Source organism: Harpia harpyja, chromosome 2 (assembly GCF_026419915.1).
Source record: "Harpia harpyja isolate bHarHar1 chromosome 2, bHarHar1 primary haplotype, whole genome shotgun sequence".
Taxonomy (NCBI): domain Eukaryota; kingdom Metazoa; phylum Chordata; class Aves; order Accipitriformes; family Accipitridae; genus Harpia; species Harpia harpyja.
The window spans coordinates 54,875,285-55,019,463 of NC_068941.1; the positions used below are offsets into that span (position 1 = coordinate 54,875,285).

Below are 144,179 nucleotides of genomic sequence, written 5' to 3' on the forward strand. Positions count from 1 at the left end.
AACTAGAACTGAGGAAATGGAGGGGAAATGAACTGCTGTCCCCACGAGACCGAGGAGTCTTAATCTTGAGTCTGCCTCACCTGCTCACAATGTTAAAATACTGTTTGAGGGGTTTCTAGGGTGGCCAACAGGAAAGTCATGGCACCAATACAGTGATACATGTGGATTCTAGTAGCCCTGTTAAGAGGAAACTCTTTTTCTTAGGAAGGCTATCGAGGGCAGCCCAGAAAGGGTTGCTATCTCTAAAGTAAGATTTAACTTGAGGAACACAGCTTGTATACTCAGCAAGAATTAGCCCACACTAAATCAGAGGAAGCCTCTAGGCTTTAAGTGTCTAAAATACTTAAGACATGGCCTACTAAAAGACTTGGAAACTGTTATTAGGATATACCTTCTTAGACTTAAAGCAAAACCTCTCTCTGCCTCAGCTGTTCTCTACTTGCAGTAGATTTCCTCTGATTTTCAAAATTTTGCTTCTATGCATGTCTGGCTCTGAGCTGACAAGTTGTTTTTGTGGTTGTGGGTTGTGTGTTTGTGTGGTGGGGGTTTTTTTGTTGGTTTTCTCCCCCCCCCCCATCACTGTTGTTTTGTTGCTTCTGTTTTCTTGGGAGACAAGGTGCATCTTCTTTCTTTAACTTTTCCTATTGCCCAGGTTAGATGCTTAGATGCCTTTCTGGCTTCCTCAGCAGGAGCTCTTGAGGTGGGTGATCAGTGACAGATGTGGGTTTAAACACTTTAAGTGTCTAATCTAACTCAGGCAAAGTAAGCTTTGTTCTCCTGTGTTCTAGGTGTTTCTGAACAGCTACACTGAGGCAAGTTCTGTGAAATTTCAGTGAGACAGAACAGTGGCTTTAAAACAAAAAAAGCTCAATGCATACAATCAAGCTCCAGTTATCAGGCCAATTATATTTTTAGCCTTTTCCTCTGAGTTGAGGTCTTTTTCCCCCAGTGAAACTCAAAGAAGTTCCTATTACCTGTATGGCCATCGTAAAGTATAAATTGTTTAAACAGGGGGCATTTGAACTTTTATGCTATAAACAACTGTCAGTGCTTCAAGTTCTCTAGAAAAAAGATACGAAATTAGAAACCAGAAACTTTGTGATGCAGCAGCACATTCTCTCCCTATGTATTTCTTCAAAGTGAAATGCAAGCTCTGAAAGCAATTCATCCTGCTTAGCATGTTTTTCAGTTGGTACCCTGGGGATTAATGATAGTATGACTCATTCACATAATTGGGCTTCTCAGTGCTTTTCCTCACACTGAAGGTTTCTACTCCAAACATAAGAAAATAAGAAACTGAGAAATGATCATCTGAAGCAAAAAGTTTAGAAAGGCATATGGCTCAGCTTTGATAACCCAAAATGAAACTGTTTGCTCTTGTTACAATGGTCATGCTGTGTTCTTACTGATAGCCTTGACTCCTGTGGGACTGCTGCAAATACGTAACTTTTTTGTTTGTGAAGTTTTAAATTTGTGTTATGATTGAAATACTTCCGTGGATCAGATTTAGCAATGGATGTTAGGCATTGGTAACCAATAAGATTTTGATTATCAGCGAGTTCAGAAATTTATTTACCTTACATGAGGGGAAAATAATTCTAATAAGCTTTCTCTTAAACTCTTATCTCTAAGATCAAAGCAAAGAGCTCACTTTCCTGCTTTGCAGCTCTACTGGATGTTATGCTGTGCTTCTCTGATTTCTTCCCCCTGCCAGCTGTGGAAGAATGAGTAATGCTGCCACAATTTGTCTGCTTCAGTGTGCTTGGTTTAATGGGGACTTCATCTTTTAAATATTTTTATGAAGGCTTGTGTGGGCTTGAAAGCCATTTAATGCTAAAAATGGGCAAGAGCTATGAAAAACTGAGGCACCCACCTCTTGGCTGTCTGACTTTTGTGTGTGGAGTGTGTGCAGATGTTTGCTGTGAAGTGTGTAGACTGCTTGCGTGGAGTCTTTGGGTACCTTGGTGTGGCAGTCAGCAGCTACTGTTTGGTGTGTGGAGCTGTGATCTGGACAGATGTTGCAAATATGAAATCAGGAGTCATCCTAGGCACCTTGAACTGCATCTCTTCAGCACTGGTCTCTGTCTGCAGGCAGATGTCAGCTGTGACCCCTGATGGAGCATGGGCTAATCCCTGCAACTGCCTTTCAAGGGCTTTACAGATAGATTTAAGGTGGAGGTGGTGCATTCGTTCTCCCTCTCTACCCCAGTAAAAGGGGTGGATCTTGTGTCTTGCAGTTAAGAGACTGATTTAATACCTTCTTTGGCTTGAGTGGATTCAGGTTTGTATCCCTTGAGCAGTGCAGGAACTCTCCTTAGACTTGGGTGCTTGGGACAGTACTTGTTTCATGGAGGCAATGGGCAGAGCAGGGAACAGTGGAAAAACAATCTGAGTGAATATCCTTGGAGGAGGGGCCAAAACCTGGTACTCTCTGGTCATGTTCCTTCTTTTAAGTGTGTGCCTCTATCCTGGAGGCCTCAGACCAGGTGTGAATGTTAAATATTGACTGAAGGAAGCCTTACAGGATTGTTGTTGTTTCTACCTCAAATACTATTAATCAGGTAGAACTGCAGTTTGTTCTCTGCTCCAAGGCAAAATGACATTTCATAAACTTCAGATAAAATGTAGATTTTATGCAGAACAGCAATGAGTTTGACTCAAATCTGCTCAGTAAAACTTTAACTTCTACTAGCTCGTAAGTATTTTAAAGTAGAAAAAAAAATCACTTTCACATTCTCCTGTACAAGAAAGATGGGGAGTTTACTAGAGCCCAGCAAAGGGCCAGTAAGATGATTAAGGGACTGGAGCCTCTTTCATATGAGAGGCTGAGAGAATGGAGACTGTTCAGTCTGGAAAAGAAAAGGCTTAGTGGGGAACTTAATGTTTATGAATACCTGATGTGAAGATGTAAAGAAGACAGACAGGCTCTTCTCAGTGGTGCCCTATGGCGGGACAAGAAGCAATGGGCACAAATTGAAACACATGAAACTACATCTGAATGTGGAACTCTTACTGTGAGTCTGAATGCACACTGGAATAGGTTGCCCAGAGAGGCTTTAGTCTCCATCCTTGGAGATAGCAGAGAGATGCCTTCCAACCTCAACTGTTCTGTGATTCAGGGTATTGCTTTAAGACCTTTTAACAGAGATATGCCTACTACTCAATAGCTAAGAGGTGAAATTTGTCTTTATCTTTAGCCACTTAAAAATCTGCATAAAGAGTTAGGTAAAATGTATTAACTATGAGGACTTGAATGTTTGACTACTGAAATTTCCTATTTTAAAATGTTTGGCTCAAAATAAATCATCTGGCCAATGCTTTTGAATGTCTTGGACTACTATCGAGTCAAACAGCAATGCTCTGTGGCATCAGTGTTTTAATTGGGTTAAAAATGTCACCAACTTGGTCTTGTGTATTGTTGTAGCTCTGTGTGGGAAAACAGGTTTAGTTGCACTTACTGGACTTGAATTAGGTGACAATAGCTCCTGGTATTTCTACACAGCGAGCATTTGTTTAACATGGTCTTGCTTTACTTGCCAACTGCAAAGCTGTTGTGGAGTTGAAACTGTCCTGTTGTTTCCCTGACTGCTATGATGCCCTCTTGTCTTCTGCTGTGAAGTAGGACCTGGGTGTTGCATGTTGCCTAGCAGCACAGTTCTTGTGCTTTATAAGTCAAGATGGACCTTAAGCAGTGTTCCTAACTACTGTCGAGTGCATGATACCCTTTACTCACAGTTCTGTAAGTCTTAAAGAAGAAAATGCTAACACTGGGCCCAATGTACAAAAAGCTCTTTGTTATCAAGGTGAATATTGCACAGAACAGCCAGAACATGGTTTTAAACCCATTTATTTTAGCCTTTTTCTGTATGTTGTGAGATTCTTACCGGCATATGGGCAGGTTAACACTGAGGAATGCCTGTGCCCGGCTATTGGCTCTGTCCTGTAATCCATCCATTTCCACTGTACAGCTGCTAGGCTAGGAGTTGTTCCACTTTGTGCATAAATAGCACTCCAAATACAAATCCAGCACCCTGTTATACCAGATGGTGGAAGGCCTAGGCTTAGCGCTCATGCCCAAGGGAATCTAATATTTTACCTTTCCAGGCTACACAATTTTATGAGACAGTAGGAAAAAAAATATGGAGGTGGAGCTGAAAGGATTCCAGGCTGTATTAAAAAATTCACTAATATGCTAGGAAATCTCTTCTGAACTTAAGAAGTGTCCCTCCATGCAAGAGGTAGAAGACAATTATCTTATTCCATCCAGTCAAATTTATGCTAGAGAACTTTGTTAGAGGCTTTGCTCTTTTCTAGTCAGAAAAGCAGCTGGACAGTATGTGGGCAAACTGTATCCTGTCTTCTTCAAGGTAAAGTTCTAGTGTGAACCTAACACAAGAAACTGCCATTGAAATATAACTGCATAAAACCTCCCATGTATTTATCACAAACTCAGAACTTGTCACAAACTTCAGCATGCAAGTGCACAATCAAGGGACAGCTATTCATGAAAATAACTATTCAGGTGATTAAGAAAGGAAGAAACTGCTTTAAAGAGCTTGGTTTTTTTTCTGTATATATTTTTGGGACTTCAGAAAAAATACTCAGTAATTTACATAGCTGATATTATATGTTTAAAGAAAAATGCAAACTACCGAGAAGGCTACTGAAGTTTGATACCCATCAATCTTTATTCATACTGGCCCGATTACTTTTTAAACACCATTAAGTAGACACACACTGCCATCTAGTGAGCATCTCTAACATAGCTGCAGTTTGATTTCTGAGGAGAGGAAAATGTGTTGCTTGGAGCAAGTAACTTAATACAGTACAAAACATATACAGACTTAAAAATGCTGCACTGAATGCTTTGTCAATTGTATATTATATAATAGAGATACACAGAGCAAAGCTAAAGTATTTTATTAATAATTTATTGTCAGTAAGAAAGACTGGCTAATGGTAATTTTCAGTAAAAACCTTTACAAGACCATTGGATCACAAATATACAGACACTATAAAAACTGTGTCATGGTGGTTTTGGTTCTAAACTGGTATGTAGAGGGTCCCCAACACACTTTCCAAGAAGGGAAAAAATGTTTACAGTTCTAAAATACAGCAACCCATTTAAGACATTTTCATGTAGCTGACCCAGAAAAATATCAGACCTAACCTATGTACAATGGGAATTGTGTGAATATGCTGACTTTTTTATAATGAAATGTCAAACCATAGTTTTTGAGGGAATACATAGAGTGATGCCCTGATTATAATAAGTCAGGGTGCTAGTTTTTAATGGCACACTAACACCACTAGTTTCAGTGGAAAACAAATTCACAAAATATCTACAAAATCTAGTTAAAACTATTAAAATCAAAACTGTACATAAAATTTACAAAAAGTAGGAGAAAATTAATTGCATTAGAACTATATAAATATATGCATCATGCTAACATGGAGAAGTGGTATGTGGTTTTTTAACATAGACAATGTAAGTACAAAAGATGTTCAGAAGTGGCACAGCCAATGGAAGTCTTGGAACTGTCCAATTACAGTAGGTCAGGAAATGGAAAAAGAGGCTGATTTAGTGAAATGAACTGCATGATCCAATGCTGCTATGCCAGTTTAGCTCACTGAAACAAAAGCATTCACTGTGGCTGGGAAAGAGAAAAAAAATAAAAAAGCTCTTGAAAGTTGTTCTAGGATTGATAAAGTTTAAGAGTCCAGGCACTTTTGTTGAGTGTGTCAGACTTCTGTATGTTGCTGGGAATCAAGTGGAGGAATTTTCACATCTTCAAAATGACCATCGTCTCCACTCTCATAGTCACTCATCATGACTTCAGACTCCATTTCACAGCATGCTGACACATCAGAGCATGAAGCTGTGGAAGCATACACAGACATGGACATATTGTCTACAGTGGGTGCTTCAAAGTCTCTATTGTACCCTAATGTGTAAGGAGCATAAGGTTCTCTGTAACTTCCGTTGACACCACTGGTTGTGGTCTGAGGTTCTGACATGTCTGCGGGATAGTGATGGGGAAGGTACTGATTAAGATTAAATCTCTGCCTGCTTCTTGTAGAAGAACCCAAGCTACCTATGGCTGGCATGTCTCTGGGTGGCTGTATTGACTCAAACTGGTCGCTGTATTCTGGTGGTAATGGTGGAAGCTCATCAGGTGCAGGGAAGTCATCAGGTGGAGGTGGAAAATCACTTTCTATGTCATAACCACCAGGGTAATAGTCTGTATCGATGGCATTTGGATCCGTGTAGAGGGGAGCTGACTCCTCGACCACTTCGTAATTTGGATACTCTTGGATACCTGGCAACTGAACGCTTGGCATCCAGTCTGATGTATCCCAGTGATAACCTGAAAAGTTAATTTAAAAAAAAAAAAGTAGTATTAGTATCTTGTCTTCAAGTCAGTCTGAACTGAGAAGTCAACACATGTATTCAGATGATGCAATCACTGTGATTAGGACACTACTTGTTAATTAGAGAGCAGTTTGCCCCAGTTCCACAAAAGACATTCAACACAATACAGCTTTACATTATGCCATGCGTTAGATACTGCATCATTCACACTTGAACTTTTACACTTTCTCAGACATCTCACCTAACATGGGAAGAGCTGTAGGTCACCTATGGAATGTGCTATCACAATAGACAATGGTATAGAATTGTTCACTGGATAGCGAAGAACCAACAGCCTCCCTGGTGCAGCTAAATTCTTGGTCAGTTGTTGTTGAGTAATTACAATTAGGGTGACAACAGCTGCCTGTTTTTCTTAAGAATATATTTAGCATATATAAACCCTGCTTTTCTTACATAAAAGTAGTAACTTCTAATTGGTAAAGTATCCAGACCATTTAAAGCAACTTTACCCCTTAACTGAATTGTACAAGTTAATTTCACAAAATGCTGTTAGCTCTACAGTAACTGCCACACCTCTGATAAAAATCTTTGACTATTAGTAAAGACATTCCACATTCAAATAAAAGAACAAACCAGGAAAATCAAGCTTAATCATGCATAAATGACCAAACTTGATCCTCTCTTGCAAACTCCCCTTGAATAGGTTTGTATTCATCTGCTGGAAAGTATAGATGTAAGCCTAATCTCATTAAAAAATAATTTTCTCATCTGAATACCAAAAAGGAAAATAATAAAGAATTGTAATAAGGTGCAAATCTAGTAAAAAGTAATCACTGCAGACAAATGCACAGCAAGCAACTGATAGTAAGTCTGTGTTAAAACCAAGTATTAACAGAAATATTTTGGTGAACATCAATGAACTGCATGCAGAAGTCACCTCTTGAATTGCTGAGGTCAGGAACAGCAAAAGATTCTTTAGGTGGCAGAATGAGAAGAAAAAGGAAAAAACATCTGTAGTTAGGAATCAAATAGTAGAACCAATGTGAAGACAAAGAATGACTGTCACTATAATGTTCATGCTGCTTTTGTCCAGTTTACTTAGCAGTACTAAAGTTGGTATATTTTTTTTTTTCTCCTGAGCTCCTTCTTAGACTTGAACTGTAGAATAGCTACTGAATTAATGTATGGCCCACCAGGGACACGGCTCTGTAGTGGCAAAATCTGCAATCTGTAGTTTGCTGAAATCCTCCTAGCAGTAGATTTAGGACTTCTGCTAAAAAGGGTAAAAAGACTTGGTCTGATTTTTTTCTTTCCTTATATTCCCCCTTGTTTTTCAATACAGGGCTGCATCTATTAGGACTTATACTTTTAAGTATCTCATTCAAAGATGGGAACTCTCCCTTTAGTAACTCGCTTCCCTACACTGTGCACTAGGACCTACCTCCCTTTGCACAGCAATCCCAACAACTCATGCTCAGCAGAGAACTGTCCTGTGTTATCTGACAAATTTTAAAAGTTTCTCTCTTCAGGAATCTATATTCCCTATTCAGGTCTGTAAGGATAGGCAATGCCTATCTTAATACCAGAATCTTCTCCTAAGAATTGATATTTTTAGCCATTCTTGGGAATGGAGGGACAGAGGTTCACTCTTGGCAGGGGTTGCTTTATTTTTTTTTTTGTTTGTTTAAGCTTGCCTAGCCCAGACAAGAAAAATACTGTCTACACTAAAGGAGGTATCAGTCCAAGATCTGAGACTCTTCAAACATCTCTGGCCTCATCTCCAGGAGAAGGTTCTGACCACTAGTCTACTCAGAAGACTACATTCTTCATTTTTCTAGGGAAACTGGATGCAAAACCTAACGCCAAGAGGCAGGCTGTGGCCTTATGATTTAGAGCACTTTTACCAAGGAGTAGGGAGATCTCGGTCCTGTCGTCGTCTTCTGAGGCAAAGACCCTTTAACATCAAATACAGAAACACAAACTAGAACCTGATGTGCCCATCTTCCTAGGTGGCAATCTGCTAGACTGGAGCTATATTTCCTCTTGCACTCAGCATTGTTGATTTGCACAGAGCTACAACTTTCCTTGAGGAGCAGCAGAGAGAACACAGGCCTACAACTGTCCTAGGATGAGACTAGCTATAGTTCATGCTTCCAGTATACCTGTTGGACAGAACCACTTGGGGAGACTAAAGGAAAAGACCATCTGTCCTTTGACCTTGCTGAAAGCTTGAGCAAGGATCTCTGCTGCTCGAACTGGCACCCTCCTGAGGGTGCTCAAAAGCAGAACTCCTTACCTAAGATGCTTTGAAAGAAGGAATACTTATTAAGAGTAGAAACTTCCAAGTGTTAAGAAGTAGCTGAGCAGGACATTTTTAATCTCTCTACGAATATTCTGCAATGCATAAAACATTTGTATTTATCTATCTTAGTGATACTAAGCCACCAAGCAATACTTCCAACTTTGACTTGAGAACTACATCCATCCTTTTTAGTTTCTACCAATTAAAATCTCAGATTAAGTTAGTTATTAAATATTTCCCCAATAGATTTTGCCTTTTCTAGTCTTGTAATTCTTCCTTTCATAAGTACTGTGCATTACAGTTTTTTAGCACTGAGGACTATGGTCTATAGGTACATATTAATTTAATACTTGCATGTAACTAGAAGTCTTTGCACTTGTCTACTGTTTTGTGTGTCTGTATACATTAGACAGGATGTACTTCTAATAACAAACAAAGGAGAATCTTTCTTTAGCTACTATAATTAATTTCATGTTCTTAAAATGGCTTCATTTTAAGTAGGACTTAATAAAAAAGTAGGGTTTCCTAGTGTGTATTAAGAAATAGGAAACATACACTGTGGATGTTATTTCAGAAGTAACCTCTGCAGACTCATGGTCATGGAGTTAATTATTTACATATTACTGGAACTTTAAAGATTTTTTTAGGTCAAAACAATAGTTAGCATTTGTATAGACTCACTAGCACCTTTATTACTCCTATTATTTTGTAAAGAGTGTGTTTTCCAGAGTGGTCAGTTCTTACATGTCAGCAAAAAAGGAATAAAATTCCATTGAAAATGTCTACTTCACCTCTTTCTAACTTCCAAATACATACTACACACACACAAATATATGTGTGTATACATATATACACCTAAACATACCTTTTAGATACTGATGTAAGGCTGGGTAATAAGTAACTACTTAAACTGATAGGGATGTGTATGCCTATATTCCTCAACTGCATACTAGAAATCAGTTTTTTCTGCTGGAGACGGATGGATCTAAAGAGCAAGGAAGTGAGTACTCGCTATCACACTTACTCCCATTCTGCTCAGCTGGACAAGGTGCCAACAGATATGGGTGGGAGAAGAAAAGGAAGCAGGGGCTGCTGCTTTTTCATCTACAGTAGGGTCTGTAATTGCCTTTGATGCTGTCTCAATTCTGCTGGGAGCTTTAGTGTATTTTCAGAAGAGAGTGAGCACCAAGATCTTTTTATGCCAATACTTTTTGTTCCAAGAAATCATACTTTGAAACCTGTCCACAGGGTAGCTACAGCATACACATGAAAATATGAACAGATATACAATATAAATATATTCTTTGCTAAAACTTATCAGAAAGTCTAAGTAAATAATATAACTCCCATCTACTAGGGCTACATTACAAGACAAACGTGCATTATTCTGCCAAAGCAGTAAATAAGTATGAAACATGTATATACCTTCTTTTTCCACCGAGTCAACAACAGCATTGACAAGGTGTATTACAGTCACTACGGAAGCTTGTAAAGGGTATAAAAGGAGCAAATTAAAACAAACCTATAGTTAGTATCACTTTAAACAGCATACAGATATACAAAAAAAAACACTGTAACATTGCAGTTCATTACTATTTCATAAAGCAAGATTATTGGTGTACACATACATTTACTCTCTATCTAGAAAGCAGTTGCATATAATACATAAAATATATCCCTAAACCTGAATTTTATCCTTGATGAACATGGAAAAGTACTTGTAAGTACTCCTGAAGCAAATTCTGCACAAGCACAAAGTTGCTTTAGTTGTGTGTGTTAGAATTTCTGAAATGTTGCCTAAACAAACCATTTGCATAATACTTAATCTAGATAGCAATAAACGAGGCTTTTCTAAAGGCGTGTGTGGGGTCAATTAAGGAGCATTGCATTAGACTTCCCCTTTTAGACTGCAAACTACATTTCCCCCACCCCCCAATGGTAGACCAGGGGAAGAAATTTTCACTGAAATGAACTGAAATGCTAGAATATGAAAAATATCTACTGAAATCTTCTGTTGCTGACCTACTTAAGTTGTATGTGAACAGTGGTATCACAGTAGGAATACCAAATTCAGGCTGTGACATTCTTATTTAAAAACAGCTAAAATGAATGTATTTTTTATGTCTTTCCTTTCCCAAGATACTTGGAAGGGAGAAGGATTTACTCTTGTAGGGTAGGATGAGGTAAGCACATGCAATTTGTTTGCATGGCTCAGGGATTAAATTTCAAACTAATAAATTCAGAATCTACCAAAAAGGAAGGAAGGAACAATATTTATGGTGCTACAGCTATTTCTCTTAAAATGATGTATTAATGAGTAATCGATACATGACAAGAAACATGAGTAAGAATATATGAAATATATGGGATGGAGAGGAGGGGAGAACAACATGTACCACACAACACTTAATACCACAGGAAAAAAGTTGAAAGTTGGTGTCAGGTCTGCTGATAAAATGATGAGTACTGTATGCATACCATTTTACTTTCACCAATCATTAACACAGATGTTTCTTTTCATGCTATTAAGAACAAATCACACTACTTCTTCCAGAAGCAGAATGTTCTTTATTCCTAAGCTAAAGGAATTTCAAATTCTTTTTACCATACAAAGACAAAAGCAGAAATTGGAATAAAGTGTCAAAACACCTTAACTTAGTGAATTAAGTTATGAGACAACTGTGGCTTTGTCCAATCAGTCTGAAATGTTTCTCAATACATAGATGCGTTCATACCAACTGTAAAAGCATCTGTCATCGCAATGGAAAAGTAAAAGACTTCCAATTAATAATAATAAAACCCACAAATATGCATGCTGATTATATTTTGATGGACTGGAGTTGTGATCAAAATATTTATATTTTTATATTGGCTTTTTTCAATGTATGAAATTTTTTTATGAATTCATTTTAATCATGGTGAAAGCCAAATATACTGTTCTACTGTAACAAAATTCCTTTTTGTGCAGCTTCCTTCATTACTAAAGTAATCAAACTTACAAGCAGTCCCTTAAACTCTGCTCTCACTCAGAACTGATCTGATCCATATGGGAGCTGAGGTCGCAGCAAGAAAAAGAGAAGGAAACAAATGAAACTGTAACACCAGAAAGCTTTTTACTCAGAGCTGAATGTCAAAGTGAAAGTTATATTTGTGCAGAGGCCATTTTTCAAATTCACTGTAGTTTTGTATACGGCAATAACTAATGATTACCTAGAAGAGTTTCTCAAATTTTAATATGCTTTTAACACCTTTTAAACACAAGGCTCTGAACACCTTGTGCTGCATTTTCACCATTAATATTCTAACAGCAGAATGATTATATATAATTTTAAGGTAATTAACACGAAGTGTAAGATAGACAAAATACTTTAAAAAAATTAACATATCTGGGTATTAACATAAGTAAATACAGATATATATTAAATAATAGCTTATTTAATATATATTCCATATATGTAAGTCCTACTGATACTAAGAGATACAGATGCAAAGACAGAACAAATGAATGTAAGTGGCAGCACAGAATGATTGTATTTTACATACCATTGTCATCACACGATTCAGACTGGAAGGAGCTGAGAGACTGGACCTCAGACATGCTCTCTCTAGCACTGTAAGGATGGGAGTTCTTTTCATCCAGAGGCTTTTTTGAAAGGCAGGGGTCAAGATCTACTACTTTAGCTGAAAGAATAAGTTTCAAGTGAGACGATTAATAGATTTTAGATTAAAGAGTCAATAAAATTTAAGGCTGAGATCTACACATTTTTACAAAACTTAATAGAGTATGAAGCCCAATCAGACTCAAAACCCAGTAAAGTCATAATGCCTTTTGTATCCTAACAGGCATAGACACAGACTTTGCACTCATATTAAAATTGTACCAGCATACACCTTTAACAGAAAAGTAATAAAACAAGAACATTTCTTACTGTCATAGTCAAAATCCCAGCTGGGTTTCTGTATTGAATCGCTGTCTGAAGGAGAGTTGGAGGGAGGTGGAGGTGGCAAATTTGGTGCTACACTGCAAACAGCTACAGCTTTGCGGTGACCATGTACAGAATCTGGGTTAAAAGTACTAAACTCTGGGTGCTCTGGGATAGCAGACCCCTCAAAAGAATTCCTGTCAAGATTATTCCTGGAGTCGCTTGGAATGCTTGGAGTGTACGAAATGGGACGAACAGGAACCTGTGGTGGGATGTCAGAATAGATGTTCTTATTCAATTTTGCATCAAAATAAGGTCTTTGCAAGAAAGCTGTTGTAGCTCCAAGTTGCTTGTCTTCAGGTTCTGGCTGGTGCTTCTTCTTTCTACTAATCACTTTGCGGCAAACAACAAAAATCACAACTAGCAAGAATATTCCTGCAATGAAAACAATAATCCCAATCACTTCGGCTAAGCTAATGTTCCAAGATGTTGAAACGTATTTGTTAAGAACAATGTCTGTGCAGTGTTTTCCTCCAAATCCTCGGCTGCAATTGCAGTGATATGAACCGTAAGTATTCTCACAAAGGGCACCATTAAGACATGGGTTTTCTATGCATTCATCGACATCAGTCAGGCACCTAGCAGAAACAGAGCAGAGCAATGATGGTTAGTTTACATCAGTAGTCTTTGTTGTAGTCTCCTTGTTCTCAACAATTCTAGATATATTTAATATACAGTACTGTACACTACCAGGCAATTTGTTGTTTTATCAACATTCCAGATTTCAACCAGTTTGAACTGTTAAGTAATACTGTTAAAAATTCAATATATGTGGAACACTACCTACCTTTCTCCACGAAAGCCTGCTTCACACTCACAAACAGGTCCATCCAAACTGTCAATACACTTGCCACTGTTTTTACAAGGATTGTCTTTGCAATATGGACCCAGCTGGCACCTGCAAAGGCCAAATAAAGAAAAAAAAAGGGGGGGGGGGGGGAGCATGAACGAACCATTACCTTACTGCAAGTGAGTATATAGTGTGGGATTCAGGGCTGTAACATAGGGGCTGGCATTAACTTCAACTAACTCCAGTGTGTTTCAAAGGCTGAGCTTCAAGTAGGAAACAGATAAAAAAAAGAAAACAGAGCCTATTCTCTAAGGGTTTCATTGGTACAACAAACCATACAAACATACCTTTGGCCTGTATATTGTCCTCTGCACTGGCAGATAAAATCATCGCTGACTGGGATGCAAGTACCACCATAAAGGCAGGGGTTGGAAGCACATGGGTTGACACTTACATCGCAGTGAGTTCCCATAAACAAAGGTGCACACTTGCAATAGTAACCTGAAATCAAATACAGTCTTTTTGAAAGACACATACGGCTTTACTGGATTTAAGATAAAATCCTCCCTACCCACCTACCTGTTTGAAGAGAGAGAGGATGGGCAGAAACACATATTTTTATTGAAAGAAGAAGGAAAGTCTAACAGTAAGGTTTTTCTTGAATATGAATGAAGGATAACTTCCATTTCTCTCACAAAACTCAAGCTTGTCACAATGATTTCAGAATTTTTAAAGGAAGACTAAAGTAGGCAGTTAAGAGGATGGACCTCAGGTGTTCACACTGAAGATTAAATCCCCACTTTGTCTGATGGACTTTGTCTACTTCATACCCCAAGGAATTGAGTCTAGAACACAGGCAGACACAGCCTTCCCACTGCTCAACAACCAGCCTTCTACAACTGTGAATAATTCTTGCTTTCCCAGAGAAAGTTTTGTCCTTCAAGGCAGGGCAGCGGAAAAGCAGTTCTGAAAACTAATAGCAGAAGAAGATTGCACAGCTTACCTCCATTTGACAGTGCATTGCAGATGCCTCCATTCTGACATGGGCTGCTTGAACAGCCTTCTGTGGTAGTCAGTAAGCATCCAGGAGTCACATCTACAGATTCTTCCATGTGTGCATGATTTCGTGGCTTACTGTTTAGGGGCAGCTCTTGTCCATTAAGTACAACAGAATCCATACAGCCTCTGAAACCATTGCTAACCTGAGGACTTCTACCGTGTCTTGTACCTTGCTGCCGAATGTGACCACCAAAAAACACATGATTATCTAGGTTTAGTGTCCTAAGTGTACCAGGAGCAGTACCAGATGCAGTATGCACCCTATCCAGAACAAGTCGTGCGTAATTTCCATCCACTTCAAGAGATACTGAATGCCACTGGCCATCATTAATCTGAATGCTCTGAACAGAGACAATCCCAGGTCCACTGCCACAATCAAATTTATATTGCAGCCTTCCATGGTGAATCTACAGAGGAAAGCCACAACATCAACAAACAGTCTGCACACTTAGAGTATAAAATATTGATGCCTATGAAAGTTTATGTTTTCTGGAGAGACAGGATGATGTGGTGTTCATAAAAGGCAGTTTAATAACATTGTATTCCAAACAGTCACAGTGATTGTGATTCATTCTATACAGTTCTTTTAATTAAAATGTATACTTTGTACATTTTTTCCACTAGTAAAGAAGTCACAGATCATCAAAAGATTACAATACTTCAAGACGACCTTTCATCTTGTGCTTTAAGTGACTTTTTCTGTATGGACTTAATGAGTACTATAAGCAAATAAATTTAAATTTGTTATTTAAAATAGATAATTCAGGGGTTTTTTTGTTTGTTTTATTTTTAAAACATTAAAGAAAACTAATTCCTTTTACATATTAAAAAAATTCTGTACAAGTTTGTCACCTGGATGTATAACACACTTTTTACCTTGAAGGCAATTCTCAATTATAACAATTGTACAGAGATGTTATGATTCAATCTTTTAATTTAGCACAAAAAATAGCAAGATGGCAAGAAGAGGAAGAGATATGCACTAGGAGATTTCAATATACCTCTAAGATACTGTAGTCTGTTCCTCGAGCATACATAACAACTGCATGAGCAGAGTAAGTTCTAAGTCTCATTGTCAGCTTCATTTCCTCTTTGTTCTCATTTTCCATGAGACGGTATTTCACATAGCTGCTCCCAGTAAATGTCACAGCAGAGCCAGCTGATGCTTAGGAATACAGAAAAACATAAAATGTGTTAACACAGGACTGGAATCAGATTTATATTTGAAAGTAATATGGTTTTACGTAGAGATTTTTAGAGTTAATTTCTTACCAGGACACTGTCCAGCTTTGCTGTCTTGGCAAACACAGGTGTATTTTCCTTCCTTTGGATCTCCTAAACATTCAGTACCTTCAGGGCATGGGTTTCCTTCACACACACTATTCACCTGGGGGCATTTCCCTTCTGTAAAATGAAATACGTTATTTCTCTCCTGTTGGTGGTAATGGTATTTTGTGAAAAGGGACACTTCAGTACAGTAGCTGAAAGCAACCCAAATGACATTCCTAACTATCAGACAAGGAAGTGAAGTAACAGTTATGGGATATGACTGGCACAATCACAGACTAGACAAATGGCATATATAGTGGCTGATGTTCATAGTTATCTTGATTACTGAAAAAATTCAATGGATGAAATTTGGAAACTGGTGTTGTGGTTTAAGGTTTACCATTACTATCATACACCATAGAAAACAACATGTAGCTATTAAACATGGACAGAGTGGGTTGGGGATAGCAGAAGAGTGTGTCTGTATTTGGGACAGAAAAGGAATGGGCTTTAAATATTTACTTAAGATGTGCAAATTCACCTAGCAACATTAAGTCATGATTTTAAAAAGCAATGCTGTTCTCAGAGCTAAAGACAAATTTCTGTTATAAATCTGTACACTTATATGTATCTTAAAGAATATTCCTTTCCCAGTTCACCCTGTCATTCCCAGCCCAGTTTGGAAGCTGTGTGGGCTACTTCTCTAAGCAGAAACCAGGAAGTATTCAGGTACTTTGCAAGAACTTACCCTTTGTGTATACAAGACTGAAAATGGCTGGCAATTTAGAACAGGCAACAAAAAAAGGAACTTCTTTCATAAAATGGAAAATGAAGGTGTAACTGTAAGAAAAAAACCCCTCCCATAAGCTTATATTATGTAAACTCTTAAAATGCTGTAATAAGGCAAGAAAGAATTACTCCCTACTCTGAGTAAAATTAGGCAAATGTTGCAGCGTGGGTTACAGGATATTCTTAATCTTGTCCTGTAATATAAATTTTGCCCTGTGGATTATGGCTATTCAAAACCAGAACTATCTTTTCAAGGATACATTTTTCCTTACTGCTTTTCTTACCTTTACAAAGACAAACTGCTGTTCTGTGATGACGGGGAGTGACAAAACTCAACCTGGCTGTGCTGTGGGTTGACATGATGTTCTCATCCACTGTTACCTTTTCTTCACAAAATTTCAAAGGACAATCTAGGCCTGCGCAAAGCTTATGGAAAACATCAATTATCCGGACACCTAAAATCTCCTCTAGGTCAGGCACAGAAGAGTTTATCTTGTGGAGCAAAATTCTCATTGGGTGCTGAGAGCTACCAGACTTTTCAATATTCAGGAGGACATCAAGATTTGAAGGAGGATCAGAAGGCTGCAAACTAACAATCTGGATGTCATTTCTCCTCACGCCCAAGATGTTTCTTAACGCTCTCTGGAAATTGCGCCAGTAATCACCGATGAATTCTTCAGGGGCGAGGTTTGCAAAGCGTATTGCAATGCTGTGATTTAGTAAATCTTGTGTGATTTGTCTGATGTGTACAGTAATATCAGCTGCAGTTGTAAATTTTCCATCTGTAACAGTGACATTTAGGAGGTACTGTCCTACATCTAACCTTTTATGTGCTATTAGTTTGCCACCAGTACTGGAAACGGAGAACAAGGATTCCATTTTGGGGTCCAGACTGTATGTCAAAGTGTCATAAACATCTTGATCAGTTGCATGAATTTTCCCAATGACACCACCTGAATATTCTTCCCCAAAGGCTGTGATAAAGATTTCTAGAGGCAGAATTGCTGGAGAATAAATGCTCTCCTCAATAACTCTAATATCAATGTAAGTCAAAGATGACAATGGTGGTTTTCCATTATCTGCCACCTAAAGGAAGATGAGGATAGAGTTAGGTTTTTGCTTTATCTCAAATTCTACTATAGATATTTGTACTGTATACCATGAATTGTATTTTTCTACCAAAAAAAAAGTTCCTACAGGAAAATGCTTTATGTAAACTTTGTAACACAGGTCCTGACACAAAAGTTAATATTGAAAATTTAAAAAGCTTATATATGCAGGCACACACAAACATGTTTTCACTTCTTCCAAGATTAAAAGGCTACAGTGCTCTTAATACCATGGAAATGCCAGGAAGCTACTAACATTTCTATCAAATACAGAGGAAACGTACAGTAGCTGATTTCAGACAGCAGATGGTGTTTGAAGCTTTTTTATTTCAAGCATGGAAACACATTACAAATGAGTCATGCACTAGGAATTTACAACATGCTTCACCACAGTTATTAGGAGGTGGTCAAAGACAATCTGAATGCAGTATGCCAAACAGTACTTCAAAAGGAAAACAATACATGTAGAAAGTTACAATTAATTATGTTGTCTTTCACGATTTGTGATTACGGAGAGGAAAAAAACCCCACCTGTAGTGCTATTTGCTTCAGACAATTAAAGTAATTAACAGAATCAGGCTAATTCAATTTTAAAGCCTTTTTAAACATCACATTCCCTGTCGTCCAACCCTTTTTGACAAAAGGATATGCTGCTGTTGTATGAAGAGGGGACAAAAAAAGAGAGTAGAAAAATGAGAAAAGAGCATTCCCTTGGGTTCGCTTTCTTTCTATTTCTCAGTTCTTTTTTCCCCACCTACCTTTTTTGCAGAGCTCTTTCCCAGTTACTGAAAGTGAGAGTAAAGAAATGGGCAAAGAAGAATTAGAGGGATGTGAAAGGACAGAGGGGATACACAGGGCTCGGAAGGTAGAAGATACCCTGCATTGTTCAAAAGATTTTACAATAATTTTACAATGACTACAGGTAGTTGCTACACTTTGAAGATCTATGCAGAGAAGCCACTTTTGATTTTTCATACAAATTTAAGCAAAAGAGGAAAAACTCCAGGCACAAGATTATCTGTGGATGTGCACATAATTGTAGCATTTTTAAAAGGTAATGCATGTCTCAGAACTACATGTCTTCATCTGTTAACTCCAAAAGAAAGGCATGGCTAGAAATTTGCCCTCTAGTTACCCAAACATAAATAACGAGAGAAAGAGAGAGAGAGCGAGCTCAAGTTGGCAAAGTTCTGTTTTGCCTAGTTTTCTGCCGGGAAACAAGACAAGGCAGGCAGTTTAGCTACAGGAGAAATGCCCAAAGGAAACAAGGGCTTAAAACAAACAGGCAAGCAAAATTATAACAAATGGACAGCAAGTAGGAAAGAAGAGCCCCAGGAGAAATGATTTTTCAATAGTGCACATATTTAAAAATCTGCTGTGGTTTTAAACTAAAGACTTCAGTGTGGCACAAAGGACTGTATGACTCATAGCTGAAGATTTCACACACTAATGCTGTGAGACATTTGTTAATGGATAATCTATTTCCTTTGGAGAGAGGGAAAGCAAATGTGAGTGGCATGCACATGTAGATGGCTGTAAGGAAAAAAAAAAAAAAAATCCTTATTTCTACTAAAACCATAAAGGTAAAGTAAAAGAAAGGCTCATGTTACGTAAAGTTTTTTGGTGGTAGTGGGTATGTGGGGTGTGTATGCGAGAGGTTGCTTGTGGGTTTTGGTAGGGATTTGGGTTTTTTTTTTTTGTGGTGGTGGGTTTTTTTTCCAATTAAAGTATACTTGTAACATAAGACGACCTCGGCCTCAGCAATCCATTCAGAAAGCAACTAAGGTGAAAGCTGTCAATACTGAAAAGCACACCAGTGAAGGTCAGTTAAAAAATGAAAATGAGTATCAAGAGATCGTATACAGCCATTAACTTGTGAACTATAAGATGGAAGTGCAGAAATTAAAGATAGGGTAAACTTGAGAAGATGCCTTCCTACAGCCTTTGAAAAAAATCTTTCTTTTAAATGAACAGGGGAAGAATATTTTTCCACAAAAGTCATGTATCTATTTTTGTGTGCACCACTGTAACTGAAGTCTTGTGATATGGAAACGCTAGTTTTAGTCTTAGATGCCTTCAAACGAATGTATAGTGACTCACTAAGGAGAAGATAATAGCAAATTATAGCACTGTGTCTATTTTAAAAAAGCTATCATAGTATAAGATGACAAATGGCAATTAAAAGACAGTGACATATTTCCAGAATTCAGACAGGGAACTTTTAAATCAAGGGATTAGACAGGTCCAAAATACTGTACAGCACACAAAAAATGCACATTAGTATAGTCTGCTTTAATGATTTACAATCTCTGAGAAGCCTTTGTTCTAAATGAGTACATTTGTTTTAAGACACTTGTTTAGCTACCGGATGCCATTAAAATAGCCCTTATTCATTCCCTAGAAAAAAGGCACTTTTCAAGTGCTCTGCTAAAGAGAAGATAGTTGAAGTACTGACAGGCTGTTTACAAGCATCCTACAGTCTAGGAAGTGGCTTGGAAATGAAAGAATTGCATGATTTCACCCAGAGGAAGGTGTTAGATAGGCGCCTCATACTTAAGAAAAGGCAGGCACATTAGGAAGGGCCAAAGGTGGAGCTAAATCATGAAATGTGATGCTAACTCATGAAATGTGATGAAGACAGTGTAACAGTCTACACATAACAGACATAACTGCCTGTGCATGCATTCATAGGAATATGTTTTAGAAGCAAATTAAATAGAAATTAGTTACTGCTTAGAGAAAATATAAAATAAAACATATGAATCTTGTATTACACTGATTGCACATGCAGGAAAAACATTGCGGGTTCTTCTTCCATAAACAAAAAGATGACTTTGGGGAATTGGTATAGAACTTGGAAAGCCTATTAGGGAAGTGTGTGGCAAAGCCCACCTCTACTGCTGTTTCTGACTCATGCAGCCTAGGAAGGCCAACAGAGCCATCGCTCAGGTACCTTGAAGGCTAATCTGTCCCACCACTAATTAGCAGAAAACTATTAAGAAAAAAATGGCTAACAGATGAATGATATACCTCCCTGCCCCCCTTTTTAATCTCAGTTCTTAAACCCTAAACTAAACTACATTTAAATGGACCCTTTATCTATGCTGGTTCTTATACTGATGGCTCCTGATAACATGTTTTAGTGACTCAACCAGAAAACAAAAGTACCTGTAGGAATTTTATTCCTTCCCCAAAGAAAAGAGACAGACTTTGTGTAAATATGTCACGATTATTATCCCAATGTGGACAGAATTCAGTATACACTGATGCAGACACTACTGCTCTAAAACTCTGCAAGTCCATGTTTACTCAGAAATTGTCTGCAGTATTATGTATGAGAATAACTTGGAGATTGAAAGAAATTCCTCATGTAAAGGTAAGAATTTTTCTTAAAACACAAATCTGGAAATGAAGTTTAAGAATTAAGGCCAGCTATTTTTAGCCTACCAATTTTAAGTCCCCTGTTCACAGCTGCTTAATTTATAACTGAATTTAAAAGGACTGGATAAGATTAAAAAAAAAAATCGGCTTGAAGTTTTCTTACAAAAGGTTACAAAAAAGTATTTTAGAGAACTTAGCTATGTTAATGTAACCTGGATTTTTGGACATTGTCTGGTCTTTTGCACAGCAATGGCAAATGTAGGCATATATTATAGCATTTCACGGTCATTTTTGAATTTTATGCCGTGTTTTCCACTGCAAGATTCTGAGATCTCCAAGTACAACGCTGCAAGTTTCAATGCTATGGACAAAGATCCACTGACTTGGTTTTCCAAACTTAAAAAAAGATGTTTTCAATTGCCACTGCAAAAAGAATGTGGCACTATAGAAAAATACTTCAGTACTGCCATGATGTGCAACTTTCAATATCCCTGTTTCCATTGTATCAGTGCAGTCCAGCTCACAGCTTCAAGGGTCAAAGCAATAGTGGCAAGAGGAAGTCTGCAGCCAATAGCAGGTGGCTCAAGGGACCTGTCCCCGATGGCTTTTCCAGCATCCCACATGAAAGGCAAAGGGCTTATCAAGACCACTCAACCCAGTTAACATTTCACTTACACCTTACCCTTACTGTGAGTTTAATTAATCTTACTGTTACACCTGTGTAGATTTCCATTTAAACCAACAGACTTTGTCTCTGAAGACGTCACCTCATGGGACGTGCCTCAAATGACTACTTGGCATGTCAGGATCTTGTAACAGAAAGACAAGGGGTAGGCAGGTGGACTGGGCATGAGTGGGGAAAGTTAACTAAATACTTATACTAATAATGCAAAACAGCTAGAGGTAGCGCATCCTACCTTAACATGAAGTAAATAGTGATCCCTCACTTTGCGATTCAGTGCAGCAGTTGTCGTCAGGACTCCCTGCTGGTTAATCTGAAAAGTGTTCTCTTCATTTCCACTCAGGATGGTGAAGAGAAAAGGAGGGCCATTGTGAGAAGAGTCCTTGTCTGTCACCACTAGCTGTAGCACACTAAATCCAATAGGCTTATTTTCCTACAAATGCATAATAGAATTACATTGGTTTTATTATAATAGAGGATATAGCCTGACATTGATTTCTTTTTCACAACAACAAACAAATAAATAAATTAAAAAAAAAAAATCAAATTACTGTCAAACCAGTTAATCAGTGTAAGAGAAATCAGAATGACAATATTGTTTAAGAAAAGATACTACCCGCTGAGAATAATGATGAAAACAGTAGAAGGAGAAAGGCAGTACATGTTTAAACTTTGTCTTATATTTTTAAAAGTAGCTCAGCCTTGACACTTTACATTTTCCAGTTTTGGTCTGAATTAAGATTACTGCAGATTAATTACCAAGTCATCAAAGATTTAAAATTTAGCTAAAACACCTGTTAAGAATAATCCAATGCCTTTGTTGGGAGGACTAGAAAAACACACTCCTCCATCTGATCCCTTGTGTCCCTAATTAGCGTTCTGACTACAGTTGTGGCTGCTACAGCCGCAGTCTGGTTAAAATACGAAATCCAGGTTGTAAAATTTCATCATAAAATCCCTTCAAGTTTGCATCATGTGGATGCCTAAGGTTTCAGAGACACTTCACCCACTTTGGTTTATCACATATCTTATACACACACACAACCTTATCTAACACTTGTAACACTTCTCCCAGAATACTTATGCTATACTGTATTGACCAGATTTTTTTTATATATGTACATATTTTAAATGCAAAAAAAAGTAGAAGCGTTATTGTGAAGTACTACAATAACAAAATGCTATCCCTTTCACAGCTGCAAAAACTCCTAATAACAAGCATACTCTTTGTTCTTGAAACAGTAAGTCAAGTTAATTATCAGATATTGCAGCTGAAGCTTTTTTTTTCCCCTTCAGCAAAACAGACAAGGACCGTCATTTTAAAATACAAATATTTACATTTGGACATCTAAAGTAATTTGATTTTCATAATAGCTAAGCACATTTCCAACTGTGTCCAAATATGTCCAACTCCAATACATCAGGAAATGCACACCAGCATTCTTGGGCAACTCCTCCAGCTTTTTCTCTGCTACCCTCATACTGGGACAGGCTGATAAGAATGAACTATAAAACACGAGGTCTTCCTTTTTAATTAAGGGAAACATTACAGACATTGCTTATATAGTCTACAGTTTTAGGGGATACATTAATTAACATTCATTTCAAGGAAGATTGTAACTGGGGAAAGCAAAATACCTTTGACAGCACACAAACATGCAAGTCTGTTGTTTTTAAAAAAAAAGCATAAGATCCAGGACATCTTACTTCCATACTCTGTATATGTTGGGTAGAGATGAATCATTTTGTCTTCTTTTGGAAAGCTACCTTTACAAATCATGTACACAGTCTCAAACAGAAGTCGTATGTTAGGATGGCACAGCACACCAGATAACATTGCTTGATCTCCACTTATCTATTGTACAAGGCCAGGCACCAGCAACAGCAAAAGGACCCAAGGGACTGAGCTCACTTACTTTACTACTATAAAGGTCTTAATGCAATTCCTTTGTTCCCTTCCATTTATTCTCTGTTGGATTCAGGAAGAGAAGTAGTAGAGACACTGCCTCTGTATCTTTGCTTTAGTAGAGAGTTTTCTGAATCGGGCAAGTATATGCCAGCCATTTGAGAATCTGGCCCACTACTACCATTCTAAAGTGCAAAATTAGTCAAATGTAGCAATATGAAACACTACTCCTGTTTTAACTGCTTCTGATCCCAGAAGAGGCCAACAGGAATTAAGTCTTGACCTATGTGTCACGGTGCACAACACCTGCTTCACAGTAACAGGTAACCTAAAGTATCTTTTTCTAAGCAGTAACTCTAAGATTAAAAAGAAATAGCAAAATTATTATGTATTTTAACCTACCTGTATGATGCTAAGAATGTTATAAACATAAATGCAATGTATAATATACATATACATGTACACGCATGAAGTACATGAAAAAAGAACACGCTCAACTTGCAACATAAGTTTCTAAATAGACTGTACAATATTAATTTTGTAACCCTTAACACTTATTCAGGTAAGCAGTCTCACTGACAACCTTAAAGAATTAAAAATACAGAAAAATTGAATTGAAGCATTTGGTTTATTGTATCTTGCAGAATTTTTCAAGTCACAAATTACCACTCCAATAATATTATTGATTTGACTACATCACTATCTGTATTTACCTGGATGATAACACTATAGTTTCCTTTTGAGAATACTGGAGGATTGTCATTTACATCAGAAACATCAATATTAACTGTGGTTGTGTTAAGTCTAGGTGGGTTTCCATTATCTGAAGCTTGAACTGTCAAGGTATATCCTGAAATCTAAGAAATAATAAAAAAATTTCACACATCCACTAAGGAGCAAAGAGTAACAAATTCAGCTTTTGTTTTAAGGAAGAAATATTTCAGTGCAAACCCCCAGTAAAGCTTGCCTTCATATATTTAATCCTTTCTCTTCCTCCCCGCTCCCCAAAAGCACTGACATAAATAGATGCTTTCACTTTACAATGGCTATGTTAATTTTGAAACATTAAATGGCAATTTACAAATATAATTAAAAAAATGGTGGTCATCAATTATGTATAGCTAAATTTATCTCAACAGCTCAAAAAGTGTCAAAACCTTACCTTTTCTCTGTCTAGAAGTTTAGTCACTTTTATTTCACCCCTAGTAGGGTCAATTGTAAAAGGATTTCCCTGATTGCCATCTATAATTGTGTAGTGAACACGGTTGTTTGAAGGTCCATCGGCATCGTCTGCCATAACCTAAGGGACATTACAGTCTCATTTAAAACAGGTTGAAATAGACTCTACTACCTTTCAGATAAACTCATCCTGAAGATGAGCACAGCTGTTTTAGTCTACCACATTTCATAGTTCTGAGGAGAAAAGCCATCCAAATAGAACATACCAACATCACTTAATTTCCTGAATTTCTTCTGAAAATTAAGTCATGTTCTCATGAGGAGAACACAAACATATCACAAAATATCATCTGCTTTCTCATAGCATCTCACGTCTCTGGTTCTGAAACTTTTTCAAAATAAATTTTCAATTCACTCAGTGGCAAACTTATCTATTCATTTATGTCCATCTTCAAATCAGTATTTATTCCTTCAAGACTGAAAGCATGATTGTCATGACGGAGTATTTCAAAGGAAAAAAACAGCAATACGTACTGTAATGACTGATTGTTCAAGTATAGCATCTTCACTGATTACTGCAGTGTAAGTGTCTTGGCTAAACACTGGAGTATTGTCATTGATATCTGTTACATTAATATTCACTGTTACAACATCACTTAATGAAGGTGTGCCTCCATCTGTGGCTTCCACTGTCAAGTAGTACTCATGAGAACTTTCATAATCCAAGCTCTCGATGATAAAAATGGCTCCTAGGGAAGAAAAAAAAATAAACCTCACACAAACTCTGCTATTACTGTAGTATTATATATTGCAACTTTTGATTTTGGTCTGACAAATACTCAGCTTCTTCAGGGCTTGATTTTTCACTGTAAACTGGAGCTACACAGTGAAATGATCAGGCTTTACACGTAAAAGTAAAAAGATGAGAAGTTTCTGCCATTACCACAAAAGACTCACACTTTAAAATCACCTGGCTCACATTTTGTAATGAAAAAATGAAGAAAAATTAAGAAAATGTGCTTAGAAAATGTCCTTTTCTTAATTTTCCATTAAAAGTAAGCAAAAATATGAAATGACCTTTAACTTCACTTTCCTCGCAACCAGCACTAATGTCAGGCATGGAGTATGCAGAGATAGTAAGAGAAGTGTCTGACCATGAATTTTAATTGATAGATATCTGAGTTGAAGTGTGAGTTTTTAACTGACTAGTTAAGTTAGTGCAGTCCCTAACATAGATGCTGATCTGCTGCTGGAAGAGTGTTTTCCTGGAACCTTTTTCCACCTTTCAAATATGTGAAGAAGTTAAACTGGCAAGGTACTTCTATACCATAGTACCAGCATGCACACTGGAAAAAGCAGCTGGAAGAATTACAATTTCAATTACACTTGTATAATTACTATTCACTTTTGGGTAGAAGTCTTATTTAAAAAAAAAAAAAACAAACTTTACCAGAAATTAGCTCTAGAAAAAGAACTATATAAGAAAACAAAACTACCATTGAGGTGTATATTGATTTTTAACAAAGAATTGTCATTAATAGGGAAAATTCTCCAGAGAACCTAAATGCTTCCTGAGAGTAAATGTGACTAACATGCAAGCCTTAAATCTCCACTGTCACGCTGGATAAATGATTGAACAGAATATTCCAACCTGTCTTTAATGCCATATCAAACTGGTTCTTCTAGGATTACTGTCTTTGGGGACCAATGACTAGTTTTCTCAATCAATTTAATTTCTGATCTTTCTTTTACCAAGTCTCGCCACTCATTCTGATTATATAGCTTTTTTGAAAAGACTATTATGTTTCTATGATTACAGATCTCTGTTTTTTCCACCCCCTCTGCCCCCAGAGCGGGGAATATTCCAGCTAGGAAACCCTTACTCTGGCCAGCTTAATGAATCTAACCCAAATAATAATAAATAGCAACAAATAAAGTTCCTATTCTACATTCTACTGCACTCCTCTAGTAAGCATGCTGGCAAAATGGGTGAACAGACAGTAGCACCGGCTTTACAGCCAGGATGATGCACACAGATTATGCATAACCTATTTGGTTGAATTACTGTAGCACACAGTATGGCACTGTGCTTCGTTAGCCTCAAGTATATTCACAGTTGTAATCTGTTACCTGTCGTTGAATCGATGCCGAATTTTCCGTGTTCGTTCCCACTGACTATTGAGTACGTGATTTCAGCATTGGCTTCAATGTCCCTGCTTGCAGCGTAGATCTGGAGAACTTCAGTTCCAACCAAAATGTCCTCTGATACACTTGCACTATACTCCCTATGCTCAAATACAGGTGGATTATCATTTATATCCAAAACAGAAACTATAAGACTGCTTGTTGAAGACAGTCTTCTAGGTAAACCTTCATCTGTAGCCTTCAAAGTTAGAGTGTACACAGCTTGTAATTCCCGATCCAAAGGCTTCTCCAGACGAATGATTCCAGAGAATTCATCAATAGAGAACTGGCCCTCTGCAGAGTTCACCAGTGAATAATGGATTTTACGGTTCATCCCTGCATTTTGAAAACAATTGCAGAGTATGAAGCAGCCATTAAAATACACCAACATAATAACAGATCTGATAGCTATAGAAATAAAACATGCATTCTAAATATTATCATTCATGTTAAACTACATTTCAGCAAGAGTTAGTGGCTCTTGTAAAGGGCAGAATGATTTCCAAAAAGATGTAATCTGATTTAAAAAATTAAGCTAACACTTCATTGCACCGATTTTCTGCCACACAAAAAACATGAAGCATGGTTCTGCTTCAGTCACAGTACTAGCTATATATGAAACGATTAGTAATATAAATCTAATTATAACTTCAGAACAATAGCATCTGCTTAGCAGGCTTATAAATAACACGGGAGGATATGGGAGAGTTAGGCTGCATCAAATATCTAGACTCAATACCAGTAAGGTTATTTAAGAACCATATCCCCAAATTATCAGGAACATAATTTCCGGTAACCTTTCTGTATAAAACAAACAAAAAACCCCATAGGTTTTTGGGCCAAGTATTTTGCTCCTCCTGAGCCTCAAAGACTAGTGAAGTGTGAAAACATCTCTCTCTTACCTTCCAATTCAGCAACTTAGCTTTATCATAGCACAAAGCGGGTTCGTTGTTTCAGAAGACTGAGGCAACTATTAATTGTTTGATTAATAAACTGATGATATATGGAAATCATACACCTTTTTTAAAGACTTTATGCTGTTATATTCCTTACAACAAAGCCTAAGAACAAACTCTTTCTAATGTAATTTTCAGTTCATGTTCACTTAAATGCTTGTAAGTAAACAGTGAAGATAGAGCGACAGCAAAAATCTTAATGGGTAGCATATACAGAAAGCTACAAATGACCAGGGTTCTCTTTATGGTATGATCATGGATGGCTAGCCTAAGAAGCACACATTCAAAAATCTATGAATGCACATTTACATGAACAGACATGGCTTGATATCCCTTTTACTTACACCAGGAGTAAAAGGATGGGCCTAAGGCATCATAACATTAATAGCTTATCACACTAAAAATATCCTACATTTTGTCTTGCTCCCCCCTCTTCTTTTTTGCAGAGACACAAAAGGGACGTCTTCCAAGCTACTCGCACATGGAAGTCAGGTGTTATATGATTTAGTAGACCTAAATATATCTTTCAAGAGTCTAATACTGAGCGGTATTGAACATCTGTCAGTTCTACTGAAAGACTTAACACCTCTCAGGGTAAGACTAAATAAACATTACTGTAACTTTGAGAACATGACAAAAGTATCGGTCAAAGAATGCATACCTGCATCTGCATCTGTTGCCTGCACTCTTGTCAAAAGGGTTCTAGGCTCTGTGTTTTCAAATACTGTAATGGAGTAAGGATCAGCTGTAAACTCTGGGGCATTATCATTCACGTCTTCCAGAGTCAGAATAATATTAGCTTGGCAGAATCTTCCTCCTCCATCTGTGGCTTTCACTAGAAGATAATAGACTGCTTGCTGCTCACGATCAAGTGGCATTAATGTTTTCAGTTCACCTGTAAACAAAATAACATACATCAGTTGATGTGAGTTGCAAGACTTAAGTATCCCTAACATGTTTTCTTCTAAAATCTTTGTACTCAGAAAAACTAAACAACAATTTTCTTTTTGATGGTAATTTCATCAGTGGCTAAGTCAACAGCTGTACTGCACTAATGAGCTCCACTTTGGGCAAAGCACATCAGTGGTCTGCCTTTTCAGCTTTAAAAGATTAAATACTAAAATCCTCTGCCTTTTTTTCAAATGCCTCTGAAACAGAAATTAGCTTAAGTAAAACTACCTGATGGTGCAGAAAGAGAGAGAACATATATACATGCACAAATCCATGTATTTTTGTGTAAAGAAAATTAAAATATTAGAACTCTGGCTTTAACAAAATGCAAGGTAAAATCCACGTATGGATTTCCTGGGCCACTTAGTTTTGTTCCTTCCACAGCTATTGAGCTGACTCTCTTCCTCTAACATTCTGTGAATAAACAGAGCTATTCTCACTATCAAATATAACTTGCTGCTACAGACAAACCTCTAGGAGTCTAACATACTTTCTTTCCAGTGTGACAGAAAACATGATGACAGGCACAATGTGTAGCCATTGTCTCCTTTTAACAAATTCAAAAAAGTATTCTGAAATATTGTTTATGAGTACCCTAGCCACACCAATTCTGACTTTATGTAACGACATGCTAGCACAGCACACAGGTGACATTCAAAGTAAAAAAACCCAACCCCATGAAGTAAGATCTTCTCATTTATTTTGCCACTGAAGTATTCTAATCTCCTTCTCCATATTTCCACTATATCTTTGTATTTATCTTATTTAAATTTTTCTACATTGTTTACTACTCCCTTCCTACTGCTTGTCTACTGCAGCCTGAAGAGCACAGGATTTTGGCATTAGCTTTGACCTATATTACAATCCAGAAGACATGAATGACATGAAAACTAAAGTCAGGCAAATTACAAGTTAATCTCATTTATATAATGTTTCCAATAAAACTGGAGGCACTTTTGGCATTTACTATGGAAAGAAAATTTGTTGTTCCATCTAACCTCATCCCATTTAATATGCCAAACCAAATGATGGCAAAGAGAATCTGAATGAAGATATTTTCAGTTATAAACCATTATTGCTACTACTACAGTCAATATAAAAAGTACAAAATTTATAGCATACTTTTACTCCAGTCACTTCAGTGTGGAAGTTTCTGGCTTCGGGGCAATTACTCTATTTACTCTTTTGTTCCTATTATATTAAAATACTTGCCTTTTCCCTGACTTCTATTCAATATATTATTAGTATTTGTGTAGTAGAAACTCACATTTTAAACAGTTATATAATAAACTAACCCTTAATGGAAAGCTTAAAGTACTGACGTTTATGTATGTCTTAATGTAACAGTAAAACATTTTATAAAATGAGGTCATGACTGGGATTTTGTATAGTGTATAAAGTATTATTACCTGTGTCTGGAGTGAGTCTGAATTTTTCTGCTCCTGTGCCATGCAGTGTATAAGTAATTTCTGCATTGGAACGAATATCTGCGTCTGTAGCAGATACCTGCATTATCAGTTTGCCAGGAAGGGCATCCTCAGGAACAGAATCAGTGTATAAAGCCTGCAAGATTTTAAAGTTACACTGAAAGATTAAACATATGAAATAAGTAGAGCTTGGAAAGGGGAGGGGAAGAAGGAATGACAGAGGAGTTTGAATGCTTGGTAACATATGAAATGAACCAGAGGATGAAATACCTGATAATGAATAGAACTTACGATTTTCTAATTAATTTATTAGATTATTCAGAAAGGTAATTAATACAGCAACCATAAAGACTCTTGAGTATCACTGCATAGCTAAGAACTCTAAACACTTGTAACTAATTAACTGATAATTAAATACATTCCCAAAATAGGAGTTATACATTTTTCATAATTTTATTTTTTCCTCCTTTGGTAAATCATCTTTTCTAGGTCTGACTCAGTCTAGAAGAAAGTGGTACCTGCCTTTTTTGTAATGTCATGAAATAAAAGCTTCCAGTTTAAATAAAAACTAGGAAAAAACCCACCTAGAATTTAAAGGCACTAAGCACTCTTACAGCTCATCCATGTCAGGGATGTGCATTAAATTTGAAGGACTGAGCCTTATAACACCAATATTAACAAAGGTAAAAAGCTAAAAACACAGACTAACCAGTCTGTATATAACTGCAGTCATTTATATAGAAGTAACCAACATAAACATTGACTAAGAATAAGAATCAAGTGCTCACTGTATACTTGATCCTTCCCAGAACAAGAAAAGATTTCCACCTGGTAACATCAAATCTGTGTTCAACAAGATGGCTATGAAAAGTCCAAATGTGCAAAAGTTAAAAAAAAAAAAAGCTGACTATGAAAACCCAAGGCTTTCTTGTAAGGCAATTATACGTCTTGCAGGGTCCACCTTTCTGGTTTTTTTCCATTCTTTATTTTTCATGTCCATTTTTGCAGACTATCAGATCTGGTAAGGTAGATAGCTTTGTAACTAGAAAACGTTTATGGATTACAGATTTTTGGTGCTGCTGAGTGCAACTGCAGGATAATATTCCAGTCTTTTCAACTCTTATCACAGGAAATGCACAAATACATCAACTAAGTGATGGTATACAGCCTTCTTTGAGACTTTGCTTCCTTCAGAAAATAGAGCATATAAACTATCATGGCTGCAGCTTAAAACAATTCCTTTTGGAAAAGTATGCATTAACACAGGAGAAATGTACTGCAATTCTCCTTATACTCTTCAAATACCCATCGAGTGTTAAAATTACATCAATGTAAATTGATGTAATAAAATCTATTGGATTTTTATTTATAAAATCAATTTTATTTATAAAATCTTTGGATTTTTATTTAAGAAACCTGTCCATGAAATAACTTTTCTTTGACAGCATTCTATCTTAACAGTCCAAATTTCTGTTACCAACATAAAAGGAGTGCCTATTTGTCAGTCTCCCGAGAAGCAATTTCAGAGAAAATTTAGATTTTATGTATGGAAGCAGCTGGACACAGAAGATGCAAGGTTGTGCCTACCTTTTCGCAGACAGGGCTATTATCATTAGCATCAAGGACTTTAACCTCCACCACAGCTTTAGTTGCAAAGGTCCCATCAGTAGCTGTAATATTTAGAAGGTAATTATCCTTTTCTTCCCTGTCCAGAGGCTTCTTGACATAGACCTTCCATTCATTCTGTATATTTTCAATAGCAAACTGTCCCAAGGGATCACCTCCTGAAATACAAAAAGAAACATTTAATTAAAGAGAGAGATTACTATTATTACTTTATCAACGTGAAGTTATAGCTAAAGAGAAAAAAATGTAAATGCAAATAAACAGCCACTCTCTGTGGCTTTATAGTGAAATAGCTTCATTTTCCAGATAGAAGTAATCAGTAGATGCTCATACAACAAATTTAACTGCAGCTCACAGAATCTATAAAAATCAATGCAGAAATTCATGTAGCATTATAGATAACATCATATCAAGACATATGCTAAATAACAAAACCAATAAAATACTCCATTGGAAATTAATAGTCTACTATTTTGTGAAATTTCTGTTGTTCGTTCTTTAACTACATCACTAATTTAAGTGCAAATATATTTTTAAAATAAAATTTGATATATAAGTAAACAACAAATGTAAGAAAGCATTTTAAGCAAGGCACACATGAAACGGAAAGCCAAAGACCTGTTTTCTAAAACTTTTTTTTCCCCTGAAGTTTTTAATGCTCTTATTAAGATAAACACATTCTTTCTTTGCAACTCTATGGTTTCAAATATTTTTCAATAATTTGAAAGATTAAGTTATATCTCACATCACTGCAGGACCACTCAAATGATTAGTCTGCCATTACTCAAAAATATTTACCTGTAATGTAATAAAAGACTTGTCTATTGGCTTCTTCTGTATCAGCATCAGTTGTACTCAAGATGGCAATTACCCCACCAGGAGGGTCATCCTCACTGACTGTTCCCTTATATATCTCTGCAGTAAAGCGTGGAGGATTGTCATTCACATCTGTAACAGTAACTTCAACCACAGCCACAGAAGACAGCTGAATTTTTTCACCCCGATCAGACGCAACCACCGTGATTTTGTATTTGTCTTGTTTCTCATGATCGAGTTCTTTGAGAGTGGTAATCCAACCAGTTTCCATGTTTATGGCAAAAGACTCTACAATGTCTAGTTCTTGAGAAGGATCCAGGCTGTAAGTAACCTGCCCATTGAGTCCTGAATCTAAGTCAGTTCCTTTAACCTGGATGACTCTTGTTCCAGCTGGCATGTTTTCTACGATGAATGCTTCATATGGATTGGACTCCAAAACTGGTTTGTTATCATTTGCATCTTTTACCTGAATGCTTACCTCTACTGAGGAAACAACATTATAATCTTCATTTGCATACTGTGCTTGAACTGAGAACTGGTACCATTTAGTTGTTTCATGATCAAGATTCTTCTCAAGTTTCAACTCTCCAGACTGTCGGTCAATCACAAAAAAGTCATCTCTGTTGCTTTCAGGAGTGTGCCCTTTAATCAGACTATATACTAAAGTCTGATTATGCTCTGCTTTAATAACATCTATCTCAGTCCCAATTGGAATGTCCTCAGAAACTGTATAAGAATAAAAGGGCTCTGAAAATTTTGGAAGAGGCACTTCTGGTGGGAGTATTCTAGCATAGACAGGAACAACTGACTCTTTTTGGGGGGATCCACTATCAACTGCTCTAACAAAGAAGGTCAGAAATTCATTTTCTAAACCGATTAAGCTTTCTTTTGTAGTAATTACACCAGACAATGAATCAATTTCTAAATTCTCTTTAACATTTTCAGACTCTGCTTCAATAGCATATGTGATGTCTGCATTTGTACCCTCATCAGCATCAGATGCCCACACTTTAATGACAGAAGTACCCCGTGGAACATCAGATCCAATGTTTACTTCATACTCTGTTGCTCGGAATTGAGGAGCGTTATCATTGTCATCTGTAAGTATTACATTAACAGTACAGAAAGCAACTTTTCCTCCTGAATCTTTGGCCATTAAACTAATAGCAATTACTTTTTCTGCTTGTGTTTCACGGTCAAGCTTTTCGGAGGTAAATATCTGCCCTCTCTCATTTGTATAAAATCTGTCTTTGGCAAAGTCATTCACAATGTGGTAAGTGATGTGGCCATATGTACCAGAATCTTCATCTGTTGCTTTAACTTCAGTCACCAAAGTATGTAACGGAGCATTTTCAGCAAGTTCAACCTCATATTCATTCTGACTGAAAAGAGGACTGTGCATATTGGCACTGGTTACAGCTATATGGACTTGGGCTGAGCTTCTGAAGACCCCATCAGAAACAGACACATTAAGATTATAATGTGACTTTAGCGTCTGTCTGCGTAGGTTTGAGATGGTGATAATGCCAGTTTTACTATTAATTACAAAATTCTTTTGGTCATTGCCTGTCAGAATGGAGTACTCCAGCTTGTCAACATCCGAACTATCTGCATCTGAGGCTTGCACACATGTCACAAAATGTCCTCGGGGAGCCAGTTCACTAATTTTAGCTTCATAAAGCAATTGGTTAAAAAGGGGCGGGTTATCATTGAGATCGGTTACATCAACAGTTACAATAGTATCACTGCTCAAGGGCAGCATGCCACCGTCTATGGCCCTTATTAGTAACTTGTGTTGTCTAATTTGTTCATAGTCCAAAGTTCTTGCTGTAAGAATGAGTCCAGTGCTGCTATCTACATGGAAGTAGTTATGACTGTCACTATTATCCTCAACCAAGTGATAGGAAATCCCCCTGTTTGTTCCAGAATCGGCGTCCGTAGCACTCACTTGTACAACAGATGTTCCAATGACAGATGCCTCAGAAAGGGTTGCAGTGTAAGAGTGCTCTGTAAACACAGGAGGATTATCATTGATGTCTTCCACTATTATGTCTACGAACACATCAGCATGCGCCCCAGTTAAGGAGTCTGTTGCGCGAATACTCAGTTTGTAGGCTGGATGAGACTCAAAGTCAAGAGGGGCAACAACATTTATAACTCCAGTGTTGAAGTTGATAGTGAACTGATTGAAAGGATCTCCATCTGTGATGGTGTAAAACACCTTAAGTCCTTCTGGGCTGTTTGCTTGTACATGTACCACAGGACTATGGAGCTGAATGTTTTCTGGTATCTCTGCACTGTAGAAGGGCTTTTCGAAAACTGGCATAGCTTTACTCATAACTGTAATCGGGACTACAACTTCAGCAGAAAAAGCAGGGTCTCCTCCATCTTTTGCCACTACTGTGACCAGATACTCCTTATTTAGTGTGTCTGGTTCAAACTTCTTCTTCAGTGAGATTTCACCAGTGGGATCAATTTGGAAGTGTTCATGATGTTCTCTGAGATAGTAATGCACCTCTCCATTTCTGCCTGTATCTTTATCTACCGCAGTGACATGTCGAATAACATGGCCTACTTCAGAGTCTACTTTAACAACAGCATAATACGGAAGATTGACAAAAAATGGAGCATTATCATTTACATCTTCCACTGTGACTTTAACTACAACGTGTGCAACAACTGATGGTTTATATTCCTCTGTCACTTCTATGACCACATCAAAAGATTCTTGCTGTTCACGATCAAATGGTATTCCTGTTGTTGAAAGGACTCCTGAAGTTGGGCTTATTTTAAATCTGCTGTCTGGATTTAGAATATGGTAAAACAAAGGCTCATTTATTTGATTCCCTATAGCAGTAATAACAGCTATTGTTTTTGCCTCTGTGGAATTCTCCTGCACTGTTGCAGAGTAAGAACTCTGTGTGAACTTCAGCTGGCTTGCTTTGCTTTCTTTCACATTAATTTTTACAGATGCAGTGCTTGCAAATCTGCCATCAGATGCTCTCACTGTTAATTCGTATCTGCTTCTTAACTGAGTTGTATTTTGTACTGTTATATCTCCAGTCTTACGGTTTATTGAAAATTTTTCTCCAATGTTGCCTTCAATAATGGAATAAATTAATTGTGAAAAAATGCCTGAATCAGCATCAGTGGCATTTACACTGATGACTTTCACGCCTTTATAGGTTGGAACCAAAATGGATGTCTCATACAACTCTCCTGAAAACACAGGAGGGCAATCATTGATGTCAATTACATAAATAGTAACATTAGCTGCATATTCTGCATATAAACGTGGTATCCCCGTATCATGTACTTGCACTGAAAAGTGGAAAATGTTTGTCTCTTCATAGTCCAGACTCATTACTGTCCGAATGGCACCAGTGCTAGAATCAATGGCAAAATACTTGCGGACAGATGGTTCAACAATTTGATAAACAAGCAAAGCATTAGATTCTTTATCAGCATCTGTAGCTCGAATTACTAATGGGATATTCTTGTCAGTCAGAACCACACTGTTAATTGAAGCTGATTCACTGATGAGTCCTGTATATTCAGCCTGCATAAAAACTGGTGTATTGTCATTCTCATCCCGAAGATGTACCAAAACTGTTGCATTAGTGGACAAGCCAGCCATGTTTGTTCCTTGCACAGTTAGAGTGTAAATAGGCAAAGTTTCAAAATCAAGTAACTTCTGAGAAACAATGACACCTGAGTTCGGGTTGATAGCAAAGGCATCACCTATATTACCATCTTTTATTTCATAAACTACAGAAGACTGACTGTATGCTGTAACCATTCCAACAAAACTGCCAATGCTGGCACTTTCACTGATTTCTGTAGAATATTCTCTGGCTGTGAATTTTGGTGAGGCGTTATCAGAAACTGTAACAAATATATGAACAGAGGTGACTTCACTCATTGGAGGATCCCCTTTGTCTGTAGCTTTTACCATCAGGTTGTATTCTTCCTGGTTACTACGATCTAATTCCTTTGCAATTTTAATCATACCCAAAATGGGATCTATAAAGAAGGAATTTCCAATATTCCCTGTGAAGAAAAAGAAAAGTAAGCAATTAAGAAAGAGGTATAAAGAACTTAAAGAATGATTGCTTATTTAGCTATATACTAAAAGAGATCACGTAGCGAGAACACAGAGAATATTAAAGTTTCTTAGTTTTGTTTAACAACGATTTATTAGCCCCTCTGGAAAGTTTTCTGTAATAAGAGTTAGTACTAATTCTAAGTTTACTTGTGGAAACATTGCATAAAACATAGTTAGCAAAGCCATCCAAGCCTTGAAAACAAATGCAAAAAATTTGTTTCATTTTCCATTAAAAAAACCCTTAAAAAGATAACAATTATTTTGTAAGTTTCAACATTATAAATTATGTATTTTCTTCAAATTATCTTTGTCATTGAGTTCATGTTTAAGCCAATTTAAGTATGTACTGAAGCTGAAAGAAAATTATATTCAGAAGTTAACATTAGTGGAATACAAGTTACATTTTATGATCTGAAGTAAGTAGACTGCTTTGAAAAAAAAGAACTGTTTTAACGAATTCACACTTGTGAATCTTAATTACTTATGCGAGTATTGTTTAAACCACTGCGTCAAAATTAATCTTTCTGAATTGGACCAACAGCGATCTTTGTCCTAACTTCCTATTAATACATATGCAAGTTATTCCCTGTGATAGTATTAGGAAAAAAATACTACCTGCTGAGGATTATCAGCTGCCATTTGATAAACCCTTGTCATCTTTATATTTTCAAATATATAGATGACCTACATTGCATACAATATTCAGCTCATGTACTAAATATGGTAAGATTTAACATTTTACTTCCTTAAAAAATTACATTACTAAAGCAATGTTCTCAGCACGGAAAAAATTCATTAAGAACTTCTGAGTTATGCACACAAGTAGGCAAAAGGGTTTTTTTTTGTTTGGGTTTTTTTTTAGTGGAGGCTCTAAACACAGTGGCATTCTTAGAATATCCCATTACAAATCTAAGCAGCCATTACAAACATTTAAGGAATGTTCCTTCCATATGCTTAGAACATCAATTATAATGCTTTAACCTCCCAATAGATCACAATCCTGTAAAACAGACCTAAGGAAGTCTTATATTTACTCCTACAAAAAGCTAGAAGAAAGGAAGAGAACAGGGTGTAACTTCATTCTAGGCAGCACGCACACACATTTTTTTTCTTGCCGTGCTTTGGTATTCGTAAATCAAGCACTACTGAAACAGAAAAAGCAAGAGAAAAGTTTCACGGACATTAGCGTCCTGCTTAGTAAAAAGGTCATCTCTCTACAAATAGAAGAAAACAAACATATTTTAAACAACTTATGAGACACTTAAATACATTCTTACTCTTCAGAGTATCATAATCAAAGCTTTGTTTTAATACAGTGTTATGTTTTCATATCAAAACAACACTTTGGGGGAAGAAAAGGAAGGTATTTACAGTAAACAATTCTTACGTTTTACAAAGCAACTTATGTCAAATAAAAAAAACCATTTGCACGTCGCCTTGCATGCAACAGTAATTGAATAACTTTTTACCTACTGCTCTCAATATACAGCTTCTTATGATTGTTACTGGGATTTTTATTTTAAATTACTTTCTACCTTGAAAGTAGTACTTCACATAGGTGATGAAATTTAAATAACTTTTTTTTTCCAGTCATAGTGCCTAAATAGTTCATGACCTTGGTAATGGCAGGGTTCTATCTAGATTTAATGGATTGAACCAAAATTCACTTCCATCCAGTAAGTGAACTCAGTCAATGTCATCCTGTTTTCATATTATTCAAAACTGCAATCATTTGAATTGCATTGTCGTAGGCAAGTTCAGAAAGATACTCTGACATTAAAAATAAGCAGTAGCACCCAGTGCTCTTCCCTGGCCTGAAAGGAGCCTTAATGCCAAATTGACCAGCTATTAAAGACTTTCTTATATATTTTTTTGAGCTAGAATAGCAGTCCCACTATCTAAAATCAGCCAGAGGGAAACATGCAAAGCAACCCCTTCCTTGCTACATCTATCAGAAAGTTTAACTTAAAAACTAGGACTATTTAGTGATTAAGTATATGGATATTTATAAGTTATTTTTGAGCTCCTTTCTTTCACATTGTGCTAAACACGAAAGCACTTGTCTCAGGCTCTTACTCTTTTCATCAAATCCTTGCTCTGCCTATGCCACCAAATACCACTTACATTACCAAAAAAGAATGCTTTTTTTTTTAGATGTCAATTTAATGCTTCTGTAATTTCTAAAGGACACCCCCCCCCCGTTAAGGGTTTAAAGGTAGCTTTTTCTTCTAGTACTACTAAAATGTTCCAAATGTATCTAAAGGTTAACACAAATAGCTAAGGGAGGGAGATGAATATTTGTCATCGTAGTTTTCTTTTCAATGCTCTGATGCTGTATCTTAAATACATCTCACAGAATGACACATACACCTGTACAGCCCTCTTTTTTATAGCTATTTGTTTACGTGTCTACAGCTGAAACAAAGTATCAGCAAACATTGTTTCAAAATTAACTGAAGATGCAATTAAGTCAATATACCTGATTCAATAGAATACACGATTTCTGCATTTTTTCCTTTGTCCTTATCTAATGCTGTAACCTGGAGTACTGCTGATCCAACAGCTGCTGACTCATACACCCGTCCTTCATAGGAAGAGCTGGTGAACCATGGAGCATGATCATTTGTGTCACTAACATTAATGATGATTCTAGCATAGTTGCGCTTTACAGGAACATCTTGATCTCGAACCTGAAACAGTAAGCATATTACTAGTAATTAGCATTGTTATTTCAGTAGTTCATCAAATATTAGTAATAATTCAAGGTTCAATCTGTACCAGTCACAGAGACAAAGACTACACACAAATTAAGCATATAAATAAATGTTTGAATTAAAGGGACAAATTAAAAAGACATCAAAAAAGATCTGTTTGTTTTTGACTACACAAGAAATTTTATGTTTATTTACCATTACTGTGAGAATATGCTGGTTCATGGTCTCATGATCCAGTTTTTCTGAAGTATAAAGAGAGCCAGTTCCAGGGTCCAGACGAAATTTTTTAAGACTGATGGGATCAGTGCTGCCCTGCATAGTATAAATCAGTTTATTCTTCTCATCTCTGTCTGTGGCACTGACTTGCAGAATTTCTGTCTCTGGTACAGTGTCTTCAGGTATAACAACTTCGTATTTTGAAGCAGAAAACTGAGGCCTGTGATTATTTGTGTCTATAACTTTGATGTAGACCTGAAATGATATAATGGAAAGGGAAAAGTGTTGACGGTATTTGGGAAACAGAGGTGAAAAGAGGATACTTCATTAAAAATCAGACCATAATACTGAATTAATTCCACCCCAAGACAATTTTTTTTTTAGGGAGGGGGAGAGATCTAAGAGGTGTAGGGAAGAAGAATCTCACTAAACCCAAATCTGCCTCACCTTCCCCAAAGTCAAACCAGAAACCTATATGATCAGAAATGCCTTAGGCAAGATATCTGAAAGGGAATGATACAAGTCTAAAGCAAGATGAAGAAGAATTCCTTAGTAATTTTGGAATTAAAAAAAGAAGAAAAATCAATATGGATCCCAGGATGAGTAAAAACCGTATTTGTACAAATCTGGAATTTTAAGCAATGTTTTCCAAGGAAGCGGATGCACTGTACTCCTCCGTGCCCTCACATGGGAACAATCGTCTGTCAACTCCTTACATTTTCAAGCCTAGGCAAGAATGGAAAAGTGGTGGAAGTCCCACAAAAGTATATTATTTCAAAGAACCACAGGTATTGTTTGCTCTTCTTCAGCAATGTAGCACAATCTCAGCATAGGTAACTGGTCACCAACACAATTTCTCTGTAGTTACAGTTATATTAACTTTGATGCTTCAAATTGCATTTTCCTACAGAAGTTCAGCTGGGTTCACCTACATGCTATGCAGGCAATGCTCTCTATGTCTGGATAATAGTAATGTTCACTGGAACAACAGAAGATCCCCACACACCCACTTGCCTTCAACAGCATCAAACTCTTGTATAAAAAGGCTAAGACACTCAGCCACCATCCTGTTCCTTCAATAGTGGTAACATCAGACAAGTAACAGAAATGCAGAGGAGTTGGCAGGTGGACAGCAAAGCTCTAATAACTCATGGCTAAATTCAAGTTCTTTGTGCTGCACATACAGCCATGCTTTTAGCCACCCAAAGGTTAGCTGCTCTGTATAAATTAGTTAAGTGCCATCAACAGGTGTTTAAAATAAGTACTTATGATATCATATGTGGGTTAAATTGTTCTTTGAGGATACTTATTGCTTTCCATTGATACCTGGTGGAGTCTAGAGATATAATTTAGATAGGGTACCAAACCGCATAGAGTAGACACTAGATGAGTTGAATCCTGATGGTGCTAAATAATAAGGAAATGCCATACATCTCACTACAGGAAAAGTTCCTCAACTTCAACCTTGCAAAACTAGCACCTTATGTTAAAACTTGTACCAAGGAAAAACAGGTATTAAGTGTATCAACAGGAGTCATACTAATTCCTAAAATATTTATTTCAGATACAGGTATATTATCCCAGGTTGCAACTACTCCCTAAGCTCCAATACAACAAGTTCTTTCTAATGGTAAATTTTAAAAAAGGCTGAAAACATTTAAATAACTTCCAGACACACATAGGCAGTCCTTGGATATACTCTACAAATGCTACCAAGAGTTTAGGAGACTGTTAGAAGGGGTTTATTCTAAGTGACAACAGAAAGACTTCTGCATCTAAGTAATGAAGTCCTGCACCAACTACGGGGCAGACTGATTAATGGAAGTGAGAATCTGGGGACACAAATAAGTGGATGTGGAACTCTTGGGATAACTTTGTATTATAACATAGGAACGTTGTCCCAAAACCTGGGATATTGCCCACTCTGGTAGCTGAAATAACTGTCACCAGAAAGACTATTTTCACTGAGAATTTCACTCGGATAATAAAAAAGAACAGACATGCATACAAGAGGGAATATAGGAACAGAGTTGAAGATGGCAAATGCGGAATCTCAAGAGTTAGAAGCCAGATACAGAATAAAAAGCCAGGTAAGGCATAAAAAGGGTTTTAAGTTTATTTGGAACTGTGAAACAATCTGCAGGTAAGCAAGACCACCAGGAAATATAAAGCACAATTAAGGAGGAGGAAAGCCCATCCCATATTACAATTTTCCCTCAGTCTTATCCATGAAGAACAATAGGGAGCATGACCCTGCACAAAACAAAATAAAAATGAGACACTGGCAAAGCAGTGGTGCTGCAATAAGCTGCTAAATGGAAACAAATCACCAAGAGAAGATGGCAGCCACCCACAGGTTCTGCGGGACTGCGGAGGGGGTTGGAAGAAAGAGGGTAATCCTCCTAATGTAACACACCCTGTTAATACTACTGAGCTCCACCTCCAGACCACCAGTCAGGGCGGGGAGTGGGGCACGTGTGTGTGTATGTGTGCACACAGTAGCGTCCACAGCCACACACACAAGCCTCTAACTTTTTTAGTAGATGTAGTCCTAGGCATCGCAGGTCACTGAGCTATAATCCAGTGTATAGTACACCTAGGGAAATATTCATAAACATAGGTAGTTTTTTCAGTGTTTTAAACAGTCTGTTAGGATAAATACGAACTATCACTGCAGAGGAAAATGCCGCCTCCCACAATTTATTAGAGTTCTCGGAAAACGGAAGAAATAGGAAATAAACTAATCAGTTGGCACATTGATAAAATCCCTTGCAAGATATTGCTATGGAAACTAAGGAGTTTGTTTTTGTCATGGTTTAAAAACTGATTAAAGAAAGGAAACAATGGGTTGGAATAAATATTGATTTTCAGTGGGAAGAAAAATTCATGGTAAGTGACCCAGGATACATATTAGGTCAAGTTTTTAAATATATTCACTAACAAATTCAACTGGAAAATGAACAGCAAGAATGAAAAGAATATGACCTTAAATATATGATTTTTTTTTAGATTGTCATGATTAGAGAGGATGTAATAAAGCAACACAAGCGCTGTTGTTGGTTTCTTTTTAAATTCTGGATAAATAAAATACATTTTAAGGCATCTTAGAAGAAGAAATACCGAAGGGTCCAACACAGTCACTTACACAGCATTTTAGTAACGACACCTGCTCACTGAACACTGGTGGTCAGGAAAATTAAAAATTAAACCAAATGAAGATGGCCAACAAATTAAAAAAAAAAAAAAAGCAGAAAACCCCAACCCTCAATGCAAATCAAACTATACAAATATTTTTGTATGAATAAAAGGTTAAAAGACAATACACAACTACAACAATTAATGGATACTATGCTTTCAAAACGAACACATCAACAATTCCCCACCCTCAAGAGATTATTAAATCACTCAGAAAAGCAGTAAGTGAAAAGATAAAGTGTCAAATTTGATGAATTTAAATCAAAACTCCTACTTAAGTTCATGCCTATTTCCCCCCCAAATGAGGAAAACACAAAAACTTAAGTCAAAACCGGAGGCGAGAGGGAACGCAACTCCAGAGTAACTGTGTTAGATGAATCTTCAGTGCAGAAGATGTGGCTACCTGTGCTGCTGGTACTACACCAAATGAATACAGTAAAACAGCATTTCTAGAATGGAGCACCACAAAAAACTGTGCAAAGTACTAAGTTAAATGCCAGGAACGTAGTGACTGTGAAACCAACATTGGTACCTGCAAGACCAACCGCATAGTCCAATGAACCAGCTTAACTGAGAAGTGATCTGTTGATCATACCATCAGAAGGACTTATCATCAACTTCCTCTGGTATTAGCTAGTGAAGCAGTTAGAATGACCTTACCGCTAAACACATAAGGAGACATCCTCCAAAAAGGTACTGTTGGGGCTAAGCAGATAAGGAGATAACTCCTCAAAATGTACAGCACTATTAAATATGAATTATTAACAAAAATATTGCTAAGGAATAAACATAATGACTCAGCCACTATGAGTGGCTTGCTCAGGTACTCCATTACTTGTCAAATTACTTGCTCAGGCATGCAGTTTTTCTCCACACTGGTAAACACAACTACAAATACACAATTTGATCTATTAGTGCCATCATTTGAAATGTACCGAAAATCCAAAGTTTATCTTAGACGCAAGTGAAAGGTGTTTTATCTACATACTTTCGGATTCATTTCTCACTCACCAATGTTGTTAACTTTACGCCCCTCCACAGATTCTGGTGGACAAGCATAATGTGAATCGATGGGCACCCTTTCGGTGACTTGGCTGAGCTGCTCTAATAAGGGGAGCAGCAGATAGGGCAAAAGGAATTACTCCCCTCTATTTGACACTCACTGGTAGGACTGTACATCCACTACAGTTTTGGGCCCTGCAGTCTGAGAGAGTATCTCGAACCCAGTGAAAGGCCATTAAAATCAATGGGGATCTAAAAGCTCTCAATGCACTGTGTGAAGGGAGGACTGCAGGAGAGCCAGACTCTTCTCAGAGATGCACAGTAAAAGGACAAGAGGCGACACTCACAAGCTCCAATAAGGGAAACTACAATTAGACATAAGAAAAAATTATTTTCAAGGAGGGCTGTTAATCACTAGCGTAAAAGTATGTCCAAGGAAGAGGTGTCATGCCCTGTCATCCGAGGCACTTAGAACCTGACAAGCCCCTGAACAACTTGATTCAACTTTGCAGTTTGCTCTGCATTGAGCAGGAGTTTTAACTAGATGAAATCCAGGGGGTCCTTCCAATCTAAACTATTAAATAAACGTACTAAGGAAACCCTACTTTCAAGACAGGGATTCTTACTGATGCTAAGTGACAGGTGCTAGCTGTGCAATTTCCTTTTAAATGTAAATGGACCAAATTTTCATGTAAAGTGTTAAGGCCTTCAAATTAAATGAAAGGCACCTGAAGTAATAATTTTGAGTGCAATTTTAAAGATCCACACAGAAAAATATGGGTTTGTGCGCCTGAGACAAAATACAGGAAGAGCATGTTTTATTCTAAAGTAACGTGTAATACAATAAAAGCAGCTATTGAGCATTTCTCAATGAAATTATTAAGATTAAATTTAAATGAAATAAACTAATATTATCTCTTAAGAAAGAAGTTGCATATTTAGAGGCACACTATAGAAAAGTTTGACATCAACAGACCATAATGTGATCTCTGAAACAAAATGGTCTGAAACTAAAGAATCTTGACTCATTTTGCAAGGCCGTGCAAGGGCTGTGTTGCACAACTGCCCTCTACTCACAGATCTCACTGAGAGCGATGCAACTTGTTTACACAGACAGAGAACAAAGCAGCCTAGGATTATTTAGGGGAAGGACTTGAAATCTATTAATTATTTGACAGGTGAAACCTAAATTTGCATAGGAATACATTGATTACTAGTAAGTTATAAAGGAGATATGTGCCATTGACAAAACATGCTCAGTGCATAATATTTAAATGTGATGTTCCTTTGGATTGTTTTAATCCAATCTTTCATTTGCTGATTCTATGTGGAGTTTAAAATCTACTCCTCTCTCCATTCATAATTACATTATGGTTACATTGATGTGTTCAGAATCATTTTTGTAAACAAAAAGTTGTACTATCCAGAGATAATATAACTGCATTCCAGTTCTAAAATGTCTCTGTGGAGCAGTGTGGTGATCGCAAGCAAAAATACACATTTAATCAATGAAGAATACTCTATCCTTCCTTCCCAAAGCATAATATCCATATAAATTTTGCATAAAACAAGATTAAATATTCTGCAACAGCACATCAATAGGTAAAATGCTGCAATTAGCTTTAAACCATCTTAAGTATTACTTCCAGTGCAGAAAAATTGATAGACATAGCAATGACTGGAAGTGGCTAGAGCTAGAAATGGGATTTTTTTTCTTTTCTGTTTGTTTTCCCCAAAAAAGCAACTCAGTAGTTCATATATTGCTACTTACAGCTTGTGAATAACCTTTTCTATTTCAGGCCAAAACATTATAAAACTAAAACATAAGTACATTGATTTGTTTTTTTAATGATATTCCTTCCTACTGTGACACTAGTCATCTCTAACATCATCTGTCAACCACCACTACTGTAGGCCTGGAATTTGTTTGTCCTTGTTTGCATCATGCATTTGGCATTTAGATGCACGCAAAATTCTAATAGCCTCCACGCCTACTGCTGCTGTATTTTTCAAAAAGCTATTTAACTGAAGTCCTGAAAGAGGCAAATGCTCTACAGATGTTAATGGCCTGAGGCCAGCAAATGCCTTCTAGTTTAAAGTCAGATTCAATACACTGCTTTTACACAATAAGAATTTCATTTCTTACCCCCCTCCCCAATGTCCTGAAAATGTAATTTCCTTTTTCAAATTAAACGTAAAATTACTTAATCTGCTGTTAATCAAGGTCTGTTAAATTGTTTACTGTATTTCCAATGTTTACAGCAATTACTTTGTAAGCTGAAAGCTGTGTATGGCATATTGTTGTTCCTAATGTATGCACTCAGTATTCAGAATTTCTCTTGCCTGTCACTCCATTTTAACTGTTTATCAGCTCTTAGAAGAATCCAACACCACATCAACACTCAAACTTTAATCATCATTATTTCAGCAGTGAGTGATGGAATTTACAGACTGGCAGCCATAAATCACACCGTCAACTTTGATTTCATATCAACATTTTTAACTCCCCTGAAGTTAAGTCTCATCTGAAATGCATCTTCTTAATGATAGTCCTGAGGGCTTAACAGATTAGTCCATTTGGGTGGGCCAGGAGTGACAGAGAATGTAAGAGAATCAGTTAAAATCAGGAGTCTGTTCACGCACCCACAGTTGCAGTTTGAACTAATCCATGCTCCTCAATCTATATACCACAGTAACGTGGGACTCAAACAGCAACAGCATAACTTGTGCTTATCCCACAAGCAGGGGAAAAAGGAAGACAATGCAAAGGAAGTCTTTGTGCTCGCTTGCAACAGAAACCACAACCCTCTGCTCCTGCCAAAACTCTAGCTGAGAGGAAAGGAAAGACATGAAAGAAAATCATACAAAAAGCAAATCACAGAAATAAGAGACAATAAATTTGACATTACTACTCCAATTCTTCTGCAGAACACTGCTGTTGTAAATGTTTATAATGTTCACTCAGCTTTACAAAATACTAAAATAACAAATTCATTTAAAGAAATTGGACAAAAGCTACACTGTACACTTCCAAGAAGAACTAAATGAATCACATAACCCAGAAGAAAAGAAGGGGTGAGGGTTAAAGCATTTTTGTGACTTTCCAATTCTTGGTTGTTCCAGAAGACAAAGCAGATTATGGTTCAACTGTGACAGCTCAGGACGCCTGCATAAATTCAGCTATATAAGCAGCAGCACTGGATTGAATATCTGCACTCATCAGGACCACATACTCAGCCTTTACTAGTTCCCAGGCTACCCCAACACACACTGCATGGTGGCATTTTTGACTGCATTCTTGGGAGGGAGGGCAATTCTGCGTGGAAAGCCTCTTGCTGTCTTTCTGACTTTCCTGGCAAAAGGAATTCTCTTTTAGCTGGATTTGAGTTTCTTTTAATTTTTTTTTCCAAACTAATTCATGCCTTCTATCCAGCATTCTGTAATCTGCAGAAATGAATCTGCTCAATATTTTTACTACAACTAGGCAATAAATTTACAGCAGGATTGTCCAAACCTTTTATGGTGGTTATCAGCACCAGAAGCAATGGTACCATGGCTATGATAGCGACAAGTTCTTACTGGGGGACATGTTGTCACGTTTGGAGATTCGTGGCCTAGAATATCACCACAATTGTCACCATTAAAGGAAAAGGAAATTGCTAACCTTGCAATCTTCTGCTATCGAATTTAGTCTATTTGACCTATCAAGCCTCCAGGCATGCAGTCAGCTCAATAAAGATTCTGTTTTAAATCCTAAACATTGACAAGAAACATCTTTCCCTCTGACCGAAAGGAGAAAGACAACATATAAGACATTAGAAAAAACAACATAAAAACATACATACTGCACAGAAATTGAACAACAAGAAATTGCGTTCATAACAGATTTTCCATGTACAGGAAAGACAGCAGCAACCCACTTATTGCTCTTTGAGCTCCTTTGGGGTAGGTCAATGACGGACATAGATAACACAGACACATCACTGTCCCAATTCAACAGTCTTAAATCAGTAAATAAATCTTTCCTTTCTATTTGGAAGAAAAGCCTAGCTCCTCTATGCTCATGGCTCCATTCACACCAACCTCAGCGAAACCCTACTTCCAAATATATTCAGGTTCTGGGCTGGAGAAAGAAACTAGATGGCGATAACAGGAGGGGTATACATCATAACCTACTTGACTATGAGTTACTTCCAGTAGTGTCACAAAAGGCTTCTGCCTTAAAGTGAACTTATTAGTCCAAGCGCAAAGAACTGCCACCACCATGGAGCCTTAGAAAAGAGCTAAACTGAAAAAATCTGGTTTATCTGAGATAGCTGCTTTTTGGAGAGTGTTTGGCAATCTCTACCTCCACTGAAGCTAAAAGAAAGTACTCGGGAAGATACACAGAGATGCTACCAACTAAACCTTGTTTCTATATGTACACCATGCAGAAGGAGCAGCTCAGTTTCATAAAACTGTACTTGGATATTGTACAATTTGTCATTCACAGATCTTGGGGGGGGAGATGACACCAAACAACCTTACAACAGTCTTTTAAATTTCAAGCAAAGTAATCATATTATTTGGTGATTTGGGGGAGCTGAATAAAGAGGGGTAATTCAGATAAGAAGTATTAATCCTTTTCTTGTGAGTACATCATGCATGGAAAGGCTTAGTTTCTGTTTTCATTTACTCAGCTAATGTAGGAACATGATATAACTTAAAAGCTGCTGATTCAGACTACAGCATAGTAACAGACAGCGTTCCACCTGGACCGCCAAACAACATGGCTCTACAAATATCAGAATCCACTTCTCTTTTAGACAGAGTCCCTTATTTATATAAACTGTATTCATTGTCCGGGATAAAAAAAAAATGGTAAGGAGAAAATGCAACACCCTTCCCACCTCCCAGCTACAAATTCCTTCTTCTATAAGTGCTTTATTAGAAAGTCCATTACCTGAGTGCTGATAGATCTGGTTCCATCTGTTGCCTCTACTGTCAAGTTGTAATTTGATTTCTGTTCTGCATCAAGAGGTCTAGCGACAATGATAGTTCCAGTGCCCTTGTCCACATCAAATCGACTGTCATAGTTGCCACCTTGTTCAGGAAATTGGGAGAGGGAGAAGTTCATAAAACACAGCACTGTTTCATTGTTTTGATGTATGATCGTGTTCTATCTTCAGATGCTTAATGGAGGTGGAACTACATACACATATACTTATATATACACACTTATTTTAAACCCTTTGGTTTTTTTTCTGGTAATGTGATATGCTGCTACTTACAGATATTTAAAACTGATCAGTTTTGGACAAAGCTGATTTGTCTGGCTCATGGAAAGTTAGCAGGCAGACTCTTAGCAAGATTCTCTACTTTTTTTTTTAAACCAGAATTTGAAGATTCCAAATAGCAGGAAACTGAGAATTACTAGGTGAAATGTGATTATTTTGTGCAGACTGTCAGGCTAATTAGTGAAGAACATACTTTGTATCAAAATAAATGAAAATCCCAAATCAGACACACAGTCAAAGAGTACAAATTACTATACTCATACATGACTACAGATAAGGTTGAAAAAGCTACAGTACCTCCAAAGGATTGTTATCTCAATGATGAGTATCTAAAGAACTTACTATGTAACTCCTACTGAGATAAGGTGGACTCATCTGAGTGCTAAATGTTTAAATGCCCAATGTTTAAGTATGGCCAAGCTCCTTTTCTGAAGCAAATTATCTTAACTTCCCTTGTGAAACTTTCAAATTACCCTTTGAAATATAGTTAAATAACGTGTAAATCAATAGCTACACTTAGTCGTTTAAACATTTAATTGATCATCATCATGCCACACCGAGCAGACTGTCATGAGAACAGTGTCCATTAAGTCCAAATATTGTTAGCAATGATAAATACTGCCATTTAACTACAATTGCTTTAGACCTCTCAATAAACTGCCTAAAATGGAGGAATCAATTTTTATTTTGGTCAAGCCAGTGTTAAGATATGGCAAACCAATTTCTCCTAATTATATGCATGTGTTTTTCTAATTATATTTTACAAGGATAGCATTCAGATATCATCTGAGTGCCTTTTATTATTTTTTAAGTTTTTACATGCTATGTTTTGTAAATCACTAAATGTCTTTTATGAAAAGCCAAGGCTAGAAGTGAGAGGGTGAAGTTCCAAAGTTTGCAAATTTATACTTAATCCAAGAAAGAACAATAAATACTGAAATGGGCCCCCATTCACATGTTAAAAGGATTTCACCTTTAGACGGTTCCATTGCATGACAGACATATCAGTTTTGGAAAGATGGGCTGGATTCTGCTTCACTGGATTTTTAAGATATTTGATAATGACAAAGATAATGTAATTTTTCAGTTTCACTGAAAGCCGACTCCTCTTACTGGCCCAGCAGCAGTTTCTGAATCACACGAATGGACAGCATGAAACGCAGCAGCTTTTTTTAAAATTTTAACAGGTATACATGAAATGTTTTAAATGGGCTTTGTGCAAGATGTCAGCTTCAAAAAGTGAGTCTCTAGCTTTTCTTTTATAGATGGCATGAGATATCATTTTCTCAGATGTCTCAATGAAGTAATCACCATTTTAAGGGAAGAATAGGGTGAATGAGTATGAATCTGTTTGTTCAGTTTCCCTGATACAAGGACAAACTCTCTAACCAACTTTTTTTTTCTTCCTTATCAAGGACATCACAAAGGCCTTGCCTAATTTTTGTAGTAGTATGATATTTGGTAATCCGCTGAAGCAGAACTCAACCCAAACTTCTGCATCTGGTACACTAAAAGTGTAACAGCAACAGTTTTGGCCAAAGCCAAAACTGGATGCTCTGAATTGATGCTGTATAAATGTAATGATGACAAAACAAAACAAAAACGAACCTGTCACAAATGCAACTGTGAGCACTTTGATTTCCGAAGGGTTAATAAAATAAATATTTTATAAATGTACGCTTTCATTTCAGATCTCATAATCTGGTAATAAATTATGTGATCTCAGCAGATACCTTCTGCTGTACAGTTCAGGTCACAAGCCATCTGAAAGATGTAAAATACTTCACTAGCAAGCTTGTCTCCTGGCTCAGCCAAAAAGAAAGAAGCATGGAAAGCAAGCACAGAACACAAAGGAAAGCTGTCAATCAAATTAATTCATGCTATTAGATACAGTAAAAGAGGGCAGTAAAGTGACCACCTGTAAGAGTAGCTGATAACTTCACAACATGATCACATATCAAATTTTCCAAAACACTGTTACTAAGAAAACAGTCAAAATAAATTAATTTATTTTACAGTGCACGGACAAGTTCTGCTCTTTCCCCTTGGAGTTTTCTGTACATGTCTTTCTAAAAATAGCAGGAAAAGATCATCTATTTTCTGTGTTAAGCATGCAATAAAAATGCTTTAAGTGTCCAAACTGTGCTGCATGCTTAGAAGGAGCAAATCATAATACTATCATCAGAATTCTATTCAGATGTACACACTGTTCAGAGTGCACAGCAGTTGAAGCAAACTAAGAAGAACAATAGAAAAGCACACTCCCAATCTAATTAACAAATTTTGCTAATAAAAGACCCCAGGAAACACCATTGCTGTACTCTGACGTCTAAGGCCTCTTCTATCTACTCTCTTTCATCTCCACGAACCACTCGCCTTTTTCTGACAATATCTCTTTCTTAACCTTTCCTTTAATAGACTCCTTCTGGTCTACAGATGTTTCTGTTTGCTGTTGACTGGATAACCCAGTTTGAATTGGAGCACACGGAACCTTCTCCTCTCTCCTGCTCACTTAAGTCATCTTTATATTTTCTGCTTTTCTACTCCCATATCTATGTGTGTGTGTATGTTTGGGAGAATAGTAAAAGAGCAGCAACTGTTCCAAAATACCTCTAATGCAGAGATCTTTGCCCCTATGAGAATGCAAGAAGGCATACTGAACACTTTACTCCCTCTACATAGTTGTACAGATCTCTTACCCCTCGGTTTGTCTAAAAAAGCAAACACTTTTTATTCAACTGTGATCTATTTGGACAGAAACTAATTTTTTTTTCCAGAATATATTAGAAAGAACCATTAAAAAAAATTCCATGTAAATATTTAATACCTTAGCAATGTTTATCAATATCATCACAGGTTGTTCACACACGAAGTGTGCATTTAGGGAAGAGTTGTGTCTGTTCTCAGATGCTTGAAAGTTTTCGGAGAACACCCTCAAGTATTTGGCATTTATATATTCCTGCTACATGTATCAGTTTTACAAACTTTGTTTTTAACTGTTGCTGTTCTCAGCATCCCATAGGAAATACATACCAGCAAAACAGACCTTAAAAGTAACTTAATTTTTTAGAAATAATAAAAAAAATGCTCTCCCCAACAACTTACCACCATAATCATGGCTAAAATTTTCAGTACTAACCAAGGTGAAAGAGATCCTTGTCTCTTGTGAATGTGGTAGAAAAATCCCAATCTGATAGGGTTATCTTAAGCCCAGAAACAGTTCACTACAAGATACCTCTCCTGAAACAAGGCTCTGCTGTTCTCCTTGATTCTAAGCACGTAACACATGACAGAATGTGGTTTTAGTATCAGCTATACAGTGAACACTGTGTATTCCTGGTGCTCATAGGTCTAGTGAATAAGCCTAAAATTAAAAAGCACTATTCATTTTGTCACCACAGCATCAACATATAGTCATATTACTGAGTAGGATTCCCCTTTCAATGGTAGAGGCTAAGGTATGATATAGTAGTAAGAATATGTACAGGAAGAAGTTTGCTAAGGTTAGGAACATTGCAAGCTTTCCTTTTAGTACTGAATCAAGGGACAGCAAACTGAGAAGCAGCCCAGAGGACAAGAAACCAATGTGAACAGTGTAATCTCTCTTTGGGTGTGCTATCCCGATTTGCACAAAACTGACATTTTATTTCTTTCCCTATTCCACAGTCTATGAGATTGATTTGATTAGTTTTAATTTCACTGACAGAATATTCATAAGTCATTTCCAAAACTGCAACACAGCAGATATTTTGCAGTGTAATTTTAATCTTTGATATATATGGTGGCATTGATAAAAATTTAAGTCATTTTAATTTATAATGAAATAAGGGAAAAAATATGCATCTACAGCTAAAGAATGCCAAACCCTTGCATTATTTAGAAGAGTGATTAAGAAACGAAGCTGCAATGAGCCCTCCAGTATCTCAGACTCCGTGCATTTGTTTCTAATAATAAAAGCCCTTAAGGCATCCTTACCCGTTATGTCAAACCAAAGTGGTGTTCCAAGAGGTTCAACAGCTATTACGCCAATCATGTGAGCAACTGGGTCACTTTCCATCACCGTAAAAGAAAAAAATGTTTCCTCAAAATAAATGGGCTCTGTGGGTGGGATGGGCTTTGGAATCCATTCTATGTGAAGCCGTGTAGTTGATGATTTTTGTGGACGACCATTATCTACAGCTTTAATCTGTGAAACAGACACATCTTTCAGGCTACAGGATCACATAAATCACAATGTCACATAAATGGAAAAGTAGTAATAAGCTCCAAGCACGTTTGCTTGTGTGAGATATATCCAAAAAGGTTAAGTGCCTCTCAGAGTGCCACTTGCCCTTCATTATCTGGGCAGCAAATGGAGAAAAAGCATGCAGCACCTGATAGTAGCACAAAAACTGTTACCATAAATTCACTTTTATTTTGCTTTCTTCCTGAAAACGAGTCAAACTGATTGTTTAAGTTCCCTCATCATGTTCATTACCTGTCAAGTTCTGGAAAAGAACAACAGTTTCTTGATTCACTTTCTCAACACAAACATCTGAAATCATCTTTTAAAAACAAACCAACCAACCAACCCACAAAACAATACTTTTGGATTTGTTGAAGCTTTCTTCCTTCAGATACTGCAGTCACTCATCTGCCAGCTACTGAATAAGAAGTGATGAGAATACAGATAAAAGAACACTTCATGTATTCATGATATACAAGATTTTTGACTCACTGAAAGGATATCATAGTCCCTTGCTGCAGAAAATTTCTTTGATGAAACCACTCCAGTTTTCGGTTCAATAAAGAATTTGCCATGTTCATCACCATCTTCAATGCTGTAAGAGATCTCTGCATTGGGACCTTCATCTTTATCTGCAGCAATAACTCGATAGATTGGCTCTCTCCTAGCAGTTCTCTCTCGTTCTGGCTTACCACGCTCTGGAAGCCGGATTTTGTAGAACTTTTGCAAGAACTGAGGCTTATTGTCATTCTCATCTAAGACCTCCACAATCACCCGTGCAACTGTTGATTTTGCAGGAATACCGTTGTCTGTTACTGTTACCTGTTTTTATTAAAAAGGATATGGTTAGTGCTCAATTCAAACACGGTCCTTCCAACAACGCTCTTTTTAAATCAGATATTCCTGCAACTGCCTATGACAACTTTAAAGTAATTCCCTAACTTCAGTTACTTAAAGACCATTGTGTAAAACTATTTGGTGAATATTTACAAAAGGCACTACATAAGTTTATTCAGCTACTATATTAATATTTTTATGCTTGATGTATGGCATGTAGGAGTCGATAGATATATATTAAATCTATTTCACTATTTTGCAGCATTGTAACTGAAATATTAACTTAAGTACAGGAACAGCACACAAGTATAGTATCTCTGATAAGAGCTTCACTGTAATAATATCTTAATATACTTTCAGCCTAGTGTTTCCTTGCAACTTTTCAATTTAATAATTTGATTTTATACCTCAAAAGATGCAGTTCATAGGAACATAAGTTTCAGAATTTGACAGGCCTATGCACTAAAAATCCCCTATATTTGAGACATAAAATCACTATCTTTTTTGAAAGATGCTTAAAAAATTGCTTTTTAAGGAAGACACACAACAATCTATTTCCATGGACTAAATGAAATGGGAAATTAAACCAAGTCTGCTCTTCCAGCAATAGGCAAAATTTCTACTAAAAAGCCAGGAAATGAGTACGAAATCATCTACAATATTAATTCTAGGACTGATCTGATGTTATTGGCATGGGTAGTGAACAAAAAATATAATAAAAGTAAGAGTCATGTTAAAAGGAAAAAGGATCCTTGAAAAGGATCAAACTGATGGAAAAACTTAGTTCATTTATAGGAACATTACCTTAACTCTTACCTATTTAATCCCTTATTGGTTAATAAGGGGTTAAATATGAGCATATGTAAATTACTTTAGCATTTATTTCAAAGAAGAAAAAGATAGGGGATTTTTGTTCCTGCTTCCTGCAAGGGGTCAGTCAGTAGAAGAGTTACAGAATCAGGCCCATCATCTTCTGGCTGCACCCTGCCATACACATAAAAACTAATGGGCTCAGACACCAGGCATTTTCAAGGGAGAGTTTAGCTGCTATTACATAAAGTATTCAAAACAAATATAAATTCTTCACTGATAACAGTATTACCTGACCTCTAGCAGTTTAGCTAAATCTGTTTCTGAAGGGGATGTTTTAAAAAAAATTGGCATTAAAGACACAAGGAGTAAGGATGGGTAAACACATTTTTTTTTCTTTGTCAATCTTTCATGTTCTTTTCCTTACTTTCTCTTTGCTGTTGGGTTGTTTTTGGTTTTAGCTGTAAAATTTTAATCCTTGTCTCTCTCATTTTGAGAACAGTTTTATCACCTGGTGCAGCACTCTTCCTCAGTCTTTCTATGGTGTTCCCTGCATTTTCTTTTTCTCACTCCTCCCCCCCCCCCTTTAAAATTGTATTCTTTGACTTAATTTACCCTCCTTATTATTACATAGAAACACACAGGGATGTCTGAGGGTCACCTATGCCAGCTCTGCTGTAATTAGAGGAAATGGATAAACTGAGATGTGCTCATCTAATTCTACTGGATACTTGTCAAAGCTGTAGAGGAACACAAAATAAAATAAAATTAAAAAAAATCACACACCCAGTGTTTCTAACAAATTCTACGGGAAATATGTTATACACTGCAGTTTCAGTTCGGTTTTGAATTTGTGTGAAAGATACAAGTCTTTGCTGGGAGTAAGCTCTGCGTAGAAGTCAGTCACTACAGTAGCACGGGAAAACACAGGGAAGATACACAGTTGGACCTGATGATCTTAAAGGTTTTTTCCAGCCTAAATTATTCTATGATTCTAAGATCAGTGCTGTGGAGGGTGTTAAAGAAAAACACCCCCCCTTAACCCAAACAAAAACCCCTGTGCACCACTGATATAGGATATTCCAGTTTCAATAAGCCCACCCCAACTTGGGGAGAACAAGTGTTTTTCTTCAAGAATGTGGGTAGTGAATTCCTTCACTGGTTCTTAGGATGCCCTGGGAAATCTGACTATGGAAACACATAAGGATTCAAGGATAACATGGATACAAAATAATGAAATGAATACTAATGGAAGGCTAGAATTGAATCCCTGTTGAAAAAATGAATTTACATTGACATGAATGAGGACATGATCAGATAGTCTTTTTTTTTTTTGCCCTTTCTCATCTATTTTAGGAAAAAAAAAAAAAAGGAAATACAAATGAAACGTGGTATAACTTTCAAGCATGAAGGAAATGAAAAAGTGTGAGTGAAGTGATTAACCACAACAAAACACATGAAATGCAACATGAAATGCAAATATTCATGCTCATCTCTAACAGGTGGTAGGATTTCCACATATATGAATATCTGTTCCCTTTAGTACATGTAATGGAACACCACCACATATCTTTCAGTTTGCAACCTCCCCCCCCCAAACCAAAACACATCCAAAAAGAGGAAATTCCAAGGGGTACAGAATAACTTGTCCATTAACATAAAATGAGCATTGCCCTGAGTCAAGCAGAAATAAAAATGGCAAATTTGAGGAAAAACTGGTTTGATTTGAATGCAACATCAGTTTTGAAGGCATTACTGACATAACAAACAGAATACTGAGAGATGAGAGAATAACATGAAGCTAACCCAAAATAATTGGATTAAAAAAGTGCCAACTGGCACTTAGAAAATAGCTACAAGTTGGGAATAAAAGAATAGGGCATATTAATTACTATTATGTAAGCAGGAGTGCAATCAAGGATCAAATTTAATAGCAAACAAGGAATAAACCCACCAACCCATCTGGTCAACATTTCAATGCTCAATTAATTAGCCAGATGCTCAGCACTTGGCTCATAATATTGCCCACCATTCTGTGCATTTCTGGGTTTCTTTCCAACCTATTTTCAAAGTTGTAAACATAAAACTAACAAATGGGAAAACTGCTACTTTGGGCCGTGCTGTCTGTCAGTATCATTCTGTAGTTAAGAGTTCTTCCGTTGGATACTTCGCAGACTTTTATTTAAAACTTCAACTACCAGCTGGGATTCAAAATGAAGGAAGACTGAAGAATTGTAACGATACCAGCAGGCAATAACCAATATTCCAAGCTAAAGAGCAATCAGTTTAATCTGCTATCTTTATAGAGAATGCTGAAACCAGGAGGATTTATGTACCATTGTATGATACTGTAAGCTTAAAAATAAAAAAAAAAACCAACCCACAACTTTCTGAGTTCTGTACGTGTTATCTTGTTATAGCTTAAGGTTAAATTAGCAGGCATGACTGCTAGCAGACAACTGCCCATAATATTACACTGCTAGTGTGATCTCTGGCACAAGTTTGGCCTGGAACAAGTAGCACGCTCCCACACATTGCCTAGCTGTAGCCTGAGAATTTGCACAATTCAGGCACCACTCTCAACAGGCAGCTTGGACATGGCCATCCTGTTCCAGGAATAAGGTATAAGCAATCAAAGCCATACTGTGCCAGGTGGCTTCAGGGTCAGATCAGAGAACGATTCACAGCTCATTTTATTTACTGTATAAATCTAATACAAAAGGCAGCACAATATGCATAGGATTAAAAGGCATGAGATACCAATTTTTCAACCAATATACATAGCAGTGGTCAAGAAATAAGATATAACTGACATGAAGTGCTTTGGGAAACCGACACAAGCAGATTTAAGGAGTTAATTTAAAAAGAGAAAAATATAATGACTTTACAATTTACAGGAATAACATGTTTAGTACTAAATCAGATTTGCCACAATTAACTTTGCTACTACTACTACTAGAAACACACTGCAGAGGAAATTCTACCCTATTGCTACTTAGGTGCAAAGAGTTCTTTCCAAAGCTGATACAGAAATGAAAATAATGATAAAAATTTGGTCCAACAGCTGCATTAATCCAGCTTGCAATGCACTAAAGGGATAGAAAAGGGCCAGGAAGACTTCATGTACACTGGAGTTCTGCAAAAGGATAGTTTGTGCTATCAAGGAATGTATTCACCTCCAAGTCTATGCAGTCCTTGCATTCCTATTAGAAAATCTTTCTAAAGATTTCACAAGTTTTGAGTAAGTCCAGACTTGCTTCTCTAGCTTTAATGTTAGTTTTGCCAACTCACATTGCAGACTTTTATCTATCATCCAGGAGGAGAGGCACAATAAGGTTCCAGATAAATCTTAGTATCACTGTGCATATTAAGTCTTCATTGCAGGTGAAGTACAATGCTGTCACACTGCATGACAACATTGTGAAACTGGAAGACTCACAGTTGTTTATGTGTTTTTCTTTCATGTTGTTTAACAGAGAATGAGAATAGCTATTACATAAATTCCAGGCAATCAATTAAATGTAGTTAAATAAAAGAATTATGTCACAAATTTCATGCTCTTGGACTCCAACTCTATGATGCATGTTTTGCAACTCATCTACTTACATGATTGATAAATATGCAGAAAAAAGGTCTACTCACAATCTGTTTGTATTATCAATGTCAAAAAAAGATTCTGCACTTCTTTTTCAGAGGTCTATGTTCAGTAAAAGGCAGGCTGAAATAGCTATTCCAATAATTACACAGGAAGATAAAAAAAAAAAGAATCACATTCCTGCTTTTAACAACCACACCTTTGTACCATTTGAAAGAAAATCTTGGTTTACAGATATAAAAAACAAAAAATTGCCTCTATCTGTATCTTAACTCTTTTCTTACAACCAAGTCCCAACACACAGTTTTTATAAGATAGGTAGGTTTCTTCATTGCAATATAATGAACATAGAAGCAAATTACTTCTGAAATCCAGTTCTCAAAATTCTTCATGTGGTAATCAAGTATGGTAAACTTAACTCTGTAAAAGAGCAATGAACTTGCAGTCACTGTTTTTCAGCAAACGAAAGAAATTATTTACCTCCAGTATGTGTTCTCCCTGCTGCTCTCGATCCAGTTTTCTAGATGTGGTTGTAATTAGACCTGTAAACATGAAAGAATAATTAACCAGATCCTTCAAGAAAATAATCTGAATGAAGGTTAGGTTAAATCAGTAGTTACCCTTGTACCCAATATCAATTTCTTCTTAGGTGGTCTCTTCTGTTTTTGCAGCATTTATGCTTCCATTAAGGGAAGGGGTGAGGGGTTTCCAATCCTTACAGACCATTAAAATATTCTTTGCGATCTGAAAGCTGGGCTGTTGTAGCCCTTAAGACAGACACAGTTCAATTTTCCAATACACCTGTCCATGTCACGCTTCTGACAGGAGTAATGTATGTAATTCTCTCACGTGAAGTCTTGTTTTCAGAGGGTGTTCATACGCCTTATTCAAAGGGTGCTTACACAAATTATTTGATAACTACCAAGTTCTTCAGGAGAAACATCTATTTGATTTCTAGTAATAAAAACAGAAAAAGGATGACCTGAAGAGATGATTTAATGGTGGAAATGAGAGCAATTTGTGTGAGTTGGCTTGATTTGGCAATGACAAAGAGTTAAACAGTTGCTTTTGGCAGTAGCAGAGAATGAGCCCAAGTTTTTGATGCATGATGTTAGATTTTGTTGTGAGAGTTCAATATACCTTTGATGCAAGATTAGGAAGGCATGATGAGTTTTGGTTTAACTGAAGAAAGTCAAAGAGTAAGAGGTGACAAAAAGACAGTGAAATCTAAATACAAAAGGATCTTACTTGAATTAATTCTCCCTAACAGTAAGTTCAAATTTTTAACTATTGAGTTTCATGAAAAGTAAACTCAGTCAACTCAATTATAGTTGAATGGCTTGCTATGGTGTGGGTTAACCGTGCCATGGATGCAGACACAAGAGAACTTGGTTTCTTTGCTGCACAAAAGCCATTAACCTGTTTGCAGGTGCAAGTTGGCCCCACAAACACCACCACTGTGCTCACATGTGCTAGGAAATCCTGCCAGACCCAACTTGGCTTTCATGGAGCAAACACCAAGATTTGGATTCGCCCAACTTAAGCCACTACTGGCCAAAGCATCCCATATTCTCTGCAGCAGGAATCTAGCATATGCTAGATACAGAAGATGCTGCAATGTCATGAGACCTTCTATTCAACTATCCCAGCTTTTTACAGTGACAGGAAAGCACTGCCATCTTGATCCTTAATTGTAAAACTGAAAAACAGGGAAGCAATTACCTAATTAAGGACAAAATAGAGATCAAAACACAGGCCACATACTTCAGGTTCCTTCTTCTAACTATAGCATAAGCTTTTTATAAGACCTCTTACAAGCAAAATTTAAATCCCTTTATAAAAGTTTTCAAGGTTGATCTGCTACAATAAAAAACCCCCTTCAATTCTGTCTCACAGCTGATAAAAAATAGAGCGCGTAAGTAAGAAGAGCAATAAAGATTTCAATTTCTCTTAAAAGAGAAAGGCCAATAGAAACAGAATTGTATACCACCAGTGCACAGCTACTCAATGCTCCTGTCAAAATACAGCTGTAGTCTACATATACCAAGAAAACAGACAGCCTGTACTAAATAATATGAACAAAACCTATATAAGGCAATATTACAGCTGTCAAATGTTCAAACAACTATTCTTCAAAAAAACGGATAGTACAAAAAAAATGGCTGTTTCAATTATGGTCAAAACTGCCTTTGTTTTTCCAGCAATTTGATTTGCCTTTGTATCAAATCCATTATATACTTGGTATTCTAGGCATGAAGATCTATCATCTTCTCCTGCTTTATCTTTTTATGCTTTTACAATACATAGAAGACATGTATGTTATTTTTAGGATACATCTTTTGATATTATGAAGTAATTGCCCTTAATTACAAAGAAAGTGGGAAAGAAAATTAAAAAAAACCAAGGAAAAAATGTTGCATTAGTAGTGTGAATTTAGGAAGAGGAAAACAAAAAAAAGAGAGAAAAAAAAAAAAGGATGTGACAACTTTGTATTAACCTCCTTGAGGTAATATCTTCCCATAGAGATTACAGAGCTGTGAACAATGACAACTGACAATATTTATTGTCACATATTCTAAACAAAGCTTTCTCCTAATTTCCTGGCTGAGGCTGGAGAAGCCACACCTTTTCTTTTCACATGCTCTATGGGGAACAGCACAGAACTGTTAATTGGTAGTGAACAAATGGCAGAACTGATGCCCCATCTGCTTCCCTTGAGCAAAGGGACTTGTAGGTGACTTCAAGAAACACAAGCTCTCCCAAATACCTCTTTCTATTGCGTACCTCTGGAGAAAGCCAGCACAAGCCCTCCCATGAAGCATTAATCCCCTGAGACTCACCACAGTTGCAAGGGAAAAGAGTAAATTTCAGCATAGCCACTAAAAGAGTTGGCTGTTGAATAGCGGGGTTGAGGATGGCGAGGATCTCAAAAAGCACAGGAAGAATAAAGTAATTCCAGCAGAAATATCTCGTTATGCTTGCATTTCTCTGAATATTCAATATTCATTCTACACCCTTTGACAATATTAGATTCCATTTCTCACAGCAGCAGCAAGAAGAGAATTGTTAACACATGAGAGCAGAAAGATGGCACCTTTCAACAGTTTCCTATCCACTTCTTCCCCAGCAAGAGCCATTAAGACAAGCCACCACTAATAAATGCCAACTAATACTTTGGGGGGGCAGGGGGAAAAAACCAAACACTTTTGCTGCAAGCACTCCAGTCGGAATTCTACCATGTACCACTACTCTACATACTACAGTTTGTTAAAGAAAGTCCAATTTCAGATATAATTTCTGTTAATGAAGCTGGTCAAAACAACTCAAAAACAGGTAAGCAGAAAAATATCCAGTAAGGACAAAATATATATGCTTTGATCTCTTAAAACTTACAGTCTTTTCAACCAAGCATGCCACACTTCTGTTAAAACACTTCAGACCAATAACAGACGGGTTTAGTCTTCACCATATATAAATCCTGTATATTCAGCAGAAACTAAGGCCAACAAAGTAAATGTAACACTTCTGGATTTAGAATCACATACACATGCATGACATTCTTTTTATTTAACTCTTTACTGCTAGCTGCTTTCCTAAGTGAAAATCTAGCTTCAGTGAAGTGTTTCACTACAGCTTAAGACTGTAAAAGGTTTGATTACGGCAATCACTAAGTTTTTTCATTTTTTCCAAGCTTTTCTATATCATAAAACGCTTAATGCTGCACCAACAGAGTTCATCAATTGTTGAAGAGCTTTTCTGAATTAAGGCTGTGATAGTAAGGTTGAGTGTTCCCACGCAGTGTGGCTTTTGTGACTGCCCATTAAGAGGGTTGGGGAGAATCTCTGGACCTAATATAAGTCAGTCCCCTGCAACAAGAGCCCCCACTCTGCTCCTTCTACTGAAAACAAAAGTTCTCAAAACTTTTTAGATTGAGGTCCCTCTCTTTTCTGTAATAGTTTGGAGATCTTGCTGTGCCCCTCCCTCTACACAAATAAATGAATAGCCACACCTTTGCATATACCACAACCCCAGGAAAGTGACAAGTAAAAGATTATTTCAATTAGCTCTGAAGAAGCCTGTAACATAATCAGTTTTGAAATCCTTATTATGAGGTGGGGAGAATCCGTTCGCTGCTGAATGACAGCAATGACAGCATGTTTGAGAAACAGATCACTGTGACAAAGCATTCATTTTCAAAGCAAAACTGACTCACACAGCATGGTTTTGCAGTCATATTTTCCCGTTTTCCTTCTGCCTCCTCTTACCACTCCCCCCCCAAACCAACAGGAACAATGAGCTCCAGGAGCTCCAGTAATTCACATCACTGACTATTATTCCACCTGGAAATCAATGCACACTATGGCAAGATGGGTCAATCATCCTTGGGAAAATGCAAGTTTATAACAAACATTTCTAAGATAATGATGAGCAAATGGTATCTCCAGCAAATTGGTGCAATTTTTCTACTCAGTAATGTTTCAAAACTCACCTCATCAGAAACATTTCCATAACAGCAGCTTAATAATTCAGAGAGATTTTGGATAAACCACAGCTGTTCTGCCTCACAAGCTGAAGAGGTACTATAATGAACTGAAACTAACTGTAAATATCCTTAACAAAACAAAAACCCCACATCAGGTAACAAATACAATTGTATTCTCCCTTCCTTCCTCTTTTGAGTTTACATTCTGGGGATATCTGCTGTCTATTTGAGCTCTACTGAAAAATCAAAATAGTTACAACTGTATTCAAATAAAATTGACTTCAGATTTCTATTTTGAACAGTATTAAACCAGACAAAAATGCAACTACAGCATTCAATTATGTAAATATAAATAAATCTGCTATATTTGGAACAGAAAATAGCACAAGGGAGCTGACATTAGCAGGGATTTATTTTATCCCATATAAGCTTTCATCTCAGCGCCCAGTTACATCACGTTACCTCTGTATCTAAAAAATAGCACATCAACAACAACTTCCACTCAATACTGAAATGACAATCTCTTTAAAAACATAGAACATTAAGCAGGCACCATGTTAAGAATGTTAATATTATTCCATGCTATTAGCTATATTATGGCATGGATGATCTCAGTGATGAAAGAAGTAGCATCAGAAAAAGCGGTCCTTGCAAGGGAGGAGTAAGGCTCAAAATTTTTGTCTTCCTGTGTATACATCATGCACTCCCTACTACAGGCGTACCTACAAATGCATGCATTTGTGCTTTGACAAGTATACACAGACTTTCCAACTGCACATTCAGCTTGAGATGATGGTTCTGGAGCTGGATGGGAGTTTGGCTGTCAGCCAGGGCTAACCCACCACGATCCAAAAGACTAAAGCAGATGCCAAGTCTACTAAGCTGCCTCCAATGCGTTTGAACCGATAGGCTTGATTTGAATGTAGTATAACACTACTTGGATTGTAGTGTACGAAAAGACATACAGTTTCTCTGATCTTTGAATGCATTGGCACTGAAGGTTTAAGGAAATATGGAAAGCAGTTACAACATTTTATCACCAACTTCAATAGATACAAGACATTGGAATTAAATATAAGGGAGGTCACATTTTGTTGATGAGATTTTTGTCTTCTGTGTTGAACGCAAACCATAACCAATCAGCAGAAATGGTTTCTCTGGACTGCATTAGTGCAACTCAACCAGTTTAAAGCTTTAGATCAGTTTACTTATAGTGTATTATTAAGCAAGCTCTCGTCCCCCCACTTCAACCTCAAAAATGACAAATAGCTAATGAATGTTAAAAACAATTATCTTGGTATTTTCTTTACAAGTCTTAATATATAAATCAGTGTAAGAGTTGAAGGAAGTATGGATTTTAAATTCATATGTGGCTGTAATGACAATCTAGTTTGACTACTGCATAACACAATCCTGGACAAACTGGGCAAATTACAGCATACATTCTGTAAATCGAAGACCAATTATGTCTCTTCAAGTGATAAAGATGCTGTCACACCTCAAGGCAGGATTTCCTACTAATCATCGTCATTTAAGAAATGGTGTATTATATCCAATTCAAGGCAGCTTTCCCTTCTAGAGAGAGGAATGTATCTTTCTTTTGTCTGATAGACTAAGAAGTCTACTGGAATCAGCAGTTTCCTCCTCATGAAAGTACTTAGTGTGATCAAGTCATGTCTTAGACATCTCTGATAATACAGTAAGCGTCAAGTTTCACTGTCAGGAAGATCTCTTATGACATTGTTTTAAACTGCTTCCAGTATCTCAACACTTTCTGAAATATGGACAAAATAACTGATAAGCACAATAATCCATGATTGTTTCATCACTGCCACAGAAAGACGACTATTTTTTCAGTCTTCTGTCTTTCAAGTGATTTGAAGTTAACTATGATTTACACCTAACTTACTTGACAATCAGTGACCATCAGAAAAGGCCCACATTTCCTTTCTAAAAGACATTCAGATAAGCTTTTTGGCAAGACTGTAGTCAAATCTTGTCTTCTATGTAAGCCAAGAAAAGGCTTCACAACCAAAGTAAATGAATAGGTTAATAAAAACAGGTAAATGAAAAGTAATAGCAGAGGAATTTAAGAACAGATTTCAGCTTTGCAGCTGACAAAATATAAACCCCATGCCTTACCAGTCATGTATAGATGATGATTATAAGCTACACAGTGTGCCATTGCAATATGTCACCATGAAGGCAGGCTGCTGAGTTAAAAACCAAACAAGATCATAGTCCTAACCAGCAATCATACTGGAGAAAGCATGTCATAAAGGAACTGAACAGCTTTGGTTTACATAGTCCTAAAGATAGTTCCTTAGCAATTCGACTTGCTTTTCATTCCTAAACTCCTCCTTGACCTAAGCACCTTAATAGCTCTCAATAAAACCAGCAAAAGAATTGTCACCAGTAATTTCCAAGTGCTGAAAATATGATTGTAAACGTACAGTCCCAAAAGAAACTAGCAATATAATTTACAAGCACACTAAATGGCTGCAAATGCAAGCCATTAAATGTCTGCTCAAGTAAATCATTTCAAAGCAATCATTTCTGTTCTTTCAATAAAGACTGTAAAAATGATACCACTTTTAAAGAGAAATCGAGCGCTCAGGTTTCTCTTTCCACTCTCTTTGCTGAGTACTCTATCCATCAGCTACAGAGTTATGTTGTTGCTTGCTTATTCTTCTCTGGCCTCTTGAATCTTACCTTTTTTTGCTATATAGTTGTTTAGGTAGAGCAAAGATCAGTTCTGTCTAGCACAGCTTACAGAGTGTGGCTTAGCAGACTTTTCTACGCAGTTTAAAACCACTTTGGGGGCTAAAGGAATAGTTTTCCACTTCATGTATGAACTTTCTGATCAGGGTATTTTACAGAAATGATTTACACTATCCTGTAATAAGTAGTTTTAGAAAAATTAAAAGAAGACCTACTGCAGTACACTGTGCTGTAATCAGCGTTCCCTTTCTGTTAAGTATAGCATGATTGCACTCAACTAGTGCAGCCTTTCACAGCTTCGGTGCCTTTCCCCCTTCAATTCCCATCTGCAGCAGTTCAGGCAAAAGCCAGCAGGAAGGACATTCCCACAGTGTACAGGCACCTAGGCAAACTCCAGACTGAAAGGTCTAAAATGCTTTACAGAACTACACACTCTATTTGCTCTTCAGATCACCTTTTCTTTTTATTTATGCACTTCCTTATTCCCATTTCAGATGCTGATGAATACGCTCTGGATTTCATCCACAAAAAACATTTTTGGCGTATTTACCCCAGCTGAATAAATATCTTGCCCTTTGAATGGTAGTCCATGAAAAGTAAAGTAGTAATTGAGATCTCAGTCCTAACCAAGTCAGGACTGCATCAAATAAGGGATAACCAGCCTAGTCCATAGGGGCATGCTTGTGTCAGCACATTAGACGTTTATTGAAGTACAGTAATATCGGTGTTTATGAGTTTGTTACTTGTTGCCAAGACAGACTGTAAGCTTTGTATATAGGGTCAAAAAGTGAGTTACTTAATCCTTTGGCTGATATTTCATAACACCAGTCACCACGTTAATCAGTAACCAGGCAATTTAACTACTCAATCCTACTACCACAAAGTATAAGTGCAAGGTACGCATCTGAATTTGAGTCACTTCCCTGAACTATTTTAACAGCATCCAGATAGAAAGACCTGGAATTTGCTGATCAGAGTACTCATTAATCATTTTAGTGATTGCAAGTAGGGAGCAAAGACAAGCAACCCACCAAAGATTATTAATGTACGGTATAAGAAAAAACACTTTACATAAACAACTAAGTCATCCAATTCAATAAACATTGTAGAGCTTCAATTTCAACTAGATTTCAAGTGAAGTATAAAATCTGTGTTTAGTGATCATATAATTATAGAAAACTGCTCAAATGTATCCTACAAAAGTAAACCATGTAGTTTTGTATACTCTAATTAGTCACGGAGTACATTATTTTCAGTCTGGATTTACTAAGACAGGAATATAACTGCTTCTGCAGTAATTCTTTTACTAGTAAAACTATTTGGGGAACAATGAAAAGAAATATATAAATAATCACACCCCCCCAAATAGCTATACTAGAAAAATAAACCTAAGTCTAAGATGCTGCATTCTGAGTGCTTGAAAGCATTTAGGATGTGTCCAGTTTCAGTGACAATAGTATTCTTCTGGTAGTTTGTTTCTCTCATACATAAGAAGATAAAACCCAGAACTTTAAGTCACAAGCAGTGTAAGATGAAATCACAAAACAAAGGTACTTAATAAATAGTAAAAAAATAGCTAAAATAATTTTGAATGGAAAATATAACCACAAAACCCAAGAATGATTATTGAAAGGAAACTAGTAAATTATGATAAATTTCCTGTAGAATGAACTTTGATCTTAGTATCAACAGAACACTACAAATTTTTGTTATCTCTTTGCTTACCTTGCAAAAACACTCTTGCCTTCAGCACCATCTGGTATACTAAGGCCACACCAATTCAAAGCTCAAATGCCTTCAGTAATTAACTCTAAGTAACCTGATCTTCATCACTCACCTTTATTATCTCATTTTGAGACAAACCATGGTCAATAATTAAGTATAGAATTATTGCCAGAAAATCTCACATCATCTTGAAAGATCTTTTCAAACCTGACATAATCTTACTGCATTTACAGTGCTTGAACAAAGAAAGAAACCTCACACTCCTTTCCAAACTTGGCATTTTTTTTTCCCCTGAACAAAGGAAATCCATTTTTCAGCTTATAGTAGCCAGCACTGAGTTGTTAGTATGTTTTAAAAAAAATCATGATCAGTTGAGAGAAGTATTTAAGACCAATTATTAAAGGATTGAGGATAGTTTTGAGGTCACTTCCTCTGCCACAAGTTTTACAACTTCACAATTAATCTCCCATAAAACTACTGCAACACACACATGGATTAAGGAAGACTGACAAATTCACAAAGAAAGAACATATAGAGTTTTTGGAACTTAGTCTGCTGGCAAAGCTATTTACAGTTGGTAAATATTGTCTCTGAAATGCAAGGTAGCTAAACAAAGTACAATTTTGAACTTTTTTGCATTGAGTTAACTGAAAGTATTCATCAACAAACAGATTTGTAGTTACAGTTAAATAGCAACAACCATGAAGTCAAAGTCTGCATGCATTGCAACTACACCTCGCTATACAGACAACCTGAACTTTTAAACAGAGATTTAAAAAGTTATCACAGTGAATTAAGAATACATGATTTCAAAGAGAAATATCAGAGCAGGTTTCCATGCTGGCTATTGTCTTGATGTCAAAATTGCTCTTATGCAATTCAATTGTTTTTACTAAGACTGGTTTTTAGTCACAAAACAATGTTTTGGTTGCAATTACAGCATATAACTAATGACAACATTGGTTGAGAACAACTGTAAGTAATATGAGAAATTACTGAACTCTTTTTGGCATTTAATAAAATTCTACAAACAGGAAAACGTATTATGGGGAAAGAGTAGAACATTTGATATTACTTGAACATTTTTTTTGGCAAAGTATGAGAACAGCTGTTTAAAAATTTTTGATGAATTACAGTGATATGTTCTAAGTGAAATAAGAAATTAAAATGTCTAGTTAAAGTTCCTTAGCATTTAGCATATTATAATAAGGAAGTATCTTTTGGGGAAACAGTTTCCAAATAACTCTACAGGATGCCAGAAAACTTAGCAGAAGTACTAGTTTTAAATGTGGTCTCTCTTATTATAACCACCTTGGAAACAAAACCATAAAGGGAGGGTTTTGAGCTCAGTTATCTTAGCACATCTAAGACTCCATCTACACAAAGACAAATGAGACCACTGAATGGAACTAAATATGTACAGGTCATAAAATACCGCCAGCACAAACCAGAAGTCTTTCATTCTTAGATGCAGCTCATAATTTTGTTACAACACCATACTAGTAATTGATGCCACCAAAACAGGGGAGTAGGCAGCCACACAAAATACAGCTTAATATTAAAAATGTTCATTTTAATCTAGATAAAATTATTAATTAATCAAAGACAAACTCATCTGAGAAAGTCACAATGTTTTATTTAACTAATATTACATTTTAGAATATAAAAATGTGAAAAATAATATTTAATTAACTGATTTGTAGATATGGATATAAAAGTAGCTAACTGACTGTTATGGACAAAATCCATTCCCTCCAAATTTTGAAGATATGCCTTATAAAAGGGGGAAATTCACCTTCTAAATGTTCATCACTGGATTATTTTTGTTTGTGTCTATATGATTTATTTATTTCACTACTTGTTTTTTATTAATTCAAACAACGAAGATTTCCTTAAGAAAGCTCATCAGTTGCAAGAGATGTTTGGTCTTGCTTTGTCAACTTCAGAACTGGCCATCCAATTTGAAAATACAGTATTCTAAATTTGAAAATGTAGACAAGTTCAAGAACATGTCTCCTTAAAAAGCCAACAAACAGAACTATATTTCTGTTATTGAAATACATAAAGTTTTTGAAAGACTTGAAAAAGATGAATTAAAAAATGTCATTTGGCATAGACTTTTTCAACATTTATCACAGCATTCACACTGGATGTGCAAGTTTTTATCCTGAAGGAACTGAGGCAGGAGCTAAGAGTAGCATGCCAGGAAAAAACCCATCATATGATCTACACTATGAATAAAAACAATTCCTTTTTTTTTTTTTTTTTTTTTAAGAAGAACTGCCTTATTCCAGTGTTCTCTGTATATGGATAAATGAGGTACAGATCAGCACTTTGAGATATCTCAGGGTTCTGGGCAGCCTTAAGCCTACAAATAACCTTCTTGGAATTTTCTTCGGCTACTTATTTAAATCCTTCATATGAAAGGATAGTTGAGGCAACAGTTTAACAACTCTGTTAGATACAATTGTCCTTACTATCTTCTCTCCTTTGATGTTAAGAATGGTTTATGGATGACATGTATTTACAGAAGTACAGCTGTACTGAGAAACTTGTTCAAATGACACTAAGAATATGAGGATATTTCCAAACCATTACAGGTTTTCTTTTGAGGCCCCTTAACTCCCTATACATCTAAACCCTAAAATATTAGTCTCTAAGTGAGAATTTGGAGATTTATACAATGCTACTGCCTTTTTTTTTTTTAATTTCTTTTGCTTTAATTGCATGATATTTCCTACATTTACAAGACAGAATACTACCAGAACAAGTCTGGAATGCACTGCAGTCTTTTATCTACTGATCTAAAGGGAACTGCTTTTGTAACTGAACCATATGTAAAGACCTCCATGCAACACTCATGACATACATGCTCGCATAAACTGCTGCTAAAGGTCTTGTCTCAGCTCTCAGAAAAGCTGAAGAATTTTATAGCTGACTCCTAGTTAGCCTTTGATTGTGACTCCACTGTGAATTTTTCAGATAGAAAAATAGTATTACTTCATGTAGAACTATATTTTTGCTGGGACCGATCTTTTATTTTCATCACTCAAAAATCAAGCCAACCTGGATATGAATCAGGGCACTAATTCTGAGTAATCTTCTCTTAACAGGAAATTAATCCATACTAATGTTATAGTAGCATTATATACACAAACTCCGTTAATTTACACTACTCGGAGAGCCTATCAAGGGAAGACTGGTATCTTTGAAAGCCTGTGTGAAGGTGATACTATGCAAGTGGCTCATAACAGTACCTGATCACCCATCTCTTCCCTGGCTAGAATTATAATTTTGCACATTATATATTCCAGCTCAAAAGAACATATGATATAGAAGGATTCTGTCTCCATCACCATTTCTGCATCAGAATATGGGAAAACTGAAAGAAAACCTCACTTTCTTTTAAACTCCTGCTTTACAACATAGATCATGACCTGAAGTTTTTATGTAGTTCCAGGGACAGAAACAGGAGAAGGGAAGGACTGCTGTGCTTCCCATTTATTTTCCCAGCTCCTACCATTTCTCTTTTTCCAAAGAGATGTAAGAGAATAAAATTAACAAATAAATAAATGAAGCCCCAACACTAACACCTAAAATTTAAAAGAAGTGATCTCTACATGAATGCTTGCAAATAATTTTTAAAATAGATGCCTATATTATAGCAAATTTTCTATCTTTTCAAGTGGTAAATCCCTAAATATCGTAGAGTGAATGGATGTAAAGATGTTATTAGAAATTTCAGAGATATGAACTTGTTTTTACCAGTTCCAAAAGAGACCAGGTTGAAAACCACAAGTCTAATAGCACTTCAAGTGCTTTAAACAATATTTAAAAAGGAAAATAAAAGTAGCTTTTTGCAAAATTAAACTCTCTTTCCAAATGTATGTCTATACAAACTTTTGTCTACTCATGTAACCTTTCTGGTTGCAGGAGTTTAACAAACATTTGGGTTAATTCTGGTTACATTTTCAGTAAACATAAAGGAAAAAAAAGTCTGTTCAGGAGACAGTGTAATCAAATACTTTATTTTCTCTGCATGTGACAGGTAAACAGTTGGGTACATGGAGGCTGCTACATATGCTTCAAACTGTGTAACATGAATGAACAATAATTGAGCCTTGCATTGTTTGTCAGCTACAGAAGGAACAAGAACAATTTCAGTGTTTGGGTCTTTATTTAACTTTAAATCACATTAGTGTGCAATGTAGTAATACTGGTTTTATTCAAGTTCTAAAATATTAGGTCAATTGGGATTAAAACCCACAAGTAGTTAAACAACAAAGATTTCCTTTGTTAAAAAGAAGCCAATACTACTGTGCGGTCACTGGCCCTTCATTTCCTCACTAAGTAATTCTCCAGTGTTATCGGAAACCCATGGAAGTTGTTTGCAGCTGTACCCATTTCCTTTTTCACTTCAGTCAGTCTCCAAATCAGACACACACACACACAAAGATACTGCTTTAAAGGTTACAAACGGTGTAAAACAATAAAATCATGTGAGGTGGATGATTTGCCCATGAGCTATTAGCGTTTTATAACTTCACAAAGCTCTAATCATTACTAGAGACTAACAAACAGTGAGAGAGACAGACTCAGTCTTACCAAAATTTAAATCCCACTCTTGGATAGAACAAACTTTTTATATTAAAATAGCATTCTATTTTGGGTTTGCATAGATAAAAATGCCTTTAAATCAGCACTTAATTTGAAGGTTGATGTTAACTCTAATGCATGTTTTGAGGTGTGGTGTAATTTATGAAACAAAACCTGCCACAATCCTAAATTGCCACAGGATCAATTTAGTGTAAGTTCTTTCAAAAACTTGAGATAGTAAAAAAAAAAAGCATAGGAAAAAACAAAATAAGAGCAAAAGTTACATCAAATAATATTAAATCCTAGACAAACACTTATCTTGAGATTTAGTCACTCAAACTAGGAAATTCCAGTCAAGACTGCCACATCATCTTAACTTGACTATCTTGCATGGGTGCATTAAGATGCACAGACTCAGGCCTCACTGGGAGCACAGGATACAGTATGTTCTGAAATGCGTAATTACTCAATGCTTCTGCTGCAATTCCCTATGTAAGAAAGGCCTTATCTAAATGGCCTAACTCCTACACCACAGGATTACTAATTTCCTCAAAGGAATGTCCGTGGCATTCTCATGATAATACCCAAGTGCTTCATAAATATGAATGAATATATCTGCACAACACTCCCAAGCAATTAGGTTGTGCAATTATTCCTATTTTATACCTGCAAAACTGAAGTACGGAGAAATTAACACTCAAAATTAATTTTGTCATTCTGCTGTCCAGGTTATGAACCCAAGTCTAGTTTTTGGAAGTATGCATTATTTTCATATCAAGTTGCATTAAAGGCATAGAAAGCTATATTTTTGCAATCAGCATTTCTGCAAATCTGACTCAAAATTGTTGTATGGAGCAACATCAAGTAACTCCCTGCCTCATTTGCTATTACTGTTTTCAATTTCTGAAGTAAGGCATGGCTTCTGGAGAAAGTGTTATTTGCTACCCAACCCTGATTCTTTCCCCACACCAAATCTCGTTGGTATAATAAATATAACAGAAGTCCTGGGGGAGTGAAAAATAAGCATACTCGTTTGGCAAAAAGATCAGAAATTATTTCTTGCCTGAATACATGGGCAAGGTAATAAAAAAAAAGTACAAGGGTCTTCCCTCACCCTATATGGATACTGGTTAAGATTCCAGTTTCTTCCTCAGTAATACTAAGGAGAACTGCAACTCCTTTCACTATGCAAATGCCGTTTTTGCCATTCTAACGCGCATACTGCCACTTACAAGGTAGTATAAGCTTCTTTCCCGCACCTTAACTCAGCAGTCTTTGAGATATTAATTATACAAAGCCTGTATCATTGAGTAGCAGCCATATTTTAAAATAGCGGCATGGCAAAACTATTCCATCCATATGGAAACTGATACAGAGCCTAGGGGAATTCAGTGAGCTCCTTTTGTTTAGGGAGAGTTCAGTCTAATGGCTCTAGTTCTGCAGCAATTTAGGATATTCTCCTTAGCTCTTAAATTTCCATGTTTTACATATGACTTGTTGAGCCATTATTGTTCATCCGTTAAAGGTGAATACCCTTCTTCTAATTTCACGTGAAGTTTGCAATCCCACAATTTAAAGAATAAAAATAGAAGAAATCTACAAAACATAGGAAACGATAGAAAAAGAATTTCATTGACAATGTCACTCTGGGGAACTGTAAGTATACATTTTAAATTGGGGAGCTAGTTTGCATACTACCATTACAATTCTTACTGAGTGCAACAAAAAGCTTGTATTTTATGCATGTCTCACTGTCCCGTCTCAGACAGGAAGAAATTACGTGTTTTGATTGAAAGCTCTTAGTAAAATAAATACAATAACTCTCTTTTGAATTGACACTAACAGATCCATTTCTAAATGGTTAATCCAATATAGATTAGAAATTATATAATCATAATTCATAAACAGCTCATAAACGTACACTTACATACAATGGTATTACCACCTATTATTAGTAGATGCCATACTAAGTACCTGTTCCACTTTCTTTAAGACTTACTGCAATCCTGCTATTAACTGTCATGCTTCCAACATTCCTCCTCAAAAGCAATAAAGCAAATTATTATAATATGAAAGAATCAAAGATGGAAACAAATACAAATTTGCCCACTCAATATGATTGTGTTCACATAAAAATAAAAATATTCAGTAATTTAATTCAAACAATACAACATTCACTGACTTTTAAGTGAAATAGCTCATTACTCACTCTGTAAAGCATCCATTTTTTGTCCCATCTCATTGCTTTCTCAGACAAAACATATCCAAATGCATCCAATGAAATATGGAAACTAGCAACTACAAGTATTTTGATAATTAAGTTTCGATGTCTTTGACCTTGTTACAAGGTAATTATGAAACGTAAAAAGAAAAATACCCGAAAAATTCACATGCAAATAAACCACACCCACAAGAAACAGTGAAATATTACCAATTTACTTTCTATCATACATACCAGAGAAAACACTGTATATTGTGAGCTCCAAAGCACGAAACCCAGAACTTGTTTACTGTTACATAATCCTTTGCTTTACATAAGTGTTGCTAAAAGCGCCAATCTTTTCTGATCCTCAGTGCAGTAGCTCTGGGGGTAAGTGGTGAGATTAACCATAGAATCCCAGGATGGGTGTTCTGAATAGCTATCAAATTCTGCCAACTCCAACTCCTTCCATCTAAACATATTAAAATGCCTTGGAACTCTACCATTTTGTCAATTACTTTTGTATTTAATTACAAGCTATTTTGCAAGAAGTTAAGCAGATATGAAGTAGTTACCATAACTTACATATTTGCCTACAGTTCTATTCAGGTCGAGCATGGAAGTTGTGCAATTAGTCTTTGCTCTAATTCTTTCCTGCAAATAACATTATGGTAACTATTTTTATTCCACCTGGCCAGCTCATATGTACAGCAGGTTTTTTTCATTACATGGAAACTCCAAAACTAAAGAAAATGGTATTTCATTTGCTTTAATGAAAAGCCAGGTATATCTGAAAAGATTACAAAATGTCCTGTGATGTAGTGTTATATATTCTGCTCCAAAAAGTGAAACAACTTCTGCATGGAAAGAAAAACTTAGCAATGTTTCTTTAACTAAGTTATTTTACAAGTAGTTAAAATAAGAAAGATGTTTTTAAGTGCCAATGAAGATTTACTGAAGGGGATACTCAGAAACTGATCACTGTGAGAAGCACACATACTACTTCAGCTAGTAGCATTTTTGAGAAACAGATCAGTCAATCAATAGATCTTAGCATGAAAAGAAATATCTTCTTTCTGTGAAAGATGAACTATATCCTACATAGGTCCACATCAGTCAGTTTCACCATCTAAAAATTCAGGATTATTGCACAAGGACACAAGACATCTTAGTCTGGAGCCTATAAAATTCTAGCAATGAATCAGCTACTTCCATAGAACAGAAAGCAGTATTTTACTTGACATAGGTTACATGTAGGTTATTGCTATTTATAATCTGTATTACTATTATGTGTGGGAGTTCTAACCATGGACCACAATACCACAGTGTTAAATTCTATAGAGACAGAAAAAAGATGGATCCTTGACCTGGAGAGGAGACAATAACATACTATCAGCTGAAACCTATTTTTAACACTCACCACATATTTTAAGAATCCCAACACTAGCCTTTCCTTGACTCAGGACTGAACGCCATTACAGTCCTCTATTTATTTGCCTTTGGGGCTGCACAGCAGCCCAAAGTAACAAACCTAACACACACTCAACTCTTACCCTGTCACTTTCAATGTCACAGTGGGATACACTTAAAGACTTGATTCATATTCCAGCCCTATCTCCCCTTTGGCTGGAAGGGAAACCTGAGGCCCTGTGAAGGTTTCTCTCCCTTTGACAAATACCTTACAGTGGGATAGCCTCACAAGGTCCAAGGGTAACATACCCTGCACAAGCAAAAAAGAGAGGATTTGATCTCACTAATTCTGTCAAAAGTATTTTTCAGCAGAGCCCTATTTTAAATAATTGAGGGAGATAAAATACACCGTGTTATAACTACAACAATAACTAGTGTCTTTTAAAGTGATTTTTCAACTCCTTAACATCCCAATCCTAGTGAAAGCACTTTCACCCCAAATAAGATCTATTCAGGTTAAATGTATTTGATTTCTAATATACAGAAGAGAGACTTGGGAAGTTACGAACCTGATAACATCAGTCAAAACTCATCTTGATCACTGCCTTAGTGCCTAGTGCAGATTGACATTTCAAACCAAACATGTACAGGAAAAACAAGACTGCCTGTTAGATCACATGAAATCCAGTGTCCTATTTAATAGGGAGACAATATACATGAGCTAGCTATTTAATATCAATTGAACTATACTTGAGTGCACTCTGGGAACACGACAGAAAACAGCCAAAGAGGTTTTCCTTCTCTTCTTCTCTGCCCACCTCTTCTCTTCCCCTTCTCTCTCTGTTTATTATGTCTATCTAGCATTACAATTTTAACAGTAATAGACATCAATGATCCCTGTGATTTTAACTATATTTAAAAAAAATTTTTCTCCTGATGAATGTAAATCAGAGGGATATTCTTTTCTTCCCAGTGCTTGTATTCTGAAATATAATTATTTAGTTATTTCCATTTGGGGTTTTGTTGTTTCCCCCCCACCTCCTTTAACACATAGCTGAGGACTCCAGACCACACTGCTTGCTTCTACGGTATGCATGCGGCAATAAAGGCAGGTAAGAAACTCTCTTGACAGAAAAACTTTATTAGCTTTCTATTAAGTGTTCCTTATCACTTCACCATCTAGTGTCTTGAGCTCCCTCAAGCTCCCTTTCTAACATAAATGAGATCAGCAGTAAGGTACTGACGTGGAAAACTACAAACTGTCTGAAGACAAGTCACTATCTCCTGCTGCACTGATTCTTCTATCCATTAAATAGGAATAAAGATGTTTCTTCATCTCAAAACTTAGGTAAGGAAGGCATGCAAGTGTTTTTAAACAAAGTTTGGAAAATGATGCATAATGACAGAAGGCAGAGCGCAGCAGGAAAGAACCGGAAGAAAGAGGAAGAGAAAATGAGCTACAGAAAAAATAAGGAAAAAGCAACCAAAAATAGTTGGCCAATTATAAAGACTAAATGAATGTAGGTAGAGTTTATGTTCACTTGCAATTTGAGCACTGCAGTCACTCAGTTCTTTCCACTCAATTCACAAGCAATTTTACTCCCATTTTTATCAACATCACTGATGGAGACGATAAGAAATATCAAAGTAGCAAGCAAACAGTACTTTTCAAAACCAGAAAGGCCAACGAAGAAGATAAAAGAGTGGAAAATTTTTGCTTTTGTATCACGTGTAAGCAGAGAAAGACAAAAATAAAGCGCACACACAGAGAGTTTCTGTATTCACTTTATAGGACTTTGCAGTTGAATTTTTCTTGTTTTAATTCTTAGGCTGCCTTTGTTCTGAAACCAATGCTTCTGTAAATATAGTATTTAGATACAGGTTTTAACTATGTTAAAGATCTTCTGTTGCTGTAGCTACTTCATATGTCCCTCTTGGCAATGTCTTCAGAAGCAGATGCAGCACATGCTGACAAAGAAGTTATTGTCATTAATAACCCAAATAACATACCTGTGCTTGCACTCAGAGCTTTGCTGATACAGCATGCAAGTCTTTCATACCCTGAGCTGAAACAACTATGAAACAGAATGAAGGCCATAGTGTCAACCCAGCCTTCAAAACATATTTTTCACCCAATTTTTGCTCCTTTACATCCCTGAAATTCCCTCCACGAATGAGCAAGAGCTAAATGAATAAGGCTTCTATTGCTCCCTTCTCCTTACTGGGTTTGTTACAGATTAAAGTCACTATCTACACCTTTACAGGACCTCTAGTCTAAAAACCTCTGGATTCTGAGAAGAAATTTCTGGCTGAGTGAATCAGAAGCACCTCCTATAATTTGTATTGTGAAACAGAACCTATGTGAAACATATGAAAAGCTAAGCTGTGCCTAACCAGAAAAATATTATTTAATTAGAACCAAACCCTTCTTTACCGTTAGGAAAGATCTGTGGAAAAAACCCATCCAGTATATGTACTATTTTCTCTACATTCATTCAGAAGCAAGGGATGGCAGGCAGCCTTTACATTGTTTTCAAAATTGCTGTGTAGCTTCAGTTAAAATGGATTATTTTATTTGTTTCCTGTATCTCTGCCCTACTCACATTTCAGTACTTGTAATTCACAGTTACTAAAAGGTCACTTGTTTCTTGTATTTGTACTTTCCTGTTAAAACCTCAGTGTGTTTTTTCTGAAGCTCTCCAAACAACCACTGAACTCAGACTCTTTCTTTTCATTACATAACAACCACACCTGCAAATTATCTTCCAGATTTTATATTTCTTACAACAGCAACAGTTACTTACAAAGATAGTCCTTTTTGACTGTGGGACAAATGAGTTTGCAGTTAATAAATGGCTTGCATTACTTAGACTAACACTACCCACAAAAATAAAAAGCCTGACAAAAAGCCCTATGCATCAAAATTGGAAGACTGAGACTGCTAAAAACAGCTTGGATGAAACTAAGCTAAAAATATGTATTTTTACTGTATATTTACTGCACTACAAAAACAAACGGGTGTTGACCAGTCTAGAGTGGAGCTACTCTAAAAATAAACCTTCTCAAAATGTGCACGATGCAGATGTCAGGTACTTTGAACCAACTGCTTAACTCTCAAATCCTCTTCTATACAATGTTTGTATAACTTACTAATATTGACACAGCTCAAGATACCAGGTTAACTCTAACTATTGTGAAAGCATGGCTACAATGTCAACCAAAGATCTTGGTTTTGCCTGGGTTATGTACTTACGCAGATAAGTCGATTCATTCATATGTAAAATAAAACACTGTATTGTACTTACCAGTTTTGGGGTTTATTGAAAAGAATCCCTGTGGATTTCCACTTGTAATCTTGTAGGTTAACTTTTCACTTGAGCTAGAATCTGGATCAAATGCCTCAATTTGAATGACGGATACATCTTTAGGTGAGTTTTCCATGACCTCAGGGTAATAAACTGGTTCTGTGGTCTGAGGAGCATTATCATTAACATCCCCAACTTCTATGTAGATTTCAATGAAAGATGATAAAGGCACAACACCTTGGTCTATTGCATAAACAGTTAACCAGTAATGTGAAGTAGTCTCACGATCCAGGCGATCTGCAGTCTCAATAATACCTGTTTAATAGGAAGAAAGACAAATAGAAAATGCTCAATAAATCTGCAGAAGTGTGTAAAAATAGAGTAAGCAACAAGCTTAAATAAATGAATAAATAAAAATGAATACAAGTTCAAAATAACTGACATTGATTCTACAATCTGTGTTAATATACACAGACAAACGTATTGAGGCTAACCTGAAGCCACAAAAAATTACTACAACAATTTTCAGCAATTATGCATTACAGATATTAAAACACTATATTACTTAATTTCCTTTCCAACATCCTTTGAGATTTATCAGATCAATTAGCACTATTCATAAAAGCTATTTTGCCTAAAAGATTAAATATAATGAGTAATTCACAGTCTTCTGGGACTTGAATGACCCCCTTTACTCCTCTCTGATTATAGTGAATTTTATACCATATTAAACTATCTGATTTAGATGCCAAACTCTTGAACTGTTTACCATTCTTCATATTAATGAGCAGCTACTTAGATGTGAAACATTCTTATCTGTGTGCCCAAATGAATTATTTAACTGAATTTTCTTAACATGCTTAGTGGGTTCACACAGACATTTCACAGAAAAGAAAACAAAAGTTATACCTGAAGCTAATCTTTGTAGCAGTAGGACCAACCAATGGCTGCCATTACTCTCTCCGGCAATGGAAAACAGTGCTTAGCTCAATTTTACACACATAAAATGAATTACCATTTAAGGAACAGCTACACAATTCACAAACTTAATAAAAATCTGTCTGCTGAGTCTACAGGAGCTTGTCTGAGCCAGAACTAAATAGAGAATGAAGAACTCAAGTTTTTATCCACTGTGAAGGAAACAGAGATCTATTTTTTATAAGCAGCTTACAGGTACAGTCATACTATGCATGTGTCAAAAGGCTATGTGATGTGGTATAACCTATATGATGGGGGATGAATATTAAACAGATTAACGGAGCCACGGCACAATAAAACTTTTCACTTTCCTTTTCCTGACCCAGTTGCTCTTACAGGTTGTCTGATTTGAGATATTTTCTAAATAGAACTTAAAATGAACCTGATACGTGTCAGGGTGAGGGACAGAGCAAGCCCTTGTAACCATTTCTGTGGAAATCTTGAAGGGCTTTGTCATACATAACATACTTACTGTTCGTTATACTGACACACACCAGGCCTAATCAGGATTGGAGCCGAGATGAGTCAAACTATCACCATGACAGCTGGTTTTGGACTCTGGATACAGCCACATATCCTGACTATGTGTGATGCGGTCCTTCTCCTGAGCTCATCTACTGCACACAACATACATATACCATCAGTAAAACAGGACCTCAATAAAACTATGCCACTGTACTTTTACAGGAGTTCTTCGGGAAAGGAATTAACTCTAAGTATCATTTTCTTCACATGCTCCAGACACTTTTTTTAATGCATTATACCAGCTGAGCAAAATGAGATAAATATTGATGAATTACTCATTTATCCATTACTGTCTTTGCCTTGTGGGAAGCTGCATAAAGGTCTGATGATGATCATTTGAAATTTTAAGATGTCAGTAAGATCACTTCAGAAGGTCTGGAGGGGATAGCATCTAATGCTTAGACCTGCAAAATACCCATATATAACATTTCAAACAACACAGCATTTCAGAACTACCACCAGATGTCAGTGTGGAAATTGGTTTTATATATTGTCAAAGGCTTCAGAAATGGGATAAAAAGGAGGGGCACTGCAATTTGAAAATATACATGCATTACATACAGTCTATAAAGTTTTCTTGAATGCAAACTGGTGGCTTTATAATTTCCCTCCCCCAACCCCCCAGAGGAACATCATCAAAAACCAAGCCAATGTGTTAATTTTAAGGGTACTGGCATTTTACTTTTCCAGTCTCTTCACCTCAGTATTTATATTTTGCTTGATGGCAGTTTTATTATTAAAAAAATAATAATCCTATGTAGTCACTGGATTTGTGCTGTGGTTACCGGCATAGTTTCTGATTGTTAATGTACATAAATTTGCTCTTAAAAATGGACATGCAGCCTTGAGCACCCAGGTACCTGGGTTCTATTTTTGTAACTCACTCACATTACACCTTTTGCACCTCTCTACTTCAGCCAGGAGACCTGCTTTGGAGTAAATATGTTAATTACTATGGCCTCACTTTTAAAACTAAATGCTGGATGTGGCATGCAAGCATTTCATCTTAAGTCTGGGTAGACTCCACGTATGCCTTGGAAAATTTTGTAAAACTTTCATGTCCTACCAAACACAAGACTAGACTGTATTAATTACCTTTTAGCAAGGCTTCCAGCAATACTACTCTGTTGCTTGCGATCCGTGCAGAACACAGCGGGCAGGCTTATGTGCTGAATTGAGCAACTGTTATCATTTTACACCTGTCCTGCTTTCTTAACAGTAGCTACAGCAGAAGTGGCACATTATTTTTAAGATAGCCTTGCCTGATTTTAAAGAAACGTAAAAAGAGACTCTTGTGGTAATGGAGCTCTCCTCCTGCAATCTGCTCACCTGGCATTTACAAATTCTACCACCTTAGTTATCAAAGCCTACCTCAAGGAAAAAGAAGACTGAACCTATTTTGCTTTTGTGGCCTATCAGTTCTCAAGTGTCCATTCTCTTCACATACTTCACAAGGGACAAAGGGGAAAAAAGTACCACACCAAAAAGCCAGTAACAGTATCTCAAAAAGAACTATGTAAAAAGATTACAGGGATAGTGACTAACAGCACAATACAGGACACGTGGGCAACTTTATTTTTTGGTTAATTTTTAATTTCAAATTAGATCTGCACATATGACGTTATTTCTGTATATTTTACACTGACTTTTGTGGAAATATTCAATGAAAGGCTCGTAATCCGTCTGATCATCTGACCACTGAACACGTCACATAACACAGATGTTTACCCAACAGGGTAGCTCTGGTTTTCAGGATGGCTCTGATTTTCTACAGGGTCACCCACACTCTAAGCGTGCATTAGTCAAAGTAACATGAAATCTCATTCACTAAAACTACTTTTCCATTTTTTTCATGTTTCTCACCTAACAGATCCCGAATTGTTGGGTGAACATTTTTTCCTCTATGTGCTGTTTATAATTCCAAACTGAAATAGAAAGCATCTAGGAAAACAATTTTATGATCAGATATGCAAAAGATGTCTACATAACTGTTTAACACTGATCAACAGACAAATTCCTGAATGAACATTTCCTAGAGGCATAAAGAGTACTTTAAAAAAACCTACTTCATGTACCCTACTTAACAGTTTAAAATACATGGAATAGACAGGTATGTATGGAAGTTGGAAAACTTATTAGAGACGGGCATCACACATAAGTGGATTACTTTGACAATGTTAAAAATGAAGACTCAAAATAACATTCCTCCAGTATAAAAGCCACGCAAAAGAAGACAGGAAGATAGGGAGCAAAAACTTCCCTTCACCCCTCACACATTGAAGGAGGCAGAAGAGAGGCCACCACACCTAGTTCTCCTTCATCACTCAAAGCTGCAGGCACGGCGAGGGAAGGGACAACTGGTCTACTAATATGACTCAGCTTTCTTCCTGCTGTTTCCACCCAGCAGTAAAATGGAACAGATTCTGATCCAGTACACATGCCTGGGGCTGGGGGGAAGCTCTGGTTACCAAAACCTGAATTTCTTCTGGTTCTGCATCAGCACTTGTGTCACAAAACACAATCAACACTAAATGCACACAACTACATGGAGTACTTTTTTTTTTTTCCCTTTTAACGCTACTGTACAATTCCGACCTTACATCAGTAATTACAAAACACCATCCTTTTCTCATTACTGTAGCTGAAATTGCTCCTGTTTCTGCAAGTTTAACACGAAATCTTTCCTGATTTTGCTATGAGAACATTAATACCTTCATCTTTATTTTCTATGCAACAATAATGAATACAAATGCATTTAAATGTCAGTAGTCTACTATACCTTCTAATAAACACAAGCCCAAACAAGAATGTAACGAAGACGCCTTTTTTTTTTTTTTTTTTTTTACAAAGATAACAATAGTTCTCCTACCAAACCACAGGTGTAGAACCAGTCCTCGAAGTATCATTGGTTAGTGTGCCAACCTTCTGCTTTTGCAGATGTTGACTTTGGTGATCTATTTTACATATTAGGGTTGCACAATATTGTATGGGGTCTGAAAGCCAGCACTCACAGAGTTCATAAATTCACTGGCTTCTAGTTCTAGTGGTTCTCAAGATATCACAGAGAAAAATGATGGGAACTCATATCAAAGAGAAGTAATAAAACAATATAAGTGAAGAGTTAATTTGTTTTGATCTTGCAGTTGGCTTAATGGATCTACCATTAAGCATCCCGAAGATGTTGATCAGTATCACCAGTTTCAACAGTGTATTTTGGCTCCTAGAAAGTATTTTCACTTTTTTCAAGTGCTGCAAAGGACATTTAGGGAGTACAGCATAAGTGCTTCTATTATATCTTCAATGCTGTAAAAGCTCCATCTCTGCTCTAACTCCTCTCCCATTCACAGAAAAATATTTAATCAGCGAATTTCCCATCCATTCTCTACACTGAGGCAATTTGGTAATTTTAACTTTTACAAACCATTTGCTTTTTATGTAGCACGACAAGTAGAGAAATCTTCCACAGAGCACCACTAAAGAATCTTTAGCATGTATGGCAATTCCAAAGACTTGTAAATATTATTGTTCCAAAAATACGGTGAAGTGAGGATTCCAAAAACATTTTTCACTTGACTGGATATGCAATCTTGAAGCCTTTCAAGTGGTCAGGATAAAAAGAAATTCATATTCAGTCACTAACCACCAGAGGGGAGTAAAAAGAGTGCTGATGAAATGTTTTTTAGTCCTCTGCAAGAGGACATCAAAGCTGATTTTACAATATTCATGTCTGAAATTTTAGACTAAGTATGTTCCCACTTGATGCAACAGGACTTTTCTATCATTTTCATTAAAAGAAGGCAAAAGTCCTAAGTGAATACTATAGAATAGAATTTGGACAGAATTCAATATGGAGGAACAGGCTGGTTTATAAATACAGCAACCGAGGAAAAAGCAGAACGTTAACCCCACTCACAACAAGAACCAACATTACTTCCAATTTAAATCCCACAACCCAAGTCACTACAACCAAAGTCACTCTTAAAACAAAAATAAACACATAAATCCACCTCAAATCTGACAGTCTTACATACGCCAATTCTATCTAATTAACAAATGCTCAAACTATAATACTCCCAATTCCCAGGGATGATCCTCCTTAAGTGTGCTTATCCATGAGAACTCTCATTAACAATATTAATGATTCTGTAACAGAAATCAAAACCTGCAATCATTTCTCAGCAAAGCATGAAAATGCAGTTTAGCAGAATTTGCCCAGGGAGTGATGTTTGAAACAAACTAAGAGAAATCCCTGGCCTGGAACATGAGGCTTGAAATCTGATTACAAACTTAATTAATCTAAATTCTAATAAGCTGGGCTAATCACAAAGTTTCTTTAGCTGCTTTAAAAGCCATCTCCAGGGGAAAAAAAGCCAGTATTTTAAGAACTGCATGAACAAAGGTTTTGATCAAATATGACCTGCAATGAACAACCAATCCAAATCAAAGTTTAAGACGTGAATGGATTAAGCCCATTACCAACAGAGGCATGCTGTCCCTCAATGGCACTAGTCTACCAACACACTAACACAGACTGCAACTTTATCTTGAATTCTAAACAAACGGTAAGTCACTGACTGCAATATAAACTATCACTAAGGTCTGCACAATCTTTTGAATTAAAAATAATACTCGGGGAAATGCTCAGCACATACTGCAGTTTACTACTTGAATCTCTGCTACCTCTAGATAGGCTACATATATTTTCCAGAAAGTTATTAATATTTATGAAATTAGCTTTTTATGTGGATAAAGGTACAGAGAACTCCAACTCCCAGAACTTTACAGTTTTTCTGGCCAAATTTCTGCTTCACATTTTGTGGAACTTTGCTTAGTTGTTAAAACAAAGAAAGAATCACATCAGCCTCATTGATGAGTGGTTTGGTTGGTTTGTTTTGTTTAAGTAAAATGGTACTAAATATAGTACTAGCATACTTTGGCTTCTAATGTTAAGCAATTCAAAACAGACAGTTTTTAGGTTGTTAATAAAATCTCCACACTTGCACAACCAGAATAGGCCAGAAAACCAAAAACATTTTACAAAGCTGGTGTTTTTCACTTTAATTAACTTTTGATTTCTGCCCAGGTGATCTTACTTAAAATAGCATCTGTTCTAACCCACACTTTGCCTTTTGGTGCAAGTTAATGACAGTGCAGTTCTTCAACGCTATCCAGATCGAACACAGATGAACGCAGATGACTTCCTCAGCAGACTTCTTGTTCCTATCCGTCTCTTCTATGTTCTACTTTTGCCTTTCCTGCAATACACCTCTCTCTCTTAGATTATTACCTGCCATGACATGATAAGCATTTTCCTGAGCTGTATAAATACAGAGGCTATAGCAGAGGTGACAGGATAAAAAAAACCAAAACAAAACAAAACCAACAACCAAACAAACAAATAGGAAAGAGCATCTGGCATAGGAGAAGACACAGTGCTTGTCTGCTTCTCAGCAGTCCCCAGAGGCTCCAAAGAGGAACACATCCATACTCTTTCGTCCTCCTTTTCCCCTTGTGTAAATTCTAGAGGCACAGTCAAATCAGGACAGTTGGCAAGTGCAATCTTGTGTGTTGTGCATGGGTTTTTTGTGGGTTTTTTTTCCTCCACTTTATGCTCCCTGTCAGACATAGTAAGAGAAAGCAAGGTGACTTTAAAAAAAAAAAAAAAAAATCAAATTTATTAATAGTTATGGCACCCACCCACAAAAGATAAAGCAGACTACAGCAGACCGGAGCGCACTATTTACAAGTACTACACCCATCTGTAGTACTCAGTATAAATTCTGATTCTATTACTAATTGTGACCAGTGTCATACATAGCTCAGATTCCTTCCACTTTTAGAACAATTAAAAAAAAAAATCCTCTAGCCAATTTATCTGTATTTCTGTTAACTTCTTAACTTCTGCTAACTTCTGGCCACCACTGTAGTCTGACATGGGGAAATGCCTTGAAGCAGCAGCCACCTACAGCCACAACCCTAACATGCCATAAAGAGTTCTATAAAGTAAAGGTTTTGAAACATGTAACCTATTGAACTCCCAAGAAAAAAATTCTTTCTTTCCCTGAGGCTGCTGTGCTACTGTAACTCAGGCCTCTACCAAGCACCAGCGCGTAAGGGACAACTAAGCCTTAAGCCTACATTTCTTCTAAAATAGCATCCAATGCTAATATCAACAAAATTTAATATTATTTGATCAGTCAAGTAATAACCACTTGGTAAAACCAAAACAAACAAAGGCAGCACAATAACACACCAGTCTTTATTCTACACAAACCAACTATCTTTAAGCACTGAAGATTTCAAGTATGTCCTGCCACAGAGACAAGGAACTATTCAGCACTTAAAATATCAATTGAGAAGACCAAAATCTACATCCTGTGAACTCCTTACTCCTTGAAACAGTCTCCTCCTGAAGAAGGAATGGAATGAGATTCCTTTTGCAGAAGTGAAATGTCAGCTCGTCCACTCTATAAACAGGGCAGAATGCCAAGAGAGGCACTGCACTCTAACTCTTGAAATACTAAAAAGACCTGCAGCAGGCAGTGTGAACTTTTAAAAAGTATATACAATCTCTCTTTTAAGAGAGGTAATATTTTTGATAAATAAACTGAGCTGGAAAAGTGCTAGCCTTCCTTACTTGTATCACGTAAGCACTTTGAACAGGAAGCATTACGTTTTTACGCCTCCATGGAACAAAGTGCAACAGCCACCAAGAGAAATATGATTTGCGCTTCAACTCCATAGCAATATAAAGCTTATCACTGACAACGCAAGCTACTCACACATCAGACTTCTTGCATCTGATGATTCACACAGACTAAACTGTACTGTTTCAGAATATAAATAATCCTGTTGCAGCCCTGAAGGAGAGCAGAAAGTTTTAGCAACTATTGCTTGCCTTTGAATCACACATGAACAAGAGGTGTTCACTGCTCTCTCCTCTTCTGCAGGAGCATTAATTAGGCACAGCAAGAAAGACTGTAACCTAGCAACAAACCATCAATATTGCATTTTGCATAACTCAATTCAGATTACTTGTTTGCAAACATGTCTGAGGAATATGAATGTGCATAACTAATAACTCAATCTAGTTTGAAATAGTTTCATTGTTTCCTTTCAACCAGTCAATGATTCTTCTATTTTGCCCAAGTAAAGCTGAATCTTACATTAACACATTCTGATTTATTTTTTAAATAAGTTGGTGGCTTTACCTCTTACATGCATCCTGGTAAATGGTACTTTAATGTTAAAAAAGCAAAAACAAAACCAAAGAAAACCTCACCCCACAAAAACACAACCACCCTTGAAAAATTCTGCAACAAATTATGCTTGCAGGCTATAGAGTTAAGATTGTCACATGCACCCCTGAAGTCCTTAGATAATATCATCTAACATCTGTCATCAATATAAACATCCCTTCTAATAGTTACAACTTGTAACATATTTAGATTTTACACATTTCTTTAGATATTCAGTAAGCTTCTATACAGTGGTCTTAATTCACTTTTTTATATATATAACATTTCTTCATTGTAAGTACTGAAGAAAGGCAATGAAAAACTTAAACTTTACTATCTCTGCTTCAGAGAACGCTCAGAAAAATTTCTCTCAGGAGAAGGTAGGAAAAAAAATACTAAAAATAAGCTGAAAGTAACATATTGGAATTACAAGTCTTTTGTCAGCATTTATAAAGGCAGATTCCCCCCAAAATGGAATGAAATTTTATTTATAGCTCTTTGAAATAGAAAGCTGTATACATTTCAAGTTGTGTCTTGTATACTACCAGCTAAGAAATCATGCTTAGACAGGATTGTTAAACGGAAAGCAACTCTTGTTGCTGTTTCAAGGACAAATTGCTCATTTTCTAGCAAATCAAGGCTTAGAACATTTTGAATAACTTATCACTAGCAGTTTCAGCAAGCTGATGGGACTGTAGTGAATTTGCACAAGTTCTTTAATTGGTAAATGCCATTTCACAGTGCAGCTGCAACACCTTCAAATGTGTCAAGTCCACTACTGCTTCCTCTCTTTCCAGGGACTAGTTATTGCAAGTTTGAGGAGGTGGAAGGGGAAGAATATCACTGCAGAGCATATGTGGTCTCTAGAGCACACAGAACCCTTAACAGAGTATAGGAACCACCACCATCAGAACAGATTTGAGATTTTAGCTGAACAAAACCAAACTGAACAAAGTAAAACCACAATCATAATAAAATGATGACCTGTTTTGTATCTCAAATTTAACTTCACGGAAGTGTCTAGATGTAATGAAATACATAGCCAAATCCAGTTTTGTACCAATACCTTAAGTAAATCTGATATGAGTACGAGTTTTCAAAAACTCCCAAATTCCATTAAATAACCTACTGTATTTGAAATTAAACATTTTCTGCATATGACACTAATGGAACAACAGAGTAGTTGGTGATGCAATCGGACACTGTCAGTGTCCAGTCAAACCTGGCAGACTCGCTTTTGTAAATGCATAGAAATTACCAATGCATTCATAGTAAAACACTTTTTGGGGGACAAAAACTTGGCATCCAGAGAGCCCCAGCATATGGTCAAACCCAGACCTTGACATAAAACTTAAAACACAGAACAGTTTATGCATCACTTCTGTGCTATGAGCAGGTGGCAGTAATTTGAACTGTGTTCAAGTGGAGGGAGATAAAGGGTCACTATTGATCTCTGCTACATGCAGCTTATAAACAAGATAGGTAGAGATTTGAAGGAATAGAGAATGTTCAACAGTTAAGAGCAGCTATCACTTAAATAAGCATCTAGAGATAGTATGAAGACCTAGAAGCAAAGACATGCATAGTTAAAGCTCTGCACCAAACACAGACTATATTTTAAAACATTGAGAAAACAGGTTTTGCATGTCTTAGTTAAATGCGTAAAGTAGAACAAAACACAGGGCAAAAGAAAGAATTGTAAATAATTAGACTCAGTAACATTTTGCCTTCCAGTTCCTGCCACATTGCTTTCTGCACATTCGCACAAAAGCAAGTCAAATGAATGGAGAACACAGTATTTAGACCATCTATAAAAAGAAAAAAAGTTCTGAAAACATGTTCTTAAAATTGTCTACATAAAAGATTATGCCCAGAAATTATGGTTCAGTACTGGGTAGTCTGGGCTAAAAGTAATAAATCTGCTAAGGTCTACAAAGATTGTGAACTTGCTTTCAGGAAGTTGGGGAGTGGCGAGGGGGAATTTTCGCAATTAGAAGATCCCTGATGGGGTTGCCTTAGAACTCAACTGATTACTTCCAGTTCAGAAAATCTTTTGGGACAATGGCAGCCAGCTCCTATTGTCAGCCTCATTTACAGTTATTTTAATAGCTCCAGCTTATTTCTGTCAGCTAGGCTGCTTGTATGTCAAGCTTTCGGACAGGCAATATAATTGCCATACAGAGGAACAGTACCATGTTGCTAAAGCTCGATATAGAGAGACATAAAAACCCCCTGATGAGTACACATTAGGGAAATGAAATGTTAACTCCTGTGTCAATAGGAAAAATTATTGTAATACAACCACGTATGATCTACATTTCTGTGAAGAGAGAGCAAGTAAAGCAAGCTTTGCTGTTAACACGAGCAGTCATTCATGATTTGAGAGAAAGTATGCTGAAAAAACATGACCACACTACTACATCAGCATTACAGCAGGTTTATAAAATATTAGTGAAAACAGAACAAACTGCCAGCAGATTCTAGGCCAAGCATGTGGGCTCTCAAGACCCGCAAAAGCAGCTACTCTTACTGTGTTACATGAGCAAAGTTTGCAGGATCTGAATCATTGCTCCAGTCATGCATCCCCTTATTCAGGACAGATTTTTGTCTTCAGATAAAGACACAACTGGTTTCTATGTCCCAAGAAATAAAATTACACAGTATCATAAAACTCTGTTTAAGCAAAAATACTTTGGGATAATAGTGTTACACTACTCAGTCACCCTTCAATCCTACTCTCTTACTACAGTTTCATGACCAACAGAGAATTTCTGTTGAAATGTAGGTAATTCAGAAACAAGTGAAGGGTTCTACAGGTCTACTGTTTGTTTACTTATGAACATCAAAGACAAAGAAGGAAATTTATTTAGTCGTATTTTTAGAATGTGTATGTACTTGCACATGCATAAGAAGTGCAAAGGATGAATTTCTATGTTCTTTGTTAAAGTTTTGTAAGACTTGCTTAGATACACACACAAATGATCACATATATGCTCTTTAGAACTCTAGCTTCACCCTGCAAAATCCCTCTAACTTCACTGTCAGTTTTCCTGGTACTAAGGAATTGTTGACAATGTGAGTGGTTATATTACCACCCTAATAATTCAAGAGGGAAATGGGGAGCCTCTAAAGGGGAAATTCCTCTGCAAATGGCCCCAGAAATTTGAAAACTAACTGGAGTTGACAGATTAACCTAGGTCCCCCTTAGGCAGAAGAAGAGGCTACAAGGAAAATAATGAGACACATGGGAAGCCAGTTATACACAAGAGCAACACATTTAATTGTGCCAAAACTGGTTTGTTGATCCAGAAGGATCTAGCTGTTTAGACCTCTGCAAACTATTAAAATACCTGGACAGTTCTGCAACAAGTATTCTCACTTTTTGTCTGTAAATCTCAAAGTTTAATGACCATTTAAAATAAGGAGAATTGTTCCATGTATCCCAAGAATCTTTTTCCTGCATCCACAGCATTTCTCTCAGATTCCCTTTTTGGTTGCAATTTGAACAATTGCAGCCTACCTCATATTACTTCCACAAAAGTAACTTTGAAGGCCCAGCAAGTTCAACAGAGCAGTCCTACTCTTTAGTAAGAAGCAGCTACAGCTGTGCTCCACAGCAACACTGGCTCATGACTAACCCACATGCAAAAAATAGCCATTTAGCATGTGCATGTTATTTATTTTAATTTGTGTTTTGGACTGCTGCAATTTTGCTTCAAGCTTTCAGTCTGCAGATTATTTTCAGTTGCAGAAACTGCTGGTTAACAATTCCAGTTCCCAGACCAGCTCTGAGCAAGAAAAGATACTGACACCTATCAAAAGGCAAGTAGCAGGTTGAGAAGTACTGGAAATCAGGCTATTACTGCTGTTCATGTTACTGCACCAGGTAGCTATATACACCATGGCACTTAATTACTGTCAACAAAAACACTGCTCCCAAGCAGATTCATGTGTACAAAGAGCAGCTGTGTACCTGTGGGCATGCGAGTGCTAGGAGAACAAAGCAAATCAATGAAGTTATGAGATTAAAGCATCCGGGATCTAGTGGCATCAAAAGACATTTTCATCCTTGTTCTGACAAAGTCAGATTTATTAACCTACAAAACCCACATTTATTTACTCAGACTTTATGTCTACTCATGTATCCAGAGGGGATTCCACACTGATCGGTACTTGTTATACTAATCTTTTTATTATTTGCCTTTGCATATGAATCAAAATAAACAAAAGGCTATACAAAGAAATGTTTCTGAACTTGTTTGTTTCTGAGTAAAAACTTCAGGACAAGGGAGTCATGAAGGCAAAGAACTTTGGGATTAAAAAAAAAAAGTTCATTCTCTTTGGTTAAGATTACTGTATCAAGTAAATGAGAAATCCTCCGTTTGAAAGCAAATTCTTACATGCACACTGAAGAATCAATACTTAGCATCTAAAAAGTAGACTTGCAACTAGAAAACTAGAAATTACTTATCAGATGGCAAGCATATTTATTTGTAAGTGCCCTGGATGCTTGTTGGGAGATGGGTTCAGTCTTTTTCACATAAATAATGGATAACTGCCTGCACAGGTTTAATCAACATTTTCAGGAAGAAAAAAAATTACTAAAGGTAGCAGAAATCAATGCAAGTTAACAGTTTTTAAAAAAATAAATCTATAAATTTAATTCACTTTATATTTATTGCTTAATAGTAGAACCTGCAAGCATTTGGATAAACAGACCACAGAGTTTCTCTGTTGGAATTTCCATTGGAAAGCTCTTAATTATTCCCCACAGAAACATTTTTCTCTGAAGATAACTGCACCTTTGGTAATAATACCAAAGAGAATGAGTGATGTACGTAACTCTCCACCAAACAAGAAGTTTAATTGTCATAGAGCCATGATAAAAGTAGATGAACTCTGTTTACACTAGTACACTCAGTGTGAATGAAAGAACACTATGATATTGTAGGTAACTAGCAGACCATTTAGGCACAAAATGGATTTTGCTCCTGAACCACTGAAGAGTTTTTCCTTGTTTAAGAAATCACAGAATCTGCAGTGACTAGAGATGGGAGTTGCACTAGGTGACCTCAAATCTCCGTATCTGTGCATGACTGTTCTCAACAATATCTTCTCAAATGCTGACCATTCTTATGTCTGATTATACTCAACAACTCAATTTCCAAAGGATTTTTTGATCACCCCTGGAATTACAGACATAGCCTGGCATATATTTCTTACTCCATTTTCTCCTATCATCACATGCTGGATCAATATTCACTCCAAATTTAATCCACATAACCTACAGTAATCTTGTTCTGACTGTAATCATCACTCCCTTAACTTATTAAACTTGAGTCAATGACAACATGACAACTCATCTTTCACTAACAGTTTTTGAAACTTCTCACACTCTCCTCCCCTACCTTATCTGCATCTGGAAGGATTCAAGTCAGTCCAAAATTTCACTACAGAATTTCACTGTTCAGCACGAACATTTTTAAGCAAGCAAAAAGCTAATTGAAAAGAGCAAGTTCTAAGATTTTTTTAATTTTTTTTTTTTTTTTTAATATTTGCAAGCACAGTTCTTGATCTCTGGGCTTCTGTACTTAACACACAAGTCCCCCTTCAGAAAGCTGATTGGGAATGGTGTGAAATAGTGGGGACTATGAACTGCTTAGATATTTATCACTTTTTTTTTTTTTGAGCCATGTTTTCTCTATATCCACACACAAAGTAATCCACTTCTTAACAAGTTGTCATCTCTTCTTACACACTTTTTACTTTAAAATGGTCTGGACAAACCCAGGCAACCCAAAATATTACTGTACTAGCTAGTAGCACAGGTATGGAAGCACATACGTATAACCCGACATCAAAGAGAGAGGCATAGGTAATTTTTCCATTTCTGATTAATCTGCTGAAAGTGGTACTGCAATATTCAAACTACCTTGAAAGTGAACTATGATACCAGACTTCTTATGCAAAGACATAGTCATCTTTCCCTTCCTCCCCAAAGTAATTAACATTCCTTGCACAGGCAGCTGGACATTTGTTAATCATTAACTGTTTTGTGTAATAAAGACAGGGAGAGAAACTGTTAGCCATTCCTCACAACGGTACACTAAAAAATCTTTAAGACAGAAGATTTAGTGAATAGTGTAAAATTATTTACAGAAACAAAAAACCTGTTGTATTATCATAGCATATTCAATATTTTGCTGACAATATCTGGTTTTGTGAGCAAGACTTTCCATGTTCAAACCTAAGTAATTAACTCAGGAATTTAATCAATAAAAACCCACCACTTTTAACTAAAACAGAAATAAAGAGGTATCTTTTAAAAAGACAAACTATGCTGTTAATCTCTTGGGTAGTAAAATAATACATACGACCAGAATTGCAACACCAAATATAATAGAGGCATAACCAATGCACACATTCCAATCTTATCTAGAATCACTTTGATTCACTCTACCTTGCTTTCATTACAGGAAGGGCACAGCAAGGGCATTCCTCTCAGATCAAACAGAAAATTCCACAGACAGAAGTTTCCACATGTCTGATTCGTTGCAGATTAAACCCTTATCATTAGACAGAAATCTTTAATTTTCATAGAGACAGAATATACCCCGTCATGGCAAATCTACGGGAAAAAGTGGTTTGGGGTTTTTTTTGTTTGTTTTGAGGTTTTTTTGGGGGGAGGGGGATTAAAAAAAAATAAAAATCTGTAGAATGGACATGTATTCCCCATGAAAGAGCTATGCATGTCACCCTCACAGCTTTGCAGAAATGGAGGGGACAAGGTATCAGCATTAAAGATCACATACATAATTCCATTCATACATTCCATCATAAGCTTCTTTGTACTGCAAGTCTTCCAAGCTGAACTACCAAACTCCCTCTGTGCATAAATAAAGCCAGGACTACAGGCAACACATGTCAGAAGTCTGTATACATTTTTAGCATATTATTCATTCATTCTGTATTCATTTTTAGCACATTATGTTACCAAAATCTTCAATTCTTTACCCACATGACTGGAGCATTTCTGTAATGCTTATTTACGTTTACCAGGAACACTAAAATCAGAAAGCTATTCTGTCACTACACTTCTTACATTTTGAAATTTTTAATATAATAATCTTTTAATCCTTAAGTCCTGTACAAAATACAAATAAACACACTCTGATCAGCAACTTCAAAACCAAAACTCAGGAATTTTTTTTTTTTTAGTGTATAAAGACAGTTTCAGGCTTTTTGCATCAGCAAAATAAAAATGGCCTTTTGTATAAGCACCCAAAGTGACTGATTTAAGAAACATGCAGATTTTGGAAGCAATCCATGTCAGTGAGGATTATCATAAGAAACAGATTGGGCAATAGAACAGTACAACTACTGAATTTTCTGTGTGTAACCTTCCCTCTCATATAGGCAGATATTCAGTTCTGGTACCAGCAATGCCACACTGACAAGTCTGCACACATGCAGAACTCTGAGCCGAAAAAACTATCAATGATCACCACTACTGGTAGGTCAAGACAATCTATATCCACTAGCTCAGCAGTTTGCTCTTTAACCCTAATGCCTATCAAAATTTTGCAACTCTTTATAAGAGCCATGAGTGTATTGATTTAACCTTGTTCACAAATAATTTAAAATGAAACAGAAGCAGCTATTAGAAGCATGGATAGAACACAAGGAGTTTGGGGAAACCTCATTTCTGAATCAAGAAATTATCTGTTGCAGTCCTGTTGCTAGATTCTTTGGACACTTCTGTCTTCCCCAAAATCCCTCTTTGATGGCACTGGAATGCTAGAGATTTTCTTTTGTTGAGCCACATGCAGACTGATTAATTGAAAATTAATTTTTGGTCACGTTCAGATGACCAGTGTAATTAAGTCACAGATGCAATAAGACTGATACACAGATTACAAAATGGGCCTGCAAAACCGTAGTTTCAGCAAGGCCCAAAACTTTTTTAAATCCAAGTTCTAAAGCTGCAACTTACTGCATGTTGTAAGTTGTGGAAGTTTGCCAAACACACATGTAGGTTCGTCCTTTGTTAAGTATGTCCAAATGCTGTATGATTAAAGTTTAAAATCTTCAAAGAGCAAACATTACGCAATCATTTCAAACTCCCCTCCTTTGACCTTAATATGTACTTCAAAAGCTAAGCAGATGCTTAGTAGGAAATAAATCCCCAACTCAACAGACGTACCAATAGCGATAAGGCAAGATGCACCTTCCATAGCTTTTGGCAACCCTTCCCTTTTATTATTCCTCTGCTCACAAGTACTTTTCAAGTCAATGAGAGGCCTAAGCAAGTTAATAGGTCCTTAATATGTACTCTGCTGCCTGAACTGATTGCTGTTTATAAGGTAATCTTTGGGACCGCATGTGGCTCAGCCTCACTTCATCTCCTACAGAGACACAGCCCCCAGGCAGCTCTGTTTTCATCAGACCAAGCTGTAACCCAATCAACGCCTTTCACAGCAAAACAATCCCTTACTTTCAGCATCCCTGCAGAAGAGGAGGGAAGCCCCAGCTTTTGTATGGGATCTCTATTTGGGAGCTAAGGTGATGTTTTACTCAGCAGGATACCTAAGAAAACTCTCAAACTACTTTGGAAGATCCCCATGCCAACAGCAAAACACAAGATGAATATGTTTGTGTAAAACTAATTCAGCTTCTTCCAAAGACACATTCTAAAAGCTACATTAACAACCAAATAGCACTTTGCAGTTACCACCATCACAAATGCAAATTATATAGTTTCCTTCTAGCCTAAGAAAGGTAATCAGGTAGCTCCAGGCAGCTCAGGACCTTGGTCCAAACCCAGGCCTCCTTAACCTCTGTCAAACTCAAACTCAACATTAACTCTAAATGCCAGGCTTAGCTCTAGAACTTTTGATGCTCCTGAAAAGAAACGTGAATGCAACAGCATCACCCCACAGGTTAGCCCAGCGGCACCATCAGTTCCACACCTTAGCCTGAAGGTAATCACACCCTGAGTGCAGTAGTGCAAAGCTGCAAGCCCTAGTCAAGACCAGATGGTCCCTGACAGATTAACCAGGTAGCCTCTTCTGAACTTGAGTACTTACATACACATGACTGAGTTCAGATGTCAGGCAGCCAGGCTACTGGTACCAGCAATAAAGCAAAATAACACACCCCCGAAAGTCAGTCATCTCCTAGGAAAGAGCTTTCTGGATTGATTTTTTGGATAGCAGCAAATTTAGGTCTTGTCCTCAGTCTTAACTGATAGCAGATCTCTGGCTCTGACCTTTACTTCTTTAAACAGACACAAATTGTGCTGAACTGGGTCTATACTTCTTCAAAAAAAGTTTTCAAATTTCTCCTAATACCAGAGGGGATCTAAAGATAACAAGTTATTCTTAGTAAGCTGCTATTACAGCTATTTGTACTGCCTCATAAAAGAGAATCTATGTGCCAAATGCATCATTTTTAAAACCATAACAAATTGGTGGAAAATATATTTTAGTTGCATGAAATCCTAAGCAAATGTTTTTTAAACTCAAATTATTACTCAATTTAGACACAGTTAATTTTTTTTTTAAACAGAACTAATTTTTTCTTGCATAATGGCCCGAGTTTGACTTAACACCCCTGAAGAAAAATGCCATAAGAAACAGAATGGAACCATACAGATCTTCCTCTGTGTGAACTTCACTCTTATTTTCTGAACACACTCAAACCGAGTGGTTATCATTAACTAGAAAGCAGACAATAAAATAATACCCCATTTTAAAAATAGTCTACGCAACAATTTTTTAAAATATCTGTAAACAACAACCATAAATATGCCGCCTCAATTTAAGTGCCCCATACAGATACAATTGTCTTTCCCATCTTGCAGACTAAGCTAGGATTTCAGCTCTGCTCCAGGTATTGCATGCTTCACTATCGCTGAAAATTCCAGTAGGAAAGAGAAGTCCTCAAAACATGGGATAAATGCTTTAAAAAACCCCAGGTTATTGTGTTTGGGTGGGCATGGTACCTGCGTGGCTTCATGATTTATTGTCACAACAAAACCTTTCTTCTGGTGGGCTCCGGAGAAGTTTGATAAGGACTCTTCTGCAAAGGATTCACAAGACTGCTGGTGGAAGAGTTGAAATGGGTAGATCTTGTCTCCCAGTCACATCAATTCAAGTTGTTCTCATGCTGCTCGTCTTTCCCAATTCAATACCAAAGGGAGGGAATGCCCAGGCACAGCACAAAATAAATATGCCACTGGAAATAACACTGAACGTATATCAGCATTAAAATATCTTTCCACAGCACTGAACTACCAAATTAATCTTCACTTGGCCACCTCCTTTTTTTTTTTTTTTTTTTTTTTTTTTTTTAAATACTGTGTTTACTAAACTCTCCTCACAGATAAAGCTAAGGGAATGATTATTTCTGCATCTCTGACCTAAACTACTTCTTGTTTCCAGAATAAGAACAGCTGTATTTTTTATTATTATTTAGCAAACTAGTATTTCTTGAACAGATATGTTCCCAACATTTCTCAAAAAACCCCCAACACCCCAACATACACTTTTATCCTGATACACACACAAAAAAAAAGCCTCTCAAACTCAGAAAGTGTTACTTGAATTCCTTTAAGGGCTTTAATTATACACTATTCAAACAAATAGATGATGTTTGCCCTTGTATTATTTTCCAAAGAAATAATGAGCTTAACAGTTTGTGCTTGAATTCCAAGTTTTGACCTGGAATTCTGTTCCAGATGTCAGTGTGGCAACTGACCAGCCAATTCCAGAATCCAAGAATAATCTGCATTAAGTCCTTTGATTAAGAAAAAACTCCTCTCTGCTGACTAGAATTTCATTCAAATCTCCATTGTGCATATTAGAATCAGGTTTTAGCTCCTCTTAACTGCTAACTGAAGTGCTGATGCAGCCCCTTATTTAAAAGATTAACCTTCCAAATCAACATTCACAGGCTTAAGAACTTAACTCTAACTTGGAGTTTATAGAACCTAGTAATTGTTCTACAAGGGGGTTTTTTTGTTGGGTTTTGGGGGGGGGGGTGGGTGGGGTTTTTTTTGTTTTTTTTTTTTTAACAAACCACATTAGAATAACCTTAGAAATTCTTACTCTAGCACATTTATACATCAGCCACTGAAAAAAGTTAGTTGCTATAGCTATATGGGCAAATCATTAACTTCAGTACAATGTAATGTGGCAGTACAGAATTCAGTGTAGGGTGAAAAAAAAATTGTCTGGAAAGCTAATTAGATACCTGGGACAATAGTCTGTGCTCTGAGCTTCACTCATGTCTGTACCCAAACTAGCTAGGGTAAAAATTTCTTGTGCAAAAAGCTGCAGCCACTTAGTATTCCACAGAAATAGAGCATCTCCTGATCCAGCTCTCTCTTCACTAGTGGGAAGAACTACCATGCTTCCCAAGAAAACACTATGAGAAGACCTTCATAGGAGAAGGTCTGCTTCCCATTTACTTCTCATTTCTAACTGGTCAAAATACTTACATAAGGAATTTTAATTGCAAAACCTATGTGCCAATAGGACTGTGTCTGTGGACAGAAGCTAAGCAGGAAATGTCACTGTCACAAACTTGGACTAAATCTTAGAGCATCTCCTCCTCATAGCCTATCATATCAAACCCACCAGGAATATTCTTTCCTGACTATGAATATCACCTAATCAATTACATTTTTTAATTTAATGTTTAACAGCTTTCTTACAAAAACATTTGCTCGACATTTTTTCTGTTAACAGATTTCAGTGATCTATAACCTATCTGACAGATCTGCAAGGACTCAGAATAAACACAGCACACAGTCACCATATGGCTTTGACAGCAGCATGTTTGGAATATGTATAGTAGAAAAATGGAAATTAGTTGGAACTTTTTTGCTTCTTTTTTTTTTGTTTTTAATTTGAACTGAGGGAAACTAAGTTCTTATATATCCTGGTGTTTATATTCATGACTTACACAAAAGGGTTAACAAACTAAAGTATATGGAAGGTGCAACTTCAACGTGAAGCATTCACTGAAAGAGTGTGAACAAAGTCCCATATTTGTAAGGCTGCTTAACTGAAATTAACTTAAAACCAAATCATACTAGTCTCAGTTTTGATTAAAAATGCCTCCCCTACCTTCAAGTGGTTTATGGCTGTACTAGTACAACAAACAGACAGAAAACATTCCCAGGCATTGGAACTTGATTCTGTACATTGCTAAACTGCTTTGGCCTTTGCCAGCTACCACTCTTCCAAAGAGCACCGGGGCACAGTTAGTAGTCAAAATGCAGCAGGTAGCATTCCCCACAGACAACCTGGGTGCAGCCACCCTGCCTAAAGGTATGAAGAATTGTTAGGATAGATGCAGGCCAGTTGGCTTCTGTTCCAGACAACACTGCTGGTTTAATAGCTATCCAGTAGGTAGTTAAAGTGTTCTGCTCCATTGATGATCACAGTACTTAATCTTTGCTAATGCCTATCTTCACATTAAAACTCAACAACAGTGAGAGGTGGAAGGATCTGAAAAGCTCAGAAGCCAAAGATCAAGAAACAGAACCTGAAGCCACCCCTTATGTATAAATGTTAATCATATCCTGCGTTTTAATTAATGCAATTACGAGAACACTACAAAGAAATGTTAACATGCTTACTATGTGTTAGCAATGCTCTGTACCTTTTAAGACTATAATTCGGTACTTTGCTTTACATAGTTAAAATCCTATTTATTCTCCTTAATGAATTACTGCCTTCCCAGCTGGAAATGGTTCTGGTAATATTAAAAATAGTGTCTCATAGCCATTAAGCTTTATTGATGGTATTTTATGCACACAGAGATAGTGCAATAAAATTAATTTTCTTCCACATGCCTCTGTTAACTTTTTCTTTTTTTACTTGCTCCTTTAACATTCTCTACCAGAACAAATCATCTTTCCTTATCATGGTAGCAAGGTTACACTTGAAAATTACATGGTTCCAAGGGATGACTACACAAGAAAGAGAAATCCGCTAAAGGTTACAAACCACATCTGACTCAAAAACTCCCCAAATGGAAAATAACCAGAGACTAGGAAAGTATTAGAAGGAAGTATCTTGTGTCTGCCCTGCTCTTATTCTTCCTTACGCTACTAGAGACAGCGTATCAGGCTAGACAGACCTTTGTTCTAATAAAGCACAGTCATACTTAGGTCTTTTTAAGTCAGCAAATAAGTTTAATTACCTTAAACTTTGTTGTTTTTCTTAAAACAGAATTACTGTTATTCTGTAACACTCATGGCCTAATAACTTAAACTCAGGTTACTGAAAGAACAGCAAGATTCCTGGTAACAAATAATTATATTACTGGATTAAACACGGAGTAATAAAGTTATCATGCATGAAGTTCAGACTGCCACATCATCCTTAACACCATTCTGGAACTTGGTTATGTGCTGGGAAATATCCTCCATTGCAGAAGTTCAGAAAATGCCTCCTGGTAGCCTTGCAAGTTGAACTAGCTGGGAAGTCTCTGATAACAATGTGTTTGTAAAATTCATCATGGTTTATTAAAATAGTTCAAACAAACTGTCATCAGGGGAAACCTTACTGCATAGGGCCTACATGTAACACCCTGCATCTGGGTGTACAAGGGTTGCAAATCCAACTGCTCTAGTATACAACTGGTTAGACACAACCAGACACCATGGAATTCATGACTCTGAAACTTCCTTCATTTCTGAACATCAACTTCCAAGATGGGCTCCCATCTTCTATAAACATCGCAATAAGACCTTTCTTAGGCTAAATGACCCAGGGCATCTACACTCCCTCCAAGTCTGCTCGCTCCCTCAGCTATCTAAATTTTGAGCACTGGAAAGAAAATCAAAACCAAAAGAAGACAACCTTGAAACAAGATAAAAACCAGCTCTCGGTAATAAGCTAGAAGCCCTGATATCTCAAGGAAAGGAGCAGTCTGCGTGGCAAAAATTCTTTGGAGAAGGCCAGATACTGCAAAACCAGTAACAGTTCTCATTTTTATGACTGAAAATCAGTGTGGAAGCTTGCTCACCACATGCTGGTGCTCCCACGTCAGTGTCACGTCCAGCCCAGTGGGCAACACTGAATTTCCTTGTTCACCTATACAAGTGGAAGAAGTACTGGAAATGCTTTCTAATGCTGTTTTTACATACTAGAGCTTCCATCTTTCATTTCACCTTTGAGGAGTGTAAATACTTAATGGAAATGCTCTATCCTTATATTTGACAACCAGAAAGTAAACAGGAAGACATTCTCCTTTTCCCTGCTTGCCTGCTGGGATGAGAACTGGGACAAGGAAGGAAGAGGTTTCAGTACTGCCTTGGTCCCACATAGCTTCTGCTTTAGGTTCTCCTCCAGCAATTGCTTCTATCATTCCTTAGAGCTTTTCTAAGTGGCAGTAGCAACATGGTATTGACATGATTTATCTCACTTTTATTGCTCAGTGCTAATGGGATTTAGATGGTGCATGTGGGGTTTTTTTGTGGCACACTGGGATCTGTATCAACACAATGCATTCTATTATTAATACATCCCAATCTGCTCAACTCCTTATCAAATTCTTTGGGAAAATATTTTACAGCTGCTTTAGTAGGCAATTTATATAGCCAGTTGATCATCTCAATTTGCAGACTTCAGTCTAGCTCACACATAAAAAGCTATCTTGAATTCCAACTTCTCCTGAACACACATACCTAAAGGATATACAGACTGCTTTGTTGTATAAATTCACTGCAGAGAAGTTTTAACGTTTTTCCCCTCATACTGTTATAATACACCCAGAGTCTCCATTTATTATGGAATTTGAATTTTATCTCTGTACAGTAACAGTCACAATGCACTGTTATACTTCTGAATCATTATATATTGAGCAATGATCTCTGATCTCCTTCCCTTTCCCACTTGGCTTCCAGTTAACAATTTATAAGCTGGAGATAGCATGAGGCCAAACCTCAAAATAATCTCATTAGTACCATTTATTTTCTTTAGTCATACTTTCCATCTCTATAACTTCCTGGGAAAATGAGTTTCATGACTTTATTACACTTCATGTGAAAAATACTCCCTTTTAGGTTAGTTACCTGTTAACTGTGTGTACCCTATTTCTTGCATTGCAAAAACCAGACAGTGATATGAGGAAGGTGGTACAGAAACTACTGCAATTTTACAGACTTCTATCACCTTGCTCTCCTCCTTTCCTGACCATTATTGCCTTTTCAGGCTAAAGAATTGTCCTGGTTTCAGCTGGGATAGAGTTAATTTTCTTCCTAGTAGCTGGTACAGTGTGTTTTGGATTTAGTGTGAGAATAATGTTGATAGCAACAACTAAACCATCAGCGTGTTAAGTAGCGCTTACCCTAAGTTAAGGATTTTTCAGTTTCCCCTGTTCTGCCAGCAAGCAGGTGTACAAGAAGCTGGGAGGGAGCAGAGCCGAGACAGCTGACCTGAACTAGCCAAAGGGATATTCCATACCATAGAACGTCATGCTCTGGATATAAACTGGGGGGAGTTGGCTGGGAGGGGCGGATTTCTACTCGGGCATTAGTGAGCAATTGCATTGTGCATCACTTGTCTTTTCTTGTTTGTTTTGGGGTTTTTTTATTTTATTATATTCCTTTACATTACAGTTATTATTATTATTACATTTTGTTATTATCATTAGTTCTACATTTTATTTTAGTTATTAAATCATTCTTATCTCAACCCACGAGTTTTACTTTTTATTTTTTTATTCTCCTCCCCATGCTACTGGGAGGTGGGGAGAAGCGAGTGAGCAGCTGTATGGTGCCTAGCTGCTGGCTGGGCTTAAACCATGACAAGAATACTTACACAAAAGCTAAAATGTGACTGACTACCAAATTCACCCCTAATGTACTTTTTCTGTGTCTTCCTGAAAAGCACCAGAGCAATTAGGCAACAAAGTAATCAAAGCAACTCCTGAGTTTGGGAGTATGGGTGGATTAGGGCTCCCTGTTAAGAGATTTATTTCTAACGGTTTGGACAGGACTGCAGAAAACAGAACCTAGAAAACCTAAACCAAAGGTAAGTCAGAAAAAAGTACTCAAGACTTAGTGGCAAAGATATATTAAACTCTCTTGTGAAAATTCCAGAATTACGAGTACAAATATCAAACACTAATGCAGTTTCCTACCTTTCAAAATGTAAAATTAAAAAAAAACTCATTAACATGGAAAAGATAACCTGAAAGCCAGCAAAAATTCCATGCATGGAACTAGCTATTTGATGCTTCTATCATCATGAATCATCTAGTCTTTCTGCAAATGTGATTGTTGTCCTTGATTCCTAAAAAGCAAGGCACAAAAGGATTCCTATTAGTCATCGAACAGTTAAGTGTTGACTCCAAATAACTTCCTAAATCCAGTTTATCCATCTTTCAACTGAAAGTGTAGTATGATGCTTTCAGAGATAGCAGGAAGCATGTAGCTCAAGGGTAAAGTCAGAAAGAAGAGCCCTTTAGCAAGCTGAAAATGTTACCAAGTTGCTTGCCAGATCTCCTCTTTCACAAATTCTTTAACATGCTTTCTTGGCTAATTATCAGTCTGCTCCCTGTATCAAGGCCAGTCCATTTTGAAAAATATGACAAATATTCAGACACTGCAGTATAAAGAGTGCCTCCTGTAACAATTCTGATGGTGTCTTAGTGAAAAAAAAAAAATAAACCCCAACACACACACAAAAAAAACCCCACCCAAAAAGCGTCAAGGCAAAACTTAAGCTACGTTGTCAAGCTTGTAGATACTCCATATTCTTTCCTCAGTTCCTTTAGATAAACATTTGACAGAAAAAACACCTACCAAACACAAACACACACATTCTTCCCCACGCCAGCATCTCAAGTGAAATTTGTCCACTAAGATTAAAAACTAGCAACCCCTCTTCACCACCACCCTGTCCCCACCAAACCCCTCTACCTTCATCCCTGAAGAACTGCAAACACTCGATACCAGATATGAATATAGACAATGCCTCTCCCACGCCTTGAAAATACAGAGCCACTGTCCTGGACAAGATTATTAAATAGAAGCTGGTTTTGCCCCAAGTTCTGCCAACTTTGTAAACCTGTCAGATAAAAAGGAACTTACTTAAACTCACGCCAATTCTTCAATAAAGCAAACTAGCCTTGTGCTAAAAGCGTAAAGAGGCAACACAGGCAGACAACTAATTCTACCACTGTAGTAGTGTCACAAAAATACACATACCTGTCCACATACACATAAATAGGCACACATATACATATTGGTATCAAAATAAAAATATTTCTTCACTCTTCGGTTCTCATTACTATTGTCTATCACTTGGACAACGAATTGGCAAACTCAGACTCATTCTGTAGGACAACTAGATGCTTTTCTAAGATACTACAATGCACAGTAAACTTAAATGTACTTATGTCAGAAGAAAGGCATAATGATACACAAACAAATAGTCTGCACACATAGCAAAAACCTAAAAGTGAAACTACTAAGTCTTGGGAAGTACTCAATTCTCCGTTTTTAGAAAATCTGTTCCACAATCTTAACTCTGCGCTTTGTTAAAAGCAAAGCTAAGAGAAGCAATGCTATATTTCAAGCTCTAGAGTTGGTTCTTTAGCCACAAACTACATAATTTAATAACTGACTTTCTATAGAAGAAAAAAATATTGCCAGTAACAGTTTGGTCACCTAAACCTTGAAGAGCAAAGTGACTTTGTGAATCTGTATTACCCACATTCGCAATTGTGGGAAGCATACAGAACAAACAGAATGGCTACTGGATGAATCAGATACAACTGACATTTTTTATTCTCATTTTTTTTTTTCTGTAAGATGTCAATCACATATGTCATAATTTACCTACATGTAACCCGTAGCCAAATTTTGCACAAGATTCCTCAATTTATTTTAAGGCACTTAGATAGTAGCACAATATCAATGCTCTATCTTTATCAGAGACATAAATGAATGGGTAGCTACACAGATGTCCAACCAAAATGTTAGAAGTCAGCACTAGAATTTTATTGAAACCATAATTATGTTTCTTCTGAATACATGACACTGGAATAATTCTTACAGTTGCTCATCAATTTATGCATTATTAATGAAATAAGTCAACAGTTCAGTCTGCTTCATTTATACAAGTTTTTTTTAAAGACTGCATCTCTGCTTTCTTCGACAGAAGCCTTTCCATGAAGGCAGCACTGCTTACTAACTTACAGATGGGCAACTACAACAACTCTGAAAGATAACTACCAAAACCAACATGTACGGCAAAATCACACCAATGCATACCTCCAGTAAATGAAGCAACAGAGATGTCACTTAAGATTAAAAAAGGATGAAAATCCCTGCAGAAAGCAGTTTGCTGCCTTAGCTTCACAGTCCCACTGCCCGCAAGACAACAGCGTTCACATGAGGTAGACCTTCATTTTATATCAATAGTATTATTTTTGCCAGGTGGCATAGATTTTAAGATCTAAGAATGGCTTTAGGTAGGCTGGATAGCAACGAGGACAACAGAGGAAAATTACTCATCAAATGTATACATATAATTTCACTAAAGTGTTAGACAGTGCTATACACATTATTGGTGACATTTTTTTGTCCTTACATCTATCTCAACTGTCACAATGCTGCTTATCTTGTCTCTTTGCTGGCATATGATTTTACTTAGAATATAAAAATAACTGGAAGCCACCTTACCTTTTTCTTCATCTATTCGAAAAACTCCTATACCAGATCCATCTCTGATGGAATATCTAATCTCCCCATCTCGTCCCACGTCTTCATCGTAAGCAGATACTGTCATTACTGAGGAGCCAACAGGGGCATCTTCTTTTATAAAGCCTTTATCTGCAAATACAGAGAACCGTGGGGGGTGCAAGTTCTCATTCACATCAACTACCTCAACCTCAACGTAACACGTAGAGGACAATGAAATGGGCTTTCCTTTGTCCTTGGCCCGCACAGTCAGGTTATAAAGTTGTTTCTTTTCATAATCCAGCCTTTGTACAATACGTAATGCTCCACTTAGTTTGTCAACATCAAAGGTGCCATCTCCACTGTCCAAAAGACTGTATCGTACTTGACTTGACTGGCCTAAATCAGGATCATAGGCTTCCAGCCACGTAATAATAGTCCCCTCAGGAAGATCTTCTCGAATTTTCACATGATAATTTGAAGGAATAAACTTAGGAGGATTGTCATTAACATCTTCTACAGACACTTTCAAAATAACTGTTGAAAATAATTGAGGTTCTTCAATAGGTTGGTCCCTAGCCTCTATTTTCAAGAAATAGACATGCTGTTCTTCACGATCCAGAACCCCTACAACTTTCACAACTCCTGTCACAGCATTAATAGTAAACTTGTCTGTATCTGTAAGAAGAGAATATTTCACTTCTCCATTAGCCCCCAAATCTTTATCAGTAGCTTCAATTTGAATTATTTCACTATTTGGCTCTTTGTTTTCACTCACTTCAACAAAATAGCTGTCTTGCAGGAACTCTGGTGAGTTGTCATTAGCATCCAAAATTTTTATATCTAAAAGGTGCCAGGCAGACTTCTGTGGTATTCCAAGATCATAGACAGTAATATTTAGAGTATATTTATCTTTTACTTCTCGGTCAAGGGGAGATAAAATTTTCAGCACTCCTCTTTCCATATCAACAACGAAACTACTATCTTCATTACCTCCAGAAATAACATACACTAGCTTTCCATTGAAGCCAGTATCTACATCAGTAGCATTCATAAGTATTATGCTGGAGCCCACAGGCTGGTCTTCTCTTATCTCAATGCTACTGGGGAGAGTACTTCTAAACTGAGGTGCATGCAGATTCACAGAGTGAGTGTCAAAGGAAACATCCTCAACTTCTCCACGACTGTGCAATTTATTTGCTTGTAAGAGTTTCTCTGCAAGCATTTTGGCAACACCAGTTTCTTCACATTGCAAGTTGACCGGTTTGCGGCTAGTAGCTACAGTTATGTTGATATACAATGGTTTTGCAAAGTTTTCTCCATCTGTAGCTGTAATTTTCAAACTGTGAAAAGACATTTTAGCACCTAGGCCATCTACTAGTGACTGTTTGAGTGAAAGTACTCCAGAATTTGGATTTAGGCTAAATAAATCCAGTTCATTTCCAGATTCAATTTGGTATCTCACCAACTGGAGTTCATCAGCATCAATAGCAGATACAGTTGTTATTTGTTCTCCAACACCAAGATCCCTGGGGATTGTTCCCTCACAATTTATTTTCTCAAACAGAGGTATATTGTCATTCAGATTATTTAAAATAATAGTAACGGGAACTTCAACTTCTCGACGATATGGTATACCCCAATCAGAAGCTCGAATCCTTAAATTGTAAACCCTTGGCATCAATTCATAATCCAAGTCTTCTGAGGTACTAATAATCCCACTGAAATGGTTAATCACAAATGGCAAAGGATTTAGGTTTGCAATGCTATAGGTCACATAACCATTCTCCCCTTCATCAGGGTCTTTTGCACTTACTCTCATGACACTCGTACCTATTGGCACATTCTCATCGAAGGAGGCTTTATAGGATGTCTGGGTAAATTCGGGAGGATTGCTGTTCATGCCTAGTACCTTAATTAATACTTTCGCAGAAGCTCTTCTGTCACTTGTCACAACTTCAAGTTCAAAATGGGATGCATATTGTGCTTTTATGGGTTCTAAAGTGGTAATAAGACCAGTGTGAATGTTTAAATTGAATTTCCCTTTGCCCGGTGTATTTTTAAATACATATTTTAAATGTGGGTAACTAGGCAGAGCTTTCACCATTATCACAGGTGTGTTTGGAGGGGCAAATTCACTTATTTCAGCTCTATATATCTCTTTTTCAAATCTGACAGGACCAGACTTAAATTGTGGTGATGTCACATGAATAACTTTTACAGAAGAAAACTGTGGGGGATTTCCTTTATCTTTAGCTTGAAGGGTAAGGTTGTATCCAAAAGGGTGGCTCTCCCAATCGACGTGACCAATGGCTTTTATTCTGTATTCTTTACCTCCTGGAACAGACCTCACTGTTTTGAACTGCTGAAGAGGATCACCTGCAACAATATTTAATGATGCTATTTCCCCATTTGAACCCTGATCATTGTCCTCTACAGTTACAACTGCATAAGTTGGATCTTTGTCCGATTCTGATGGAGTCAATGTAACAGCTGTAATAACGGGGGCATACTCGTTTGCTTGCTCTACATGAACAGTTAGTTTTGCCATACTGCTTATGCCACTGCTACCATACAGCTTCAGCCCACGGTCCACTGCAAGAATTTCCATCTCATAATGCTTAGTATCTGAGTAGTCAAGTCTACCAGTTAGAACTACCACTCCACTAGTTGGATGTATAGCAAACACATCTGTTCTTTCTTTAAAGCTATAGTAGAACTCTCCATTTGTTCCTATATCTGCATCTGTTGCACTGACTCTTGCAATGCTGGTCCTTATTGCTGTGTTTTCAGGCAAAGAAACACTGTAAGATGTTGGAGAGAACAAAGGCCGCAAGTCATTTGTATCCAGTACCTGTATCCTGACCTTCGTGCGTGTTTCAGCATTTGTATTTTTTTCAACTGCTTTAACAGTCAGCATATAATGGTCTTTTACCTCTCTGTTAAGGATAGCTGTGTTTCCTCCCTTGGTCCGTATTCTCAAAAAGCAAAAGTTTCCAAGAACATATTCTTCAGCTTTGAACAAGTTCTCATTGTCACCAGAAATAATTTTGTATCTTAGGTCCCATAAAGGATTTGTGATGTAAATGCCCATTTTCACTGGATGCCCAGCATAAGTCTTGGCTGCAGAATTCTCATACACAGTGGCATTATACTGTACTTGTGTAAATTGCATTGGTGGAGCATGATGTGGCCTTTGATTTCCTTCACAGTTTCCAAAATGCTGCACCAGCAGCATCAGCAGCAACAGCATAGTCAAGTATCTTCCCATGGCAGCAATTACAAAGAAACCCTGAAACAAGAGAGAGAAGTGTTAAGACTTACGACTGTTCAGATAGTATTCAAATAACCTTGATGTTTAGCTTAGAATTCACACTTGAAAGAAAACTAGAAGTTACACATTTAGGTTATACCCTTTTTGCAGAAAGTTTCAACTTGATTTACAGTAATAAAAATAAAATAAAAATTAAAACTCCTAAAAAATATCAAGAATCCACAAGACCAAAAGTGCAGGAATTACTACCATGACCCAAGGGGAACACGCAGAGTTAACTTCAAATGAACAACTCTATGAAGCAACATGTTAGAAGAAACACGCCAGCGCTGTCTGCTATAAGCGAGCAAACTAGATCCGAACTAATCTGGAGTAGTGAACATTCACTCCAGTCCTGTACTTCATACGTGACATTGTCTTTCAATAGAAAATTCTTCTCCCTCATTTCACTTAATTGTAAAATGGCTGATGTCCAATGACATGGAAGTAAACTGCAAGAGTTGGCCTGAAATTACCATGAATCCTTCAAAGTACCCTATGAGCACCTGTTCCAAGAATTATAAAAATTATAAACAGAGAATAATTCTGTATGTATTGTATTCTCTCCAGCTCTGAGTACCCTTATACAAGTAGTGCATATCATAAAAAACATTTTTATCAAGCATCACTAAGTTGTAAAATCAATAAAGAATGAGACCTATTCCTTTATTCCCCTCTCAGAACAGATCTGAAACAAATTAGTATCAAAAGCTATGAGAACAGGAATCTATCAAAGTAACTGGAGGAACTATTAAGACATGTTTCTCCAACACACTCCAGAAACGACAGCGAAAGAGCCTAGAACAGCAAGAAAGACATGGAGACACACCCTCACTGGCTTTCCCTTTTGAAGAAGTCAGCCTATCATTTCCAATGCCTAAGTCCAGGCAGGACTGCAGTAGGAAGAAAGGCAGAAACCTCAGGAACAAGACAAGACCTTTGGGACCACCTTCTTCATCTGGGTTTATAGCAACAGTCTTTACTCCCAACAGGATAACAAATCAAAGCTTCAGAATGCTTCCTCAACAAGCCCAAGATTTCAACAAAATCTTGGGGGAACAATTTCTTTGCAGCAAGTAGAAAGCAATCTAGCTTTGACTTGATTACTTTAAGTAGTACACACTCCTTTCTTCCACCTTGCCCTATTTATCCTAAATATTTTTCCCTTACCTCTCCTTTAGCATCTTCTTCCCTGGCCAGTCTGTTATGCAACTCATACTAACTCCTAACTGTACCCTTCCTTCATTGTTCCTGACCTTTTCCTTCCACATTTTAGCCCCAGTTTGTCCTCACTCTATCTTTGGCTGTCAGCCTCTCCTCAGTGCCTATCCTCACACTAGTTCTGTTCGCCTCAGCTCAAAAGGTATCACATTATGTTGTCTCCATCCTCCACTCACATTTTCTCTTACAGTTATTTCTCCCTCCCCTAATTCCTATCTGCTCAAGTAGATACATGAAAGATTGCATTGGCTGAAATTCCATGGACTGCCTCTGCCCACTAGAAAGCATTAGAGCAAATTAATCTACTTGTATCAACAGTTCATTCCAAAACCTCAGAAGAAGCTAATTCAGTCACAGCTGTTAATAAGTCAATGATTTTGAGAAGAGAGAATTTAAGACTCAGATCCACACAAACTATAGGAAATATTGGAGAGGAGTAATGAAAATTTAGCTAGTAACCTTTTGGAAGAAAAAAAAAAAAGTGCATGTCTTCCAAATCTAGCAATTAAGTTACATGATTGAAGCTATAACCATAGCAAACAATAAAAAGTGAATGAGCAAACAATAAAAAGTGTATGAGCTTTTAAAAGTAAGTCACTAGCTGGAACCACTACTTACAAGGTCTTAACACTAGATGAAGGAAAGTTTGGGAGGGCAAATGAGCGTGAGGTTGGAACAGCCACCATTTCAATGGGTTAACAATATGATTTGTCCTGGGAATAAACAGACACTTGGGTCTCCAGGGCTTCATTCCTCTAACATACTGCCAAGTAAATGAACATTTTCATCAAAAAAACCCCCAACACAAAGAAAAAAAAAACAACAAAAAACCCCCCAGCCAAAACTCTGCAATAAATAACTGATATCAATACTCCAAAACTCCAAGCAATTTAAGGTGCCATCAGACTGTCCTAAGAGACATGTTAAGAAATTATTACATCATTTTTAAGTAATCAACAGAAACAGGTTTTTTTACTCCATCTTGCTGGAATTTTCAAAGCTGTCTATTACCAAAAACTACTTAATGATCAGATCTTTCCCTCTTTTCTCCCTCTGTTACAACAGGATGTTTTTTTTAAGTTTACGCTGGAGTCCAAAACTCAGCTTCACCTCTGATGCTATGGCATCCCGTAACTCACTGCCTATACTTACATTTGGAACAAGCTGTCTGAAGGAGTGTATTTATTACATAAAACATTGTACCTCTCTGCATCTTTTATCATTTGCACCTTACTTCTCAGGCACGTTAGACATAACATGCACCACACTATGATGCATTAGACTGCATTAAGATATCCAAACTCCCCATTAAAATTCAAAGTTAAACACACACATAGATTTTACTACTACTATAAATATTTTTCTGTGCCATAATACCTTAAGCACTTTTTGCTACTTTCCTGTAATAACTTCAAGTGGAGTCTGCTCAGAACTGGTAACTGGCAACCTATTACACACGATGACGCGACTAGCAGTAAGAGAATCCATTCCTCAGGAGCAACTTCTAAGGTTTGCTGAGTCACAATCGAGAGCTTAAGAGCATCTCTCAACTGAACTGTTTTTATCTAACATGGTTAACAAGTTAGTCATTTCTGTTACATGACACTTTTTCCATCTTGTCATAATTTACAGAGCTACTGGAAGCTAAAAAATGTTGATCCAGGATTATCCAAAAATCAACATAATATAATCTTGATAAATATCTAAAGTATTAAACAATGCCAGTTGTAAAGACAGATAACTACTAAGGGAAAGTATGAAAATGTTAAGATAAAGTGATAATGTGTTAGATATAAACTCAGATGGTTCATTACAGTTAGCCAGAATGACTGAATTTCAGAAACATTTTAGCCAAAGGCTACACTTTGAACTCCTAAATTTTTTATTATCTTTGGAATATGGCCAGTTTAGGATCTTCTGCATCCATTTTCAACACATAAGGCAACCGTTTGCTTAACAAAACATCATAGCCCTAGGTTTATAAGAAGTGCACACCGTATTTATACTGAAAAGCTACTTTCAAACAAACTTTGATTTCCTATTTGGAAATTACTATTCAGATAATTTTTATTTATATGCATATCCAGGTCATTTTTATTTATATGCACATTCAGCATTGGGATACATTAGTTACAATGTTAACAAAGTTATTAACGCATCAACACCATTAACATAATTTGTATATGGGAAAAAATACTAACACAACTTAGAAATATGAACTATCTTCACATTAAAGGTATAAGAACAAGCAAAATTTTGGGGCTAGCAGACCTCAAACTGATAACTTAGAAATGAATATGATATGGATAAGACAGCAGTCATATAAAAGGCTGTTTCTCTCAGCAGTATGTTTATAGTATCTAGACTTCAAAGTTTATAGTTTGAAATTTGAAAGTTTTAAGCATAAAGTACAGAATTTAGTAAATTACAATCTCAATGCCAAGCAAGCCAACAAAAACCAGACAAAACAAGCTTATATTCTACATAATGTATCAATGGGGAGCATACATTGAGAGATTTACTCCCCCAGCAATCAAATAAGTCACAGGTAGAAAAAGAACCTAAATCAGGCCACACAGGCAAAGTAGCAAAAGTCTCAGTCCCATTGCTATCCCTTTTCTACACGCAAGATCTGCCAGTTAAGTCCAGAAGGACCTACTGTAAGACGTAAGCTACATCATTTACATTAGCAGAACAAGACTTTGTGAGCATGGCCTGTTACACTGCTCTAGGGACACATCAGAGAGCATTTTGAGGACTAAAAGAGGTTCTTTACTGCTGTTTCTACAATACTTGTCTACTGAAATCTCTCGCTAACTTTTAACAAATGTAGCAGGGGTTTCCCCCCATACGTGCACCAGCTTCTTTGATTTGTAATATTAAGTTATTAACACTAAAATGTCTCCATCAGTCAGTTTTGATCAGCACAGGCAACTGATGCTGTTTGACACAAATGCACTGGGAAAAGTTATTACTGCAGTAACTAAACTGTCGTGACAGGGTTCCCATTGTAGAAGTCTAGAAGAGATAGTGTAGCTTTGGGGGCTGTACTAACTGTAGTCACACCTACTCTTTCAAATGTTTAAAAGTAATTATTTATGTAGTCTGATTGGGAAAAAAAAAATCAGATTTAGCTGTTCCAACATGCTTACATTTCCAATAAAAAAGCTTAGCAGTGTCTTTTGCTTTTCTGAAAGGGAGGGTGTGGGTCTGTTTTGGTATTCAGAAAATTAACACATGATGAAAGCGTATGGTAACATTACTTTAGTAAAGCTGGTAAGTTATTCAAAAAATGTACATTGTCGCAGAGATTAACATAACAGTTTCAACTTGTGACTAAAGTTCAGTAAGTTTTATACTTGTATTCTCCACATTATGAGTTAATCTCATGAGATACTTTGATTTATGCTTTTGAGATCTTTGCTGTTAGAAGAAAAATGCAGCAGCTGTATTCAAACAGCATGCAAAGATTCTGAATCCAGAGTGAATCAAAGTTTCACATAAAGAATTTTGACTATTTATCTGTACAGCAGTTACCTACTACTCACCAGTTGTGCAACAAAAAGCAGACCTCCAATCTCCGTGAATGAAAGAGTTTGATTGAAATTTAACATGGCACCTTAAAGTTTGTGATGACAAAAATAGTTTTACTGAGCTTGAACTCAGTTTTAAACTTTAAAAAAAATGTAAAAAGTGTAAATCTTTGACAGTTTAAAGGGATTTTATGTTTGCTTACTTGCACTGATAGCAGCGATAACCTCGCCATATAAAGTTCTTTCGCATGCTAAGTTACAAAAACCAGGAGACTATCCTACTACTGGGACGACTACTAAAGCTCCCCTTCCAGTCTCCCAAAACTAAGATTTTAGGATTTCACAGAGAACAAAACAGAAACTTAAAAATGAAAGAGTTTTCAGCGTTAAAGTAAGGTATTTTACTCACTAAACAGCAGAGTATTTCTACACGGTTAGACAAGTAAATTGGAAATACACATCTATTACACAGCATTCTTTCCTTTTACAGAAAGACAGCAGAGGTGGTAAAAGAATACAGGTAGTATTTCCCATGTAACTCCCTAGGAACAACTTGCACGCAAGTAGTTTAAACCGTAAGAAAACCTGCTGTTAGAAGGGAGCGTTTTTTAATTTACTAGTGCGTTTCCCAACCGAAAAAGCTTCCAACGAGGGGACGTTACCAGCTGTAAGGCACACTGTCACTTACCGACACCAAGAGATTAAAAAGCGCACCTTTCAAACAGAGCTTTGTTTTGTTTCAACGGCCGTAAAGAGGAAGAAAAAAAGGCAGCAGAAGCTGGCTGATGCGCTCAGCCGGGATCTCCCAGAGCCGCTGCTAAACGCCGCGTCCTCGCGGGCGCTGCCCTTTATCTTTCGGAAGAATCCGGCGAGGAACGCAACGAGGGACGCGGTGTTGGAAGTGCAAACAAAGGAAGAAAGTCACCCCAAGGTACTTCCTCGCCGCGAATCGCCCCTGCCGGCTTACCAGGGAATTAAGTTTGCAGTGGCCCATCGGAAGCATCCGAAGACACCTTGCCTCCAGGCGAAAGTATCACCGCCACCCCTTTTCCTCGACGCAACTTACGAGCAACCTGCCGCCTAAACTAACTCCTGCCGGCTAAACTGCCGGCTCTCAGGGGAGTGCAGCCGCGGCTCCAGCCCCGCCGGCCGCCGCCAGCCGCGGGGGGAAGGGGGGGCAGCGGGGCGCCCGGGCCCGCGAAGCACGGCGGCCGGCCCGGCCCCGCGGGCGGGCGATAAGGGGGAGGGGGCCGGCGCCGCTCCGCAGCCCCTTCCCGCGGGCCCCCGCGGTACAAGGCGGCCGCTCGCCCACCCCCTCCCGGCGGCCTCGCCGCGCTCCCGGCCTCCCCTCAGGGCCGCAACTTCCCGAGGGGGCCCGCGCCACCCGGCCGCCCCCTCCCCGCGCCGCCGCTGCCCGCCCTCCCTCGCCACCAAAACTTCTCCCAACTCGCCCGGCCGGGCCGGGCCGGGCCGCGCCGCTCCGCACTTCACCTCACCTCTCCGCGGCTCGCTACCTGCGGGGCGGGGGCACGGGCCGGGACCAGCCCCGCACGGTGCCCGCCGCGCCGCTCCCCCTTTCTCCCGGGGTCCCCAGCGCGCCTCGCCGGTGCCCCTCCGCTCCCCCCCGCCGCCGGGCCGCGGCGCCCCCCGCCGCCGTATTCCTCCGCGGCGCTGGACGGCCGCCCCTCCGGAACTCGTTTTCGCGGCGCTCCGCGGCCGCGGGAGCGGCGGAAGCCTCCGCACCCTGGCCGGCCTCCCCGCCCAGGGCCCAGCCCCGCCGGGGAAGGACGAGAGGCGGAGAGGGGGAGCGGGGGGAAGGGCGAGCCAGAGCCCAAGCCGTTTCTCCCGGTGGTCCGGCGCTCACGGGGTCGCCAGCGGGGCCGGGGTGGGGTGGGGGGGACCCCTCACCTCCGCCGCGCTCACCCCGCTCCAGCCCGGCTGGGGCGGCAGGGAGCGGGGTGCCGGTCCGGGGACGCGGGCGGCTTCGCGTGTGGCGAAGTCCTCCCTCGGAAAGGTTACTCGGAAACTTCAGAAAGCTGCTGCCGGGGAACGTCTTAACGGGGATGGAGACGAGGCCGTCAGAGCCCACGGGAACAGCCGGTCCTCGATGGCGCGGCTTTGCCGTCCGAGGAGCAGCAGGTACCCGGGACAAGCCCCGCCGTCCCCACTCGCGCCGGTGGCAGCGAGGACAGCCCTGCGGCGACCGCAGCGCCTGGGCGGCCGCTGGCCCTTCCCCCGTGCGGCGAGCGGGAGGGGGCGCGGGCGGCCGGGCTGCCGCCCCCGGGCCGCGCCGGCGGGCTTGGCCTCACGCCTCCCGGCCTCGGGCTGGGCTGGGCGAGCCGCCGCTTAACGGCCGCGCGGAGGGAGGTCTCCCGGCAGAGGCCAAAAAGGAGTGACGGCTACTGCGGTTCCCCGCCACCGTTTTAAGGAGTAGCGCCGTGCCCCGGCGCCGGGAAAAGCAGCGGCAGGGGGAGCGTCTGCGGAGCCGGGGAAGCCCGGCGGCGACGACGACCACCCCCCGGGCCCGGGGAGGGGGTACGGGCTACCTCGGGCGGGAAAGCGCCCTGCGGGAGTCATGCTGAAGGGATGGCCGTCAGCCAGCCCAACGTTAAAGATTAATACTCCGAAATAAGTCCTCGGAGGATTCCCCGCTCATTAATAAGTGATCACGCTTAATAACGATCAAACGTTTGCCTGGGGGATCCCGACCCAGCGGGCTCACGGCGAAGCTGGGCTGCGGGCAGCAAGAAGCCGGCGGGGGCGCGTTAGCCCCGCCACGTCTTCGATTAGCCCCGTAAATAAATAACGCCGGCTGCGCAGGGGGCCCTTCTGTAACCACAGCCTCGCGCGCCCGCGGCTGCAGATCGGAAGGAGCCGACCCCTTTCGGCAAGCGACGGCTTTCCGGTTCACCAGCCCGCAGCCGCGAGGCTCCGCCGTGCAACGCCCCCGCAGCGCCCGCGCCCCCTCCCGGGGGCCGCCCCGGCAGCCCCCCGGTGCCCAGGCACCGGCCGCCCCGCGGCGGCGGCGGGGCCGCAGTTCCGCGGCGGCAGGGCAGGGGGCGCCGCGCCACAGCGCACGGGCGGCCGGGCAGGGCGCCGGCAGCCAGCCCGGGCTCGGCGGAGCGGAGCCGGTAGCCCGCGGCGCCGAGCCGGGCTCTGGCTGCGGGCGCTCGGGTCGGGAAACCTGCGTGCCGCTGTCTGCGTGAAGGTGGCGGTATGGCCGGGGGTGCCCTCAGCCCCAGGTACGCCTAGCTTTGGATAAAGTCGATGTGCATCTGTATATATATAGAGAGAGAGAAGGAGAGATACAGAAACATACATATACTACACAGTTATAAACTACTGGTTGATGCGAAGACCCGAGTATTTTCAACAACGCAACAGACTAGAGCACCAAAACCGCTCATGCGAAATCACCTCTCCGGGCACCCCGCTGATAATACACTCATTAAACAAAGAACTCACCAGACCAGCTGGACTCGGCGCTCTTCTCCCAAAGTCCGCTCCAGCTCGGTTCATCTCCGCGCGCTTCCTCCCCCCCTTTCTTTTTTGTCCTTTTGAGAAGACGCGAGCAATGCCCCGGTGCCCACACACCTCTAGAGCGTGAACTCCGCCGCGGCCCCGGCGCTCAGCGCGGCCCCGGCGCGCAGCAAGCGCGGCGCCCGGCCCCATCGCCACAGCGCGGCATGTCGGCTCCGACCCATCCGCTGCTTTAAACTTGAACGCGGGTGGGCAGGAAAAATAGACGGGGAGGGGGAGAAGAAAGGAAAAAAAGAAAAAACAAATCAGGCGAAAGGGAGGGAGAGATCCAACTTTCTTAAGACATGTCCAGGCAAAGAACGGGCAGAGTTGAGGAGTTGCAGCAGCGGAGAGTGAGAGTGGGGAAGCTGCGCCGGATCGCCGATTCCCTCCCTCCCTCCCTCCTTCCTTCCCCCCGCCTCCCTCCCTCCCTCCCTCCTTCCCTCCCTCCTTCCCTCCCTCTCCCTCTGCCTTCTTTCGCGCTCCGTCCGTCCCCCTCGGACCGTGCTCTCGGCAGCACCACCCCCTCCCTCTCCCCGCCGCTGCAGCGGAGTGCGGCGGAGGCAGCGCGCACCGCTCCGCGCCCCACGGCTCCGTGCGGGGCCGCCCGCCCGCCCGCAGGTGAGGCGAGGCGAGGCGAGGGGCCCTGCAACCCCCTGCCGCCCCCGGTCCCCCTCCGCCGTGACTCTCCGCGGCCGCCGGCGGTCAGGGGCCCCGCTGGCTCCGCCGCCGCAGCGCCGCTGGGCTCGGCAGGACGCCGCTTCCCCCTCCGCAGGGCTCCTCCTCGGCGGGGCACAGCCGCTAAAATAAGCGGTGACTCCAGGTGGGCTGAGCACGGGAATCTCCCACTCTCCCCCAGCCACGCTAAGACTGGAATAGCTCTCCCTCTGCCTCTCCCTCTCCCTCTCCTCTTTCTGTTTTTCTTTTTTCCCCTCATTTCCTTTTTTCTTTTTCCTTTTTTCCCTGTTTCTTATCCTTTTTCTTCTTCCTCTTCTTTTTCCCTTTTCTTCCTTCCCTTTTTCTTTTCTTCAGGGGAGCTGTATTTTTCAAGGCACAGGAAAGGGTCCGTCCTCCCCCGCCCCCCCCCAAAAAAAGCAAAATGGCAGCTCCTTCTCAAAAATAATAAATCATAACCAAGCAAGGCACATTTATACTGTGGTTCTCCCTCATTCAATGTAAGCCCCAACCAATTGCTCCTCCTTGACAAAGTCCAGGAGAGGTGTCACTGCCAAGTGGCAGGGATCAGCTGAAAGCAGGGGCCTGAGTAGGTCCTGAACGGTAGGGTTTATAAAATTTTGGGAAAACTACAGAAAATGCTTAAAAGTTATTTACCTGAGAGAGATAGTGTAACACTAAATTTGTAAAGCACTCTGAGATTCTCAGAAGGTAAAATATTCTTTCATGACACCATTTATCCCGAAGGACCTTAAAGTCGTGGCCTTCCTTCAAAACTCAAATTGACTTCTGAAGACATTGGATCATTATTTCCTATAAGATACACCACTAAAATCTATCAGCCAAGTGAATGTGACGCGTTCTGTGTTAGGAAGAGCAGATACAAACTGCAGTATATAAATAGTAAGTACATTTCCGAATAGTGCATACAAGCCAATTCAGCCTGGGAATGATCACTTTGAATGAACCTGTCTGGAAAGTTTAATGTCAAAATTCTCCGGCCTTGTAGATTTCCAAAACAGACACAGCTGATTGATTTACTTAGCATGTCGGAGTTACTTTTTGAAGACCCTAAATGGAATTATACCAAGTCCTTATCCAAGTGCCACTGGGCCAAATGATCTTTCCTTCTGTGAAAACTGCTTCAAAGTGATCTTCATAAACTGCATTGAAAAGAGCATTCCAGAAAAGAGCTAAAAGGAGAACACTTTAAAGGCATTGTAGTTAAGGGCTAGAAACACTTGTAAACCACACTGCTACTCAGTACAGTTGCAAATATTTCATAATTTTGGAGTACAAAATCTGCTAGCTTTCAGATTCATGGCCATATTGTGGTTGATTGCTGAATTAAGTAACGAAAGGGCAGAGCAGCAGATTGCTTAAACTTTTGTCTAACCTTTAGTTCTCAATGCCTGGAGAAATGCAGTGGTGGTGTGGTTAATTGCAGTAATTTCCCATAAGTGGGACAGGAGGATCTCTCAAAAGTAGCTGGTAAAGATAACCAAAAAATAGGGGCTTCTGATTTGGATTTCCTGCTATACACATGCTATGCTGACAGTAAGTACTTTAGACGAAAAATAAAGGGATATGCCGTCACTCTCCATTGGTGAGTAATGGTGCTTAGCACTTCAGATAAAGTGTTGGAGCCAAGATGGCCAGGCAAGTGTACTCATAAGTCTTCTTGATATATATAGTTTTACCTTCTAAACCAGATTTCTAACATCATGAATAATATTGACAAAGTCATTCTGATAGTTACTGAGTATTCCATTTTTATTTCACGTTTTCTCTGCCCTTTGATTTTTGTTCTTGGAAATAGTGTCAATAAAGCTGTTATAATCATTGTTGACTGTCATATTTAAAGATTAATCTTCCCAGGGTATTTTTTGATATGTTATCCTAAAGAAAATTAATATATTCTCTTACATTTTGCTAACCTATAGGAAAGGTACAAAAGAGAATACTTGAAATCACACTTCAGTGCCTAGGGCACCATGCACTTCTCTGAAAAACTTCCAGTCTTATAACCATTGTAGCAAAATACGTTCAGTGCTCCCTGTGATCTATTAACATATCCTTGTCCTTATGAAACTACCTAAGATGAAACAAGTTTTAGCTCAGCTCTCAATAAAAAAAAAATAGTTCTCTGCATTAGACAGTTTGCTTTTAAGAGAAACATGGATCCCTCAACTTTGGAATTATTTCCTAAAACCTGAAATAGAAATCTGGTATCAGGCTACCAGCAAGCCATTATGTTAGAGAACTTGTGTCATAAAATAGTAAGACAATCAGAAATTATATTCCACATAATCATCTTCATCATCATCTCCCTCTAAGGCATTGTGGCACTAACACTCTTCTCACTAATCTAACTCAAAACCTAGCCTCATAGATCTAAACTTGTTTGCTATATATTTAACAAACAGGAGCGGATAGATCAACTGGATAAGTCAATAGATCGGAAGTAAATACCAAAGTCAAGTGCCCTCCAGAGAAATTTTCCTGCTACCAGCCCCAGGTATGCACAGGGGGAATGATATCTCAAGTACTTTGGACTGATCTCTCAGCTCCCATTTTGGAAAAGAGAAGTTAATTTCAAATCGTAGGGACTTCAGCTGCATAAAGCTTTAAAGATCGAAATCGGCACTTTGAATTGCACTGGCTCAGAGATGGCAAAGGCAAGGATAATTACGGCTTGGTCTCTATGAGGGTGAAACAGTTGCAATTGCTACACCAAGTGCAGCTTCAAAAAAGCACTTCTGAACACAATAGCAGCCTGTGACTTGGGGGCAATCAAGGGCCCATAAACATTGAGCCTCTGTGGCAGAGGGCAAATACATCTTCTCAGTAATGGGGTCAGGCGCAGTTTCAAGCGAGTTCTCCATCAGTTAAATATGAACTGATCTGACATTGGTTTTACAGTAAGAATAAAATTCTCTAGAGTACAAAAAGCTAGCACAAAACCTGTATCCTTATCCGAGTCGCATTTACACAGAGAGAAGGAGGCTGATTAGTAGAAGCTCTGCTCTGGCCATTCTCCTTTTCCTCATCTGGCCCCAATGTCTTAGGAAGAACTCCCCAGCATCTCAATTAGTTGTAGCCTTTGGAAAGCAAAACAAAACAACACAAGTCCCCAAAACTTCCTCTCCCTGGCCTGCAGTCAAGGATGTATACTCCTTTAGCACTCTATCTTGCTTCCTCTCTTGTAAATGCAGACCTGGGGAATAAAAAAGGAATTCTGCCTCTCTGGCTGTTCTTGCCTACTGTCTGCGAACTTAGATTGAACCACAGCTGTTCAATTCCCCCCCACCCCCAACCCCCCTTTTTCCAGAGGAAAAGGGGGCAATTTGTATGAGAGAGACATTTGAGAGACTGCTGGCATTTTCCTACCTAAACCAAACTTTTGCAAAAACCCTGAAAATCTTTAGGATTGCCTTTGCATGCATCTCTTTATCTGACAGAATTTGAGCAAGAATATTTAACTTTTCATAGTTTAATTATTTTTATTGACTTTCTTTTGCCCTAGAGAATTCTTACTGTGTAAAATATCACTGACTATTTGATTAGGTACCCTTTCACAGTGCTTTTCAAGACTTTCAAGGCAGCAATGTCAAAATAATAGTCATATATCAGCATCAGTTTAATGAAATGCTAAACAGTCTCAGCTACTTGACAATCCATTGTGCGCCCTGTGAACCTAAAGAGGAGTTCACTGAGGCGACTCAATCATTAAATCTACCAGCTACACTATTTGTGGGTATGTGTGAAATACACACATATGCAACAGTAAAGAAAAGCCGGAGCAATGCTACAGAGGAAAAAAATGAAAATGTACTTAAAAGATTATTTTATGTTTCTGGGTACAACTAGTTCTTCAGGTACTAATGGGGGGAGGACACCCAAATATTTGAATAGTTATTTTCTGAGCCTTCAAACTGGCAGAGATAGCTGATCTGGAAAAGAGTAATTTTTTTTTTTTTTTCAAGCAGCAGGAATGAGAAAAACATTCTCTAAACAGGAGTGAGCTAGGCAGCCTTATATTTACAACATTTTGATCTTACAGATTACCTCTGTGTATGTCAACTTTTGAGAAGCATTTTAGCTTCACTTCAGAAACAAGGCACTTTTCCACATCACACTTTTCTTCACCAATCTGTCTCAGGCTGAGGGCTAGTCAAATAGATTACTTTAAGTCCACATAACAAACAATTAAAAAAAATCACATAAGTTAAGTTTGCTTTTATGGCATTTATCCTACTCTGTGCCATACTGGCAAACCGCAACAGAACCAGCTGCACCATTATGGACAGTACTGGTATCTTGATCAAAGGTTTGGATTGAAATTAGGGTAATGGTTTGTGCTAGTGCATCCCAAACAAAAGTGAAAAATCCCACTTATCTTCAATATTCCCTAGGGTGGAATGATGATGGTATGGAGGTCTGCAGGGACTTTCGTCTTGTTTGGCTCAGCAAGGTAGGATAAATCTGCTCCTCTGTTAGGTATAGTTATCTTCCTGCCGAGTGGTACTTGGACTGCACTATCGAGTTCAAATCCACAGAGCTCAAGGCAGAACGGCATCAGTTCACAGTCTCATGCCTATAACATGAGGAACTCTTGAATTTAGATTTAAATAATTAAAGGACAATTAAAGTGTTTGAAAAGATCAGAAAAGAGCTAGGCTATAATGGTGATTAAATTTTTTTTAAAATTTTTTTAAGCTATGTAGGCTGGTATTTTGATTTTGTGAAAAACAGATTTAACACTGGAGTTAGGAACAGGATTTTCAGACTCCCCAGTTCATAGCCAACATGACTTTGGCACTCTGTAGGACAAAAAGAGGTGAAAGAAATCTGCTGTCCACTTGGTTCTAAATCTCCTGTTTTCTTGAGCTCGTTCTTCAGCTGTAAATTTAGCAATTTGAAGCTTAGGGCTTTCAAAACTAAAAAAGTTGGAGTTCAGATGATGTTAATATATCATAGTGCTAAGAGATAGTGATGAATTGGGAACTGAACTTCCTTGGTTTTGAGTAGTTGGAATTAGTTGTCCAGGTTCCATTAATCCTGGAGCTGGTGTGAGTTCACAAAATTAAAGTTTTAAGAGCTCGGGTGACATTAGTATTACGTAGGGCTGAATGAAGTAAAAGAAGGGCTGGTGTTAAAGTACTATGTTCTGTTTTGTAGTAAGGTACTGGTCCTTTTGGTTCTAAAACTGGTCCTAAAGCTAGAGTTAGGGTTTGAAGAACTGTAGAGAAAAGTAAAGAGCCCCAGCGATTGTGGTATTAATAAACATCAGGAATAAGGTTGGTCTCTGCATAAGCCATGGATTTGCCTAGTGTTCATGGATTGGTAGGCCAGTTTTAATTTAGTCTAGGATGATTAACGTTGGACTTTAATCCTCTGAATGTCTTCAGAATTCTTCAGGTCATAAAGAAGGCAAGGCATAGGTCTCTACTGGCACTAGGTCATGATGCTCCTTTTATTGTGGTCATTGGTCCTTTTATAAAGACTAGTTTTAGACTTAGAGCTTATAAATCTATAGCATTTATATATATATATAGCATATAAGTCTAGAACCCAATTGCCTTCTGTGTACTGTAGGGCTCAAAGAAATTTTAATTGAGCTGGCATCTACAATGTCATAAGCTTCATGTTTCTTTAAGAGTTATCACTTATTCCTCCAGCTTTAATTAATCTTAGGTTATGGTTTGGTTTAGGATTTGCAAATCCAAATAGTTAAAAACCTAGGTGACTTCAGAATTTTGAAAAGCTGATAGTTAGAAAGGATGCTGTTTTCCATTGTCACTAAGGCCTAATGTTTTATTCCATAGTATAGAATACTATACCTAGTCATTCTGCTGCAATTAATCTAGACTTAGAGCTAAGTTTAGGATTTTCAAATAAAAAGAATTGAGAACTCAGTGCTTGTCTGTATGCCGTAGACCTCATAAAGGTTTGGTCTCCTGTGTGTGTAAAATACTACATTCTCTTTTACTGTGAAATCGGAGCCCTTAGATTTCATCAAGATGAAGATTCCTGGTCTTTACCGATGGTTTTATCCCATTTTACTAATATTAGCATTCATTTCTGATTAAGCTTTGTGTACATGTATCCAGCTTCTGGAGTTCAATATATTTGGGAATATTATTTAATCCAATGGAAGAGAGGACTCTCATGACTAGACATTCCCATCCTACATGATGTCTTACCTACTGTAAACTGAGTTGCCTGATCCAGGAGTACATATGTGAAAAAACTCTTTCTTCATTTGCTTGCATGGTGTTTTTGTCTATATTATTAATCAAAATCCAACTTAAATCAATGAAAAGAATCTGAGTTCGATGAATGCCTGTTGGATCTTGCAAGTGGCTGAATACCTGAGTAACAAACAGAAGGTGCTCAGCATGACAAGAAGTGCCCTTTCCTTTTAGCTGTCTAGTGCAAGCACAATGTCATAGCAAGGAAATGAGAGTCTCTGCTTTAAGGAGAGTTTGCTGGAAGGAACAGAAAGCTGATACACAGCTATCTGCTGGGGATGGTGGAAAGAAAACTGTCTTTGTGAGTACTAGGGGACAGTTCTTTACTTCTCAAACTGTTACTCATGTAGCTGAAATGAATCCAGCGTGTGAAACAAGAACCTCTCCTACAAGGGCACAGTGGGCAGGGAAAGAATTGTTTATGAACTCTTTTTATTTGTTTTCTGTCTTACCTAGTCACTGTGATTTTTTTTCCCATTTAAGAAGTCAAGTCTTCTACTTTAAAAATTAATAAAATCTACTTTTTCTGTATGTGAAAGTCATTTACTATCCCTTTTGGAAGCTTGGTGTAAGAGAAAGGTCTTGGTCTATCAACTCTACCTGATCTGGGTTTCCATCACAATCCTTGTCATAGAACTGTGGTGTTTCTTTTCTGGTATATGCAAAGGAATTGTGACCAAAACAAAATTTCTGAATAAAAGGATTAATATATATGTTTGGCATAAAACTTATCTACTCATTGTCATTCTCCTATGTGTTCTGTATTACTGAATATGATTTGACAACCTGTTTTTTTCTCTTACTCTTGCAGCACTTACAAAACTTCTGTTTCTCTTTCATTATAAACATAGAGAACATGGTTTGCTGCCTTCTTTACTCTTTTTTTTTTTTCAAAGTTCTGTATTTTAAATAACTAAATCATTAAAACCTCACAGAACATCCAAGACCAATATAACATGCCATCCTCCATAACAAAGCTATGTCATATTTAAGCTCTAGTCTCTATACTATCTCTAGTACTCTATACCATCTTCAGTACTGTTATGGCACATCAGATAGGGTTATTACTATGTAAATTAGCCAAATAATGAACACTGTGGAAGTGTTCATTCAGACCAATATTGTATCACTCTGAATGTGTGGAAAAATTCCCTCATATAAATGGGATCACATAAAGGTCGATGTCTGTAAAAGAAAAGTATATATCAGAATAGGGACTAAGTGAGAATCAATATCAATATATCCCATTTTCACATCATAAGCATATATAAATGTGTCAGTCACAAGAAATATATTGTGTCCTTTTCTGTTTATAATTGCAACATCATTGCTTACCTACAGTAAGTTATAGACCATACCTTTGGGCATGAATTGCCCTTAAAATAAAATTCTACTGTATTATTATTTTATATTGACAATCTTTATAAAGCTAGTGTCTCAGAAGCTGAAACTGTATAATAAAACTTGTATGCCACCTAGGCTCAACTTCTAACTAGTTTAAGTCCAGAAAAGCTTACCCTTGCTTTAGTTCAAACTAAATAGAAAGGTGTATCTGCCAGGAAGCTCTTACACAGGGAGCAGGAAGAAGCAAGAGAAAGTAGATTGGTGAGGTAGACTGGGTAGAGTTCAATAGATGATGCACGAGGGAGAAAGAAGGAAATATTTTCACTTTCAGAAAAGGTACTATGCGAGCTGCAGAGGTGACATTCAGTTAAGATGTTCAAACTTCCCATTGTACTAGGCAATTTTTGCATGTTTCATGCAGATTTTTCAACTAGCCAATGTGGTTTGATCTATTTGTACCTTGAAAGCAGATGTAGCAAGTAATAAATGCTTGTGCTGATTCATTCATCTATATACATCTTGCACAGATAGAATTTTTCAGACCTATGGATGGAACTTGAGATACATTGTTCAAGGCTATTGAGTCAAAGACCCTACCAGGCCCATTCCAATATTCTGAATAAATCACAGCGCTGCCCAGAAACTGGAATAAAGAGTGCTTCAACATATATTTTATCCAACACAAACTGATTAATTAATACCCACAGGAAAAGGTATTTCAGTTAATCAAGAGCGGTCTAGCAAAAGAGAGCAATAAAGAAAAAGATTGCTTTAAATTTGACATTTCCAAGGCATTGTATCAAATGAAATAATTTTAAAGAAAAATCATACCTAATCCTGCTTTTCCTTGGTTGGCATTTTATTTATATTTTCTCTCTTCCTTTCCCCTCCCCTCCTCTCTTTCCCTTTTTAACAGGTTTTAAGGATATTTCTGCTAATGCTGTCTGTCTCACATCTTTTCTGTGTACTTACCATCCCATGACTGTGATAGGAATCATGATCTGAGTACACGACGGAAGCCTGTCTTGATGATAACTCCTTCTCTGCTCTCAAGTTATTGACTTTTCTCCCTGCTCAGTTTTCTCTCCTATTACTGTTACCACCATAAGTGTTCAGGAATGGGGCACTTCATTGAACCTTCATTTGAACTTTTGCTGAAAATCTACCCAAGATCAGCAGAATATCTTATCCAGTGTTTCCTCAATATAAATAAGAGTCCTTTCTATTTCAAAAGGTCTTGGGTTTGAAACTTTCTTCCCACAGATGGAGTGAATCCAGATTATATTTTAACCATTTGTCTGCTGTAAAGCCCATCACTCCCTTTTTTATTAACAATTCTAAGGAAAGGATATGTTGAGCTAGAAACATTTTTACACTAACATTTTTAATTTATGACCCAAAGAAAATGAGATAAAATAAATGCAAGAATTTATCATCTGTACTTTCCTGTCAGGATTGAAGTATGTCAGGGAATCAAAAGCAATTGAGTGATTGTATCTCATGAAGTCACTACCATAACTCTCTCATAATCTTTTGCAAAATAAAAGTAAAATGCAGACTGAAAAAGACTCGCTACTTTCATAGCAATAGAATAAGTTTGTATGTTCAGTAAGTAACTATGTTTGAGCTGGCAGGAGATAAGTTTTTTACTCAACTACTTGAAATATTCTGGCTATCTCCCTATTTCATTACTGGGGGCGGCAGGCAGAAACTATATTATGTGAAACTGTGTATTGCTGTATACAATTCTTCTCATCTTGCTTGATTTAAACAGTCAAATATATTGTTAAACTAAGTGCTTAGTCTCTATGGTGACAAGGACTGTGCAACTATCTAATTGTGTAAATAAAAGTATACCTATTAAAATGATTTTGTTTAGTTCTGGCCTTCTTTCTGATGAAAATGGATGTTTTCGATCAGGTAGGCGCATTGAAAAAAGATTCTACATAATTAAATTGCAGTGGCTATAACAGAACACTACTTGATTGTGTTATGTTAGCTGTATTTGTAAAATGTGTTATGAAGATTTTGTCCTTCTTTTAATATTTGGCAACACTGACTGCTGCCTTCAGTTCTGATTAAAATATTTTTCCAGAGTATTTTCACACGCAGCGGACTGTATTTCTTCTTTTGTATTTTCTCCAATTGTGTTCTAATTGCAAAGATCACTGCACAGAAGAATAAAAGCTCTGACCATGAAAGAGGTTTCTGCATTTTGATGAAATATCAAATATGAAAGTTAAATTGCCTGTATCTTGCCAAGCATCACAGGGTACTTTAGAGTTTAGTGGAAATAAATAATTACAGGGTAAAAAGGCTATCTGAGATGATGGATGCTCAGGGGACTGAGAATGGATTTTTCACTGCCAGGTCACTGACTTGAAGCTGACCCATTTCAGTGGAGACTGAATGTAGTTACCTTCTGGTAGTTCATCACTGGCTGTAAGAAATTTGTTTGTGAATTCATCTACTTCTGTGTAGATGTGTGTTTAGGATGCAAAAAAAGGTGTTGTACACACTTAAATTTTCAGAAGATAAAGAGGAATACTGCTGGAGACTTTGTCATAGGACTAACATTCTTGCTGAAAATGCAGATAAGTGGGTGATAGCAATACAGTGAAGCCTGTACTGCCATACCTCCGTGTTTGCTCTGTGCATCAAGGACTTGAGTTTCTCAGACCATTCACAGATTACTACAGACAATAATTATTCTTTTTAGAAGATACCTGGTTAATCATAAGGAGAAATTCTGTAACTACGACTGAACAAAACTGCTCCCATAAGCAAAATCCAGTATAAGCAACTGTTGCAGAATTGGACCCTAAGCAAAATTCAAGATCAAAAAAATGTTTGCCATAATCTTAAACTGTAGAAAAATCCATACTGATTTTTGATTAAAGTAAATTCAGGAAAAATGTCACACACAACCCCAAGGAAAACTTTCTCATGATTTATTTGTTAAGAAGACACCTTTCAGATTTCCAGTTGTAAATTAGGCAGTCATTAAAAAGGAACACAGTTAACCAGTGACTGATCTTTTTTGAACTGCTTTTTTCCTTTGGTTAAGATCTTGAAATGTTTCTTCAAGCTGGTCTATGTAATATGGTCTAGCCTAAGTGAGACCTCCATAGTTTATTTATGTGTGCATTTCATTCTGCTTTTAAATAAACATTTTGTTTGGCTTCTTAATACCATAATGACCCTTTCACTAGTTAGTATATATTCTGAAACAGGCACAAGAGTAGAAAGACACACACAGGTATGCTCCCCCTTACAATGGAGGTGTCAGGATTTTTTTTTTTTTCCAAAAAAACCCCTTGCTTGCTTTGATTTTTTTTTTTTTCACAGAAACTACAGAAAATTAAGAATTTGCTTTCTTCACCTTTTATTTAAATGCACTTGGTTTCATGGTCAAGCTCACAACATATCTTACTGTTGCCTCTTCTGTTCAATAGCATTTCATGACTTCTACTCAACAAAGACCCATAAATCTTTAAAGTGTATTATTGTTGCTATTATCAAGTATTGCTATAAATAGAGCCTAGATTCTCTGCTAATGCTTTCAGGGAAAATTGTTCTTGGATTCTGTGTACATAATAAAAAATTCCTGCTCCAAAGATTTCATAGTGTGTGTGTGTATAACCAAAACAGACAGATAAAAACTGGTGACAAGAAGTATTCAGAAGCAGTGAGACTGCTGGTCAGCTGGAGAGGAGTAAGCATCACCGTCAGTAAACTAACTGTTGCCAGGATTAATGTAAACAAAGGAGACTTTTGGGGTTGGTTCATAAGGATTTTAACTAGTTATTTTGAAAACATTTATGGGAGAGGCTGACATTGTGGGCCAGTGAGTCCAAATAAATCAAGATGCTTACTAGATATTTTAATAATTGAACAATTTATGTCCTTAAGCTACTTATTTGAAGAATGTCAAGGGATGGCTGTCCTTTGAAATAATTGTTGATGTGTTGTGCTGCATTGTGCGTTTCCAGATGGCAATATGAGAATGTTTGTAAAAGTAACAACATGTTAAATAGAATTTGCAAATGATCCTCTATCCTAAAGTGCTAAAAAAGGATCCCTCCATGATTTCCTCCATGTTTCTGTTATCAGGGTGTAGAAATGACTTATGAGAGATGAACTGAGAGGAAGAAAATAGCAAAGTGCTGGTGAGAAAAGCTTTGCAACTGATTTCAGAACACAAATGTTTTTGTTCATGCTAAGGGACATGCAGGAAACAAGGACAAGGATTCATTGCCATTACTGTGACACTCAGTGGCCTTATAAGAAAACTAGTTATTGGTAACAATTAACTGGTCAGCCTGGGTACATCTATTGGCTTAATGAGTTGATATTTTACTCTGTGTAAGCAGTTTTCATTTGATTCTTTTAATTCCATCTGGGTTGATCTTTTCTATCTACTTTAATGAAACATTTTTTTGGATGTGACCAATATGAACAAGACCCTCAATTTATTGAGAAGCCCAGTTCCAGCTGGTTTATTTCATTCTCTCTCATGGCATTGTTTTTTCTACATCCATGGCCATGAAACACACTTCTTCGTTGCTCTCAGAATCCAGATGAATCGACTCCCTGAGCATGTTACAAGACTCCTGAATGTTTTGGGGGAACATGTAGGATACAAGAAGGTTACCTGGGCAAGGGAAGCTCACATTTTGGGTATTTCCTTCATCTAACTGTAAATAGCAAGATTTAAGAACTGAACTTTTAAATTCATTGGCTAGTTAGATAAAATAAATGCAGTTCTGTAGCATACCATTGGATGCTATTGGCATTTTACCTTCATTTCCTTTGCAGAAGAGAAGTAAAAAATGTAGCAAAGCTACCCTCCTAGTGTAAGATAAGTCACTTTAGCATGGAACTGACATATATCATTGATCTATCTCAAAATCCAGTGCTAACAGTCTATGTAACTACCATCTTACATTATCATATAACCATTGTTTACTTCACAACTTCAATGTCTTTCTTTTTGTAATAACCCTTTGTGGTTAGAAAGTTTTAGTATATTCATTTCATACCTGAGGAAGAGAAACACAAAGGAGAGCTTTTATTAACATGTCCAAGTCCCATTTTTAAATTACTTTGATGACAAAATCTCACAGAGTACTATTGATATTCAAGCAGCCAAGGGCCATATTTTAAATTATTAGTTGTGAAATATTAAGGCATCAAAAATAGGTCAATAAAGTCAGAACAACAATAATTAATATTTTAGATGAGACAACATCAGAAGCAACTGCATGTTGCTATACTTTCTTTAGCTGTTACTGCTGCTGCTCTACCTGATCCTGAACACTAGAAACTGTGCTGGCTGCATCTACTCTTAAAGCTGCTATATAAGAGGGAACCTGGTGAATGGCTTCAAATCAAGTGTTTTACTCTTAAGCCTTGGAAAAGCATACAAGCATCATTTAGGAAGGTAATGTGCTATTGCAGTGTAGTAACATACTGACAGTTTATGGTTTGGGGGCTGAAGACTTAAAGGGTGACATCATTTAAAAAAAGCAAAGAATGGAGAGCAAAAAGCAACTTTCATTAGCCATCTGAGGACCTTTATCTCAAGATATGGCCACTCAGGACTTATTCTATATTAATCCCTGTGGAATTTTTTAGATTCCATGAAAATTTTCTTGAAATAAGAACATTTGCATGAAAATAATTGCAAGCTTGCAGGTTGATAAAGTTTAGCTGTACTATAAAAGAACGTGAAGATTCTTAGTAGATTAACTGTTATCAACACAAATTTAGGGCAATATCAAGTACCACTTATGATGTAACTTAAAAAGGAAATACGCAAAGGTAACAGCTAAACTGGGCTACCTCAGCAAGCAAACACAATTTCCTAGTGTTACCTTCTAGCATGTTATTATCTAAGATATTAGGAATTGGTGTCCAAAGGTAATTTGTGTGACAGAAAATGCACTTAAATGCTTATAGGTGTTTTCAGAAGTGCCATAGTAAGTTAAGCACTTACCTCTTTCAAAAAGTTAATGCAAATGGTGAGTTGCCACTGAACTCATCTATCCACATCTGTAAATGACATTAGGCCCTAAACACATTTACAGATTGCAGGGATAATATTCAAAATATTAGTTTGAAATAATTCAGTGGTTCTCGTGAGTCTTCAAACAGATTGAATTTAGTGCCTTTCCAGAGTGTTAGCTATTTAGTCATTGGTCAAGCGGTAGAAGAAAGAGAGAAAAATTTTATGGGAAACTACAAAATTTATGACTGTTCTGTTAAATATCAGAACACCACTTCTGGCTGAAAGAAATTCCCAAGGCAAAGTGTTGGATGAGTGTTCTGGAGAAATATCTCTATGTGCTTACCTTATATTAACATTCTTCCCTAGGCGTTCCTACTGTCACAGAATCCTGTGAGCCTCTGAGTGGTTGAAGGGGACTTGAGATCATCCACTCTAACACCCCTGCTCAGGCAGTGTCAGCTACAGCTGGTTGCCCAGGACTGTGTCCAGTCATGTTTTGAATATCTACAAGGATGGAGACTCCATGACCTCTCTGGGCAACCTATGCCAGCGTTTGACGATCCTCACAGTAAAAAAGTGTTTCTTATGCTCAGAGGGTATTTCAGGTGGTTTAATTTCTGCCCATTTCCTCTGGTCCTGTCACTGGGCGCCACTGAGAAGTGTCAGGCTCCCTCATCTTCTTTCCCTGTCGTATGATATTTATACACATTGATAAGATCCCCCTGAGCCTTCTCTTCTCCAGGCAGAACAGTCCCAGCTCCCAGCCTCTCCTCACCTGAGGAGTGTCCAGGTCATTAATGAACGTGTCAAACAGCATTGGTCCCAGTACCAACCTCTGGGGTATGCACTGACTCGCCTCCAGTTGGACTTTGTGCCACTGATCACAACCCTCTGGGTCCAGCTGTTACCTCATGTGAATATTCTTCCCTAGGCATCTCTGTTGTCCATGGTTAGAGCACAGGATATTGAGCTAGGTGGACCCATTATGACCATTCTTACATTCTTATTTTAGTCACTAAGGTGGAAAGAGTTTATTCTTAAATCAGGTAGTCCCAGGACTGTCTGCCCTCCCAAACACATCCCCAGGCCTGCAAAGCAAGAGCTGCCATGAAGGGATTTTCTGTAATCATATTCCAAGCACATAATGAGAACCACTTGGACCAACGTGCCCTTTCCTTGATATTAAAAAGATGGGATAGCAATAAGGCTGTGATGTTTTAAGTTCCCTGGCAAAAAAACCCCAGAGATTACATGAATATCCAATTGTTTATTTAATTCTCATGCTGAGCACCTTTGTCCTTTAAATGGCCTTCACAATCCTAATCCATGAACTAAGTCCATAAGAATAAATGTATGTCCTTCTAAATGATCTTCTTTAGCATAATTTTCTGTAAATTACATAAGGAATAAATTAGTGCAAAATTTCTTGTTTAGCTTCAACCTCTGCATGTATTCTATTAACTCAGTGTGAACATCTATGTTCACATGTCACGTGCCATTCTATTATTCTTTGCTGGCATAAAAAGAAAAGACAGAACATTTAAAAATATATTATAAAAATAATACATCAAAAGGAACAAGCAGCTTTGATCCTCACATCTAATTAATTGCACATTGGATAGATTTAGCTCATACAAATGTGGGATAGTTACTTCACTGTAAATGATTAATAATAATGTATGAACAGTTGTTTGTTTTTTCTTCATTCCTTCCAAATGCAGAAAACACAGACACCTACAGTTCAAGCATCAGGAAAGAGGTTAAAGTGTGCTGCGTCTGACCTCTTCATAGTTATTTATGCTATGTAGGGTGTGAAAAGCACTCATCTTCCAAGGGCTTTTCAGTAATTCAGCTCATAAGCAGGTAGAACATGTATGCACTTCCCTGAGCATCATTTGTAAGTCAATACAGATGCTCTCATACCAATCAGTAAAACACGAGGAGCTATGATTTATAATAGCTAGTACACCAATATCCATTTATTATACTTTATACCTATACGGCAATTGATGTATATTGCCAATTCCCTTGGGATATGTGAAAACCTTGGGGACAGACATAATATTATTTAGAATCATGAGGCACATCACAAGCTGCTTTGATCTAGGTATAAAAGGAAGCATAAAATAAACCCACTTTTCTAATGAAAGTTTTCATGTAACCACCAAATGCTTTGACTTCTTTCACTGTGCCCAAAATGCCGTGGCTTAAAACTTAAATTTTAAAGATATCTTTCACATTATAGTCTGTGATGTTTACAATACTATTCATGCATAATATACAATCATTTTGTTCAATTACTCTTTGACAAAAGCCTGCCAAACACAATAGATATGAATCGTCCATGAAGAGTGAAATTTACCTTCGGTTACACAGCAGTAACTCATTGATTTGGCAGAGTATGATTTCACAGTGAATGAATCACTGTAAGTGTCTGCTGATTTTTGCTCTCAGTATGTTTGAGTGTGTTTGTGTGCATGTACATATAGTTCACACAATTTTTTTGTAGCTTCAGATACTCTGCAATTTCTCTGGGATGGCAGACATTGAGAAAGTGAAAGGTGTGTATTTTCCCAGCAGGGATCAAAGCAGAAAAATAGTACAACTTAGATAACCTTTCTGCCAGCCTCCCTCCACGGTGGAATTCCCATTTAAACGTTTTTCCCAGAGCTGCATCTCCTCCCTTTCTGTGCTTTACTGTTTCTACACCAATGGCTGTAAGTAGGAGGTGCAGTGAAAGGTGAAACCAAAATGTTTTGATGCTGGGGGCTTTGATCCTTCCTGCTCTTTTAGGATCCCTTGTATCTGAAGCCCTCAATCAAGTTCTGAGAAGCTTCTGGGAGGAAGGACAGTCTTAAAGAGTTTTTCATTCCTTTTTTTGTTTCTGCAGTTTTTCCCACAGAAGGGCGTATTCAGATTCCTAAAGAAGGCTTTGAAAGGGATCCAAAGAGGCAATCACATGCATGTGCAACTATTTTTTCACCAGGCAAGAATATATGGAATGCGAATGGAGTTTCAGCATAGCTCTGCGAATGTGAGTATCAATTGAAACTGGGTAGGCAAATTCCATTAAGTTCTAGGTAAATTAATGTGCATACAGCTATTGAATGACTAACTTCGTATAATTGAAAGCAGGAAAACCTGTCTGCATTCAGTTGTTAATATAAAGTTTAATTAGAAGGAAGATCTTTAAGGGTGAAGAGTGTCACTGAGCAGCACAGACTTCACAGTATCTCGAGAACATGATTCTACCAAGTATAGGATTTCTGAAGGGAAAAACAAATGTTAGTCATGCTTCTCTTGTACAAATAGTAATATCTGTAGACTTTCTATCTATAGGTTAATCCTAAGGAAGAATAAATATTTTCCGAAGACTAGACAATATATTCATTCTCCTCAGGTAAAAGGGTGTAACTGAAATCCATGTAACATTAAGTCTTCAAAATTAATTCAAACATATCTGATTTTCACATTCAAAATAGCTAGTAGATACAACAGCATTTTCTCTTAGTTCTTGCTTATCATTTTTTATTATCCTCCTGTTTAAAAAAATTCAAGTCATCCAGCAAGATGACAAAAAAAGCACCATATGACCTAAGTGACTACTGTAAATAACATGAGGAGACTGACCAAGCAGACTTGCAGACAGCATACTGCTTATGTGGATGGTTTTCAGACTATAGATTCATACACTGTATCTATGAATAAGGGATACAATTGCAGCAGTTAGGGTTGATTATTGGATAACATAGAAGCAAACCCATGATACATTCATCTGATACATCCTTTGCTATGAAAAAACCACCATTTGCAGCAATTATTTACTGCTTGCGCAGTTGTTTTAAGATAAGAAGCCCCTAAAGTTACCTTCTGTTATTTTTAACCTTTTAATTTTATTCCCATCTTTACTTTCTAGGAGTGCCCTATATGCCTGTATTTGAGGACCTATGTGGAATGGCATAATCCTTATAGAAATTTGACTAATCACTCCTCCTTAATTGAATTTTAATTTTGAAACTGAGCTTCCAAACTGTATAGAAGCTGTATAGATAGCCAGAAAAGAAAAAAATAGCTCAAAAGCAAAAGCATGCCCTCTGTTTTTATGCCTCTGTCTAAAGAAAATACATACATTGAGTATTTAGGAAAGTAGATTAAAGTTGTTGTTGTTTGAAGGATGTTTACTGGATTCAGTTTGTAGGACTGTAAGTAAGTGAAGCATGACCCAATCATGTTTGCTTGACTTTTCTCAGTTTACTGTGAACCAGCATTGTTGGGTTTGTTGTATCTTTATTTAAACTTTGTTCCTCTGTGAGGAGCTGTGGCTTCTGTATTTCTCAGCATCACTGTGTTCCATGGGTGACATTTCCTCTGATCCTTAAAATGCTGTATTTCAGATGTTATATCACACCTGTGAAGAGTAACTTGCTAAGGAAAATATAGCTGTATTTTCCTGAAGGAACTGAAGCTACATCAGGTTGAATTTCACCCTGTAGGTTATTTAAGCACAGTGTGATGTTATACAAACTGAAAACAGAGGGCAAATTCCTGTCTGCTACTGAAGAGATGTCACTGAGGGGGAAAAAAAAGCAAATAACTCCCATTCCCTTCCACTGATTTCTTAAAGGCAAAGATTTAATTGTGCTGAACTGGAGAATAAAATTAATTTCCAAGTGGAGCAACATACCGATAATTTGGCCCTTGCTTTGTAGCTCAGATATATAAACCCAACAGTTTACAGTATCTTGCTCTGATCTTGTTTACAGAAGGTTGGATGAGGGATTTTTTTGTTTGCTTTTTTTTTTTTTCCTAGTTTCAGCTGATTTTAGATGACCTTTCTCTACTTTTTCATTAGGTTCAGATGTTTAAACTCTGTGGGACAATCTGGCTTTCCATTAGGGATTTAAAAAAATTTTTTTTATTTAATGGAAATTTTATAAATTCTGTGTATCATCTGGGACCGTCTTCCATTCTTTTTATCTGTACTCTTTCTGGTGCTCAAGATGCCCCACATTTGCCACAGTGATCTACCTCAAAGTGCAGTGAGTAAGCAAGGGATCAGTGTGTGGTAGCAGCACCTCAGAGACAATGTCTCCCTGCAGTGTGTCTGAATGGGAACCTGCTTCCCCATGCCCCCAAATGGCTGGGAGATCAGAAGAGAAAAAACATAGAACAGTAAGAATATTGGAGAAGCACATCTTCATCCGATTTCATATTCTTCAGCATCTGAGCTGCTTAAAAAGCCATCCTGAAGGAGCACGTTTTCCAATGCTGAGACCTGTGGGAAGCTGCATGGGTCAGGTCCTTCAAAACTTGGATGAATGCTCATTCACTTGCCCATGATCTTTGTCCCTCTTTGAAACACCCAGCTCAATCTATGGTCTTTGTTTTCCAGTATAGTTCCACCATTTCTCAGCTGTTAAGCAAAGCATGCTATTCCTCAGTATGAGAATTACAGTGAATGACCTGCTTTGTTACATTTAGTTGTATCTCTTCCTCTTCTAGTTGATATTTGATTGCCAGAAATGCTTTATGCATATCTTTTACTGTATAAATATATCTCCATGTATATGTATATTTAAGTGAAGAGATATGTAGATATACAAATCTTTGTATATTTCTTTATGTTCAGAGAGTGAACACTAGTGAAATTCCTTACAGTAAATAAAGTGCATCATGATGGAAAGGTATAAGGCATGCTCTTTTTATTTCCATAGAGAGACTTCCCTAAAAATTGAATACAAGTATAGTTAAATAAGAGAAGCAATCCAAGAATCTGAGTCTGTTCTTTGTAGCAACATAGATTACAGAAGAAGTTAGCAAAAAGCGAGAAGTCCAGGACTTCTTGTAAGTCTGATTAACCTGTAAATACGACTGTAGGGACTAAGAGCTGGTTAATGGCTAGTCAGGTGTAAAATGACACATATCTCCTTTTTCATCTGCTGCTTTCTCTGGGGCAGAACACAGAGAATTTATTTTATTCATCCTTTTCTTAGCTAATTTTTAAGTTTTCAAATTCACTGCTATAGTTCCCCTCCCCTTTCTAAAAGGGTAGGTTGTACAAATACGCACCCTCGCCTGCATCTTACTCTTTTAAAAGCTGCTCTTTCCCACTACAAAGCACTGTGATATACTGAACAAAAAGACATTGCAAATTTTTCTCTCTTGTTTTTGTAGGTATCTTTGGCCATCAAAATGCAATCTTCCATTTGTCCCTGTCAAGAACTGTGCCCTGAGCATGTACTACCACAGAATGAAAGAATGTCCTAACAAATGCTTTCAGACACTACTTTGGATCATTGTTTCACAGTAGCTTTTTAATACAGTTATAAAATTGCATCTTCCAGTTAGCAAGAAAATACATGATTTGTCTGATGGTGATAATACAGTTAAAAGCCTTTCAGAAAGTGCAGAAAGGGTTTGAAACATTTCTTTTGTTTCGAGCAGCAACACCACGTAATGGAGTGCTGAATTTGTAACTGATGGATGTTGTGCATTGGGCTTGTCCTTCCCGTCTCTCAGCATTTTCCTATTTAATTTAAGGAGGAATTGATACAATATAGTGATTTTACATGTTTAGAATACGAATAATAAGTGTCATATGCAAAGTTTTCAGACATCTCTTTCTGTCTCAACAAACTTTAATCCTTTCCCTTTTTCTTCCCCTTTCATGTCTGTGTTCATCATTTTAGCTTATGCATACAGTTTATATTTGAATACAGCAATGAAAGCGAGTTCATTCTCAGTTCATATCTTCACTTCCCCAAACAACCTTTCATATAGCTCTATATTATTAAGTGTCTCCTCATTAAGTCTTTTTTCCAATCTAACATATTCTGCTCTTGCTGATTTTAGATGAGGCCTAAACAAAGTCTTGCAAAATGGGATCATTACCTTTCAAGGTTTAAATTTTAAGTTAACTCACAACCTGCAATAGCAAGTAATGCCCAAACATAGGTAAACAGATAAAAAGAAGGTTGGGCAGATGGGCAGACTAAAGATATTAAAAACATAGATTATGGAAAAGGAATAGGAAAGACACCACTCCCACCCCCCACCCCCCAACCCAAAACCAGAACCAAACACACTGCAAGTGTAAATCAAGGTAGCTCCAAGTTAATGCTGATAGCCACTTGTGACAGCTGAGGATCTGGGCTTGTGACTAGCAACCCTGTATGTAGAGATACCTCATAATACTACCTGTATTGAAACCCGTTGCATATTTAGTCAGTTTAGCTTACTGTAATCCTTGACAGTGAAAAGATGTATTGTGCAACATGATCCAGAACACCAGCAGTGACATCCCCAACAGCTGGCCACTTCCCCTTCTGCTGATTTACAGCAGGGTATTTCTATGCCACATCGTGCTGTGCTGTATCAAAGATGTCTCAGTTAACTTCATGCAAACAGTGCCACACATAGCCAGGTGCTATGGATCTCCAAGCTAGGGACTTGGAGATGTGTAGCTTTGCTCCAGGTTATCAGAAAGGGAGCTTGACGGAGTGCAGTGTTGTATTTTCTCTCCTTTTCTTCACCTAAGTATGTAGGGTAGCTACACTGCTTCCAGTTTTGGAGCTGCTGTGGTTGGCACTAACTAGGTATCTCCGAGCAATGTGGTATGGATAAATGTAGACATAATCTACAGTTGTAGACCTTTCCTCAGTGGTTAAAAGTCATTAAAAGCTGGTTAAAAGCCAGCTTGATGCTTTGTAACAAAGGTTCTTTGGTTTTCAATCCCAATTTATTTCAGTCATTCAGTTCATAGTGTCTGTCCACAAACTATGGTATTATCATGAGGGAAAGAAGAGTAATTGGTGGTGTGGGTTTGTGAATGTCTAACTTCACCACTGAAGAAAAAAAATGTACTATCTACAGAACTTCTGAATTCACTGGTTTTCTGAATATCCCAAGTGATCTTACCCATTTTCACTGAAACGGTTGAACTTCTGTATTGCCCAATTTGATATTCACAGAGTGAAATGGCAGCTGAGATGGAGTTTACTGCCCAAAGGACAAGGCATAAACACAGACCTTCTGAGAATCAGATGTAATACTGCTCCCCAAACTGATAGAGGAGGAAAATTTGAATCCCACAAATGATCTATATTATAACATCATACTCTCAATCCCTCTCTCCCCCTCTGTCATGATGGAGAATTTAAATGTTTTTTGCCTGGTGAAACAGCTTCAAAAAGATAAAAAAATTTTCCCCAGTTTCTCTTTAAATAGCTTGGGGTTTGAGCACTATTACAGAACAGTTAGGGTTTCATCTTCAGGGAGAAAGGCCTTGAGTGAGGAACTCCAAGCTATTAAATAAGCACTTTGACTCATGTGCTAGCAAAAGCAGTGTTATTGGGGGGGGGGGGGCAGGGGAAGGGGGAGAAGTTTTCTATGAATCCTGATTTCATATACAAGTGATAGGAAGTGTTGGATTATGCCAAATAGACTGAGAAGCTGAAGATATAAGGTGCCTAGAAGATGGATCCTTGTTGGTTTTAATGTCTATTAAGTGGGGAGCAGTGAAGCATCAGGAATGGAGCTCTTCTGTGTACCGAGAAACAGAACCTCAGGTGCTTGGCAAATACTAATGTTCAAACTTCTATGCCTGTGGAGCTTAAATGCTTTTGGCCTAGGAAGACCTGAGCAGGAATCACAGCTGTATTTCTGGAGATGCGTACTCTTTTTTGGGCAAGCTGCCATGCATTTCTTGAGAGACTTATCCACATAGCTCAGAGCTCTGGATTCCAATAGACAAGCAAGTACATAAGAATGAAAAATTGCCTAAATAAGATTGAGTCTTTTGTACAGAGCCAGCACTGATTGCTATTGATTTCAATGAGGATGGGACAATTAACTTAGGAACTTTTCAGAAGGTACCCTACTTAATGAGAATCTAAAACTTTAGATGATTCTTCAGAGATATTCTAGTAATTTCAAAATGCAAAATCTCAGTTTTGCCTTAGGAATGTGCTTTTTAGAAATTCTGTTCATGTGTGATTACTGCTGTTCTGCAATATCAAATGCAATTAAAACTGGACAACTTCTTTGTTCCTACAAAATACTTGGATTTGAACATACATTTATTTGTATACTTGTTCATTTTGTCTGCAAAAATGTTTCTAACAGAAACACTGTTTCTAACACATCACACTTTATTACATGGTTTTTTAAAATGTCTTTCTGAAATTTAGCCCTGATTGTCCTTGTTAAGACATGAGGAGAGATTAAACTTCATATATCAGCTTCTTTCTCTTTAAAGCTTATTAACATCTAATCAAGATTAGATATGTGGTCAGACTTCTGGGGGAGGTGTGTCAGCATGCAATAACATGTAGAATATATTGCACAGTGTTCCATATTTGTTCATTCTAATTAAAGTGGCAGAAAGGCTATATGACTGCTGCAAAGTAAAATCTTGATGAAAACCCAAAAGGGGGTTCTTTCCATGATTCTGTCATTCATTCAATGTTTATGATTTTACTTTATTTTTTCTTCAGGAAGTTGATCCATCAAATAGAGGAGGAGAACAGTTTTCTCTGAAATATTATGATTTACTTGAGACAGTGGTGATTATTCTACAGTTTTAAATAACTATATGTTTCTGATTTGGCTTCTATTACGGAATTATTTATTAAGCTGTTGATACAAAGTAAACCCCAGCAGAATTATAATAGTCAAAATGTCTGATATTTACCAAAATATCTTTCTGACCTAGAGAAGTTTATGTAAAACTTTTAAAATTAATGGAATTTCATTTTTAAAAAAAATATCCTTAACTTTCTGTTATATAAACATGCTGTAAGTTGTATATAAAATTAGAAAATGGTCTCTACATTTGGTATAAAATTTCCTGAACTAGATTTTCCTTCATTAAATCAGAGGGGCTTATTTCATCTACTCATTTCAGGAGGAGCAAGGACAAATCCTCACTTCACTACTTTCCTCTACTATACTCTCCTCAAACAGCTTTTTTTCATAACCATGTAGTCAATACCTTAAAAACAAAACTTTCCTACAAATGGTGGTAGTATATGTTCTCCTTCCTACCAGAATCCATACATTCCCATTGACGGGGTTAACCACAAAGCCTCTCTTAAATGGCTATCATCTGTAAGGAATGCACACATAAACATTGCATTATTCTCTGGGACCTTTCTTTATAAACTATAATATCCTTAACCAAAAATAACAGCTGTCCAGCCTTGCTTTCTCTCTTTCTTAATTTTTTTTTTTTTAATTCTTTCATTGCTTTCAGAATTCTGTGTATTGACAGAGTTGAAATGTTAGCTCTAAAAGGAAAGTGTGAAATTCTGTAAATCTGCAATTGTATCTAGCAGGGAGAAAAAAAAATTGTCATGCTTGCTTTTTATCTCCTAACCTGCTAGGCAGGCATGAAAATAAAGGAAACAGTGGGTTTGGGGTTTGTTTTGTTTTGTTTTGTTTTTTTAATATGTTTCCCATTTTTCAAGACAGCTACTTCTGTCATCAGGAGAAATCTTAAATACAAAATCTTATGTTATTATTGACCCAAGACTCCTCTTAAAATTACTTTTAACATACTGAAGATAGCTAAAATTATTTCTTGATTCCTCTTCTATACACACTGTATCACCTACAGTGATACGGTGATACAGCTACACCTGTAAAAATAATTGGAGAAAGATCAAAATCTGTTATATTCACTTACACTTTTTGTGCAAAACACAAACTGTGACAGTTCCTCAGAGTGTCATCAGTTTTAGCTATCATTACACTGTTACCAAGGATGAATCACGTAATTTATGTGAAAGATATGATATGGTTGTCTACTACCAATCTATATTTTATCAGATACAAATCTTGAATGAGCAGTTCACCTGGACAGATGAATACACCACATGAAGAGTAACTACAAATGACTTGTTGAGTAAACCCTCATACAGCTTGGATTCTTGTTATTACATATGAATATAACAGAGACTAAATTATATTTAAATTATGCAAAAATAAATAAAAACTAGAGTAATCTCAGCAATTATTTTCTGTAAGCCATACTGCCTACAGATTTTCCTAACTGTCCATGACAAATCTTGTCATGAACTCACTTTAAGAAGAATATTTATTCCAATTTGGTTTGTCTAACCTGTGTTGAGAATGGAGTAAAATAATTCTCCTATCATCACATCTGCTCCACATAAACATACACACCATCTGATATTTCTTGAAATAGTAGGGTAGTATTCTGTGTAATTTAGGAAATTAAATTGGACTTCAAGGCATGAATTTTACTTAACTCTCTGAGTCCTATTAATTTCTTTAACACTGGCAGAAAACAAGCTTAGTGCAGGTAAAAACATTTTGAGACAGGAAATACAGACATAGATGTGTTTGAACTGTATGAGAATTTAAAGCATCTGTGCATTTGCTGCATTTTGTTTTTTTCCTCACTGTGAGGTCCTCTAGCTGAAGGTGCCAGTGCAGGCTTAAAACTGGTTTGAAAGAGTTTCCAATAAAGCTTAGAAAAGATACCAGTCTAAATAGGTGCATAGAACAGTGGAATAAAGTGCTTGCTTTAAATCAAGTATTTTAATAATGATTTATTCTATCATTTCTCTCTGAATAGCAGAAATGTGTTAAGTAAAATTAGATCTGTTGCTGTAATCTTGCAAGTGCTTTATTTGAAAATAATGAAC

General features: G+C 37.6%; 1 protein-coding gene across 11 annotated transcripts; it reads right to left on the reverse strand.

Annotated features, from left to right (window-relative positions):
* Positions 1-4,664: 4,664 nt before the first annotated feature.
* On the reverse strand, positions 4,665-118,604 carry FAT1 (FAT atypical cadherin 1). Of its 11 annotated transcripts, XR_008234112.1 has the most exons (31): positions 118,174-118,604; positions 106,645-109,933; positions 79,198-79,512; positions 59,238-59,299; positions 54,008-54,337; positions 53,266-53,476; positions 51,024-51,092; positions 48,957-49,096; positions 39,797-40,072; positions 39,367-39,577; positions 32,765-36,832; positions 31,928-32,124; positions 30,323-30,476; positions 28,624-28,857; positions 26,953-27,342; positions 25,357-25,571; positions 24,806-24,943; positions 24,357-24,500; positions 21,973-22,170; positions 16,850-17,651; positions 15,780-15,911; positions 15,509-15,672; positions 14,452-14,914; positions 13,796-13,949; positions 13,446-13,556; positions 12,605-13,236; positions 12,219-12,356; positions 11,675-11,728; positions 10,101-10,160; positions 7,311-7,346; positions 6,353-6,368 (listed from the first exon to the last, which is right to left on the reverse strand). XR_008234112.1 is itself a non-coding variant. In XM_052779905.1 (30 exons), exons 1-30 carry the CDS (start codon positions 118,378-118,380, stop codon positions 5,743-5,745), a joined length of 14,166 nt encoding a protein of 4,721 aa, XP_052635865.1. In that variant the 5' UTR covers positions 118,381-118,601; the 3' UTR covers positions 4,665-5,742. The 11 variants fall into 11 exon arrangements, 9 of the variants coding, with proteins under 9 accessions (XP_052635865.1, XP_052635871.1, XP_052635872.1 ...); XM_052779905.1 differs by lacking the exon at positions 11,675-11,728 and having other exon boundaries at positions 4,665-6,368; positions 118,174-118,601; XM_052779911.1 differs by lacking the exons at positions 11,675-11,728; positions 118,174-118,604 and adding an exon at positions 116,205-116,307 and having other exon boundaries at positions 4,665-6,368.
* Positions 118,605-144,179: the final 25,575 nt, after the last annotated feature.

Coding starts and splice junctions, on each gene's coding strand:
- FAT1 (XM_052779905.1), bottom strand. CDS start 118,380: ATGGGGCCGGGCGCCGCGCTTGCTGCGCGCCGGGGCCGCGCTGAGCGC. Junction 15,673..15,779: donor CAAAGCTGGACAGTGTCCTG/GTAAGAAATTAA, acceptor TGTATTCCTAAG/CATCAGCTGGCTCTGCTGTG. Junction 12,357..12,604: donor CTGGGATTTTGACTATGACA/GTAAGAAATGTT, acceptor TTATTCTTTCAG/CTAAAGTAGTAGATCTTGAC.